The sequence below is a fragment of the Lynx rufus genome, unplaced genomic scaffold (assembly GCF_022079265.1).
Source record: "Lynx rufus isolate CCGP_SWC_20201006 ecotype Redwood Valley unplaced genomic scaffold, mLynRuf1.p SCAF_2, whole genome shotgun sequence".
Taxonomy (NCBI): Eukaryota; Metazoa; Chordata; class Mammalia; order Carnivora; family Felidae; genus Lynx; species Lynx rufus.
This window is the reverse complement of record NW_025814834.1, coordinates 210,213,791-210,353,730: the sequence shown is the minus strand read 5'-3', so window position 1 is coordinate 210,353,730 and position 139,940 is coordinate 210,213,791. Positions and strand designations below refer to the sequence as shown.

Sequence of the window (139,940 nt, the reverse complement as noted above, 5' to 3'; positions counted from 1 at the left end):
CCAGGTCCTCTGAGCCTCATCCTTTACGCCTGTCCTGTTGTCTTAATGCCTTGGTCCCGTGAGCCTGGGTGTTGGTTCATTCTAATAAGCACTTAATAAGTAATCACCAAGCACGCATCATCACTGGGCTGGGCAGGAGGAGGGGCGTAGGTCCGTAAGACACAGTCTATCTTTAGGAGCAACGTAGCAGGGGTGGCACACGCATGCACACACACACAACCCCTTTTATAAGAACTCACGGGGCACCTGGGTGGCTCGGTCGGTTGAGCGTCCGACTTCGGCTCAGGTCACGATCTCGCGGTCCGTGAGTTCGAGCCCCGCGTCGGGCTTCGTGCTGACGACTCAGACCCTGGAACGTACTTCGGATTCTGTGTCTCCCTCTCTCTGACCCTCCCCCGTTCATGCTCTGTCTCTCTCTGTCTCAAAAAATAAATAAACATTTAAAAAAAATTAAAAAAAAAAAAGAACTCGCCTCGGGCATTCACAACCACCTGGAGGCAGGCGTTGTCGTGACTCCTGCTATATCCCACACGTGGTTACAGGCACCATCAGTCCACCTGGATTTAAATCCCAGCCCTGCCACCTGCTGGCGTATGAGACCTTGGACAAATCGTTTTACATGAGTCTTGGTTTTCTCGTCTGTGAAATGAGGGGAACTATGGCACCCACTTCCCAGGTTTTCATGAGGTTTAAATGAGATAACACACAGCAAGGGCCAGGCGTTTGCTCGAGTCATCTTGCCTGTGTTTTCGCGGTCATTGCCCATGGCCTCTGCTGACCAGTGCTACAGCAAAGGCATCAGCTAAATCCCATGGGGGGAATGCAGGGGCCTGGGGGCGGGGGGTTCGCTCGAAGCAGATCCTGCCACGGAAATTCAGTGCAAGTTGTTTATTTGAGAGGCAGGAGGAGAGGGAGGAGTTGAGGCAGTAAAGGTTAGGGAGTCAAGAAAGAGAGTATTGCCGAATTTACCACTGTAGGCAACCGCGGCTTGATTCCACTGGGGTCTCTCGGAGGCGGTGTGGAACATGAACTCAAGAGTTATCCCAGGGGGGGCATCTGGGTGGCTCAGTCGGTTAAGTGTCTGACTCTTGATTTCAGCTCAGGTCGTGTCCCCACGGTTTGTGAGTTTGAGCCCCGCATCGGGCTCTGTGCTGACAGTGCAGAGCCTGCTTGGGATTCTCTCTCTCTGCCCCTCCCCTGCTCACTCTCAGTCTCTCTCTCTCTCTCTCTCAGAATAAATAAACTTAAAAAAAAAAAGAGTTATCCTAGAGAGGGGTGAGGGAGCTGGGGTGTTCAGCCTCCGGCTGAATCACGCGTGAAGGGCTGTGCCTAGGTGGTGGTGGTGGTGGTGGGGGTAATTCCTCAGTACTCCCGGTCTGGAGCCTGCGGCAGAGAAAGCCTTCTGCCAGGCAAAGAGATACAGGCGCTGTTGGAAGTCTGGCTGGTACGCACAGCCCCTGCTTCACAGAGCAGGGAAAAGTTAATTCAAGCTGAGGAAAGAAGGGAAGGCTTTACGGAAGAGGTGGCATTCCTGGCAGGAGGCAGAGCACAGCCAAGAATGGCGAATGTGGGGACGCCTGGCCGGCTCAGTCGGTTAGCCCCCCCCCCGACTCTTGGTTTCGGCTCAGGTCATGATCTCACGGTTCGTGGGAGTTTGCCCCAGATCGGGCTCTGCACTGAGCGTGGAGCCTGCTTGGGATTCTCTCTCTCTCCCTCTCTCTCTGCCCTTCCCATGCTGATGCTCTCTCTCAAATAAAAACTTAAAAAAAAAAAAAAGCGAATGTGGAAGCTCTGGGAGTGGGGGTAAATGGTGCGGAGATGTTTGAGGGGCAGGGCCAAGAATACAGTCTGGGGCCTTGGAATGCCAAGCCAGAGAACCTTCGGGATGGGTTCTTTGGGCAGTGGGAAGCCATGGGAGGTAGGATCTCTCTGGCTGCCCCTGAGGGTGGGCAGGAGGGACTCCTGAGAGCAGGTGGGAGGCCTGCTAGAGGTGGCAGGCGATGAGGTCTCAGATGGGACAGTGGGACTGAACTTAGAGGCAACGTGGAGGTTGAAGAACCTTCTGGGGGCAGGTCCTAGAAATCTTGGAGCCTGGAGTCCTTTCTGTCCCTCTGGGGTGGAGTGGGGGTGGGGCAGGGCAGAAATCTTAGGTGAGCTCCTCTCCGTGTAGGCAAGCTCAGCTCTGCCATATGCCCACCGTCCAGCAGGGGGCGCCACTGGCACAGAAACCCTCGGCTTCTTAGCGCTCCTAGAGGGAAGATAGACGGGCCCCCTCCTCCGGGCTCTGAGTGAGTGAATTAGCTGGATTCCATTCTTAGGGGAGGACTTGAGACCTAGCAAGACACAGCCAGCAGCCTGGAGTTGGGCGGGCCTGGATTTAAATCCGAGAGTCACCCTTATCTCTCTGTGTGTCCTTTACCTTTCGATAATGTAGGTGTATCCTCTGCACGTGATTGTTACAAGGATGAAATGAGATAAAGCACATTAAAGCCCCTGGTGCATAGTAGGTGCTCAGAAAACGGTAGCCGCTGTTGTTACTGGTGAGAAAGTTCTGGAAACAGCCACTAGCCGTGAGGGCTGAAGCCAGGTGATAGGAGCAGTCCAGAGACCGGGACCTTGCCCGAGGATGCCAGTCCATCTGGGCGGTGGGGGGACCCTCAGGTCCCTGGGAAAGCGGGAGCGGGTGACCTGATGTTCATTTCCAAAGCTATTGCTACCTGAATGTCAAGACGAGTTTTTGGTGCCCTTCAGTGGCTTTTCTGCCTGGAGAAGATTATTCAGCCTCCTTTGGTTTTCCAAAATTAACATGCGATTGATTATAGTTATAAATTCAACAATCCCACTTCAGCGTTTGAGTTCAGAATAAAAATCTTTCATGAGTCGAGCAACTTTTAAAATAATTTTTTGAAATGATCACTTAAAAATGATGAATGTTTGTTTGCAGTCTTGGTTAAATTAAACACGCTTAAACATTTTAAATGGAAGATATAAATTGAACGTATTCAATTTCTGTTTAAAATACTTCATTCACTTGCCTTAATGACAAACAAAACGTTCGCAGGCACTTACACGGTTCTTAGAAATCTGGTAATTTATGTTAATAAATATGGTGAATTGAGATTCTCAGAACTACTCTAATACTGTTGACAAACTTGATTAGATTTCAATTTAAAAATCTGAAGTCTAAATCAATCAATGATTCGTTTGTGCATTTTCAATTAGAAACTTAAGGCTGATCTGTTATACCCATCAAGCATATTCTCTTAAATATTATAAATACTTAAAATTCTAAACAGGCGCCCATTCTTTCTTAACACCACTATGCACCTGCTCATATGTTTGGTTCTCTTAAATATTTTCTTCACTTGATTCTTACCAAGCTTAAGAAGAGTGGGCTCACGAAAGCCATGATTTCGCTACTCCAAGCAAATTCTGGGGTTAACTTCCCAAACCGTTTTGGGGTTATCTCGTCTAAGATTTCTTCCTATCCATAGAAACCTCAGGGGTAGATGTAGCTTTTTGCCCATGACCTTGATGGGACAGGAGTCCTATGCATTGTCGCTTAAACAGGATTTCCCATCACCTGAAAAGGGAGTGGTTCCATAGCCTGGTTCCTGTGGGTTCAACCTGTATATTCCCTATTTCTCAAGTCAAATTTGAGGTTAAGTGTTTGCGTTTGGGTTTTGGTTCAACTGGATTAACCGCTTGATTCTATTCTGAATCCTGTTCAAGCACTTCCTGTTGGGGCCACCCTGTTACAGATATTTAAATAACACCCAACTGAATCTTTCTGCTTTTGTCTGGCTCCTGGGGGTAATTCTAAGGTGTTCGCGGTGACAGTGAGTTGAACCTTAAAAAACCCGGATGCAGGGCTCCTGGGTGGCTCCGTCAGGTTAAGCATCCAACTTCGGCTCCGGGCATGATATCACGGTTAGGTTGGTGAGTTTGAGCCCGGCGTCGGGCTCTTAGCTCTTAGCGTGGAGCTCGCTTCGGATCCTCTGACTCTCTCTCTCTCTTTCTCTTTTAATACACATTAAAAAAGAGAAAGAAAGAAAGAAACCTGAATGCAGTTGGAGAGATGGGCCTGGGGGGTTGTGGGCGGAGGAACCTGTGTGGGGGCGGAGCCTGAGATGGGGCTTTCTCTTCATTCCTTAGCTTCTCTGAACCTTCTGGCTAAAGAAGGCACCCCTCACCCCCCCCCCCCCCCGCCACGGTCTATGACACCCATCACTCTCGCTTATTTTCCCCAGATTATTTGTCACCAGCTGAAAAATATCTTATGCAAGCAAATAAAAACACAAGACACCCAGTGAAATTTGAATTTCAGATGAACAATGAAAAATGATCCCAGGTTCCAAATATTGCACAGCGCCAAGAAAATTATCCGTGGTTTATCTAAAATTGAAATTTAACTGGGCACCCCGTAGTCATCTGGCAAGCCGACCTCACTGGTTTGCGTTGATAATTGTCTGTTCTACAGCCTCTCCCCACCTACCCTGTACGCCCATGAGGGTCCAGTCTCTCTGTTTCCTTCCTGCTGTGTTCCTGGGATTCCTCTTCTGGGAGGTCACCCTTGGTGATCTCTTGAGAAATCAGAATGAGCCCCCAGGCTGAGTTCAACACCAAGGTTTTCTTCTTGGGGCCACCTGGGCCTGGCTGGGTTCATTCTAGACAAATTTTTTGGGTGTGTTGGTTCTGCGTCTTGTGATGGAATTTGAAGCTCGGTCTGTCAGTGTTTCCTGCTGTTCCTCATGGTTGGGACCAGCGGGGGAGCCTGGGCCATGAGCCTCAGAGGCGCCTCTGAGCCCTGGCGTCGCACCTGCTCCATTGACCTGAGGCCAGGAGATGGCCACCCACAGCAAAGCCGAGTGCATCCTGAGCCCCGCGGAGGGGTGAGCCACTCACCAGTCCCACTTGTTACCTTCCCACTGCCCACTACGTGTGCCTGAGAAGAAAACAGGAGTCCCACATGTGTCCTGCAGGAATGTGCCCTCCTGGGCCTGGTGGTGACCTTCCTGCCCTCACGAGTCCTTGAGGGCTCCAAGGAGGGGCCCTGGGGCCCCCACGTGGGGCTGGGCTGCATGGTGCCACCCTCACTCTGGCCAGGGAGGGGTCGAAGCTTCACCTCTGCCCCCATGAGCCAGATTCCGTGTGCACAGATGTGCTGACCTCACATTCCGGCCCAGACCCGCACATAGGCGCTCAAACGCACGCATAAGCTTATCCTGCTTCAATCCCATGGGCCCTGTAAGTGTCAGCTTCCCAGAAGCCTCCCTGGGCTCCAGCCCCCTGTCGGAGGGCATGGCTGCGAGGGACTGGGAAGTCTGCCCCCGTCCCTGGCAGTGAGCTCCTGGCCTTCAGGGCCCTCTCCTTCGTCTCTGTGCCCGGCGCCTGGCATGGGGAGTAGAAGGCTTAGTAACCATTTCCTGAAAGGGGAGGGCAGAGACCTTGTCCCCACAGACCAACAGAATTAAGCACGGAGCCCCTCTCTAAGCTCTTTATAGGTATGAACCCACTGAGTGCTCTCCACGAGCTTACCGCGTGGGTGCTCCCATCATCTCACTCTACTGAAAAGGCAACTGAGGCACAAGGATTCAGCGATGACACTGGTGAATCCATCTGAGCCCTGTGGGCCTGACAGCAGTGAAACGTTAAGAAACCCGCCACCCTTGTGCTCCAGAAAATGGCTTACTACAGAGAACTCCCCTTACCCACATGACTCAGCTAAGACTCACGGATGTCCCCTGGCTTCCCTAGGGTAAGGCCAGAACACATCTTCCAAACTCTCATTTTTTTTTTTTTAATTTAGATTTTAGTTAACATATAGTGCAACATTGGTTCTAGGAGAATTCAGTGATTCGTCACTTACATACGACACCCAGTGCCCACCACAACAGGTGCCCTCCTTAGTACCCATCGCCCATCTAGCCCCTCCCCCCCAACCTCCCTCCATCAACCCTCAGTTTGTTCTCTACCCTTAAGAGTCTCTTGTGGTTTGTTTCCCTCTCTCCTCTTCCCCCCTCCATATGTTCATCTGTTTTGTTTCTTCGATTCCACACATGAGTGAAATCATATGGTTATTTGCCTTTTTCTCTGACTTATTTCGCTTAGCAGAATACACTCTGGCTCCATCCACGTCGTGGCACATGGCAGGATTTCATTCTTTTTGATCGCCAGGTAGTATTCCGTGGTGTATACGCCACATCTTCTTTATCCGTGTGTCAGTTGATGGACATTTGGGCTCTTCCCGTAATTTGGCTATTGTTGAGAGCGCCCCTATTAAACATCGGGGTGCATGTGCTGCTTCACATCTGTGTTTTTGTATCCTCTGGGTAACTGCCTAATAGTGCAATTTCTGGGCCACAGGGTAGTTCTGTTTTTAGTTTTTTGATGAACTTCCATACCGTTCTCCAAAGCGGCTGCACCAGTTTGCGTTCCCACCAACAGGGAAAAAGTGTTCTCCTTTCTCCACAGCCTCACCAACACCTGTTGTTTCCTGGGTTGTTAATTTTAGCCATTCTGGCAGGTGGGAGGTGGTATCTCATCGTGGTTTTGATTTGTATTTCCCTGATGATGAGCGATGTTGAGCATCTTTTCATGTGCTGGTTGGCCCTCTGGATGTCTTCTTCGGAAAAGTGTCTGTTCATGTTTTCTGCCCATTTCTTAACTGGGTTATTTGGTTTTTGGGTGTTGAGCCAAACTCCCATTCTTTACGGGACAAATGATGAGCGGGACTGCTTGTCTGCGCTGATAGATCAGAACAAGGTGCTTATTAACCAGTCTACGTTCCTTCTCCCTACACTCCGGCCACGGTCAGCACGGGCGAGCTACAGCCCCTGCCCCTGGAAACAGTCTAGCCTTGGGGCGCAACTGGTCTACCTTCCCATCACCCACCTTTCCTCCCACTTCCCCATACCTGGTTCATCTCGCCTTCGTTACTTCTCTCTATGAAAGAAACGCCTTCTTTGCCTGCCTCTTGACATGCTTACACAATGTAGGGTCAGAGCTCTCCCTACTGCCAGAGCCTCCCCACCCCCACTGAAATCGTCCCTTCCTCCCCAGAAATGATCTGTATGAACAGAGCCGCTTCCCGCTAAGTCTGCGTTTGTTGGTTTTATTGGCAGTAACTTGCCCAAGGTCATATGGCTAGCAAGGGGCAGGGGCAGGGTTCAGACTCGGGCCTTCTGCGGAAGCCGGGCTCCAGACGCCCTACTAATAGGCGTGTTGTGGCCTCTGCGCTCTCCATACCTCTGCGACTACCCGTAGATCCACACGTGAAACACGCCCCTCCACCACCCTTCCCAGGCACAGAGGCTCGCGCACGCGCTCGTCCTCACACAGGTGTAACCCCGCCTCGCCACCTGCACACGCCCTCCCTCCCTCTCCGCGTCTCCCCCTCGCCCAGCAGTCACGTTCTTTGTGCGAGGAAAGGAAGGTGAGTCTGTGTAAAAGCTTGTAACAGGCTTTGGCTGTGACCCTAACTCACCCTACATCCCTGCGCTGCCTGCTGGGATCTCTTGATCCCAGCCCCTACTCCCCTGCTGTCCCAGGGCACCCGCCAAGCTGATGGCACATGATTCTCCACCCCCCACCCCCCACCCTCCCGCAGGGAGGGAGCGGGCAGGGGGTGGAGGATCCAGTAGACGGTTAAGGGAACTGGGGTAACTCGGGCCCCAGCACTCGGGATCTGGCCTGCAGCTGTGGAAAGAAGGCCTGACCTGCACACATTCAGGCCTTGCTCCCTGTCTCACCTGCCAGAGAGGGCCCTGTGCTCCAGAGGGGAAGAGCCCAGGGCGCTGTGTTTGCCTCTGGGTGTGAATCTTCCGTCTGCTGCCTGCCAGCTGGATGACCTTGGACAAGTTACTTAACCTCTCTGAGCTTCAATATTTTCATCTGTTACACAAGCAAGGACAAGGAGGACAGTTAATGGGCCAGCGCTTACTGTGTGCCAGTCACCGGGCCGAGGAAAATCAGACGGGTTAATTTATTTGATCCTCTCGGTAACCTTCCAGATTAGATGTTAGGTCAAACCATCTGAAATTGGCAATTTTACAGATCAGGAAGAATCAAATGTTGACAAACTTACTTAGGATAGTCTGATATTATCATCCCTGTGTTGCAGATGAGGAAACTGAGGCTCAGAGAGAGGACAGGACCCGCCCAAGATCACATCACCGCGGAGTAGCTGGGATTTAAATGCAGGTCCGTCTGGTTCTTCTATTAAATGTCAATGCTGGGCGCCTTGCTGAGGACCAAACCAGCCCAGGTCAAGTACTTAGCATGACACCGGGCACACAGTAAGTGCTCAATAAATGCACTCTTTCTTTCCTTGTTCCTGGGGTGACTTCTCAGCTAAAATCTTCGCCCCTCATCAGGCTAGGCGATTGCCCCCCCCCCCAAGCCTACTCCAGCCCCTCCCTCTGACCTGTCATTCACTCCAGTGCTGGGTGAAATCATGTGCTGGCCTCACCCATGCTTGACCCTCATCAATCATCCCCTAAATGCTTTCTGGCAAGGGCAATCCATCTCCTTTCAGGGAGTCTTCCCGGATGGGCACCTCCCTGCCAGGTGCACGCTCCCCTTCTTCCTGGGCTCAGGTTCAACACCGCGTTCAACTGGTTCTGCATTTGCCTCCGGAGGCGGTGGGCTTGGAGGTTGCAGGGCTCAGCGGGGGCTCTGGGGCCAGAGTGTCCCAGCTAATGTTATGCTAACGTTTCTGCTTTCTCCAATTTTGTTCCCATTGCAACCCTGCCGGGAGCCGGTACTTTTATTCTTTCCATTTTCCAGTTGTTGAGACTGAGGCTCTCAGAATGACAGTGACTTTCAGGCTTGAGGTAAACTTGAGGTTGGAGGGGCTGTGACCTGTGCGCGGGGGAACGAAGGGGCGTATCCTGATGGAGGGGACATTTGGGGGGGCCCTTGACAAGTGGCTGGCCTGTCAACAGGCAGGGATAGGGAGGTGAGGAGAGAGGGGAGGATGAGCCGGGCAGAGGACACCGTGCGAGCCAGGCTTGAAGACACGAACCTCTCTGGGTGTCTTTGGAGAGGGCGTGGAGGGGTGGGTGGTAAGCAGGGTGGGTTGCGGGGGCTCACAGCATGACCAGACAGTGAGACCCTGGGACTGAGAGCAGGCAGAGGGAGGAAGGCTGCTGGGGTCAGGAAGGGAGTCCTGTCCCAGGGAAGAAGTGGGTCCTGACCATCTAGAACCATCTAGGACCATCTGGAAGGTCCCTTCCACCTAGAACACTGTGTTATTCTTCCACTGTCCCAAAACTCTGTGGCTGTCATGCACCTAGGTTAAACGAGCGCACCATTTTAACATTTTCGCGTTTGTTATTTTGAACAAGTAGTGTCCTACGAGTCCCTGATCCTGACGTTTTAATGGTCTAAGGTCACGCGTTTCTTCCATCCAAGCTTCTACTAAAGCAAGAGCTTAGTAACTCAGAGATTCTATAATTCGCACCTGCTGGGGATCCCTTTGCATCTTAGATCCCGTGATTTGCAGATTCTATGATTAACCTCAGGAAGACGCTGAGCATGTGGGCGGGGGAGACAGGCACAAGTCGGCTATATACGCACCGACCCCCTAAGGGCTGGGTACAGAAGCGGAATCAGGAAATGTTTACAGAATGACTGAATGTTTGGGCGAGAAAGGACAAGAGCTGGGGTGGTTCTGGGCCAGGTGCAGGGGTTAGGGATGGTGTGCGTTGGCACAATTAGGGGGAAAGGGCGGGGAAGTCCACACAAAGTTACAGAGGAAGGTTGAGCATTTGAGCTTGTGTTTGAGATGGGAACCATACCGACATCGGCGTGCAGTGAAGTCAGATTTGCAGTCCAGCCCCATGGCTGCTGTGAAACCAGGATAAGCCCAAAATGGGGGTGGGCCAACCTTTTCCATAGACCGCCAGCTAGTAAATATTTTAGGCTTTTCAGACCAAGATATGTATTGTTTTCTTTTAGCACAGGCACAGGTATAGTGTCGTCGTGTACTAAGTATAACGCTTTGCCATCGAATTCGATAACAAAATGATACACACTCCCCTGTGCCTTAAAAGTGTGATATTTGACCATCAGAACATACTGTAGTAAACGCATATGACGGAACATTATTCAGCCTTTTAAAAAGGAAGGAAATTCCGACATCTGCTACAGCATGGATGGACCTGGAGGACATTAGTCTAGGTGACATAAGCCAGTCACAGAAGGACAAATACCGTATGATTCCAGTTGTACAAGGTCCCTCGAGTAGTCCGATCCATAGAGTCAGAAGTAGAGTGGTGACGGCCGGGGGCCGGGGGAGGGGAGGAAGCAACGGGGTGCGGGGGTTAGCGTTTAATGGGTGCAGAGTTTCAGTTTTGCAGGATGGAAAGTTCTGGAGATGGGGGGAGGTGCTGGCTGCACAACAGTGTGAATAGTGCCACTGAAGCCTACACTTTGAAAATGGTTAATACCCTACAACCCAGCAGATTGCACTCTTGGGCATTTATCCAAGGGATGCAGGTGGGCTGTTTCGAAGGGACACATGCACCCCCATGTTTCTAGAAGTGCTATCGGTAATAGCCAAAGTATGGAAGGAGCCCAAATGTCCATCGATGGAGGAATGGATAAAGAAGATGTGGTATAGATACACAATGGAGTATTACTCGGCCATCAAAAAGAATGACGTCTTGCCATTTGCAACTACGTGGATGGAACTGGAGGGTATTACGCTAAGTGAAATTAGTCAGAGAAAGACAAACATCATATGATTCACTCATATGAGGACTTTACGACACAGAACAGATGAACATAAGGGAAGGGAAGCAAAAATAATATAAAAACAGGGAGGGGGACAAAACAGAAGAGACTCATAAATATGGAGAACGAACAGGGTTACTGGAGGGGGTAGGGGGGAGTGGGCTAAATGGGGAAGGGGCACTAAGGAAGCTACTCCTGAAATCATTGTTGCACCGTGGGCTAACTAACTTGGATGTAAAAGATAAAAAATAAATAAATTATAGAAAGGAAAAAGAAAAGAAAAAAACGGTTAAGATGGTAAATTTCACATTGGGTGGATTCTACCACAATTAAAAAAAAAATTGCGACATTTGAAGTCTCTGTGCCTCCCTGTTTTGACACAAGTATCGAGGATCGGTATGCACTGGTTAAAAAAAACAGGATGCACCGTGGCGATACGCACGCTTCACCTGAACAGCTGTGTGGCTGTGATTTGTTGTGCCCTGAGTGGCCCCGAGCGGTGAAGAGAGTGGTGGGTCTGTAACAACTCAGGTCTGCTCTCTTCGGGGAAAAGCATCCTGGACAGCGTGTAGCGAATAGGCGTGGTTTTGTCCCGTTGAAACTTTCTTTACGGACATGGCAATAGAATTTCACTTAATTTGTGTGTGTTGTCATGAAATATTCTCCTTTTGATTCCCACCCCCCTCCCCAGTCAATATGAAAAAATGTTAAAACGGGGGCGCCTGGGTGGCTCAGTCGGTTAAGCATCTGACTCTTGATTTCTGCTCAGGTCATTATCTCGTGGTTCGCGGGATCGAGCCCCACGGGGGGCTCTGCCGCTGACGGCCTGCTTGGGATTCTCTCTCTCCTTCTCTCTCTGCCCCTGCCCCACCCCCACCCCCACCCCAAGTAAATAAACAAACATTAAAAAAATGTTAAAACCATTCTTAGCTCGTGGGCTGTAGGAAAATCGGCCATGGGTCGGATTTGATTCGTGAGTTGTCGTTGGTCAGCCTCTGCTCTAAGACATCAGATTTCTTGATAATTTGGTCAATGGCTTCCTTGGAGAATTGATCATATGGTGGATTGACTTTTGGCCTGTTTGCTCTGAGGGAGTTCTGTTCTGCCTCCATGGGGAGGGAGGAATTCAGGCTGCTTGGGTGCCGCTTTGCCTGATAGCTCTCTCTCGGAGAAGAGAGACTCCTGGTGCTCTAAACACCAGGCTGGGACACTGTGGTCCAGGTCAGCTCCCTGGGGGAGAAACTCAGGGGATCAGGGGCAGGATAGGGTTTCAAGACCGTGTCCCAGGGGCGCCCGGGTGGCTCAATCAGTTAAGCGTCTGACTTCAACTCAGGTCATGATCTCAGTTTGTGGGTTTGAACCCCATTTCGGGCTCTGTGCTGACAGCTCAGAGCCTGGAGCCTGCTTGGGATTCTGTGTCTCCCTCTCTCTCTACGCCTCCCCCACTTGTGCTCTGTTTCTCTCTCTCAAAAGTAAGTAAACATTAAAAAAAAAAAAAAAAGACTATGTCCCAAAGAGGAGCCATTACACTCTTGGATGTTGGGGGCAGAGGCTCATCGGTGCCCTCCACGAGTGAGGTGGCTTTGGGTCTCTTGGTTCCAATCCCAGTTTACCTCCTCTGTGAAATGGGTTAAGAGGGAATATCCACTGTGGGTGGTTCTATCTTCATTGTTCAAGCACAGAGCCTCTTCTGTGCAGGCTGAGATGTGCGCTCGGCGACCGGGAGGTACCAGGTGGGTCTGAATGTGGCTGAGGGCTAGGGTGGGACAGAGCGGGGAGGCCCGGAGCGTGCCCTCCAATCCCAGGGTCAGGGACACCATCCCCCAAATTGTGGCATGTTTCCTAACCTGGCAGTTTCTGCCACGTCCATGACTTATGACACGGTTACTACTTGAATTATTGTTTACTTGAATTGTTACTTGCTTACCTTTTGGTCTTTCACTCACTTTTTCAACATAAAGTTATTTAAGAAGGGCGATTGTGTCACTGCCGTTAGTGGAAAACCAATAGGACCTGCCCTCAGCAGATTCCTATAAAATACATATAAGGAAAGTGAAATCATTTTTATTAAGGTCAGGCCGGAGACATGAGCTTGGCATGGGTTCAGAGAGCCTGAGACCTGATCTCTTCTTGCCTGAGAGGGAGATTGGCTCTAAAGAGAAGACTAGCACCGACTTTGATACTCTGTCCTTGAGCTGACCAGAAGACACGAAGAGAATTCTTGAAGGAGTAACTTCGGTGCTACTTGATGCTGTGTTCATTTCCCTGCGCCCCCCGGAAAAGCACCTGGGGGACCACTTGTGGCACTTTTGACACATTGGGAGACAGTGGCGTGACCCCCTGGCCTGCCTTTAATGTGTTAATTACTCCAGGACGAGGTTACTCTGAGAACCTTATCGGAACTGGATACCTAAGGGTGAATGATTTTCTTGGTTCCTTTCCCGTTAGTTGCTGGTTGGACGAAGGGAGGAGGAGACGGGTGGTAGAAAGAGCAGGTTGGGGTGTGGGGGGGAATCACGGGGGAGGAGGGCTGGAGAAAGAGCCCAAAGGAAGCGGGAGGGGGTAGCACACGCATCAGTAGAGGCACACTGAGTTTGAAGAATCTGCGGAAGCCTGCTTCGTCCCAGGGGCTGATAGCCCCTCATCCTCAGCTGCTTGCTGCAGACACGAGCCTGAGACTTGGCCTTGAGAAGGAGCAGTCAGAACGTTGCCTTACTGGCAGAACGGACCCCTGGGAACCTGTCTCCCAAGAGGGACATGGGTGGATACAGATCTCCCTGGGAATGAGAGGGGGGAGAAGCTTCTTCCACAAGGGGACTTCACCTTGCTCTGGAAATAGGAGAATTTCAAGCCTGCTTTCCAGGGTGACTTTCACTCCCCATCCCTTTCAGGATGTGCTAATCATCCTTAACCAAAACACACTTGCTCCTTCCATGGATGATACTTATGGAGTACCTACTATCTGTTGGGCAGTGTCCTGACCCTGGAGGTGCACCTACTATGTGCTGGGGACTGTGCTGGCCATAGCGTGGACCCTGTGAAGGGTCTGAGGTCTTACCCTCCCTTTAAGCTGATATGCCACCTGTGACAGTTTCATGGACGTTGGCTGAAGACCTGAGACCCCCACGTTGTGCTGGACCCTTGGGATTCAGAGATGCACAGGGGCGGGTTCTGGCCTCAAGGAGCTCCAAACGGGGACACTGATACAGGGTTTCAACCCAGTACCTGCTATAGCAGGAAGAGCGAAGGAAGCAGCAACAGGTGGGAGTTTGGGAGGACTTCCCAGAGGAGGTGGTGTTTGAACTGGGTCCTGAAGGGAAAGGAGGAGTTTGCCAGGCAGAAGAAAGAGGAGGGGGCGGGGGTGTGTGTGTGCACTCTGGAGATGTGAGCGGTCCAGAACGTTCCAAGGAATGGGTCTGGCGCACTGGCCCTGGGTCCAGAATCCTGCTCATTTAGCCATTTGCTTATTCAGCTACAGCACCTGTGGAGAGTGGGGCAGGAGAGCGCTTAGGAGAGAGGGTTGGAAGCCCCTGACCTTGAGGATGCCTGAGTTCTGCCGGTTCTGCCTGGCATATCATGAACTGTTCCCAGGGAGGGGCCGGAGGAGGGAGACCTGGCTAGGGACCGCTTCCCAGAGGGGGTGAGTCTATAAAGTAAAAAAGTAAAAGCTCCCCCTCCCCCATAATCCGTCTCCCCAGAGCTGACCACTTTTAGCCATTCGCTGTGAATCTTTCTAGAGCATCCCTGATATCTGTAGCCATATTGTATGATTTTTTTTCCCAACACAAATGGGATCAAATTAACATCATGTATCTTATTCTGCAACTTGCTTTTTGTACATGACCATTATGCATTTGTTCATCAAATATTTGTTGGGGACCCTACTGGATTCCCAGCTGTGTTAGGCTCTGGGATGAAAGCAAAAAACAGGTCAGGCAAGGTCATTGCTCAGACAGAGCTCACTTTATACAAAGAGACAAATGATAAACAAGCAAACAAATGTATAAATAGTTACAGGGTACTAGAAGTGCTGTAAAGGAAATAAGCAATGATGCTGTCATAGAGAAAACAGAAGAGACCTATTTACCTAGGGTGGTCAGGGCAGGCTCCTTGGAGGAGTTGATGTTTGCAGTGAGACTCAAAGGAGGAGAAGAAACCAGCTGCAAAGCCAGGAAACCAGCTTCAGGCAGAGGGAAGAGAAACACAAAAGTTTACGCCAAAGTGCATCACCTGAGTCTAATCACGAGGAAGTGTCAGATAAAACTAAGGGGCATTCTATGAAAAAACGTCAAGAAGGTCAATGTCATGAAACACAAAGCAAGTCTGAGGAGCTGTCTCTGATGAAAGGAAACTAAAGAGACCTGGTGATTGGATGAAACACCTGATCTTGGATTTTCTTTTTCTGAAACGGACATTATTCTGACGGTTGGTGAAATTCCAGTAAGATCCGTGGATTAGAGAATAGCATTGCATCGATGTTAATTTCCTGATTTTGATAATTGTACTGTGGTTATGTAAGGGAATTGCTTACTTTAGGAAACACTTAAACAAATACGTGGTTATGGTAAAAGGGCATCATGCCTGTAGCCTACTACTAAGTGGTTTGTGAAAAATATATATATATAACACAAATAAATATATATAGAGAGGGAGAGCACTGATGTAGTAAGATGTTAATATTTGGAGAATGTAGTTGATCTAGATGGAGGGTATTTGGGAATTCTTTGTATTATTTTTATAATTTTTCTGTAAGTCAGAAATTATGTCAGTAAGAAAAGTTTACAACAAAGTATAGTGTTGATCATTCTATTCCATTTTATCTATATGTTGGTAGATACTGAGAAGTTCCTTTCCAACACAAGACCATACCCTTTATCCTTCTCACCAATGGTGAATGAAAGGGCTTACCACCACCCCCCCCCCCCGCCATATCTCCACTAACACTGAGAATTAATAATCTTTTGAACCTCTGACGTTGTGATAGATTAAAAATATACCTTGAGGCGCCTGGATGACTAAGTCGGTTAAGCGTCTGTGACTCTTGGTTTTGGCTCAGGTCATGATCTCACGGTTCGTGAGTTTGAGCCCCGCATCGGACTCTCTGCACTGGCAGGGTGGAGCCTGCTTGGGATTCTCTCTCTCTCTCCTCTCTCTCTGCCCCTCCAACTCTCTCTCTCTCTCTCTCAAATAAATAAATACCCTATTAAACAATTAAGACAATATCTATCTTACTTGTTTTATGGGGCACCTCTTACAGTTGGGGCTGGGCACCTTTGTGTTTGCGTGTTGGCCATCTGTATTCTTCTTCTGTGTGAGTAGGGAAGTGAAGGGTGGCCGGGACCAGATCCCGGGCCCCTTTGGAGGAGGAACAGAGAGCTCGAAGGAAGGCCAGAGAGCATGGGGTGGAGGAAGCCAGGGGAAGAAAGTGCTTCAGGAAGGAGGGAGGCCAGCTGAGAGGGCCGGTGATATGAGGACAGAGGAGCGACCCCTGGAGTTGGTGGCACGGAGGCCACGGTGGCAGTGGCGTATTCAGTTGGGAGCCTAACCGCAGTGGGTGGGGGGGAGCAGGGGAGGTGATGCTTTGGAGAGACAGGCCATCCCCACTCTTTCAGGAGTGTCGCTAGGAAGGGCAGCGGAGAAATGGGGCAGGACCTGGAGGGCAGCTTATGAGGAGGGCGACACTCCTTGTATTTGTTTATGGGGACATTCGGAAAAGGGGAAGAAACTGGTGGCCCAGGAGAGGGCAGAGAAAGCAGGAGTAACGTCCATCATGAGAAGAGAGGGGACGTTACAGTCTCCTTCGGTGACCTCCTCCAGTCCCCTGGTGTAAATCCTAGCCGGACACCAGTGACTCCCAATGGCAGCTCCTCTCCAGCCTATTTGCCTCCCTGGACCCCAGTGGTGGCCATACGCCTGCCTGCTTGTCTGTTCACGGATGGCCAGTGGACCCTCAAGCCCAACTTGGCCAAAAAAAGATCTCATGACTTCGAATTGGTTTCTTTAACCAACCTGGGCCATAGTTTCCTCATCTGTGAAATGGAGATGATAACAGAACCAACCTCATGGGGGTGCCTGTGGGGATTATTGTGGGACAGTCCCTGTGTAGCCGTGTTAACGAGGAGTGATTCCCCCCTGCCCCCCGCCCCACCCAGGGGCCATTTGGCAGTGTTTGGAGACAGTTTGGGTTGTCCTTCTGTGTGTGTGTGTGTGTGTGTGTGTGTGTGTGTGTCTGTCGAGGCCAGGGATGTTGCTAAACATTCTGTAGTATACAAGATGACCCCAGGACCAAGAATGATCAATCGTGCTAAAGTTGGGAATCCCTGACGTGAAGCACGCCGGGCACAGAGGCAAAGCTCAGAAAGTGTGAGCAATTGCCATTATTTAAAGCTTCTAAAGCATCCGGCTGGCTCAGTCGGTGGGGCGTGCAACTCTTTTTTTTTTTTTTTTCAACGTTTATTTATTTTTGGGACAGAGAGAGACAGAGCATGAACGAGGGAGGGGCAGAGAGAGAGGGAGACACAGAATCGGAAGCAGGCTCCAGGCTCTGAGCCATCAGCCCAGAGCCCGACGCGGGGCTCGAACTCACGGACCGCGAGATCGTGACCTGGCTGAAGTCGGACGCTTAACCGACTGCGCCACCCAGGCGCCCCGGGGCGTGCAACTCTTGATCTTGGGGTTGTGCGTTCGAGCCCCACGTTGGGTGTAGAGATTACTGAAATAACATCTTAAAACAAAACAAACAAACCCAAGACTTCTGTCTCCCCCTTTCTGCCATTTCTTCCTTCGAAGAAAAAGTAGCACCATCTACCCAGTATTTAAGGCGAAATATACGCAGTATCCTTCCCTCCTCTTTCTCACATCCCCGGGTCCTATTAGCAAATCCTGTCAGTTACTCCCCAAACATCCTGAGTCCTTGCGCCTTCCCTGCCCCCCATGCCTCCACGGCGTCATCGGTCCTCCTGTGCAGTGTGAGTGCCTCCTAACTGGACCCCCTGCTCCCGCCCTGGCCCCACTTTTGCCAACTCTCCACACAGCACCCAAAGTGATCTTTTATTTATTTTGTTAAAGAGAGAAACTGAGAGTCGGGGAGGGGCAGGGAGAGAGAGGATCCCAAGCAGGCTCCGTGCTGTCAGCGCAGAGCCCGACTCGCGGCTCGAACTCACAAACCGCGAGGTCATGACCTGAGCCGAAGTCGGACGCTCAACCGAAGGAGCCACCCAGGCGCCGCCCCCCCCCCCACTCGCATCCTTTTGGCTTCTTGAACACTCGAGCTCATTCCCACTTGGAGACCTTGCCCTACCTCATCACCCCCTCCCCTGGAGGGCTTGTCCCCCTGACCCTTCCGTGCTGTCAATACTGACTCCATATTTGGTCCTCCATCTTGTTTACGATCACTCGACGACCTCTCTTGGGGCTGTGTGTTCTGGGGCCCTTGGAGATTAATGTACATACCCTAGGAATGCCTGCCGAGGCTGGGATGGGGGAGGCTTGCTTTGGCCTCCCGTGCGTCTGTTAGAGATAACCTAGTCTTTCCCCTTCCTGGCACAGAGATGGGGCCACAGGATCTAATGAAGGGCTGTCAGGTGCGTGGGAACCCTCTGCTCTCACCGCCTGCCCTTCTGTGTGTCCCCTCGCTCTACAAAATCTGGGGACCAAGGTCTGGACTTTGTGGAGAAGGCTGTGCGGCTGCCACGGATCGTCCTCTGCCCGATGCCCGCCCCCCGTCCGTCAGTTCCGCTGAATAAAACTCTGTGTAAACTGTATGGAATCGCCTGCTTTGCTTTCTGGCCTCAAAGTGCCTTCTCAGCTTGGGGGACGCTCTATTGTTCCTCCCACCTTCTAGGAGCGGCATTCTTGTTATTCAGACACCAGCACCTTCCTGAGAGATCTTTCCCACCTATAGCAGCCCTGTCACCTCCCTTATATCATCGTATTTTGCTTGGCTGTGTAGTAGTTCTCGCTGCCTGCTGTACGAGGTCTACGTGTTTGTTCGTTATTGCTTGTTGCCCCCCCAACGGATCGTTCCAAGAGTGGGAGGGGCTTGTCTTGTTCACCCTGTACCCCCAGTGTCTACAACAGTGCCTGACCTACAGTGGTTTGCTCAATAATTATTGAGTTGATTTTAAATTATGTGGCTTGCCTCTTCCCCTGATTTTGACTATTTTTCTCCTGCGTTATTATCTTATTTATTCGTAAGAGCTCTTGGCTTGTTAAGGATGTTATCACTCCGTCTTTCGCGATCTTAAAACAGAGAGGGAGGCAGACCCTCAGAGACTCTTAGATACAGATAACAAACTGAGGGTTGATGGGGGAGGCGGGGGAGAGGGGACCATGGGTGAGGGGCATTGAGGGGGGCACTTGTTGGGATGCGCCCGGGGTGTTGTGGGTAAACGGTAAATCACGGGACTCTACCCCCGATACCAAGAGCACACTCTATACGCTGTATGTTAGCCAACTTGACGATAAATTATATTAAAAAAAAAGAAAGAAAGTGCTCGTTCAACGTGCAAAAGAAAGAAAAAAAAGTTTTTGCTGAAAGTGCTGTAAACTTTTGACTATGGTAGCGTGAGCTCTAACCACTTGGATTCACTGCTCCAGCCTCAGAATAAGAATATACAGAGTGAAACAACCCCCACAAACCCCACTAATGGACACTTAGGGTTTGCCAACTCATGTGCAGAATCAGAGGGAGGGACCGTGTCCCCTCCTTGGAATGCTGAAGAGCTTGGGCTCCCAGATCCTTGCCCTGACTTAGCGAATGGCAAGAGCAGGTGACTTTTTGGCATGTCTCTTTGCCTGAGCTGACTCACTCGCAAATTGGGGATAATGATGTTTGTCCCTGGCTCGTCAGCTTGGGGTGCTTTAAACTTTTTGGGTAGTAGGCTTTGGTGGGACCGACAGGTCCACAAATGTTCACTGAATTCCCTCTCTGCACCTTGGCCCTGACAAAATAGTTCTGCCTGCGAGGGGCTCACAGTCCGGAAAGGGAGAGAGATGAGTACAGAAATCACGACAGTGGCTAGGGGAAATTGTGTGTATGTGTGTGTGTGTGCACGCGTGTGTGCAAGGAGCCACACACATCATACCCACGAAGCGGGTGGCTGCCTAGAGGGGGCAAGAAAGGCTTCCCAAAGGAGAGGACATCGGAAAGGGTTGGAGGGAATAAAGAGAATAGGCGTTTATTGGACAGACAAGGGGCAGGGCAGTCAGAGAGAGGGAGGTGCGGGCGCAGAGGCTTGGAGATTCGTGCACCGAGAGCCCTGACACCGAGGCTTTTCCTTCCAGGAAGCAACTTTATTCGTGCCGGCACCGCTCAGTTGGGTTCGTACCCAAGAACTGAGCCCCGAACGCCACGTGGCATAGTTTCTTGAAATACATTTTCTATTTCTTTGTCTCCCATCTCACAAACATGCAGCCTGATTAAGTGGTCTCATGTTACAAGGTCATGAGGGATGTTGTCTCCTACACATATAGCCAGGTTGCCTCGAGGTGTTTTTGGGTTTTTTTCCCCCTCCAACCGCAGCAACACAACGGAGATGGGGGTCACTGAAACCTCTTTCCCTTCCCGACTTTGGCCTGAGCCGAGGTGGTCTTGGTGGGGAGGTGGCTGGTGTGTGACTGAGTGCCCAGCCTCCTCCTTGCAGAGGGCTGGGAAGCAGCCCTGCTGGGAGGTGCTGCTTGAGGGAGCAGGTCTTTGCGGGGCTGACCAAGTCTCGTTTCTCTGCATGACAAGGAAAGAGGCAGAGGGAGGCTCGGCCCTGTGGCTCTCTGGCCTGGCCTGGTCGTCTCACCTCTCATAGGGGAGTACTCTTTCCCGGAGCAGAGAAACCGCAGGGATGGGGACTCCGGGGGAATTGGAAGCCTTGAGCTGAATGGCAGAGCTGGGGAGAGTCCGAACTACCTTAGTCCGGGGAGGGCAAAGGGTTTCATCTTCCCCGGGACCGCTATCCTTGGTGCTTGGTGGCTGCTGGGAGTTGTGTATTTGAGGCTGAGATGTATTTCAGCTGGAAAGTGTGCTGCGATCAGTTAGCAGGGTCTGTTCCAGGTGCTAGAAGGCTGGGAAGGGGCCTGTACACTATATTTCTTGCCATCTCTGACCTAGTCACGTGCTGCTGGTTTACAGATGGGAAGCCGGCAGAACAGAGAGTGGAAGAATCTTATCTGTTGTTCCATTGTCCCAGGACAGTATTTGTCACACAGTGTTGGGGACAGTCTGTGGAACTGGCTTGTGTGAGACCAGTCACCCAGTGCTTGAGCCTCAAGTTTGTGTTCTGTTAAAACTGGACAAGTGGCCGCTTGGTGCACAGAAGGTTGCATGTTTCCAGGGAGTTTTTCTATAAAAGAACAGCCCCCAGAGGGGGAACTGGATTAATGCCTTTTCCTGGCAGCTGTGGGCTGACCTGGGCAGAAAGGCTAGAACAGACTCAGGAGTCAGGCTGCAGGAGACCTGACTCTGGACTTTTCAAAAAGATCGATGGGAAAACTTAAATATTAACAGTAGAGCCACAGAGCCTCAGGTCTGAAAGCCCTCAACAGACTTTTCATTTCATTTCAGTTGGAAAAAGAGCACAGACCTGGTTTCAAACATCAGCTCTATCTCTTTCCAGCTGTGTGGCCTTGGGAAAGTGACCTAACTTCTCTGATTCCATGCAGTTTCCTCATCTTAAAAGAATAACATAATCTCCAGCTCAAAGGTTTAATTTTTTTTTTCAACGTTTTATTTATTTATTTATTTTTTTGGACACAGAGAGACAGAGCATGAACGGGGGAGGGGCAGAGAGAGAGGGAGACACAGAATCGGAAACAGGCTCCAGGCTCCGAGCCATCAGCCCAGAGCCTGATGCGGGAGCTTGAACTCCCGGACCGCGAGATCGTGACCTGGCTGAAGTCGGACGCTTAACCGACTGCGCCACCCAGGCGCCCCTCCAGCTCAAAGGTTTAAATGAGATATGCAAATAGGAGCTTCCATTTTACAAAGTGGAAGGGAAAAAGCAAGCAAGCCCAGCAAATTGAGGTTCCAAGGACACTAGTGTCCAAATTCCTAGCAAATACTCGTATAAAATGGGCACATTTCACTGGTCTATTCCACTCCTTCCAGAATATGCCATCCTTCCACCTCTCCCACTAAGTCTTCAGGCCACGGTCTTGTCTTTTTCTCCATCCAGTTCAATGTGGAGTTCTGGAATGACCCCGAAGGCCCCAGGTTCACTCAGCACCTATTGTGTACAAGGGCCTGGACTAAGCGTAAGGGCCGGAGTTCACTGTAGACAGTAATAGGCAATGACAGTCGGTGACCAGGGTTTCCACGAGGAAGTCCAGTTCTGCTGGCCTTGGCCAAGTTCCTTCCTGCTGGGCCTCAGTTTCCCCATCTGTGACTCAGGGATGTCGGCCTGGACCAGAAAAACTGCAGGGGCAGGGGCTGTTCTGGCCTGCGGTGTAATGCACGGGAGGGGGGGGTTGCTGATGGGGGCCTAGGGGCGGGAAGGGGCGAACCGTGTGGCGTGTGCAGGGCGAGAGAGGCGCGCCCGGCCGGGCCCTGACCCGTGACCGCCTAGCCCGGCCCGGGAGCGAGCCGGCAGCGAGGGTTTAGCGAGGCATTAGCCCGGGATTAGGGCGGACGGCCAGCACTTTAGTGACTAAGCGGCACCTTCGCGGCCCGAGCCCCCGCCCCCGGGGCGCGCCCAGGGAAGGGCCACGCCCTCCTCCAATCACAGGCTTGGTCTCACTCTGTCGAGGGGGCGCTGAAGAAACGCCAGAGCCCATTGGCTGGCGGGGGTGGGTGGGTTGGCCAAGTCTGTGAGCGAGCCCCACCCGCCCCACCCCCCAGCCCTCCCCGTGATCTGCAGGCGTCTCTGCCGTGGGGTCCCGCCGCACAGACCACCCCCCCCCAGTCCCGCCCAGCCTGGCTCCTCGCGGAAATCTGCGAGCCACTTTTCGGTGGTCCCAGGCTTCCTTCCGTTTCGTGGCAGCCCGGTGTGCTGGCGCGATCGTGAGCCCTGGGTTCAAATCCCGCCTTTGCGGTTGGCGGGCTCCGTGACTTGACCAGTTACCGCCCCCCCCCCCCCCAAGGTCCAGTTTCCTTACGGGACCGTGGTTACACTCGTCAGCGAGCACTTATTAAGAGCCCATGTAGAGTGTAGAAGCTGCGTGTGGTCCGTGGACCAGCAAGCCCCTCGTCTCCGGGCGCGCCTGATGGAAATGGAGAGGCTGGACCCCCAGTCGGACGTGCTGGGCCAGCCGCTTGCATTGTACCAGGATCCGCAGGAGATTCCAGCGCGCTCTGAAGTCTGCGGGGCCGAGCGAGCGCGGAGAGCGGACCCTGTCTGCCTCCTACCACCTGCTAAGTTTGGGCAGGACACTCGGGGGCAGTTTCCTCCTCTGTGAATGTGGAGAATAACTGTGCTTTTAGAGAGCTGTTGTGAGGGTCAAGCAACTGAGAAATGAAAAAGACTAACAGCCCCCCCCCCCCCCCGTCCCCCAAACAAAACAGAACAACAGAACAGAGGAAGGACTCCCTCCAGTCCGTTAAGGCCAGTGGAACCTAAGAGGCTCCCACATCTGGCCTTTGCTGCCTGCTCCCCTTCCCCAGAAAGCAGCTCCCGGCCCTAGTGCCTGCCCCTCTGGGTTGTGACTCCCCTCCCTCCTTCCAGAGACCCCTGTCTCCTCTCCCTGTCCCCCAGCAGGGAAAGGGCCCGTGTCTTCCGATTTGCACCGCCCTTAGGGCCTCACACACAGGACTTCATTCAGAAGTGCTCCACGGCTCAGTCGCTTAAGCACACGACTTCCGTTCAGATCATGATCTCGTGGTCCGTGAGTTCGAGCCCCGCTTGGGGCTCTGTGCTGACAGCTTAGAGCTTGGAGCCTGCTTTGGGTGCTGTGTCTCCCTCTCTCTCTCTCTGCCCCTCTCCCACTCGTTCTCTGTCAAACATAAATAAACATTAAAAAAAGAAGCGTTCCTCTAGTCCAGGCGGACCCCACCCTTGTTGCTGGGGGGCGGGGAGGAGGAAGGGGAGCTTAAAGGGAATTTATTTTTTTATATGTACATATAAAATCTTTAATTTCTTTATTTACATCTATAAAGGGAATTTAATGATAGCCTTTATTAAGTACTTACTATGTTTCTAATCCTCGCTGCATACTTCACATGGTTATTCACTTAGTGCTCAATAAACAGCTCTGAGTGAGATAGGCACTCTTATTATGCCCATTTTTCTGGTGAGGAAATGAAGGCTCAGAGAGATGAAGTCACTGGTTCAAGTTCACCCAGCTGGCAGGCGGCTGACCTGGGATTTGGCTTTACCTTTCTGCCCTGCTGTGTGATACTGTCTCCTCTTATTAAGTCTCTGGGGACAAAGAGCAGGGAATGCCTCGTGGGAAGAAGGGAGGCTAACCTGGGTCTGGACTCAAGTGGGGTCAGAGGTTCTCCTTTGCTTGCTTCTGGGAGAGAGTATTAATCAGAGCACAGGGTGGAAGGAGGGAGGGAAGGAAAGAGAGGGAGGGGAGGTGGGGTAGGGGGAAAAAAGCATGCATATGAACGGGAGCCGGCTATTTCTAGAACTCTTCTTCCCCATTTCCCAGATGGGGTGAGTGAGGTTTAGGCTAACTGCCTTTCTGGGGGTCCCACAGTCAGAAGCTGAGCCTCTTCCCTCCCCCAACACCCTGGCTGCATCCGGCATCTGGGCCAGGACCTGCCCCTGTTTCTTCCGGCCCCTCCCAAGACTCTCCCTTAATCCTTTCTGCTTTGGCCTGACCAGGTGAGCTGGCTCACGATCAAAGGCCCAAAAGAGAGCTTGGGGAGGTGTTCGGGCAACGTGCCTCAGTCAGGTGCGGGGTGAGCCCTTGGCCTGCCCGCTCGGGAGGAGTGAGACCCCATGTAAGTCTGGATTCGAACCCTGGACTTTGTGACTTTAGGGCTGGGCTCTCAACTTGTAGTTCTCCCAGGAGTCCAGGGAGGGTGGTGCCGTCACCTATTTCCCAAATGGGGAAACTGAGGCCCAGTGTCCGTATTGGTTTCCTACGGCTGCTGTAACAAATTGCCACAACGTTGGTGGCCGAGCCATACACATTTATTATTTTATAGTTCTGGAGGTCAGAATTCCGATGTGAGCCTCACTGGGCTAAAACCAAAGCATCGACAGGGCTGCATTCCCTTCAGGAAGCTCTGGGGGAGAATCATTTCCTTGCTTTTTGTTCATTGGCTCACAGCCCCCTTCCTCCGGCTCCAGAGTCAGAGCTCCAGCTCCATGACCCTTCTTCTGCAGTCATGCCTCCTTCTGACCCCAGCGAGGAAAGGCCCTCCTCTAAAGATTCCTGTCCTTAGATTAGCCCACCCAGATAATCCAGGATTAACCCTTTATCTCAAAATCCTTAACTTCGATCACATCTGTACAGCCCCTTCTGCCACTGTTTGTGGGTTCCAGGGTTAGGATGTGGACCTGTTCGGGAGGGACATTATTTTGCCTAGAACAGAGAGGCTAAGTGATCTGTCCAAAGCCACACAGCCTAGGAGGGGCAGAGCTAGGACTTGAACCCAACCCCCCAGGCGCCAAATCCCAGCGACCTCTCCTACCGTGGTCCTCTGCCCTCTGGTTCTAACTTCTGTTGACTGGGTGAAGGTTTACTCAAAGCTTTCAGGAGCCTTCTAAGTGCATAAATCACTTTAGAAACAAAGAAGTCTCAACAGACAGGTGCTCAGTAGATACCCTTAGTTGGAGGACAGAAATGCCAAAAGTAGGACGGAAGCATTGGAACCCCCAGTGTCACTGCTGCCCGTGAAGAGTCAGTCTTTCTACCAAGGCTGGTGAGAGACGGGACCTTGTTGGTGAGAGATGTGGTGGGAGGACTGGCCCGGCCCCGACCAATGTCCTCCACAGCAGGTGCTTCAGCTCCGCCTCTGTGCCAACCAAGCTGCCTCTGGGACTTCGCCCTAGATTTGCCTCGTGGAGTATAACCATGAGGTTTTATTTAGCAAAAACTGTGGCAGTGTGGATGGAGCTGGAGGATGAGTAGCCACGTCCCCCCTCCTGCTCTCCTACCGTCTACCTTAATAACAAGTGGGGTCATGAGAGCCCTACAAAAACAGTGTATTTCTTGTGGAGATCTTATGGAAGCTATTTAGATTTGTTAGGATACTTTTCAGCAGCTACAGTGGGTTTGTAGAAAACCCAACCCAATCAATAAAGGGAATTTATTGGCTCATGACACTAAAAAAGCCAGAAGTAGTCTAACCTTCAGGTACAGCTTGATCCAGCAGCTCATATCTGCTCCGTTCTGTAGCTCTATTCTCAGTCACATTCTCCCTGTGTGTTCCTAAGTGGGCTGAAGAAATTTCTGGGACTCTATATTTCCAGATTCAAATTCAGTAGTGAAGAGAAAGTTCTGTGGTACTTCAAAAAGGTTCTGGAATGGGTGTGTTGGCTCTAGTCGGCCTGCCTTGGGTCATCTGACCATCTCCCAGTCAATAGCTATGGTTCCAAGGATGAGACATTGACTTAAGCCAATTGGTGCCTGCCTCTGGCGCTGGAGGTGAGGTCAGTTTCTCTTAGAGTACCAGGTTGGCAAACTTGGGGTTCTGTTAGGTAGGGAGAATGGATGCTGGGGAGTCCATGGGGTGGCCCTTCCAGTCATCATCGTGTCCTCTTTGTGAGGACACACACCTCTGCTCTTTCGGAGTAATGGGCACATTTATAACTATGGATACCATGGCTCTTATGTTTGTGTGTATATGTGTGGGGGCTGGGAGGGTGGCGTTCAAATGAAAAAGAAATGGGGGAGAAGAGAAAATGAAGGTCACAGAGGATAGAGCCAGGGAGAATTGGCACTTGGAAACTAACATCACAAGCTCGTACTTTGTCCCTGCCTCTGTAAGCCTTAGTTTCCTTATCTATAAAATAGGGAAATGAATTCCAGCATCATGAAATTAAGGGAGAGGCAGTTTGTAAAAGTGTGTAAGTAGAGAGGGGTGGCCATCCAAGCATTCAGCGATCCTTTATTAAGCACCTCTGTGTGCCAAGTGCCTTGCTGGGGATCTACCGATGGGCAAGCTACATGGGGTCCCTAACCCAAAGGGCCCAGAGTTTTCGAGGTGTAAGAAGCTGTTGTTAGCATTTTTTAGGGGTGCCCATGTCAGGTGGGTAGGGACTTTCCCAAGGCCACACGGTGGGGGAGCTGGGACCTGGAGCCTCCGGCACTCTCCGGTGTGACCGTGGGCCTCTCCCGCCCCACAGTAGCTACTTCTGGTTAATGGGCCAGACTTCCTTCTGGTGAATTTAGGAGCCACATTTGATGTTGTCCTTCCTGGCTCCGGGAGCCGATGGGCCCTCCTCAAATTGCCATCGGTAATTGGGGCGGAGAATTAATCACCGCTTTGACGGTCCACTTTCCCCTCGGGCAAAGCTGCCTAGAGAGGAAGGCAGAGCGCCCGCGCAGGGTAATGATTTTTGTGTTCTGGGACGAAGCCACTGGGAGGAGGTCAGACCAGCTCTGCTCTGGGTATAGGTGTGTGGAGGCACATTTGTGTGTGTGTGTGTTGTGTGTGTGTGTGTGTGTGTGTGTGTGTGTCTCGGGGGGGGGAGGGGTCTGTGAGTGTCGGAAGTATCACTGGACAGGGTTGGGGCCTCCCCAGAGGACACCTAGCTCCACTTGTCCCTAGATGGGTCCCCAGGGCCAAGTCACTTTCCCCCAGGTGGCCTCAGTTTCCTTAACTGTAAAACAGGAGCAATTCTCGCCTCGGTCCTTGTCTTTTTTAGGCGATGTTTGTGAACGACAGGACCATGAGGATAGGGTGGCTCGGTCGGTTGAGCCTCCGATTTCAGCCCAGGTCATGATCTCATGGTCCATGGGTTCGAACCCAGTGTCGGGCTCTGTGCTGACAGCTCAGAGCCTGGAGCCTGCTTCTGATCCTGTGTCTCCTTCTCTCTGCCCCTCTCCCATTTGCATTCTCTCTCTCTCTCTCTCTGTCTCTCTGTCTCTCTCTCTCTCTCTCAAAAATAAACATTAAAACATTTTTTTTCAAGAAAAACCATGAGGATCAAATTCGACAGGGGAAAGAGAAGGACGGCCCACAGAGACAGGACGGCCTCATGGATGCAGACTGCTTCTGTTCAAGTCCCATCGCCCCCGTTTCCTAGCTGCATGCCCTTGACTTCACCTCTCTTGGCCTGTTTCCTCATCTGCAGAATGGGGATATTATTAGAAACCACCAAAGTTCATCAAATCTAAGACCATCAATTGCCCAACACCAATATTTTATGTCCCGTAAAGAAAGAAAGAAGGCGGCCGGCCAGGACACGGTGCTTCCTTACTCTGAGGTTATATCTTATTTTTACCGAAAGAGCTCTTTTTAGACAACATTCTTCACTATAAATCAGTCCTGTGGATGCTTTCCAAGGAAAATATTAATGAAACATGAGTGAATTGGTTAGGATATTCCTCAAACATGTTCACATTCAGAGTCCAACTTTTCTGAATCACTTTTCAACTCAGATTTGCCAGGGAGCGTGTTTTCTCACGATTTTGTCCTCTGTGCCAGCAAGAGTGTGTGGGGGAGGGGGTGGCAGCACGCGTGTGTGTGTGTGTGTGTGTGTGTGTGTGTTAATGTTTGTTTATTTTGGACAGAGCGCAGGGGAGGGAGGGGTGGAGAGAGGGGGACAGAGGATCTGAAGCGGGCTCTGCTGTCACAGAGCCTGATGTGGGGCTTGAACGCACGAACCGTGAGATCACGACTGGAGCTGATGTGGGACATTCAACGGACTGAGCCACCAGGTGCCCCGGTTGGCAGCATCTTTTAGAAGAGAGCCTGTCCTTCAGTGTACTTCCTTTCAACCCCTTGACCCTCCTGCATTCTCGGAGGCCAGTTGCCCCCAAACCGTACAAGAGGCAGAGAGATTCAGAAGACAGGTGACAGACTGGAGTCCCCCTGCCGCCGTGAGAGGGGCTCAGAGGGCATGGCGACTACAGAAGTTAGGGGATCAAGAACAGACAGGGCATGAATTGGGAAGCAGTGATGAAGGGAGGGTTTCCAGGCAGCGCCCCGAGGTCTCTGACCTCAGATGAGGTGCAGGGCAGCGGAAACTTCTAAGGACGGTGTGCAGCGGCACTGTGGGGTCGTGGCAAGGTGGCCCTGGGTCAGGGCAGCTGAGACCCCCCCACAGCTGAAAAGCAGACAGGGATGCAGATCCCTCAGGATGGCCGTGAGCCCCGTGGCACGATGCCCACTTCGGAGTCTACCCAAATGCCGGATGACCCCGGCCCTGGTCGCAGTATTACAACGCTACAGTTAAGTTATGAACTGGAACTTAAATGCTACTGAGGAAGGAGGAAGGAATGAGGAATGGGGAGGAAGAACCCTAAACTGACGGAATGCACTCTAATTTGCTCAAAGCCGGCAAGTCCTAATTGGCTGAAATTAATCTGAAATGACTCAAGTTACCCACTGGCTGGGTGAGGTTCCCACCGGCAGGGAACAAGGAGCTTGAGGTTGCAGAAAGTACCTTCAGTTGCAGAAAAACAAAATGTTGCTTGCATATGTGAGTTTGTGTCCTGGGAAGGCCCTCGCTCCGCTCCGTGCGTATTTCAACACACATGCCCATGCGAACAGGTGAGTGTTCATGACTATATCGATATATGCAGGAAAAAGAATCGAAGGAGAGACATCCAAGGTTAATAGAGGTTTCCTCTTGATGGGGCCACCTGGGCACCCAGGTTTCGTCGCTGTAACCGCGGCCAGAAAAGCAGTGGCTTCCAGGAACGGGCAGGACATACGCAGTCTGGGACCGATGGCGGAGCTGACGGACATTTCGGAGCCCAGGCCCCTTCTGACTTGTCGCTCCACCCTCCCCAATCCTTGGCTTCCACCTTATGATCTCATCTGGCTGCCCGGGTCCTTCCCTCACATCTGCCTTCTCTCCGGTGGGAAGGGAGAACGGGAAAGGGAGGGCAGATTTCTTTCTTTCTTCTCATTTTAAGGGCACGATCCAAAAGTTGGCACGCCTCACTTCCCGTCACATGACTGGGGCATCCCCTGGGACATCACATGGTCACGGCGGCTGCAGGGGATGCTGGGAAATGGAGTCTTTCCTCGGCAGCCATGTGTCTACTCTTAAAAGGAGCGAGTGGATCTGGGGGAGGGGCGTCTAGCTGTCGGCTACCTGGATGGTTTCCAGTATTCCTCTGTTTCTTCCGTCGTTGGTGAAATCATTCTGCCCTGTACTGCTGATTCCATTTTTACGTGTTTTTTTCCCTTCCTTGTCTGACGGGAGGCAGTGTGATGTAGAAGTAAGAATGAGGGTCTGATCTGGGTTTAAATACTGCGTTTAAGTTTGCTACTTTCTGGCTGGGAAACTTAGGGCAAGTCATTGAAACCCTCTGTGGGGGATGCTGTTGTGTGCTGGCCAGATGCTCCCCTTCCCCACGAGACAAGACACATGTGCCCCAACTTCCAGGACTCTTGGTGGCTGAGAGTCCTTGGACGAGTCCCTCTCCCGGAATTGGCCTTAGCGGGAAGGAGTTACTTTGCCCAAGGCCGTGCCCCTTTCCTGGGGCAGCCCATATGCAGCAACTCACCAGGGTGGGGGTACAGAGCCCGCCCCCCCCCCCCCCCCCGCCTCAGTGGAGGACATCTCTGAACATTCCAGCTGCAGAGCCTCCGGTGGGGTTGGCGGAGGTCTCTGTTGTGAATACACCGCAGCCCAACTTGTCCCTCCACCCAGCCTGGCTCCCTTTCCCCCACCACCCTGCAGGGATCGATCCTGAGAGTAGCCCTCAGCTAACTCCTGCGTCCAAATCTCCTTCTCAGAGTCGGCTTCCCCGGGAGTGACTCTAAGCCTGTTCCCTGGATTTGTAAACTTGAAATAATATTGTTCTGAGGATTGAATGGGATTTTTTAAAAGTTTATTTAGTTTTGAGAGAGACAGATAGAGAGAGAGAGAACCAGCGTTGGGGGGGGGGCAGAGAGAGGGAGAGAGAGAGAGAGAGAGGATCCAAAGCGGGGTCTGCACTGACAGCAGAGAGCCCAGTGTGGGGCTCAAACCCACGAACCGTGAGATCATGGCTTGAGCCGAAGTCAGATGCTTAACCGACTGAGCCACCCAGGCGCCCCCTGAACGTGATGTTTTAAGTGAAACACCCGGCACGTAGTAGTTGCTCAGTAAGTTATATTAGCGAATGCTTAAATGGGTAGCACTGACTCTGCCGGGACTTCAAGGCCAGAGCCTGGAGGACGGGCTCAGTGACTCCAGGCAGGGCGCCTCTGCCCGTCAGTGCAGGAGATCCTTCAAGGCTCCCTCCCGGGCCGCCAAGGATGAAAGTGCTTTGTAAACGGTTTTGCGCTGGGCACCGTGAGGGTGTGCTCATCTCGTGATTCTTATTACAATGATGACAGGGTCCGTTTGCGCCCCACTCGCCATGTGCCGGGCCCGCGTTAAGCACTTGACCGACATTATGCCATTGACTTGGTACCCACCCCACGAGGCAGGCGGCTGTCACTATTTTGTAAATGAGGCAAGAGAGGTTCGGGGAGGTTAAGTAAATTGCCTCGGTCCCAGGGCTGGGAGGTGGCAACGTGGGTCGCAAACCCGGGTCAGTGTGAGTCTGGACGTTGTCCCTCACCACGAGGCCTTCGTCAGGATGAGGCCCTGAAGCGACTGAACAGACCCCAAGAGAGAGGATAGGTTTGCCAGGGCCAGGCTGGCCAGTGTCCCGGAGCAGGGGTCCAGGGAGTCCCCAGGGCATGGGGGAGACACAGGGCCACCCTGGAGAGGCCCCTACTTTGATGGGCAGGCCCAGCGTCTCTCCGGGCAGAACTGCTAGTCTGAGAGGGGCGTCCTGGGGAAGCTCCTGGTGTGGAGACGGGAGACACAGCCCCTGCCTGAGAGGAGATGCCAGCATAACGTGGGGGGCTCAGGCCCAGCCCTTGCTGTCCGCAGTGGGGAACCCGGATGCCAGGGTCCCAGGGAAGAAGAAACGCGGTGGGAGGGGAGCCAAGGGAGGGGAAAAGCTGAGCAAGGAGCTGGCTGGAGGCCCAGGCCCAGGCCAGTTTCTCCTGCCCTCCCCCTCCCCCGTCTGTTCGAGCCTCTGTAACAAGCCCGTGAGTAACTGCCCAGCAGCCCGGGTGCCAGTCACGAGGGCATGATGGGGCCTCATGAAGAAGCCACACGACCCGCTGAGGAATCTGCTGACTCGGGAGCTGCCCCTGTCGGGGCGTGGGCCGGCTGGCTCCGCCATCTCCTCGACGTGCTGTGTGGCCCTGGGCCGCTTCTTTCCTTTCCGGACCTCAGTTTCCCTCTCTGCCAGTGGGTTCGATATATATACACATATGTTTTTCAAATAAATACAGTGACCGGCTAGTGGAACAAATGCGTGACAGCGTCCTCATCTGTACGGTGGGGATGGTCACGGGACTGACTTTCTTTAGGTATTTGGGAGGAGAGATCAGAAATGTCTGTGAGGGGCTCAGCCCACGCCTGGCACAGGGGGAGTGCCCAGTGCGTGTTGACGTTGACTGTTATCATCTGGCTGCAATTTGGCAGGACTGAGCGATAGGAACTTGCGTTTGCCACCCTGCCGGTTTCTTTTAGGCCTTGATTCAGATTCCTGCCCTTGGCTTTTTAGGGTGAGTCTGAGCCGGTATCTGATGGAAGAGTTCAGAACTGCCGAGTCTCAGGCTCCGCCTCCCGGGACTTGTGGGCCACCCAGACCTCAGTGTTCTTGTTGGCCAGTGCCCCCAGCAGTGACTGGGCGGGCAGCCAGCGACCCTTCGGGAACGCCCCATCTGAAAGAACAGAGGCGAGGCAGGACCTCGCGTAGGGGGTGCCTCCTGGGGTTAGATCAGCCTTTGGACCAGTCTCTGACTCTCTACCGTGGGGAGGGGGTGATCTTGGTGAGACGCAGGAGGCAACTGCTTATCGGGAACTTGGAGTCAGGCATGCTTAGGGTCAGATCCTGATGGTGTGGCCGTGGAGCAATCCCCTCACCTCTCTGAGCCTCGGTTTCCTCAGGCTGCAAGCTGGCCCTGAGGACTAAGTGAGCTCAGAACACAGCCTCATATGGTCATGCCGCTGGGCACAGGACACAGCATTCAGAAAACGGCATCTACCTTGTATGCTTAATTATAGCATGTGGTCTTGGCTCTTAAGGATCTTATATTCCAGCTGAGAAGACAGGACTGGTAAGAAGCAAGCTGGGAGTCCGTAATTTCGGCCATGATAAGCATCTTGGCGTTTAGGATGAAGACTCGCCCTGGGTTAGAGTGATCCAGGAGGGCTTTCTGGAGGAGGGGGCCCCCGAGCAAAGCCCTAGGGAGAAACGGGCCGCGGACAGGCGGTTGGGAGAGTGGAGGGCATTCGGGCAGGGGGACAGGTGCAGAGGTCATGGTGCTGGAGAGGAACAGCATTGGGGTGGCAGGGCCCACAGTCCTCTGAGGGCAGGAGGAGGCTGCTGACTGGGCCTGTTTAAGGAAGGTCTGACGCTTCCACACCTCGAAGGGTTAAAGGTTAGTTTCAGCAGTTCAGGGAAGCGACCAGGGCCCCCCCCCCCCCCCCGCAGCCTCCCCGGTCTTTGCAATCAGTCCAAGTCCCCCAGCCTGCGCACTCCCCTCCCCTCAGCCCCGGGGTCCTTTGTGACCTGGTCTCTTCCCATCTCTCCATCCCCAGCAGCCCTACCCAACCCCCTAGCTCTTGTGAACCCCACCCTGTCCCCAAACCACACCCTGCTTCTGAGGCCTTTGCTCCACTGCCCTTGGCCTAGAATGCCCTTTCCCCCACGTCCCCCTGGTGAACCCCTGCTAATCCCTTAAGACTTGGCTTCAAAGTCGCCTCCTCTGTGAAGCCTTCCTTGATCTGCCCAGGAGGAACCGACGCCTTTCTCTCCATGCCCCACAGGCACCCCCCGCCTTCCTTCATCAAAGCAAACGCATTTTGCTCTGTCAGTTACTGGCTGTGTGACCCCGAGCAAGTTATTAAACATCTCAGTGCCTCAGTTTCCTCCCCAGTAAAACAGGGGCGATAATAGTACCAGCCTCAGATGGGTTAACACTTGTAAAGCATGTAGAACAGTGCCTGGCATTTAGTAAGTAGTAAATGTTACCCATTATTAAAATAATTACTGTTACCTCATAGGGCTGTAACGAGGATTAGTGAGTTAATGCATGTCAAGTGTTCAGCATGGTGTTGGGCACCCGGTGAGCCCTTGACAAACTGGACCTATCATCCCCAATGTCACCGCCATCCCCACCATCACCGTCATCAGTTGGCTCGGCTGTCTCCCCCACACAGAACCCCCAAGGCACTGCTGTGACCTGGCCATCTTTGTTCCCAGTGACCAGCTCAGGACCAGTCACACAGTAGGTGCTCAGTAAACGTTTCAAGTGGTGATGAGGACAGGGCAGAGAGACTCAGAGCTGGGTGGAAAGGGCTCAGGGGCGTCATTTTGCCCTCCTCCGGATATTTTTAAAAAATTCTTCTTAATGTTTATTTATTTTTGAGAGAGAGAGAGAGAGAGAGAGCGAGAGCTGGGGAGGGGCAGACACAGAATCCGAAGCAGGCTCCAGGCTCCGAGCTGGCAGCGCAGAGCCCGACGCGGGGCTCGAACCCATGAACCGTGAGATCATGACCTGAGCCGAAGTCGGACGCTTAACCAACTGAGCTATCCAGGTGCCCCTCTCCTTGGAATATTTTAAAGGCAGTGCCACTGGAGGGTTAGAAATTTCTGTCTAGCCGTGACCTCGCTCCGGGAGGGTTGTCCCGTGAAGTTTTAGATCCAGGGGTACCCAATTCTGCAGCCTGCTAGCTGTGTGGCCTTGGGCAAGTCCCTCAACAGCACGAGGCCTCAGTTTCCTGCTCTGTTTAAGGGGGGAGGTGATAACCACGGCCCGCATTCATTGAGTGACAGTCCCCTGCCAAGTGCTTTGCACCTGGTGGCCAACTGAATCCTCAGTCACTCCGCGAGACAGGTACTGTTGCCACAGAGGCACAGGAGCGCCTGGGTGACTGTCAGCTAAGCGTCTGCCTTTGGCTCAGGTCGTGATCTCAGGGTTCATGGGTTCGAGCCCCGAATCTCACTCTCTGATGTCAGCGCAGAGCCCGCTTCGGATCCTATGTCTCCCTCTCTCTGCCCCTCCCCTGCTCACACTCTCTCTGTCCCTCTCTCAAAAAAAAAAAAAATAAATAAACAAACATTACAAAGAATTATTAAAAAAAAGAAACAGAGGCACAGAAGGGTTCCGCATGGTAATGCTGGTGAGGGGTTTGACCCTGGGGAGCACTCAGCACTTAGAGTTGCCAGGGAGGAGCGCCTGGCGGGCTCAGTCAGTGGAACATGCGACTCTTGATCTCAGGGTTTTGAGTTCAAACCCCACGCTGGTCTTAGAGCTTTCTTAAAAAAAAAAAAATTAAAAAGTTAAGTCTGCATTAGCAACAAAAACAGCCAGTGAAATCAAAGAGGGGGCATTTATTTCCTTTGCAGAGGGAAGCAACACAGGCCCTAGAACCCTCTGGATGCTGAGTAGGACTGAGTCAGGCCCATCCTCAGAGTTCTGTACCTTGATGATGCCCTTCTGTGTGAGGCAATGTCTGTGCATTTGCAGGTCCTTCTCTGGAGCCTGGTCAGGCCACCTGCCTCTCCGGCCTGTCTCGCTGTCCACCCCCCCCCCCCCCCGCCCCGGGCAGCGGCGTGAGTCACACAGTGCCCCCTCCCTGGCTGTGAGCCCCACCAGCTACCTACGGAGCCTCACATTTTGATGTCAGTTAATTACAGCCATTACTGTCATGATGAAAAAGGTTCGTGATCGTGCAGGCCCAGGAAGCCCCGAAACGCCCCGAGGGGAGCGCCTCTCTGTGGATGCTTGGGACGGGGGGTTCTTCCTTGCTGGCCAGTTCTGTCTTCCTCCGTTGGACTAGGAACCCTTTGAGGACAAAGACGGTGTCTCCGTCCTCAGGCTGCAACTCTGGACAAAAACTCCAAAAGAATGTTTTAAAAAGCATGGCCGAGCTGGCAAGAAAGGAAAAGAAGCACTCAAAAGCAAAAAATAAGCAAAAAAAGATGAAAACTAAAGAATGTATATGCCCGTCAAGAGGTTTGTGTACTATAGAACCCGGGCGATCTCACTCCCAGCTCTTTACCCCAGTGAAATGGAAAACCTGCATTCACACCATAACCTGCACGCGAATGTATATAACAGCTTTGTTCGTAATCACTAAACACTGCAAACAACCCACATGTCCTTCAACAAGCGAACGGATCGACAAAATGTGGTACGTCCATACAATGACATGAACTACCCTGCACGGGCAGCTCCCCGAAAAGATGCCTGTAAACTAGCGTTTGCGGGTTTTTCAATTGAAACCAAATATACAGAGAGTAAAATTTGCCCCCTTTAGTGTAAAGTTCCTTGAATTTTGACAAATGCTTATACGGCCGACCCTTGAACGACCTGGGGGTCAGGGATGCCGACAATCCCTCCTTCACCATGCCGTTGAAAATCCCCACATAACTTCTGACTCCCCAAACTCAACAGCCCGCTGTTGACCAAAAGCCTTACTGATAACGGAACAGTCAATGCACTTTTTGTATGTTATATGTATTGTATACCGCGTCCTTACGGTAAAGTAAGCTAGAGGAAAGAAAATGTTGTTAAGAAAATCGTAGGGAAAAGAAAATACGTCTGCAGTACTGTCCTGTATTTATCGAAAAGAAATCCAAGTATAAGCGGCGGGGCGCCTGGGTGGCTTAGTCCGTTGAACATCCGGCTTTGGCTCAGGTCATGAGCTCGTGGTCCGTGGGTTCGCGCCCCTCACTGGGCTCTGTGCTGACAGCTCAGAACCTGCAGCCTGGTTTGGGTTCTGTGTGTTTCCCTCTCTCTCTGCCCTTCCCCATCTCGTGCTCTCTCTCTCTCTCTCTCTCTCTCTTTCAAAAATAAACATTAAAAACATTTTTTAAAAAAGAAATCTAAGTACAAGTGGACCCGTGCAGTTCAAACTGTGTCATTCAAAGTCAACCGTAGTTCTATACCCAGCACTACGGTCAAGATCCAGAAGTTTTCTCTCTTCTCAAATCTCCCTGTGTCCCTCTCTAGTCAACCTATTTTCTCATCTCCAGCCCTTGCCAAACACTGATCTGTTTTCTGCCCCTACAGTTTTGCCTTTTGCAGGATGTCATATAAATGGAACCATACAGTAGGTCACCTTTTGTGACTGGCTCCTTTTTAGCATAAAGTGTTCAAGGTTGACCATGTTGCTGTGTGGGGCGCTAGTTTATGTCATGGTGTGGACGCACCACATTTTGTCGATCCATTCGCTTGTTGAAGGACATCTGGGTTGTTTGCTGTTTTTAGTGCTTACGGAGAAAGCTGTTACATCCACTCACGTACAGGTTATGGTGGGAATGTACGTTTTCCACTTCACTGGGGTAAAGAACCGAGCGAGATCGCCGGGTTGTATGATCCGCACATGCTAGACTTTATAAGTAACCGCAAACTGTTTTCCAAATTGGCTGTGCCAACGACGGGGACCTTTGCTTTTAACACATACGCGTGAGGGGCGCCTGGGTGGCTCAGTCGGTTGAGCATCCGACTTCAGCCCAGGTCACGATCTCACGGTCCGTGAGTTCGAACCCCGCGTCGGGCTCTGTGCTGACGGCTCAGAGCCTGGAGCCCGCTTCGGATTCTGTGTCTCCTTCTCTTTCTGCACCTCCCCTGCTCACACTCTGTCTCTCTCTCTCTCTCAAAAATAAATAAACATTAAAAAAAATTAACACATGAGACAGGATCTGAGGTCCCCCGTCAAGTCAGAACTTCTGCAGGCAATACCTTCAGTGAAGGGGTAAACTTGAAAAGTATCCGTCTTCCAAAGATGGCAGGAAAAGTGTTGGCCTTGGCTTTGACTCAGGACGGAGTGGGGGAGAAACCCTTCCCAGAGCCAGCCTTCAGGGGAGACCAGAGCCCAAATTCCTACTTCTCGCTTGGTCCAGAAACCTCAAGCTGAGAATTAAAATAGTTCCTGGTGAATTATACTCTGGGTATCCAGCAAGAGCAAACTAACATCCTTTCAGGAGGAAAACCTATCAATCAAAACCTCATAAAAGTCCCACAGATAGAGTCCTAATGATCAAGAGCTCACAATGACATATTTTAAAAAAATGCACAAACCCCCAAGATTCCATGAGCAAGTTTCTCATAGACACGAAAAGCGGCAGCATCAGATCTGTAAATACGTCAGGCATGGGAATGAGAGCATTCCTGTGAGGAAATAAAGGCGCCGAATAATTTAAACAAATAGAAGAAAGTACAGACAGTATGAACACAGAACAAGAGACTATTAAGAGTGACCAGGCATGGTTTCTTATAATATTGTAGGTATTTGCCAAAGAGAGATGAAAACATACGCCCTGGAAAAAGATTTGTGTGTGAATGCTCATGACAGCTTCTAATAGCCCCAAACTGGAAACAGCACAAACGTCCATCCAGAGGCAGGTGGTTGAATCAGAATGCTACCTGGAAATAAAAAGGAAGGAGCGACAGACACCTTCAACTACCTGAGTTCATCCCCAAAACACTACGTGGGGAGGGAGAAGCTAGATGCAGTGACGAACTGTACGATTTCATTTTAGGAGCTTTTATTTATTTTGATTTTAAAGAGAGGGAGAGGGGCGCCTGGGTGGCGCAGTCGGTTAAGCGTCCGACTTCAGCCAGGTCACGATCTCGCGGTCCGTGAGTTCGAGCCCCGCGTCGGGCTCTGGGCTGATGGCTCGGAGCCTGGAGCCTGTTTCCGATTCTGTGTCTCCCTCTCTCTCTGCCTCTCCCCCGTTCATGCTCTGTCTCTCTCTGTCCCCAAAATAAATAAAAAAAACGTTGAAAAAAAAATTTTAAAGAGAGGGAGAGAGCATGAGTGGGGGGTGGGGGAGGGAATGAGAGAGAGAGAGAGAGAGAGAGAGAGAAAGAGAGAGAGAGGATCTTAAGCAGGTTCCAAACCAGCACGGAGCCCGACTCGGGGCTCGATCTCACCACCCTGGGATCATGACCTGAGCCAAAATCAAGAGTTGGACGCTCAACCGACTGAGCCACCCAGGGGTCCATTATGAACTTGGCAAAGAGGCAAAAGTTAATCTATGGTGGCAGAATGCATATCGGCGGCCGCTTTTTTTTTTTGGATCATGGAAACGTTCTACACCCTGATTGATTGTTGTCAAAACTCATCAGACCGTGCACTCCAGATTGACGCTTTTACTGTATGCAAATTATACAGCATAACTACACCTTGGTAAATTATACTTCAGTAAAGTTAACTTAATAAAAGCAATAAACAGGCAGTTTGAAAAAGACTTAAGCTGAGCTTCTGGAGATGAGATATATAAAATCAAAATAGAAAATACAACAGAGAGGTTGCGTAGTAGATTCAACACTGAAAAGAGACTCGATCAACCAAGCGATTGCTACGCAAACACCCAGATCACAGCACAGAAGGGCAACGAGATGGCGGTTATAAAGAGGAGGTGAGGAGACGCGAAGGAAGACGTGAAAACATCTGAAACAAACGGACGCGGCATTCTAGAAAGGGAGGAACGTTTTTCAAAGGGATAAAGGCTGGGAATTTTCCAGAACTAAGGAGAGACGAATCCTCAAACTCAGAAACCCAAGCAGGAAAAAGAAAAAGAAAGGCACATCTTGGGGCACCTGGGTGGCTCAGTCGGTTAAGGGTATGACTCTTGGTTGTGGCTCAGATCTCACTGTTGACGGGATTGAGCCCCGCGTCAGGCTCGGTGCTCTGCAGGCTTGGGATTCTCTCTCTCTCTCTCTCTCTCTGCCCCTCCCCTGCTTGTGTTCTCTCTCTCTCAAAATAAATAAACATAAAAAAGAAAAAAGAAATACCCATCTCGACGATTACATTGAAATTTTGGAATAGGAAGGATAAAGAGTAGACCCGAAGGTAGGCTGATAGCTAAGAGCTGACCTTTGATCGGAGACGTTGGAAGCCAGAGGCCGCGGAAGCCAGAAAGCGCAGGGGAAAAACAGCTCTCTCCACCAGACCCGGATGCTTCACAAAGCTATTTCTGTGGCGTGAGAGGGAGTTTAAGGCTGTTTCGGATCAAGAAAAGCTGCGAGTGTTGCTGCGAGTGTAGTTCCCAACGAGACACGTTTAGAGGGGATGGTAAAGGATGTGCTTCAGGAAGCCAGAGCACGATCTGAGAAGGGAAGTCTGAGCCGCAGATGGAACTGTGAGTAATAAACACTGCAGACATGTGGCTAAATCTAATTAAACACCGAATCTATAATTAGTGGTAGTAATGTCTTTTTTTTCTGAGGGCTTGAAAAAATACGGTGAAAACACCAGACAACGGTAGCACGTTAAGTCCGGCGGAGGGGTGGTGACGGGGTTTAACGTTGTCTAAGGTGGCTTTGCTGTTTTGCGGGAACGTGACTTACGCACACGCGTTTAGGACAGAGGTCTGCAAACTGGGGCCCTTGGGCCAAATTAGGCTCCGTGCCTGTTTTTATACATAAAGTTTTATTGGAACACAGCCACGCCCCTTCCTTGAGGTCTCGTTTATGGCCGTTTTCACGCTACCTACCGAAGCAGAGTCGAGCGATTGCTTCATAGACAGTATGGCCTGTGAAGCCTGAAATTTTTACTACTGGGCACTTCGTAGGACACGTTTGCCGACCTCTGCTTCCGGACAACTACTGAAAGGAGACAGACAGAGGATATAACGTCTAAGTGGAGGGGGAAAACGGAATGAGGAGCAAACTCAGTTTAAAGGGAAAAAAGGTGGGGTGCCTGGGTGACTCAGTGGGTCAAGCATCTGACTCTTGATTTCGGCTCAGGTCATGATCTCATGGTTCGTGAGTTCGAGCCCCATGTTAGGCTCTGCGCCCACAGTGCAGAGCCTGCTTGGAATCCTCTCTCTCTGCCCCTCCTGCACTCTCTCTGTCTCTTGCTCTCTCTCAAAATAAATAAATAAATGTTAAAAAATGGCCCACTGTCCCAGCTCCGGTCAGGGTGACCAACAACGTCCCTGTGGCTGAGCCCGGTCATCCAGAGCTTCTCGACCGGGGTGCCGTGCAGGGAAGGGTCCTGGATGCCCAGATGTGGGTTCATTCAGCTCGTGGGGCATCGGGCAGGGCCCAGGGTGGCCGGAGATGCTGAGTCTGTCACATTCTGTCTGTCCCTGAGCAGCCTTGTCTGTTCCGGGTGGCCAGACCCACATTGGTGTTTTCTCTGTGCGCCATGATATGGAAAAAGTTGGGAGGTCTGGCTGGGGCCAATCTTTAGTCCTTTTCTTTCTTTTTCTTTCTTTCTTTCTTTCTTTCTTTCTTTCTTTCTTTCTTTCCTTCTTTCCTTCTTTCCTTCTTTCCTTCTCTCTTTCTTTTTTCTTTCTCTCTCATTCTCTTTCTTTCTTTCTTTCATTCTCTTTCTTTCTTTCTCTTTCTTTCTCTTTCTCTCTTTCTCTCTTTTTCTTTCATTTTCTTTCTTTCTTTCTTTCTTTCTTTCTTTCTTTCTTTCTAAATGTTTATTTATTTTTGAGATAAAGAGCATGACGGGGGAAGGGGCAGAGAGTGGCACGGGACATGACGGCTGCAAGCCCGATGCGGGGCTCGAACTCAGGAACCGTGACATCATGACTTGAGCCAAGTTGGACGCTCAACCGACTGAGCCACCCAGGCGCCCCTTTAGTCCTTTTCTTAGACTCATGTGCCGCATTTCACACAACCCATCGTGCTCCTTCCTGAGACACCCACTCTCCCGGACACACCCACTCCTACCTCCCTGGCCGCTCCTTTTCAGGCTCTTTTGTTCTCCCTAAACTCTGGTTGTCGGAGGACTGCAGGGCACCGGCCTGGAGCCTCCTCTCTCCTGTCTACACTCCCAGGAGCGCTCAGCCAGGGCCCTGGCTTTGAACTAGCCCAACAACTCCCCACACTCCCACCTCCAGCCCAGCCAGGCCTCTGAGCCCCAGCAGGACTATCCGTGCCCCACGCATCACCTCTTGGAGGCTTAAGTGGCACCTCACTGTCAACACCTGCAAAACCGGCCTCCGGATTTCCAGCCCCGCAAGCCTGCCCCTCCCCCAGAGCCCCCCTTTCAGTCAGTGGCAGCCCCAGGCTTCTGGTGGCTCCCACCTAAACGTGGAGTCACCGTTGGCCCCTCTCTTTCTCCCACAGCCCACACGTGATCCATCGGTGAACCTGTCAGATCTGCCTCCAAAAAACAGTTTCAATCTGACCACTTTTTACCTGCCCCACTGCTGGGTTCTCATCGGGATTATTACTGCCGTCTCTGACCGGTCTGTCTGCCTCACCCTTGCTTGCCATGATCTGTGGTCGGCAAGGCGGTCAGAGGGATCCGGTCAGAGGGATCGTGCTAGAAACTGGGCCAAATCATGTCTCCTCCAACTAAACCCTTCCCGTGGTTCCTAATCTCATGCGGATGCGTGAGACCCTTCCTTCCGCCTTCAAGGTCCGCTTTCTGACCTCATCTCCTAGCGCCCTGTCCCTCTTCCTCCACCCCTGGCCACACTGGCCTCCCAGGAGGTCCTTGGATGTGCTAACCAAGCTCCTGGCTTTGCACATTCTGTTCCCCTTCCCAGCACTCAGATCCCCTAGACATCCCCACTGCTTGCTCCCTTGCTTCCTTCAGGTCCCTACTCAAATGTCACTCGGCCAGAGAGGCTTCCTGATCCCTGTACAAAACACCAGCCTGGCCCTGCTCTATGGTGTTGAGCACTGTGCCTTACTGCTGTTGGCGTTAACCTTGATCACCTGGCTGAGGGTGTGTTGGTCAGTTTCCTCCACCTGCTGTGGGTTGAATTGTGTACCACCCCACTCCCTAAATCCATATGCTGTAGTCCTAACCCCCTGATCTGGAGCTAGGGTCTTCACAGAGAGAAGCAAGTCAAAATGAGGTTGTTAGCTGGGCCCCAATCCAATATGACTGGAACCAACCAGAAAGAACCAGAAGGAACCAACCCTGTGGATGTGCCAATCTCAAAATTCCAGCCTCCAGAATTTGAGACAGTTTGTGGTACTTTGTTACGGTGGCCCCGGAAAGTATATACCCCATTGTGAAGTCACTCTTTCTTCCCCCTTTCCATGCTCTGCGCATTGGAAGAAAGTCATTATGTGCCGCCCATAATTAGGCTGTACCTCCTTGAGGGCAGAGTATCTACATAAGCTGCTTGGAATTCTCATCCCTGGACAATATATGTGTTAGTCATGTGTTTGTTGTCTCCTAGGGCTTGGATTCTAGCTCCCTGGTTCACTGCCATATCTCAGCCCCTAGAACAGTGCCTGGCTCATAGCAGGGACTTGAATATTCGAATGTACGAAACCGATGAGTGAGCAGTGACCATACTTGGAAGTAGACTATACTATCTACTTTTTTGGGGGGGGGGCACAAGTGAACGAGAGGCAGAGAGAGACAGAATCCCACGATGGGGAGAGAGAGAGAGAGAAAAGTGGGGCTCACCTGAAGCAGGGCTCGAGCTCGCCCGATGTGGGACTCAAACTCACGAACCATGAGATCATGACCTGAGCCGAAGTCAGATGTTTAAGTGACTGAGCCACCCAGGCGCCCAATATATTATCCATTATAAAGGCATATATATTCCGAGTGGATGAAAAAGCACAACTTTGTACTAACAGAAACCCCCTGGTATTAAATCACAGAAAGTTCGAAGAGTAGAAGAAGAGAAAAGAGACAGATGAAAAGAAATGTCAACCTAGAGGAAACTGGTGTGGCTTTAATAATTGTGGATAAACCATTATGAGGCAACAACACTGTGATTGTTTATAATAACAGAATAATTATACATAAATAAATAGAGAATGAAGGGGCTTGCCACATCATGTTAAAAGGTTCAGCACACTGGAAAGCTGGAACAGTTCTGACATGAGTTCAAAATATATAAAGCTGGGTTTCCTGGCTTTTCTTGTTGCCTTTCTTCTTCTTTTTTTAAATGTTTTCAAAAATTTATTTTTGAGAGAGAGAGACAGAGCATGAACGGGGGAGGGGCAGAGAGAGAGGGAGACACAGAATATGAACCAGGCTCCAGGCTCTGAGCTGTCAGCACAGAGCCCAACGCGGGGTTCGAACTCACGAACCGTGAGATCGTGACCTGAGCCGAAGTGGGACACTCAACCGACTGAGCCACCCAGGCGCCCCATCTTTTTGCCTTTCTTTTGAATATCCCAGACTGGATACCAGAGAAGGTAGTAACCCAGAAATATCAACAGGCACAGACAAAAAAAAAGTCCCACAAAAGTCTATCTTCTTGAGCCAAAGCACCGGAAAGGAGGGAGCTGGGGAACACAGGACCCTCTTAGATAATAAACCACTCTCCTCCAGCTGAACACCGCAGACAGAACTGTCTTCGGGATCATCCCAGCAGCAAAATGGAAAAGAGTTGAGATCATACCATGCGTATTCCCTGACCAGAATGGAATTAAAATAAAAATGAATCCCAGAAAGGTAACAGGAAAACCCCCAAACTCCTGGCGCCTAAAAAAATACACCTGTCAGTGATCCGTGGGTCAAAGAGGAAGTCTCAAGAGAAGTAAAGAGTACACGGAGCTGAATGAAAATTGGAATACGTCATATCAAAATGTATGGGACACAGTGAACACAGTGCCGAGAGCGAAATCTACACTCAATGCTCATTTAGAAAGGAGATGTAGAAGTCTCAAATCAATATTCCAAGCTCCCACTGTGAGAAGTTAGGAAAAGAAGGGCAAAAGAAAAGCCAAGGCAGGCAGAGGGAAGAAAATAATAAAGATAAGAGCAAAAAATGAACGCAGTCAAAACAGGAGAACAACAGAGAAAATCAATGAAACGAAAAGCTGGTTCTTTGAGGAGATCGATCAAATCGACAAATGTCTTGGGCGCCTGGGTGGCTCAGTCAGTTAAGCAACTGACTTCGGCTCAGGTCATGATCTCGTGGTTTGTGGGTTCCAGCCCCGTGTCGGGCTCTGTGCTGAGACAGCTGGGAGCCTGGAGCCTGCTTCGGATTCTGTGTCTCCCTCTCTCTGCCCCTCCCCCATTCTCACTCTGTCTCTCAAAAGTGAACCTTAAAAAATAAATAAATAAAAAAATTGACGAATGTCTAGGGACACTGACAGGGGAAAAAGAGAAAAAGCACATATTGTCAACACCGGGAGTGAAGCCAGGGATATCAACAGAGATCCTGCAAATATTAAAGGGATAATAAGGGAAAAATACAAACAGCTCTACACACAAGTTTGAGAACTTAGGTGAAATGGACCACTTTCTCAGAAAACACAAACAGCTAAAATTCGCCTGGTGTGAAATAGGTAAGTTAGTTCTATACCTATTAAAGACATTGAATTCATAATTTAGAGACGCCGCAAAAAGAAATCTGTCCCAGATGGTTTCGCTGGAGAATCCTACCGCGCGTTGAAAGAATTAATGCCAAGTCTGCACAATCTCTTCCAGAAAATGGAAGAGGAGTGGTCATTTCTCAGTCCATTTCAGGAAGCCCTAATCACACATAAAAATCTAAAACAGTTAAAATATCACAGAGAAAAAAATTTTTTTAATCTCTTTATTTTTGAGAGACAGAGCATGAGTGGGGAGGGGCAGAGAGAGAGGGGGCCACAGAATCCGAAGTAGGCTCCAGGCTCTAAGCTGTCAGTACAGAGCCGGATGCGGGGCTCAAACTCATGAACCACGAGACCATGACTTGAGCCGAAGTCGGACGCTTAACCGACTGAGCCACCCAGGCGCCCCAAAATATCACACATATAAAAACACAAAAGTCACAAAAATATATGAAGGCAAAATGGAGGGAACTCTGAGAACTGGACAGATCTATGAATGGGGGGGGGAGGATTTTAACATATCTCACTAATTGATGAGGCGGATGAGGAATCAGTAGCCAATGGAAAGTTTGACAAGCGCAGGGGGCGCCTGGGTGGCTCAGTCGCTTGAGTGTCCGACTTCGGCTCAGGTCATGATCTCTTGGTTCATGAGTTCGAGCCCCGTGTTGGGCTCTGTGCTGACAGCTCAGAGCCTGGAACCTGCTTCGGATTTGTGTCTCCCTCTCTCTCTGCCTCTCTTTTTCTCTCAAAAATAAATTAAAAAAAAAAGAAAGTTTGATAAACACAAATAAGTCTCCATCCGCCCAACAGATCTGAGGCTCTGAACCTTAATCACGGACAAACGCATATTCTTCTCAAGCCCAGGAATGTAAGTGAAAACTGGCCATGTGAACACTGCCCATAAGGCAAGTCTCAGCAGAATCGGGATAAATCGTATCATCCAGACCGCATCTGACTCTACTGCAATTAACTTAGAGCTCAGGAAGGAGAGTGAGAAAAACCCGTTCGTTCGGAAATTTTCAAACACGGCCCTTTCAATAACTTGTCGGTCAAAGGAAATTAGGAACCAAACAATAGTTGGAAGACAACATCTGGAAACCAGTGGGCTCAGCTACAACGGGTCTTTGCTTCTGGGAGCTTCTCGGTCCCACTTGCAAACACGCAAGCAGCTCAGGCCTCCAGGGGGGTGCCTCTGCTTCCTCTCTGAGGGAAGCCCCCAGGGTGGGAGCCCCTTCCTGGGGTGATCGCAGAACCGTCAAATCACCCTATGGCTGCCCAGCTGACTTCCAAAGCAGCTACACCATTTTACATCCCCACCAGCTGTCTAAAGTCTCCGGTGTCTCCCCATCTTTGCCAACACTTGTCAGTATCTGGTTTTTTTTTTAATATATATTTTTAATGTTTATTTAGTTTTGAGAGACAGAGACAGAGCACGAGCAGGGGAGGGGCAGAGAGAGAGGGAGACACAGCATCCGAAGCGGGCTCCAGGCTCCGAGCCGGCAGCACAGAGCCCGACGCGGGGCTCGAACCCACGAACCGCGAGATCGTGACCTGAGCCGAAGTCGAACGCTCAGCCCACGGGGCCACCCAGGCGCCGCATCCGTGTTTTTGATAGTAGCCATTCTGGTGGGTGTGAGGTGCTCTCTCACCCTACTGACTCGTGATGCTGAGTGTCTTTTCATGTGTCTGTTGGCCACCTGGATGTCTCCTTTGGAAAAATGTCACTTAAATCCTTCGTCCATTGTGTAGGGGCGCCTGGGTGGCTCAGTCGGTTGAGCGTCCGACTCTCGATTTCGGCTCAGGTCATGATCTCACGGTTTGTGGGATTGAGCCCCATGTTGGGCTCTATGCTGACAACGCGGAGCTTGCTTGGGATTCTCTCTCTCTGCCTCTCCCCTGTTCGCGCCTGCTGTCTCTCCTTCTCAAAATAAACACATACACTTAAAGACAAAAATCCTGTGTCCGTTTTGTAATCGGGTTGTCTTTTCACCGTTGAGCTGTAAGAATTCGTGATATGTTCCGAATGTTAGACCCTTGTTAGATGGCAGTTTGGAAATATTTCCCCCCATTCTCTCGATTGCCTTTCGCTTTCTGGATATCGTCCTTTGAAGCACAAACGGTTTAAATTTTGACGAAGCCCAATTTATCTTTCTTTCGTGGCGAAAATTAAATTTACATGAAAGGAAAAATGTCTGCTGACAAATGTGAAGGCTTAGACGTAATGGACACATCTCGAGAAAAATATAGCTTCTCCATACAACCCGTGGCGTGCTGGTGAATGCTTTACACGATTGGCTTTCCAGACCAACAAAACACACCCTCACCCAAGCCAAACCCCCTGCTGGTCGCACTTAACCAATTTCCACGGTATAACTGTTCCCCCAGGGCCGGTTTCAAGCTCCCCGTGAGACATCGCGGAGGACAGAGGTGGAAGAGAGGTGCCCCTTCGACTCTGCGGAGCCGGCCTCCAGCACCCCGCTGAGCTGTGACACAAGACATAAACACCCGCCGTGTCTTCCTGCACGTGACTTCCCACCAAGCCACCCTCCACCCTCGTAGAGTTGCTCATGCTGCAGCTTGTGAGGGATGACAGAGTCCTACCAGAGAGGGACAGTCTGGGAACTCACCCCTCCTGCTGGCCCGGTCCCTTCCTAAGCACCCTTGCTCAGCAGTGGTCCTGCCTGAACCTTTGAGCCCCATCAGGCATGTGCCGACTCATGCATCGCAGACTGTCAGCGAACAGCATCTGGAAACTGAGGCTCAGAGGAGGCCAGCAAAATGCCCAAGGTCACACAGCAGGACCAACTGGGACCTGAGCCTCTGAACTCCCATCCCAGGCTGGGAGCTGTATGAACTTGAGTGTGGCCACGAGCCCTCTTCAGCGGGGCCCCTCGTGCTGCCTGGCACCGGCCTGGGGATCCCCATGGGGTCAAACATACCCCAAGGTCAGCTGTGGCTAGGCCTGCCCCATTGTTCCCTGCAGGGCATTTAGGTTTGCTCAGGAAGCTCCAGGCCAAGGCTGTAGCATGTGGCGGGAGGCGGCAAGGTCAGCTGTGGGCCACGGCTAGAACCCTGCCTCCACGGGACCTCTATCCTGTGAGGTAGACAGCTCAGAGGAGGCGGGCAGCCCCTGGGACCCTTCCCGAGGCTGCGGGTACAACGGAGAACTAGAGCGTGGGCTTCAGAGGCAGACAGCCGGGCTGGCATTCCAGCTCCCCACACAGGTGCTGCATGACCTTGGGTGAAGTGTCTCAACATCTGTGAACCTCCAGTTCCTCTCGTAAACGGGCCCAGCCTGACAACGGTTGTGATGAGCTCATGTTCCAGGGCTCTCTCTGGGCTGGTGCACCGGAGCCGCTCCGTAAATAGTATGTTCCTCTGCTTCCTTCCCCTAGCTTTCTCTTCTCCTCCCTAGGGGATCCTGGTGGCTGATGATGGGGGGCTGGAGGGAGGGACGACGGGATCCTACGCCCCACCCCCACCTCGGCAAATCCCTACCACGGCCAGAACCTGGGTCGGCCTCCTCAGGGGATACTCTGGGGGAGTACAGAGCCAGGGGTGGGGAAAGGGGTTCAGCCCCAAGCCAGTCCCCAAATATCCCCAATACAGAAGATCTTTCTGCCACCTGGACCGTTCCCACAAGGACAGGTTGAGGTGCAGACCTGTTCTACCTGGCCCCAGCCTGGGAGAGCGCCCGACAAGGGTTAGGGGGCCGAGCTGTGCTGCTGAGGCACTCTGTGACCTTGGGCAAGTCCTTGCCCTTCCTCTGGTCCTCACTGTTCCCTTCTCTAAAAGGCAGGAGTGGGGCTAACTCAGCCCTGGGGACCCTCTGGCTCTGACCATTGACGATTTCCAGCCCCTGCCCAGCCGTGGCTCACATAGAAGCCGTGCCCCAGGCTCCCTGGGCCAGACCAATAAACCAGGCTCATAAATGCCTGGCGGGACGGCAGGCCTCTCGCGAATAAAAAATGTTTCCCAAATAGGATTGAGAAAGACCAGCTCTGGGCGCCCCTGAGTCAGCCGTCACAGGGGCACTGGTTACGGGGCGTTTAGCTGCCGGGGCCTTCTGGGCCAAGGGTATGGGAACATCAGCTCCCTTAGGCGCCCATCCCTCTTTCTTGCCTCCTTCCTCCCCTCCTTCCCTCTGGAGATAAACTTGGGCTCTAATCCTGTCTTCCCGTGTGACCTGGGCCCTGCCGCTTCTCCTGCTGGGCCACAGTTTCTTCATCTGTCAAACAGGGAGGCCAGTCCCTGGCTGGCCTTGCTTCCGGGTGGTGATAACACATCAAGCACGTCAAGGAAGCACGTCAAGGAAGACGGTATATATGTGAAAGCTTTTTGCCACAAGTTGAGTAAATGTGGGGTTTAAGAATGACGTTCGTGGTAGAACGGGTCCCTTTCACAGCCAGGAAGACTTTCCTTAGGGCTCCTCCATCGAACTAGAGATTCCTCTGGGACAGAACTGTGCCTCCCCCTTTAGATCGGAAGGCTTGATAAAGAGAGAGGAGCTTTGCTGAACTCTTATCTCTTACAAGGTAGGAGCTGTGTTTCCCCCATCAGACTAGCTGATCCCTACGGTCAGAGGCTGTGCCTCCCCATCTGATCGGAAGCTTCCCAAGGGTAGGGGCTGTGTCTCCCCCGTCGGACAGGACACTCCTGTCGGACAGGCAGTTTGGCTCTACACTCGGTCTGGGGACCCCACAGAGTGCAGGCTGTGCCTACCCCTTCAGACCGGGGGCTCCTTCACAGCCAGCACGCAGGAGGACTGTGTTGTGGGCGGCTGCTGTGGGCGTGGCTGGCCCTTGGGGACCAGCGCTGGTCGTCAGGGAGAAAGAGGCCGCGCGGGGACTGGGGGGAAATAGGAAGCACAGGGAGCGGGAAGAGCACGCTAAAGCTGAGCGGTGGCTCAGAATGAACGAGGTGCCCGCCCTGCCAGGCCACGTTGTCACCGGGCACTCCCAGGCCAGGGGGCCGGGGTCAGGCCGGGTCCTTCAGGCCCGCGTCGGGGCCGGTTGGCTCTCAGACTCGGCCAAGCCCTGACCGGCCTCACTGTGGCTTCCCTGGGGGCGTCGCTGGGGCTGGGGGCCCTGGGATGCTGTTGGGGAGCCGGTGGGGGTGGGGTAGCAGCAGGCGCGTGCCTCACCGGCTCTCAGGGTCAGTGCCGGGAGCGCTCCGAGGATCAGCTACCCCTTCCTCTCCTGGTACAGACGTAAGGACCGAGGTCACGGAGACGGTGCCCGAAGCCACCTGCCAGTCTGCACGCGGCCCAGGGCTCCTGACGCCTGGCCGGGTGCCTCTTCCACCCTGCCTGCCTCCTTCATGCAGTTGCACTCTTGGGGAGCCTCCCCGCCCATCTGGGGGCGAACAGAACCCTCCCCACACACCCCACTGTTAGCACTGAGCTGGGTGACTGGGGGGGGGAAGGGGGGGCCATCTGGGGAGACTTCCTGCTCCCCTCGCCTTTGCTCCGGGGGTCTCCCATCCTCCTCCCTTTTTACCCTTTGTTCTCTGGCTCTGTAACCGGGCCCCTCTTTCCATGAGACTTTGCAAAATAGACCCCTGAGTAAAGGCACCCGTGGAAGCAGGCCCCCGAGGGGCCCAGGGGTCCCAGCCGGGAAAGCCAGCTATGAGCACGGACTCTCCCCGAAGGTTCCCGCTTGGCATCTGTGGCCTGTGAGTGTTGAGTGTTCTACTCGGCTTACTACGCAGGGCTGGTGGTTTCTGTTTTTCGTGTGGATTATAGGCCATTTTTAATGTATCCCGGATGTGGGCCTTTTGTCAGACAGATAATGAGTATCTTCTCCTGCACACGAAAATTTAATTCACTCAGCCATGGGTCGTTCCAGGAGCGTTGATGATGACCGGCCAGGCCCCGTTGGTGCCGAGGCCTGTGCTGTGCCCCTGCCCTCCTGAGAGCTCCCCTCCGGGGGAGACAGACGTTCAGAAGGAGAAAGAAAGAGCTGTTAAGAGGCCAACGCCTCTCACCAAGCTGATAGGATTTTCTTTACAAACATTTTATTAAGGAGAATTTCTTCAGAACCCAGGTGGGGTGAAAAAAACAAACAAACAAGGTTCCCCTGTGTTTGTTTTCTGGGCTGGGTCTTTATATCCTTTGCAGTGAGTACTGCTTCTAGAAGTTTCCCTGACGCTGCAAGTCCCAGTGGGTGAACATGTGCTCACCTGCTGACCTCGCTCCCCTGGGTTCTGCCCTGGTTTTGCGTGTTATGGCTGGACCCATCGGGACCTCGTGGGGAGCCTGAGGACACGCTTAGCTGATGTCAGCAAAAGTTAGGAACAGCCCCCCTGTCTCTTGCCAGTTCTGTGTGGCAGTCTGAGTCGGAAGGGGGTGGGGAGGGGGGTGGTGGTGGAGATGCCCCGATCCTGGTTCCTGGCAGAGACGACAAGTCTGGGGGCTTCCTGAGCTGCACTTCCCAGAAACGATAGCAGGAGAGACGCAAGAAGGATGTGGCAGGGGTGTGTTGACAGCCTCTAGGGTGTTGGCGACGGGCCACCTAATAAGACCTGGGTCCCTCTGGCTTCGTGAAGACTTAGTGAGATTTATTGTGTCTTCTTTGCAAGCAGGCAAAGCTCCAGAGGGCCCGGCTTTTACCTTCGGCTCCGTGGCCGGCTGCTGTGTGACCCAGAGCCAATCACTTCCCCTCTCTGGGCCTCAGTCTCTCTGCCCCTTGCACTTCCTCCTGTACCCTGGCGGTGGTGGATCCAGTTTGATTGACTGGGTAACCTGATGGCTCCCAGCCTCAGTTTCTTCATCTGCGCAGTGGGGATAAACACAACCACTACCTGGGAGGTCGCAGTGGTGGTGGAGGGGGGGTGGGGTGGGATCGTGTGGCCACAGGACCCAGGGCAGGTGCAGAGTAGGTGATGGGGGAAGCAGGGAGTTGAGAGGGGGAGGGAGGGGGAGTTGAGCTCTGTGCTCTGGGTCTCACGGAGCTCCTGGGCTCTCGTCTGCCTGGGCCCAGCTCTTTCTGCTTTTCCATCCGTGTCTGCCTTTTATTCTCCCTGGTTTCTGTCCCTCCCTCCGTCTTGCAGTTTGTCTGTCTTTGTCCCTGCCGTTCTCCGTGTCTTTCTTCTGTCCGTTTGTTCTCTGTGGGGCTTCCTTTGTCTCTGTCTCTCCCGGTTTCTTCCTGTCTCTGTGCGTCTCTCTGTCCCCTCTCCCTCCACCTCTCCTCTCCGGAGGACTGCCTGGCTTCACTGAGCCACAGGGCCAGGCTGGCGCGGGGAGAAAGCTGGAGCTCAGCCCCTTAGACGCTGCTGGGCTCCCCGAGGCCACAGGGTCGAGAGATAGAGCGCAAGGGCTTGTCAAGGGGTGGCCGGACCCCCTGCCTGGAGAACATGGCGGCTGCCGACTGGCTGCGGGTGGGTGGCCGAGATCTCCTTTCCCGCCTTGGTTGACTGATTTCATTCGAGCCGGCTTCCTGATCCCCCAGAGCTAAAGGCCTGGCCACTCCCCGTCCCTGCCCTTGGAAATATGTAGTCTTGCTAGAGTGATGAGAGAAATGGGGTTAAAACAGGTGGTTTCCAGGAGCAGAGCCTGGGGCTGCTACTTAGACAACAGAACATTCCCTGGGGGCCAGAGGCATGCAGGATGGCTTCCTGGAGGAAGTGGACTTCGAGGGGCCAGCGGGGGAACTGGTATGTAGAGTGCCCACCAGGGGCCCAGCCCGTGCTGAGTGCTCTGTAAACATGACCTCAGTTTCTTCATCTGCACAGTGGGGATAAGCACAGCCACCACCTGGGAGATGTCAAGGGGACCGTGTTGGAAAGCCCAGCTCTGGGACCAAATGTGCACGTAACAAGCCCCATTTTGCAAATGAGGCCAGAGCAGTCCTAGAAGGGTCAAGCTTGGTCACCCAGCCGGTGAATGATGGTCCAGGGCTGGACCTGCCCTCTGGACCCACGCTCTGTCCACTGTTGTACAGCCTGTCCGACTGCTGACCTCCCTACACCCTCCTTCTTCCTTCCCTGTGTGGGAGAAACAGGACGAGCTGTGTGACCTTGGACAAATTGCTGGCCCTCTCTGGGCTTATTATTGGTGACAGGCCGTTGGCTTTCTGAGAGGATCTGTGGAGCCCTAGGCTCCTTATCAAGGGCTGGGGGGGGGCAAGGGTGAGCAGGTGGGCTTTGGGCCCCCACCTCGCTTGGTCCTGAGTGTCTCTTTTGTCTGTTTTAAATGTAACCCCCTGAAACTTCCAGCTTATCTCTAAAGCCTCTTCTTTCCCTGACTTTTTAGGAGTCTCTGTGCCCCCACACCCCCACCCCAGCCATCAGGGCCCTCTCTGAGGTGGGTGTCTGCCCCCAGGCTGTCCCCCAGCCCCAGGGCTCAAGTCAGACCAAGGCCAGCGGGGGCCAGATGGCCAGGGCCCAGGTCACGGAAGGTTCCAGGGTGTGAAGGTGCCAGAGAGACAGAGTTGGGTGGCTGGGGCTCACAGGGCCTTGATGGTGTGAGGCATCTTGGACTGGGTGTCTCTTGAGTCCTGCCGTCTGGTCTCTGTGCCAGACACAGGACAGTCTTGCCTCCCCAGGGCAGAAGTTGGGGGTGCGTGTGATGCGACAGGAGGGGTGAGGCCAGCGGCCCCTGCAGCCTGGAAGCACCGGCGACAGAAGAGTGTGGCAATTAACACACACGCTCTGAGTCCCCGGGTGGGGCTGCGGCTCTGTTTCCACCCTCCTGAGCAAGGGACGTGTCCTGAAACTCCCTCGGACTAGATTGCCCCCTCTCCCAGCAGTTCGCTGCCTAGGTCGGATACAAGAATGAAAGATAGTGCTCAAAAAACGCAGGCTGCGATCATTACTATCTTTCTCTCCTTGTGTGTGTCCCCGGGCCTCAGCACGTTTCCCTGTCGTGGCTCTTGGAAAACTTCCTTGTGACAAAGCGTTCATACACCCGCATTCCCCATTAACCGTGCTCTCCTATAAGGCGGGATGCGGTCAGGTTTCGGTCCTCTACTCGTGGCCTGGCCCATGGTAGGTGCCCAAGGGGGACAGAGGATCCGAAGCAGGTTCCGGGCTGATAGCACAGAGCCCGACGCGGGGCTCGAACCCATGAACCAGGAGATCATGACCTGAGCCGAAGCCGAACGCTTAATCGACTGAGCCGCCCGGGAGACCCAGGAAAGAAGAGATTTTTAAGGAACCCTATCAGGCAGCCTGAGAATCCAAGTTTCTAACTCTGGGGTTGATTCCCTGTCTTCTACTTCACGTTGCTTCTATGAGGCTGTGTATTTTGAGGCAAGTTGCTCTCCCTCTCTGGGCCTCTTTGCCTTCAGCTAGATCTACCAAGCAGAGGAGATGTCCATTCCTGTGTTTTTACTTTCTTCCCCTACTCTCTGACTTAATTTTCTCATTTAAAAATTAATCTTATTCAGGGTGTATTTTGTAAGCTGGCTCAAATTCTTTCTATTAGGACATGGGATAAAAATCCAGGAAAGACATCCGGGTGCCCCGGGTGGCCCAGTCGGTTAAGCCTCCAACTTCGGCTCAGGTCATGATCTCGCGGTTCGTGAGCTTGAGCCCCGCGTCGGGCTCTGTGCTGACAGCACGGAGCCTGGAGCCTGCTTTGGATTCTGTGTCTCCCCCCCCCCCCTCTGTTCCTGTCCCATTTGTGCTTTGTCTCTCTCTCTCCCAAAAATAAATAAAGATTAAGAAAAAATTTTTTAAAGTCCAGGAAAGACTAGAAGTGTTGAGTTTGGGGGGCAGTTGTAGGGGAAGGCAGGAGGGGTGGGGATGGGCAGAGGTTTATGGAGACCCCCCAGGGCAGGGAGCAAAGCCTCAGGGCAGGCAGTTGGTGGGGGCGAGAACAGGAGTCTGGCACTGACACTGAGTGAAGAAGGGGTTGTCAGGGACCTGTTCTGGGGGGGGAGGGCCTTGAACACCAGGCTCAGTTTCTATTTCTTGATGATCAACTATATCCCAGGCACTTTACATACATCATTTTAAATTTCTACATTATTCTAGGCTTTCCACATTAGGGCACTACGCCTCCAAAGAGTTTAATCATTTGCCCAGGGCTCTGAAATCTAAGAAATGGCTGAGCCCAGACGGGAGCCCCGACTGGAACCACAGAAGGGTCCGTTTCCCATCCAGCCACCCTCCTTTACCTGGGAGCCTCGGGCCTTGTCAGGGGGAAGGCCAGATCAGATGCCTGTTTCAGACAGGTCACTGCTACCTGTGGTGTGGGGTGTAGTGAGCCTGGGGACTGGGGGAGCGGGGGGGCTGCTCAGGTCTTGGCCCAGACTCGGTGGCCGGGACCAGGGTGGGGGTGGGGGTGAGAGTCAAGGTGCAGGGGGCCACAGGGGTTTGGGAGTTAGAGCTGATGAGTCAGGTGGGATGACTGGATATTGGGGACGAGGGAGGGGAAGACCAGAGAGGTTGCCTGGGTCTCTGGCTTGGCACCTGGGCTGGAGGCCACACCATTTGCTGAGATGGGACAAAGCCAGCTGGGGGCAGAGAAGGAGGTGATGTGCCTGGGGGGCTGCTGAGTCGGCCACTTGTGGGGGTGGGGCTGACTCCACCTGACCACAACCCCCCTGGGCCTGTACGTGCCCAGCCCAGCCCTGCACGTGATGCCATTAAAGCCTCTGACGCTGCCCCACGGAGCCTGGGACGTCCCAGAGCCGAGGAGGGAGTCAGTGATTCCTGAAGGTCTGTGGTGCCCGGCAGAGACCTGGGCCTGTGTTTCCGGCTCTGAGGGGATGTGTGGATTGAGTTGGGTGACTCATGGCCCTTGCCGCTTCCTGCTATTAGAGCCACTGGCCCCAGGCTCCCTGGCTGTGCAGTATCGGTGGGTCCCCTGCTTTCTTGCGCGAGTTGAGTCAGAGCCCCGGAGGTCCACAGGGGGTCCAGGATCCTGTCCTGGGTGCCCGGGGTGGGAGAGGCGGTTGGGGTACCCTGGAAGACCCCAGAGGGGTGAGTCAATATAAGGAGTTGATGGTGGCCGCTCTGATGCCCAGAACAGCAGTGTAGACAGAAGAGCCCAGGAGATGTTCTGTTCAATGAATTAATTGAAACCTTGGATCCAGACTTGGCCTCCTGTGACTCCACAGTTGCTGTCTCGTGTCTGTCATCGCCCTTCTCTGAGCCTTGGTTTCCCCAGCTGGAAAGTTAAGGGGCTCTCAGAAGCCCTTCCAGTTTGAAATGGGAGAATCCTGGAAGGCAGGCGGAACTGACCCTGTGGCACTCAGGGATGCCGGGAGCGGAGAAAGGCCGCAGGCAGGGGGTCCAGAGAACTGGGCTCTGTTAGCCCCGTCACCCCCTGCCGCCTCCCCTGATGGCTATCCTAGGTAAGCTCAGGCGCAGGTGGTGTGTGGGGGCTGGGAGAGGGGTCCCCCGAGGAGAAGAGCCCACACTTGGTATCAGTAAGCATATGGGAGCAGTCCAGAACCCATTCTGACTTCTCACCAGGCTTGAGGCAGACAGATTCCTTGCCCCAATGATGCCAAGGCTTACCTGGGGCCAGGTAGCTTTACCCTCCTGGGCATCAAATGACTTCCCCAGCCTGATTTTTCCTTCCACCACCCTCCTTATTCACCAGTTTTTATTTATTTATTATTTTTTAAGTTTATTTATTTACTTAGAGAGCAAGCAAGCAGGGTAGGGGCAGAGAGAAAAAGGGAGAGAGAGAATCCCAAGCAGGCTCTGAGCCATCAGCACAGAGCCTGATGCAGGGCTCGATCTCATGAACCACGAGATCATGACCTGAGCCAAAACCAAGAGTCGGATGTGTAACCAACCGAGCCACCCAGGTGCCCCTTCACCCGTTTTTTAAATAAGTCCATGTTGGGGTCTCAAACAATAGCCCAAGGGGACAGGTCTGACTTACAAATGGGTTTTGCTTGACCTATAGTGTTCTGTTTTTAAGAAATACTGAATTTTAATGCACTGGGCAAAGCGGGTTTTATTCCCTTCACCAGTTGCCACTTGCCCTGTTGCGATGCTCCTGGCTCTTCCCACACTTATGTCACCCGCCAGACCCCCGAAGGCATCTGAGTCTGGAAGCCCTGCTCTAGCTCAACAACCCCGTTTTGTGAAAGGGGGGATGGGAGGTGGGGGCTCCTGGGTTAATGGAATCCTAGGTTGCCCGAGGTTGGAAGAGCCCTGAAGGTCCCTGAGGGTCTCCTCTTCAGGTCTCTGCTCCAATATCCGTTCTCCAGTGAGCTCTTCCCTGATCAGCCTACTCAAACAGCACCCCTCCTCCTCTGCCCCTCTACCCTGCTTCACTGTGTCTCATTTCCTGACCCAATGAGGTCATTCAGCTCCCCCGCCCCTGCTCCTCCCAAATTTGACCAATCAAGCCTGAAATCCCAAGTTCAAATAGACCACAGCATAGGTGAACAGGATGTGCCTTTTGCGGGTTGTGGGCAGGGCAGGAGCCCGGGCAGGTCATGGTGTCTTAAAGGAAATGTTCTAAAAGCCCAGGAAAGGAGGGAAGGAGACAACGGGCAAAGAGCCGAAGGTGGGCAGGGAAGCCAAGAGCAGGAAACTCCTCTTATATTTTCTTAAAGAGAGACTTCATTTTTTTTTTAAGTAGGCTCCACGCCCAATGTGGGGCCAGAACTCATGATCCTAAGATCAAGTGTCAGATGACCTACTAACTGAGCCACCCAGGCACCCAAGAGAGACTTCATTTTTTTCCAATAGTAAAAATATTTGCTTACCAAAACTTCCAAATAATACACAGAAGCATAAGGAAGAATGTAAAAAAACACACCCCAAATCAGAGATATTCTGTCTCCCAGGGACCCAGTCAACAGTTAAAAGCCAACCCAGGGTCAGATGGCGTGGGCTCGAATCTTGGCTCTACCTCTTTCTAGGTTCAGACCTTGAGAAAGTCCCTTAACTTCTCTGTGCCTCGGTTTCTTCATCTGTAAAATGGGAATGCACTGATGTTCCTCTCAGTCTCTCTGCCACCTTTCCTCTGGCTGTGAAAACATTTCCTTTAAGACACCCTGACCTGCCCGGGCTCCTGCCCTGCCCACAACCTGCAAAAGGCACATCCTGTACACCCATGCTGTGGTCCATTTGAACTTGGGATTCTCACCTTAGTTGGTACCTGCCACCTAATATTATTGTGAGCATTAGGTGAGTGAATACATGGAAGGGGCTGAGAACAGTGCCTGGCACATGGTGAGTGCCAAGCAGGTGTTTGCTAGCATCTCCTTATCACTGTCACCATGATCATTGTCATTTTTGCAAATAGCTCCTTATGCAACAACCTGCCTTCTTCCCTTCCTCTCTCTTTCCCATCCATCTGTTCATCCATCCATCCATCCATCCATTCGTCCATCCACTCATCCATCCACCCATCCATCCATCCATCCATCCATCCATCCACCATCTATCCATCCACCAACCCATCTACCCATCCATCCACTCATCCACTCATCCATCCATCCATCCACTCATCTACTCATCTACTCATCCATCCATTCATCCATCCATCCATCCATCCATCCACCATCTATCTATCCACCAACCCATCTACCCATCCATTCACTCATCCACTCATCCATCCATCCATCCATCCATCCATCCATCCACTCATCTACTCATCTACTCATCTACTCATCCATCCATTCATCCATCCATCCATCCACCCATCCATCCATCCATCCATCCACCCATTAATCCATCCATCCACTCACCCATCCACCCATCTGTCCATCCACTCATCCATCCATCTGTCCATTCGTCCATCCACTCATCCACTCATCCATCCATCCATCCATCCATCCATCCACCATCTATCCATCCACCCACCCATCTACACATCCATCCACTCATCCAATCATCCATCCATCCATCCGTCCATCCACTCATCTACTCATCCATCCATCCATCCATCCATCCACTCATCCATCCACTCATCCATCCATCCATCCATCCATCCACTCACCCATCCATCCATCTGTCCATACATCCATCCGTCCATCCGTCCATCCGTCCATCCGTCCATCCGTCCATCCATCCATCCATCCACTCATCCATCCATCCATCCATCCATCCACTCACCCATCCATCCATCTGTCCATACATCCATCCGTCCATCCGTCCATCCGTCCATCCATCCATCCATCCACTCATCCATCCATCCATCCATCCATCCTTCTCTAATGGGTATATACCCATGTGCTTTTTGGGAACCTGTTTTTTACACCCCACATTACATTACGTATGAACAAAGTGACTCATGTTCTGATGAGTGGGGGTGGGGGTGGGGTGGAAACCATTGTGCCCCCCTGGAGACCCCTGTGCTGTGTTGCTAGGTCCTGTGTCCACAGAGTAAACCTAGACTCTGTGTTGGTGCCATTGGGTATAAAGTACTTTGTAGATTAAGAACATTTGTAATCAGATATGTTGGCAATAAAGAAAGATGTTTCAGGGGCGCCTGGGTGGCTCGGTCGGTTAAGCGTCCAACTTTGGCTCAGGTCATGACCTTGAGGCCCATGAGTTCGAGCCTTGCATTGGACTCTGTGCTGACAGCTCAGAGCCTGGAACCTGCTTTGGATTTGTGTCTCCCTCTCTCTCTGCCCCTCCCCTGCTTGTGCTCTGTCTCTCTTGCTCTCAAAAATAAATAAACATAAAAAATTATAAAAAAAAAGAAAGACATTTCAGGAAGATCTTCAAAATCAAACCGAACAAATAAATGTTTGAGGGGCACCTGGGTGGCTCAGTCGGTTGAACGTCTGACTCTTGGTTTCAGCTCAGGTCACGATCTCATGGTTTTGTGAGTTTGAGCCCCACGTTGGGCTCTGTGCTGGCAGCACTGAGTCTGCTTGGGATTCTCTCTCTTTCCCTCTCTCTCCATCCCTCCCTTGCTCGTGGGCTGTCTCTGTCTCTCTCAAAAATAAATACATAAACTTAAGAAAAATGTTTGTGCCATTTTAATGCTTCCTGTTTTCCTAGTCAGGCCGGGGGTTCCTGGAGCAGGGGTTGTGTCCCCCTCCTGCCCCATCTGACTGGCATCCCCCAGGCAAGCGTGTTCCTCCTTTCTCCCTCTCTCTTTCTGCCATCCTTTCACCCAGGCCTGTGGACGGTGGGGGTTCTGGTTGTGCGTCCTCATTCTGCCTTGTGCGATGGCTGCCGGGGACGAGGGGACGCTGTGGCCAAGGGGGTGTCCTGTGCTTCTCAAGGGAATTCTCTTCCTCTTCCTCCTCCTCCTCGATGCCCAGTATGGAGGGAGCACGTTACTCGTAAAGCATTGCTTCCCCCGGAGGCCTAATAGACACTTCCTGTCTAACTGGTCCAACACGGGCCGGCCGAGCCCCCTGCCTGCCCTGCCCACCCCCAGCCCTCCCCATGTCTCTATGACAGCTCTATCCTTCCAGCGGCTGCGGCCTGAAGCACTCCTGTCATCCCAGACTCCCCTCTTTCTCTCACGCCCGGGTCCAGTCCGCCAGCCACCCTCCCCCGCCCCTAGGACCAAGCCACCGGCGTCTCAACTCTTAATCGTGTCTTCCAGAATACAAACGCTGTCAGGGCAGGGTCTGCGGTCTGTTTCACTCTTAGCTGCATCCCCATCGCCTAAAGGGGGGCCCAACACGGAGTAGGTGCTCAGTGAATGCTTGCCCACTGAGATTCCACAAACACCCTGACGACAGGCAGGACGGGCACCTGCTAGAGCTGCAAAGAAGGGATTTTGAGAAACGAATCAGCCGTCCCCAGCCCACTGCCCTGAGCTCCCTCTGAGGGGCCCTCCCCACGGCTGGCCAGGGGTGCTCGCCGGCGGGGGGCGGGGGGAGGAGGAGGCTTCTGCCATCTCTGGAGAATCCGCACCAGCCGAAGGGAACGGGTATAACTACCGTCTTCGGCACTGGGAAACAAAGTCTTGAGAGGTGGGGTAACTGCCCGAGAGCATAGGTTGTAAGGGGCTCTAGGTTGTAAGGAGACTCGAGCCCCGGAGGTCTGACTGCACTGTGCTTTGTATATGCTACCTGATCTCTTAGCACGTGAGATAAGATCTCCACCCGGTACTTGGTCGGCCCTCAGAGCCAGGAGTCTCAGAACAGAAGCAAAGCTGGGCTGATGGGGAGCTCCCGCTGACCGCTGAGCCCTCCTCCCTCGGGGTCCCTCCATTTCCCCCCATCTCTCTGAGGGACCTCGGTGCCTCCTCTCCCGGCCTCCTGGATTGGTAGCCTGAGTGAGGAGGGCTGGGCGCGGAGCCAGGAGGTGGGGACTCGGTTTAGGCAGCTAATCAGGTCACAGGGTGAAATTAAAAGGGAGGAGGAAATCACCGACCCATCAGAATGTGCGCGCCTTCCTGGTGACTTGGTGCCCAGGAGAGGAGCTGGGGAGACAGGGCGCGCCAAGGCCGGGAGCCAGGGGCGCAGGATGGCCCCGCAGAGAGCGGTGCAGCTGTCCCTGAAGAAGCCCACCTATGCCGTGTGTGTGGTGGGAGTCGAGACGTACGTGGACGTTCACAGGTGAGAACATAGAGGCAGCCACCTGGCTGCATTGGGCCGGGCCACCCCGGAGGACCCCAAGGCAAGGGGGGGTGGGTGCCCGGTGGACAGATCGAACATGCTGGAGGGTGCTCATAGGAGGTTGCTCTGACGGCAGAGTAGGGGGAGTGGGATGGAGAGTCTGGGAGGGAGGAGCTGGGGTATCAGGCCCATCCTGGGGCTCTGTCTCCTGGGCACCTGGGTCAGGTCTCCGGCCTCAAGCCCGTGGTTAAGGGTTCCAGCTCTGGGCCCCGGGTGGTGCGTTCTGACGTCCAAGCGGAACTCGTGTGCAATGGCGGAATGACCTGGGGCTCAAGACCAGATCGTCCCGAATTCCGCCCTCTGTTTCTTGCCCACGACCCGTATGTCTGAATGGAGGTGTGGGGTGTGTGGCATCTCGATCCTTGGAGGCCAGCCCGGGTGATTGGGATCAGGAGGGGAGTGTCAGAGGGATGATTCAAGGAGTTAATAGAGGACAAGAACCTGGTCACTGAGGGAGCTGGACTTGGGGACCTCGGGGGTGGGGCTTTTCCAGCTCTGACACTGTCTATGGTCTCCATCCCTGCTGGAGGAGATGGAAGGTCATTTCAGAGACTTGGGCCGCACGTAGTGCTGCTGACTAAGGCCAGAGGCATTTTACTGGGAGCCAGGAGACATGGGTTCTGGTCCTGGCTCTGATGCTCACGTGCTGTCTGGCAGGGGGCCAAGTCACTGGCCCTCGCTGGGCCTCATTTCCTCATCCGAGCCCCGACAAGGTGAGCCGAGCCCCTCTTGTGTTCAGCGTGGAGGTCGAGTGCGCAGATTGAGGGGCTGGACGGACTTGGGTTCCCGCTGCCATCACGTCTCAGAGGGCGGGAAGAGCAGAGGACAGATCGGGGCATGTGTGGTGGGAGCGGAGGGCAGTGCTGTCTGGGGACCCCCTTCGGGATCACCAAGCATGTTGGCACCCTCAGATTTGGGCGCTGGCCCAGCCATGGGGCAGGAGGAAGCTGCCCAGCCTGGCCCGCGCTGCTGTGCCTCTGGTTGACTCTGGGAGGGGGTGCTACTTTGGGGTCCTGAGTGAGCGTTTTGAGAGCCCCCCCCCCCCACCAAAGAGCCTTTCAGGAGCCTTCACCGGGGCACGGGTGGCGACCAGGGACATAGCCACCGAGAGTCTCGAAACTAGAAAACAAAAGTTTATTCTGCAGCAAGTAGACTGAAGGCAGGGCTTCCTGCCCATGGGGTCTGTGATAGACGGAGAAGGGCCATGGGACTGCCAGCCTGGGAAGGTTTGAAGAAGAAGCCTGAAGGTCCCCCAGGGCCTGGGCTGACCAGGAGGAGGGGACTCCACCCCATGATGAACTTGGGGCTCCTCTGCCCCATTGCCAGTTGTCTGGCTCCGGCTGAGGCCAAAAGCAAGGGGTTTCTACTTGGCCTTACTGGTCGAAGAGGGAAAGCCCTCCCGAAGAGGGGGTGTTTCAGTCGCCAGGGCAGCCCAGGAGCTAAGCCCTCTGGCAGAGCCGGTGGCGATGGGCATGTGGGGTGACATCACGGGAAGTGATTAATTCCCCCCGGTGCTGCGTGGACTGGTTATTTGGAGAAATATTTGTGTTCGAGGTAATTGTGCGCCCCGGCCCAAGGAAGCTTTAGAAATCCCGTGACTCAGGGGCGCCTGGGTGGTTCGGCGGACCGAGAGTCCGGCTTCGTCTCAGGTCGTGATCTCGCAGTTGGTTCGTGAGCTCGAGCCCTACGTCGGGCTTGGTGCTCTCAGAGCAGTGCCCACTTTGTTCGGATTTGCTGTCTCAAAAAGAAATCAAACGTTAAAGAAAAGAACACCCTGCCTTAGCATGTGCTACAGATTCTGTCCCCTTCCCTTCCCTCCAATGGACTAGCTCACTGCCCTGACCCAACCCCCCCCAGCGGCCTAGCTCACCACCCTGACCCTCCAGATCTGGTCAGACTGCCCTGGTGGTCCTTGTCCTTGCTCAGAGGTGGCCCCTGGAGGACTCAGGCCAAACAAGAGGGGGTGGGCAGTGTGGGGAATCCATGCCCGGTGCGGTCTGGTCTCTTTGTCTGCCCAGAGGCCATAATGAATGTTTATTTTCTGGAATGGAGGAGAAGGCTGGCTGGCGGGGGGACAGAGACATTCTCCTGGATCTCTCCCAAGCCTCCCCGAGCCTCCCCGAGCCCTGCACAAAAGCATCGAAGCAAAACAGACGCTTCCTATCGGACGGGTAGGATTGGAGGTGTGCAGGGAGGGGGCACTCTGTAGGGCCTCTCTGATGAGCCAGCGTGAGGCCCCAGGCTGCTGGCTGCTTTTTCCTGCGGTTCTGTGTATTTCAAAGGAGGAAAGCGCCAGAACAAAGTTCTGAAACTTGTGGTGGAATATATATATATATATATATATATATATATGTATATATATATATTCTTAATGTTTACATGGAGTAAATTGATGCTTTTAACTTGCACAGAAGTACAATGAAGCATAATTGTGCTGCTCATGGGATAATTACAGGATTGATGCAGACACTGATTCGTCATGACTGACAGGCTCCGAGAGCCAGGTTGGGACCTGGCTTTAAAAGCCGGGTGAGGACCTTCTCTGTGCCACACGGCATTCCTTTATTAGAAGTAATCTTACAGTTTAAGTGTGAGGTGTCTGGAGAATGTGAGGCCAGGGTCCTCCCTGTGTTCCACGGAGGGGTGACGGGCCGGCGTGTCGTGCTGTCCGGACATGGGTGGGGGGGTGGGTTCTTGGAACAGAAAATGCTGGCATCTGGGTGGACCTCTGAGGTCAGCCACTCCTTAACCCTACAGGTGCCCCTGCCTCCCTGGTCCCCCTGGCCACCTGCCGTTTGAGACTTCGGGACCCTCCCTATCAGCCACTCTGCCCTCCCCTCCCCGCCCCTCCCATCATTTTTGGCCCGGGAATTCCATTCTCATTCTTCACCTTTTCTTGCCCTTCCAGCTCCCATCACCTCCGACCCCCCGCTGTCCCTTCTCCCAGTCCCTGCCCTTCCTTTCTTGGTGGGCGGACCAGCCGGGGACCCCGAGAGGACACTTGAGACACAAGGAATGGGGGTGTTGCTCACGTGTGAGGTCGATTCCTCTTGACCCCCCCCAAAATGGTCTCCTTGCGACATGTCCTCAGCTTTGCTCCGTCCAGAGAAGCATCCACTCCCTTCTCTTGGGGCTGCTAAGCAGCTGTTCAGCTCTGTCAGGTGGCCCTGATGCTCGAAGGTGTGGTGGGTAGGATGCGGGGCTCGAAGGAACTGGCAAATCGCCACCCAGCCTAGGACGGCGGCCCCCCGGGGAGCGCCGCGCCTGTTTCGCCCATGCTAGGTGGGGGGTAACGTTTTTTGTTGCTGTGACCTGCGAATTTGGGCCCCGTTTTACAGATGAGGGATTCCACAGTCCACAACACGCATAAGCACAGGGGCCTGCGGGGGACAGGGAAGCAGTAACTCACGGCTGACTCCCCATTTAAGGCTCTCTCGCGGGGAGGTTTGCCCCTGGTTTGCCTCTGCAGGGAGGCCTGTGGGTGACAGCTGTCCACCCCTCCCCGCCTCTAGCCCCCACTCCCAGGAAGGCAGGGGTCCGCTTGAAAGAAGGCCTACCCAGCCTGGGGCCTCCTTCCAGGCCCTGGGTGCGTCCTCCCTGAACGACAGAGCAGAATTTACCCATAATCATTATCTCTGGGAAGGAAGAAAAGAGGGAGAGGATACGGCCGCACCCTAGATTTAGGAGAAAATGCCTGCCCGTGACGTGGGGTCTGTAAGGTGCCAGTCATTGCCCTCCCCGACCTCTGTCAGCCACTGCCAGCACCCCGGGAGGTCCAAGGAGAAAGCCGCACCAGGGTCGGGAAGTTGAAGGACCCTCTGTGGCCTTTTACCCCACGGCGCACAGCGGTCATTTAACAGATGTTACTGAACAGCTCCACGCTGACCTTGACTCTGGAGGCGATCCAGCCCGTACCCGCCGGTGAGGGGCTCCCCAAACTAGTCTGAGGGCAAAAAGGACTTTAGGACGTGGATGTTAACAATCCACAGTTTCGGTCAAGTGGGCGAGTGAAGGGAGGTACCAGGATCCTCTTAGCCACCAGCCCTCCCTCCAGGATCTGCCCGTTCCCCACGCTCTTTGTGGCGGTAACGGCCGTGGGCAGGACTATAGTCAGTGAAATGTCACAGCAAGCCTGTGAGACGCGGGCAACTACGATCCCCACTTTGCAGACAAAGAAACCGCGGTACAGAGAGGTCGGGAGACTTGCCCAAAGTCACCCGGCCCTCCCGTGCTGGAGCTGGGATTTGAATCCAGGTGTGCCCGACCCTAGATTCTCTGAGTTCGACCCCCAAAAGCTTCGTCAGCTGGGTTGCTGGGTCAGTTCGAGGGGCGGAGTGGCGGTCGAGGCGGAGGCTGAGCTTTGGAGTCAGGCCCCGAGTGGGGTCCAATCTCAGCTCATGCACTGGGTCCCTTTGAAGTTCAAGACGTCTTCTGTCAAATGAAGAGAGGAGCTCAGCAGGCGGGGGGCCGTGGGGATGGAATTAGAACGGGGTCAAAGTGTGGTGCAGACTGTGGATCACCTGTGCCGTGTGGACCCCCCCTAGGGCAGGGCCGGGGTGACCCATCTCCGCCCTCCCCGTGCCCAGCAGGCGCTCAGGGAATGCGTGTTGAGGCCGAGCAGCCCGCAGCACTCGCAGGAAGCTCCGTGCGCCCCTGGCGAGCTGCCGTCCTTTAGGACTGGAGCCCGTAGGGGCCGGCCAGCTCTGTGGGACTCTTGGCTCCCAGCAGAAGCACTCACAGAGCTGGCCGCATCAGAAGGGACTTGCTGGGTCCTGCTGGCTGGCCCTATGGCATCTCTTGTGGCTTCAGTCTAGAAAACTTCAAGTCTAGGGTGTCTGGAAGGTGGCACCTTGGGGGCATCCAGTAGGCAGGTGGCTGGCCGGGCGTGAGGCTTGCCTGGCCTGGTCTGCTCGAGAGCTGCCCGCTGCCTTGCTTTTCAGCCTTTCCCTCCAATTCTGCATTATTCTCCCCTCCTGCCCTCGCCTCTCCCCAGCACCGGGCCCTGGGCCACCCTCCAGGGCGCACTGGTCCTTTGCCACGATGCTCCCATCCCCGGAGACCGGGTCAGCACCACTCTGCCCTCCCGCCCAGGCCCTAGGCTGGGAAGAGGGGCCCCAGACCTCCGAACTCTATCCCCGGGGGCTGGTGAAGTCCAAGTGGCAGGTATGACGGAGGGCACGGGAGAGACTCGTCCAGGATTGCCGTGTTTCTCCTGTCCTTAGAGGTCAGGCAGTCAGTTTCTGAGTAGCTGAGAGAAGGTGTGGCCTGCTGAACCCCAGTGGGAGGAAGCTTCTGGGAGGCAGGGTGCAGCTAGGCAAAAGGAAAAGCTTTCTAATTACCTGAGCTGTCAAAACACAAAGGGGTGTGAGAGAGTGAGTTGTCTGTCATAAGAAGTGTTCAAGCATAGAGCCCTACCACGGGCAGGAGGCGGGCCAAGATGATCTCCGAGATCCCTTTCTGACCCGAGCCTTATGCAGATACTTCACAGGCTCGTTGTTTTAGGGCAGGCAGGAGCCAGGAGTTCCCGGGTGCTGCCCTCTTGGCCTTCCCTGACCTCACCCCTGTAAAGTTCAGGTGCGTGTGTGGGAGGAGGGGACATGACTTTCCTGACTCAGTGCCCCACATGCTGCCCTAGGCCTCGCCTGTCCACTGCCGAGGAACCATACCGAGGAGCTCATGTTGCAAAGTTTCAACATTTTCCTTTTCCCTTCCTGTATCTTCCCCAGCGATCTCATCCTTCTGGTCCCCGCTGGGGACGTGCTCAGGGCACCCGCGTTCCTTTTAACGTCAGCCAGGACAGCACAAGAGAGAAGACAAACCTGCTGCTCCCTCCTCCCTTTGCCAGCTGTGTGACCCTGGGAAAGTTACTTAACCTCTCTGAGGTTTCTTCATCTGCTAAATGAGGACAGGAGCACATACAGGGGAGGGTTGTTGCAAGGATGGATGAGATCATGAGCATCAAACACTGAGCACGTGCCTGGCCCATGGTTGGTGCTTGAAAATGCCACCCCCGATCCACCCCACCTCAGTATTACCTGTGGCACATGCCACCCTTATGCCCTACCAGGGGGGTGGGCACACGCCTTGCCAGAGCAGGTGGGCCTGGCGGGGAATTGCCCGTTGACTTGAAATTCCTTGTCCCACCCCTGCGCCTCCTTCTGCGAGATTCTCTAGGAATCTACTCTGTTCTCCTTGCGGCCTCTTTATTAACCTGGTCCCCTGGGCCCGGACTGGGGCATGGGGAGCGGGGACGTGCAGGGTGAGTCAGGCAGGACGCTGCTCTGGGCGACACCGACGAACCGTGAACGGACCCCAGGGCAGGTGTGAACCAGTGCCGTGGGAACACGAAGGAGAGGACACCGGGATCTGGCCCGAGTGGCCTGGGCTGGTAGGGGGCTCTGGGGGGAGCAAAGGTAACGGTGACAAGGGCAACCTCATGCCTCTTAGGCACCCACGGTGTGCCAAGCGCTCTAAATGCATCATCTCATGGAATCCCTCCAACAGCCCTAGGGAGTAGCTCTTTGGATCAAGCCCATTTTACAGAGGGGGAAAATAGAGGCCCAGGGCAGTGGAGTGACCAAGTTTGAGGGCGCCCACCACGCTCCGCACAGAGCCCACAATTCCCTCCACCGAAGAGGTGGCATTTGAAACGGGTCTTCGAACACGCAGAAGGTTTCTCCTCCCCCTTCCCCGTCCTCATCCCCCGCCCCTGCAGAGACAGGAGGAGGGCGCTGGGGAAGCAGAGGGCAAGGGCAGGGCCCCGGAAATGATGATAAAGACAACAGTGGTTACATGTATGGTAATGACTCAGACCCTCTGATCTAAGGGGTGCTTTCAAACCCATTACCTCACCTGACGGTGAGTTCGGGCTGGATCTGGGGGCTGCGGGGTGAGACTCCCCTGGAGGCAAGCAGGCGGGTAGGTGTGACCTGAGAGGCTCCTGCCGCCGCCGCGGGTGGGCCCGGAGCTCGCCACAACCTCCCACGCCCGCTGGCGACACCCCCAAGAGCCGCCCTGCATCCACGGCCCCGCCCGCAGATCCGGGAGCCTGAGCGATGAGGAAAGGGCGCTGCGAACCCTCTCATCGAGGCCCGGGGCTCGGGTTCGTGGGTGGCAGATGGCATCGAATGAGAATCTGAGGCGGCAAGTGCCTGCCTGGCGTCACCTGCCCAGTGTGGGCACCAGGGAGAAACAGCAGCCCCTCCGGGGGTTCCCTTCCTCTCCCTCTCCCTCCCAGTCTGCGAAGCTCCTGGTGGGATAGCCTTGGCTCTTTTACACCTTTTCCATCCCGAGAGGCAGCCCAGGCACGGGAAGTTGCCTGGATGTGAGTGACAGAACCTGGAAGGCGCGTGGGTGGGCACAGGGCAGGGGAGACCTGCAGAGGCGGCCGTTGAGGGACTCATCTGCCACCTGCAGGGAGGAGAGAAACCGAGCCCGGACTCCCGGCACCCCGGAGATTGCGAGCTGAGACGCAGTGACTGAGCAAGGTGGGGGGCGAGGAGCAGGCTGGGCTTGGAAGGTCCGCTCTTCGCCCCTCTTCTTTTGTCCCCGTTGTTGTCCTCGCTGTTTCTATTATTTCTTATTCCAAATAAGGGAGCTTTGCGCCAGGGCCGTGACTTGGAAATGTCAACTTTTGCCCAAAGCCGGGGACTGGCCCCCCGGAACCCCGCTCCCCTTGAGAGGCTCCCACGAGCCGGGAACCTTTCTGCCGCCAGCTGGGGGCCCGGGGCTCACGCCTACTCGCTCTCGGGATGAGCGGGCCCAGGCTCTGGGGCCAGGAGGTTTGGATTCAAATCCAGGGCAGTCTTGGGTTCCGGCGTTTATCCCGAACACAAGGGCTCATTGTGCTCCCACTTCAGGCCAGGCGCTGAGCTGGGTGCTCAGGTGACAGCAGCATTAGAGAGAGTCAAGTTGGGGGGGGGGGGTGGGAAATGGCTGCATTCTAGAGGGAGAAACGGGAGGGGCAGGCCAGAAGCAAATATGTCAAAATGAGCAGATGTCGGGGGCAATGACGTTGGGTCACGGGGCTAGGGAGCATGGGGTTCGTGGTGTCCTCTCTATTGCACTGTCCTAAATTGGGCAGAGATGACGTCTCGGAGAAGGAGCTGAGGGAGCGAGGCCCCGGTGGATATCTGCGAGCCGAACATTGTGATTAACGAGAACTGCACGTGCAAAGGGCCTGGGGTGGGAGTGCGCCGAGCGTGCAGGAGGGGGAGCAAGAAGGTGGGTTTGTGGGAGGGGGAGAGAAGTCACATGGTCAGGAAGCCAGTTGGGGGCAGACCACAGAGGCTCTGTGGAAGGCTTATGAGCAGGAGGGACACCGTGGCACTTAAAAAAAAAAAAAAAAAGCGTGTCGAGAACAGACGGAGGGCGGCAGGAGATCAGCCATTTTACAAAATCCGCGTGAAAGCAATTGGTGGTCCGCACCAGGGCGTTAGCTGTGGAGGAGGTGAGAGTGTCAGCTCTGGAGATGATGTGGACGGCGGAGGCGTTAGGGTCTGCTGGGGTGCTGGGTGTGAGTGGGAGGGAAGGGGGGAGGGGGGGCACCCCAGGATGCACTTGAGGACGGAGAGGCAGTGCAAGGTGTTGGGCACGTTTGGACGGGGCGGGGGTGGGGAAGTAGGAGTTCGGTTTTGGACGCTTTACATTTTTTTACTTATTTATTTCTATTATTATCGTTTTCTAGAGTAGGAGGTCTTTTTTTCCCCCTTCTTTTGATTATTCCAGTATAGTTAACATGCAGTGTTGGCTAGTTCCAGGTGCACGATACAGCGACCCAGCAATTCTGTACGCCCGTCAGTGCTCCGTGCGATAAGTATGTTCTCCGTCCCATCCGCTATTTCCCCCATCCCCCCACGGGTAACCTCCCCTCTGGTAACCATCAGGTTTTTTGTTCAGAGTCTGTTTTTTCGCTTTCTTTCTCTCTTTTTTTCTTTGTTCCTCTGTTTTGTTTCTTAAATTCCACCTATGACTGAAATCATTTGGTATCCGCCCTTATGTCACGTGGCGTTGTACTCTCTAGATCCAGCCACGTTCGCGTACGGCAAGATTTGTCCTTTCTTATGGCTCACTAATATTCCACTGTGCACATGCATATATGATACGTGTCGATAGCACCTCTTCTTTACTGTTCGTCTAGTGATAAGACACTTGGGCTCCTTCCATAATCTGGCGATTGGTAAATAACGCTGCGACAGCGTGTGTATCTTTTCAAATTCGTGTTTTCGTGTTGCTTGGGTAAACACTCAATAGGGGGACGATGGGATCCAATGGTAATTCTATTTTTAGTTTTTTTGACTCACCTCCGTACCGTTTTCCAGAGTGCCTGCCCCAGTTTGTGTTCCCACCAAAATGCAAAAAGTTCACATTCACATCCTTGCCAGAGCATTGTTATTTCTTGTGTTTTTGATGTTAGCCATTCTGATAGGTGTGAGGTGATATCTTACTCTTTCTTTCTTTCTTTCTTTCTTTCTTTCTTTCTTTCTCTTAGAGAGAGAGTGAGAAGGCGAGGGGAAGAGAGAGAGGGAGAGAGAGAATCTTAAGCAGGCTCCGTGCTCAGTTCAGGGCCCAATGCAGGGCTTGATCCCACAACCCTGAGATCATGCCCTGAGCCACAATCAAGAGTTGGACATCCACTGACTGAGCCACCCAGGAGCTTCTCTCACTGTAGTTTTGATTTGCATTTCCCCGATGATGAGTGATGTGGAGCATCTTTTCACCTGTCTGCTGGCCATCTGGATGACTTTCTTGGAGAAATGCCTGTTCATGTCTCCCGCCCATTTTTGATTGGATTATTTGTTTTTTTTTGGGGGGGGGTTGAGTTGTATAAGTTCTTTACATATTTTGGATACTAACCCTTTATCAGATATGCCATTTGCAACCATCTTCTCCCATTTAGTAGGTTGTCTCTTAGTTTTGTTGATTGCTTCCTTTGCTGTGCAGAAGTATTTTATGTTGCTGTGGTCAAAGAGCCGATTTTTGCTTTTATTTCCCTTGCCTCGTGAGACATATCTAGAAAAATGCAGCTATGGCCGATGTCAGAGAAATGACTGCCTATGTTCTCTTCTAGGAATTTTATTGTTTCAGGTCTCACATTTAGGTCCTTAGCCCATTTTGATTTTATTTTTGTGGATGGTGTAAGAAAGTGGTCCAGTTTCATTCTTTTGCATGTTACTGTCCAGTTTTCCCAACATGATTTGTTGAAGAGGCTGTCTTTTCCCCCAGTGCATATTTTTGCCTCCTTTGTTGAGGTTTAATTGACTATATAATTGTGGGTTGTTTTTTTTTCTGGATTCTCTATTCTTTTTTTTATTTTTTTTTAACATTTATTTTATTTCTGAGAGACAGAGAGAGACAGAGTGAGAGCAGGGGAGGAACAGAGAAAGAGGGAGACACAGAATCCGAAGCAGGCTCCAGGCTCTGAGCTGTCAGCACAGAGCCCGACGCGGGGCTCGAACCCACAAACCGCGAGATCATGACCTGAGCCAAAGTTGGACGCCCAACCAACTGAGCCACCCAGGCGCCCCTCTGGATTCTCTGTTCTGTTGCATTGATCAACGTGTCTCTTTTTGTGCCAGTTCCACACCGTTTTGATTACTATAGCTTGGTAGTATATCTTGATATCTGGAATTTTGATACTTCTAATTCTGTTCTTCTTTTTCAGGATTGTTTTGGCTATTCAGGGTCTTCTGTGGTTCCATACAGATTTTAGGATTATTTGTTCTATTGTGTGAAAAATGCTGTTGGTATTTTGGATTGTATTAAATCCGTAGGTTGCTTTGGAAAGTATGGACATTTAAACAAGATTTGTTCTTCCAATTCAGCTGCACGGAATATCTTTTCATTTGGTTGTGTCATCTTTAATGTCTTTCATCAGTGTTTTATAGTTAACAGACTAGAGGTCTTTCACCTCCCTGGTTAAGTTTATTCCTAGGTATTTTATTATTTTTGGTGCAATTGTCAATGGAATTGTTTTCTTAATTTCTCTTTCTGCTGCTTCATTATTAGCGTCTAAAAATGCAACCTATTTCTGTATATTGATTTCGTATTCTGCAACCTTACTGAATGCATTTATCAGCTCTGGTAGTTTTTTGGTGGAGCCTTTAGGGTTTTAAATATATGGTATCATGTCGTCTGAGGATCGTGACAATTTTACTTCTTCTTTACCAATATGGATGCTTTTTTCTTTTTGTTGCTTGGTTGCTGTGGTTAGGACTTCCAGTGCTATGTTGAATAAAAGTGGGGAGAGTGACGTCCTCGTCTCGTTTCTGACCTTAGGGAAAAGGCTCTCAGTTTTTCCCCATAGGGTATGATCAGAGCTGTGGGTTTCTATTTAAGACCTTTATTATGTTGGCGTATGTTAACTCTAAACCTACATGTTGAGGGGTTTTGTCACAAATGGATGTTGAACTTTGTCAGATGCCTTTTCTGCTTCTCTTGAAACGATAATATGGTCTTTTCCCTTTCTCTTGTGTAGAACAGGTATTGGCTTTTCTTTGAATGTTTGGTAGAATTCACTTGTGAAGCCATCTGATCCTGGACTTTTGTTTGTTGGGAGCTTTATTTTATTTTATTATTACTGATTCAATTTCATTGCTGGCTATTGTTCTGCTCAATTTTTCTGTCTCTTCCTGTTTCATATTTGGTAGGTTGTATATCTCTAGGAATTCATCCGTTTCTTCTAGGTTGTCCAGTTTGTCGGCACATAATTTTTCATAATATTCTCTTAATAATCCTTTGTATTTCTGTTGTGTCCCTTGTTATTTCTCCTCTTTGTTTCTGATTTTGTTTATTTGAGTTTTCTCTCTCTCTCTTTTAGGTCTGGCTAAAGGTTTATCAATTTTGTTGATCTTTCCAAAGAGCCAGCTCCTGGTTTCATTGATGTGTTCCATTGTCATTTTAGTTTCTACTTCGTTTGTTTTGGCTCCGATCTTTATCATTACCTTCCTTCTACTGGTTTTGAGTTTTGTTTGTTTTTTAGTTTCTAGGTCCTTTAGGTGTAAGGTTACATTGTTTAGTTGAGATTTTTCTTGCTTCTTGAGTGAGGCTTGTACTGCCATAAACTTCCCTCTTACAACCACTCTTGCTGCATTCTGAAGATTTTGGACAGTTGTGTTTTCATTTTCATTTGTCTCTAGGTATTTCTTTTTAATTTCCTCTTTGATTTCTTGTTTCATTCATTGAAACATTCTTTGTTTAGAAGCGTGTTATGTAACCTCCAAGTGTTTGTGTTCTTTCCAGATTTTTTCTTGTGGTTGATTTTTAGTTTCATAGTGATGTGATCAGAAAAGATGTATGGTATGAGTACAGTCTTTCTGAATTTGTTGAGGCTTGTTTTGTGGCCTAATATGTGATTTATTCTGGGGAACGTTCCATGTGTACTTGAGAAGAATGTGTATTCTGCTCCTTTAAGATGGAATGTTCCAAATATATCTGTTAGAGCCATCTGGTCCAATGGGTCATCCAAAGCCACTGTTGCCTTGTTGATTTTCTATTTGGATGACGTGTCCATTGGTGTAAGAGGGGTGTGAAAGTCCCCTACTATTATTGTGTTACTATCAATTACCTTCTTTATGTTGGTTATTAGCTGCTGCATGTATTTGGGTGCTCTCATGTTGGGGGCATAAATATTTAAAATTGTATCTTCTTGCTGGATTGTTCCCTTTATGCTTATATACAGACACATTAAATTTAAAATGTCTGTTACTCACCTAAGGGAGATGTTCAAAAAACAGTTCGCTATAAAGGTCTGGAGATGGAAAGTGGGGTTTCTAAGCATCTCAGTGTGGCAGGTGGAGATCATCAAGGGGATGAGTGTCACCAGAGAGGACTGAGCACCAAGCCCTGGGGCCAGGTGGGCTGGAGCCCCCTGGGACACACTCATAGGAATGCCTGTAAGGTGGCCCTGCCTGTCGTTGGGTGTCTACTCCAATTACGTGTTCCGGATCTGGGGGATAACCCCCAGCCAATAGAATGGGTTTGGGGATAACCCCCACCCCCCAATAGAATGGGTTTGGAGACCCACTAGACCCACTGGGAGCTGGACCTGAGCTAACCCCATTGATCACCTGACTGCTAAAAGCCTCTGCTCTGACTGGCAGGTGGCCGTGACATGTGCGTCTCTTGGAATTAGCCTCAGTTCAGAGCCAGTGTCTACTAAAACCAGGAAAGTCTGATTATTTCCTTTTCCCCAGGGCACGTCACCTGGTAAGGGCTGTGAGTTCCTTTGGAGAAGGCTAGGAGAGAGGTGAACAGGGCCTATTTGTAGCAGTATGGCAGGGTCCTTCCCTAAGAGCACCTCATTGCCCATTTTTAGGAAGTTTACCAGCCTGCTGCTAAACACAGCCATGACACTATTTAAAATGAAACTCTACATGTTTGCAATCAAGTAAATTATATTTAAAACAACGGTAACAACTCAAAACGCACCGCTTCCTTACGAAGTTACTGGACTCTACTGCGATCTATGCTCCGACATCATTCACCTCCATCCGTCCGTCCGGTAGAACTAGTTACACATCAGGTGTGATCGTGTATTTCTTTGCAACTCTGAATTCGTTGATGTTACATTGGCAACTTGAATGTGGCTGTTGCTGGAAGCCTCTGTACCACAGAAATTGGCAAAGGCTACAAACCAGGACTCACATTTATTGCTTTATTGATGAAGGAAAGGAGATTAATGCAGATTAACTTTAAAGGTGTGTTAGGTTGAGATTAGCACAAAAGGGGGGGGGAGCTGTTAGTCCAGCATTAGCTGACTCAGCAAAGAGGTTGCCCGAGGCACCGACGGAGTGAAAGTCTTCACTGCTTCCCTTCCATTTTCTTCTTCTTCTTTTTTTAATGTTTATTTGTTTTTGAGACAGAGAGAGACAGAGCATGAGCGGGGGAGGGGCAGAGAGAGAGGGAGACGCAGAATCCGAAGCAGGCTCCGGGCTCCGAGCCGTCAGCACAGAGCCCGACGCGGGGCTCGATCCCGTGAACCGTGAGATCGTGACCCGAGCCGAAGTCGGACGCTCAACCGACCGAGCCACCCAGGCGCCCCTCCTTCCATTTTCTTCTTGGACACAAATGAAAACATCAATCCACATTTATGTCCCTGATTAGTGGCAGGTCACAGGGACCACAGGGAGACAGAGTCGGACAGCAAGCACACTCAACTTCTGAGGCGTTTTCCTGTAAAGGAAGGGAGCTGAAGAGACGAAGGCCCCTCCACCTCAGGCAGATGGGTCGTAGGCAAGAAACGGGGGGAGAAATTTGGGGCGGCCCAGTCCTGTCCCCATCTTGAGCACCAGGCCATTCTAGGGCCACACCCAGGTTCCACTCGGACGTCAGAACGCAGAGCCCAGGCCCCAAAGCCTGGCCCCAGGGCTCAGAGCCGGAACTCTGGAGATGGAACCGACAAATCGGCCTGACACCCTAGCCCCTCCCTCCCAGGCTGTCCAGCCCCCAGAAATGTTGTAAGGCTGCTGGGCAGTGACAAGGGTCCCTTGAGGACAGTGATGGCGAATCTGGGTGGGCTGCGGTCAACTGTGTGGGTGCAGGTGCACAGTGGGGAGGGAGGCAGTTTGACGGGGGCGGGGGCGGTGCTTAGGCAGTCGGATGGAGAGCAAGGCGCGCAGAGAGTCAAGCGGTGCCGGGGAGTGACTGTGACACAGGCTAGGGACTCTGAGCCTGCGAAGGGGAGGGAGAACAGGCAGCCCTGGGCTGCCCAGGGGGGATGGCGAGGGCTCCCCCTTCAGTGGCTGCGGAGCTGGGGGCTTCATGGGGTTGGTGTGTTAGGGGAGGGAGCTGGCAGGTGGGCAGGAGGAATCCCCGGGCTGCTGGTAGGGGAGTCTGTGGTGGGCGCAGTTCTCAGTGATGACAAAGTCTAGGGTCTGCCCTGGGAGAGGGTGGAGGACAGGGTCGCTGGGGAAGGAGGTCAGGCACTGGGACGCCCGATGCCGGCCCATCACCCACCTGGCTTCTGAAATTGTAGGTAGTGGCAGACGTCGGCCCCCTCCAGGAATGAGGGCAGAGTGACAACGATCTGGAAGTGACAGGGAAGAAAGAGCACGCAGGACCCCCACCCACCTCTGGGCCCGGTCGGTGGGGGAGTGAGGGGGAACTGGCCACCGTTGAGAGGGCTGCAAGGGGACGCTGCCCACTGTGGGGAGCAGGTTTCTGAGGCTGCAGGAAGGTCAAGGAAACACTCTGAGATGAGATGAGCCCCCCACCCCCCCGCACACGTGGTGGCACATGGGATGGTCTGGGAGTGGGGGCCGATGGGAGGCGGGGTCAGATCAGAGGGTGAAGATCAGGGGGTACTTGGGTTCCCGTGCTAACTGTTTAAACGAGGACGAAGGGCGTGCGAGATGGGGGTTCCCGAAGGTACCATGGCTCATGGGGACGAGTGGGGGTGGCGGGGGTGGGTCTGGCCAGCGGCCTACAGGGCTCCAGTCTCTTCTCTGTCCCGGCTGCCTCTGAGAAATGAGGAGGGTGATAACTGCCTTGCAGGGCCGTGCTGAGCATCAGGGAGCCAGGCACTGAGTGGGACTTGGGGTTCTTATAACCACAACCCCATCAACATTGTCAATGGAGGCAGTTTGATGGGCGCAGGTGACCGTGGTGGCGGTTTCGGAGGGGTGTCTGGTTTCTCCAGAGGGTTTAATATCTGGCTGGGTTCTCAGCAGCCCAGGAAAGGATAGAGGCAGGACCCCTCTGGGCCAGCATCTTTGCAGACAGGTGGACGTCTGCAAGTGGACTTGACCTTGAGCCTTGAGGCTGATGGCTCTGTCCTGGGGAACGGCAGGGAAGAGCCCTGACATGTAGGGGGACGGAGAAACACTGACGCATAGTTCTGTTGTTCAACTTCCCCTCTAGGGTGTGGGCTCCACACGGCCAAGAGCCTCATGGAACCCTGGGGCCTAGCTATCAGAGCGGAGTGAGAGGGATAGGGTGGAGGGGGAGAAGGTGGGGGCAAGGTGCAGCATTAAATGGAGTGATGGGGGGCTCACTGAGAAGGCGACCTTTAAGCAGAACCCTGAAGAGGTTAAGGGAATGAGCCCTGTGGATATCTGGGGGAAGAGCATCCTATGCAGAGGAAACAGTCAGTGCAAAGGCCCTGAGGCAGGACAGACTGGCAGCTTCATGGACCAGCAGGGAGGTCAATGTGGCTGGAGCAGAGAGGATGAGGGGGAGCAGAGTGGGGGAGGAGAAGGTCAGGGAGGTGGCAGGGGGCACATCACAGGGGGCCTGGTAAGCTACTGTGGGACAGGAGCCACGGCTTTTGAGCGAAGGAACAGCACAATCTGCTCAAGTGTGCTGTGTGTGGAACAGAGGGGGCACGGGTGGGGCCAGGGAGACCAGTGAGGAGGCTGCCCGGCCGTCAGGTGGTGAGAGGTGGATGGCCAAGTGGGTTCCCTATTGGGTTGGAGAATTTGCAAGTATCAGAACGGGAAGCCTTGGGGTGGGGGGTGGGGTCTCCGCTCTCTGGAGCCTCAGGGACCACTGTCAGCGTGCGGGGGTTAAAACCGTGGCTCAGCTCCATGCCCCGCTGCCTCTTGGATTCCACTCGGGGTCCACTGAAGGGGCCCTGTCACTAGAGCCACTGCTCTGCTCCAACCCCTCAGGTTACAGTCGGGGAGACTGAGGCCAGAGGACAAGGTGCCCAGGGTGGGGTCCTGGGGAATCAGTGGGGAGCTGGGATGGAGTCCAGGCTGTCTGATGCACAGCTGGGCTGGTCTCCTGGCCAGTGGCAGGTTAGGGGGTGCTGAGGCTTGTGTCGCTTGGCTGCCCCAGCCCCCACTACCCTGCTGCGGCCTCCGTCCTGAGTCCCCCGGAAACCGCCCTCTCTCCTTTCTATCAGTGATGTGCCCAAGGGTGCCGAGACCTTCGGGGTCTCCGGGAGCCCTGGAGTGGAGGTGTTCGTGATCTACGACCCAGCACGGGTGACGGTGCCCACAGGCAAGACCCGCTGGCCCCTGGACGCCAACGTGGACGTGACCGTATCCGTGGACGCGGCCAGTAAGGCCTTACATGATCTCAAGGTAAGCAACCCCCACCCCCGCCCGCCCTGTCTCCACAGTCAGAGGCTGCATCTCCCAACCCCCACCCAAGCTCAACCCCACCCACGTATCACCCTCTGACACCTCCGTCCACGTAACGCGTCCCAGACACCCCGCACACGCAACGTCACACGTACACGAGCGGATGGATACGCCCATAAAAACAGCCCGCCTGTGCGTCCCCTCAAGTTCACAAGCACCTCCCCACTAAGCCCCGTGCCCGGCCTACACACAGACCCGGAAACAAGCCCCCGTAGCGGGCGGGACCCCGCAGCAACACCGCGGGCCCACGCATGCGCGCGTGCACGCAGACGCAGGTGCCTTCCTGGATGTGTGTGTGTCCCCGTAGCGAAGGGAGAAGGAAGGTTTCTCTCCTTCACGGGTCACGCCGTCGTCACTCACCCCCGGGCACCCACGGCACGCACGGCGACCCACTGGGTCACTGACTTGGCCCCTTCTCCCCCGACAGGCAGAGGCTGTGCGGCTGTTCTCCCCCTCCAGAGCAGGGGCCCCGGAGCCTGCCAAGGGTTCAAATCCTACCTCCTCTGCTTCCTAGCTGCATGCCCGCAGTGGGGGGGGGGGAGGGGGCCGGAGTGGCCCCACTGTGGATGGGCCTGGACTCCTGGGGCCATGTTGGGGGCCGGGACTCCCTGGGTGGAGCCCTTGGCGTGCGTTCCGGGCCGTGGGAGAAGCCGTGACCATGGGCTTTTATTGGGGGGATGTCCCATTTTCCAGATGAAGACACAGAAGGCTAGACAGGCCGAGTAACTTGCCTCCGTCAATGGCGTCGGCGGCCCCTTCCCTCCCTCGTCCTCTTTGACGTCTCCACGGATTCCCGAGGGTCTCGTTGCTCCCTCTGGGATGCGCCCCGCACGGCCGGGCCCTGCTTGCTTCTTCAGCCCGGCCCTGGACCGGGGAGCCAGGCACAGCCTCTCTAGCCGGGAAGGCAGCCCTGAGTCCAAGCCGGGAGACTGTGAATCTTGGACCTTCTGCGGCGGGGAGCGTCTTGGGGTGCCCAGGGGTCCCCACCTCTCAGCAGGACCGTCCCTCCTACTCCCTCTGCCACTGCCACCTCTGAAGGGGTGGCCGTGCTGGCTCAGGGCTGACGATGTCCCCACAGGTGAAGGTCTCCTACTTCGGGCGGCAGGAGGCTGGCGCCCTGGGCCACAGCGTGCTTTACCTTACCGCTGTCGGTAAGTACTGCCCCCCCTGGCTCCCCTATATCCCCTCCCCTCTCCTTGTTGCCCCCCTGAGGGCCTTAGGGGAACCCCTCAGTGCAAGGCCCGTGACCATCTTCCTCCACCAGCAAGGAGCTTCTTCAGAGGCCTTCCATTCGTTCTAGAACCTCAGGGACGGAGACCCAGCAAGACTTAGGGCCACCAGAATCTAGAAACTGCACTGCCCACAGGTCACCAGCTAGACCCACCATAGGGCTTCTTTCTCTGGAGGCCTTTCTCCCACATGTCACGCTGTCGGAACCCCAAGATTCCCTGAGCCACGAGCCGCCCTCGGCCAGAGCCCGGGCAGCAGGCTCCGAGGACCGCAGAGCCAGCACCTAGAAGCCGGGCCTCGTCCCGACTGCCAGAGTCAGGGCCGCCCGGAGCACGCACTTCAAGAGCCCGAGACTGGGTCCCTCCAATATCCAGAACCAGGGGGCGCGGCCACACAGCCCCCCGGCCTCCCAGGCGTTGGGTATGGTCCCCAGAACAGGGCTTCCTGGGTCTCATGAGCAAAGCTTGCCTCGGCCGGGATGTCCTGGGTCTGACGACGGGACCGGGTGAGCCCCTGGCAGCCCCACTCCATCCCTTTTCAGACGTGTCCCTGGACGTCGACACGGGTCGCACGGGCAAGGTGAAGAGGAACCACGACGACAAGGTGACAGTCTCCTGGCTCCCCCAGATGGCGCGGTCGACAGGCAAACCTGGGGTGGTGGGTCCTAGGGTCTGTGGTAGCCGAGAGTGTAGGGAACCCATGTGGGGACCTGCCAAACGGGCGCGGGTGGGCATCACTTCCACCGTGCGATCGACATGCTGCGTGACTCCCGTGAGACCCTCTCTGAGCCTCTCTTGTGCCACTTTGGAGTTGGGATTGGGTCTTTTGCTTGATGCGCCTTCTATTTCCTTGGCTGTATTTGGACCCCCAAACGTGGTAGGTGCTTCATAAAAGGTCGCTGAGTGACTGACTGAAGGCTTCTGACAGAGGAGGCTGGGGCGACAGCCTCAGTTAGACCCCAGAGAGTGAGGAGGAGGGTGGCGTGAGTTCGAGACATTACCGCAGGGCAAGTATCTGGAAGCCATCCTGGAAGGGTAGAAGGTATAGTTTATAGGGAAAGACCCTAGAGAGAAAGCCTGGGCCACAGGGACAGGCTTTGAGGACAAGATGGGGAAGGGTAGCCATGGATGGCTGCGCAGGTTGTTCACTGCACAAGGTTGCTTGGCTAAGCGGGTGAGTGGGGCTATGATACAAGTCATGTCTAGTGCCCAAGCACAGGGCAACATTTACCCAGAAAGGTGGACAAGAGTGCCATATGGGTTAGCAATGGCCCTCTGAAGTCGCCCATAGGAGTTTGAATCTGACCTATGGGACTTAAGGCTCATTTCCCAGAGCGTTTCTTTCCTTCTCTGTAAAATGGGGCAAGTGAGCCGTGCCTTGTGGGGTCTGGTGGGCATTAAGTGGAGGTGTGTCAGGGAGAGCTGCGACCAGAGGCGGGGCTCCAGCTATCTTTCCCACCTCAGCTTGGACCTCTTTGCAGGGCCTGCAGGACTGAGGGTAGGTGCCAGAGATGTCTATGCGACAGGGCCCAGGACAGTGCTGAGACGGAGAAAGTTTCCCTAGGATTGTCCAGCCCCATCAAGGTCGGGGTGAGGTAGCCTCTGTCCCCCAGGCAGGGCCAAAGCTCAGCAGGTTGGTGAAGGTTGTTTCTGGATATGGCGACACCACCCTTCCTCCTCCAGTGTGATGGCCGGGTGAGGCCCCTGGGTATGGTTGCCCAGGTTGTTCACTATACAAGAGTGGGGTGGATCTGGGTCTAGACACCTGAAACTCCAGTCCCCACATCTACGATGCCTCTTTAAATCTTTAAGCAAACCCAGAGTACAGCAGTCTCCATTTTAAAGAAGCAGCCAGCTCTAGCCAGCTCCAGAGCCCCTTCCCAGGCCATCCGGGTCCCACTGACCCCCCAGTCTCTTGTTTTGCCACAGAAAACCTGGCGCTGGGGCCCTGAGGGCTATGGGGCTGTCCTGCTGGTGAACTGTGACCGGGACAGTGTCGTGTCCGCGGGGCCCGACCTCACCAACAGCCAGCTGGCAACACTGGATGGTGTGTGACTGGGTGTGTGTGTGCGTGGGGGGGGGGGTGTCCAGGGTAGTGGCGTGGGGTGGTGGAGGCTTGCGGGGTGGAGGGGGGAGCCTGTGGGTGGGGTGCAGGGAGAGTGGTCTCCAGGTGCCACTCTCTCCAGACCTGCAGGACATGTCCCCCATGGTGCTGAGCTGCGACGGCCCAGACAGCCTCTTCGACACCCACAAGCTGGTCTTGGATGTGCCGTTTTCTGATTCCAGAAGAGTGGGGGTCTTCTGCGCTAGGGGTGAGTGGCCTGGTGGGGCTGCTTTCCCCCCCTGCTCCACTCGTTCTCTGCTTCCCAAGCTCTTTTCTTCTCTGACCCCTATCCCCGCTCCCTTCCGGCCTCTTCCATAACCGGCATCTTCCGGCATCTTCCAGCGGTTCGCCGCATGTTACCTAAGAAGGAGGGTCCAAAACGAGTCCCGTTTTACAGAGGGGGCCAACTGAGGCTCAGGCGCACGCATCCACCGTCTCCAGGTCACCCAGCCGACTGGGGTGGAGCAGGCTTCAAACCCAGGTCTCCAGAGCCCCTCCTCCGGTCGGTCAGCATGGGGTGAGCTCCGTCCAGGCTGGTTGAACTTAACCCCGAGCTGCCTTTACTCCTTTTTATAAATGGCAAGAGGTCTCTCCTCTTCCCTTCCCTCTTCCTCCTTACCGTCCTCTGTTCAAACTGACCCAGAACTTGTTATTGTGGCTGAATGAGCCTGGCGGGAGCCCGAACGTTCCTCCTTGTGTCCCCCTGGTGGAAGTTTAGGCAGACCCCCCGCTCGGAAACACCGTGATACCGGAACATGAGCAAAGTCTCAGTCAGTCAACCGATAGCCTTTCCTGCTGTGAGTGAGAGCATGCCAGGGTGACATTTCCCAGACACCTTCGGGGGGGACAGAGGGGCGCAGGACAGAAGTACTGTGGGCCAGGCACTTTTAAAAATAAATGAAGGTGGGGGCTGGGTGGGGCGGGGGGGGGGCGGCGCCTGGCTGGCCCAGTCGGTTGAGCGTCCAACTTCGGCTCAGGTCACGATCTCGCGGTTTGTGAGTTTGAGCCCCGCGTCGGGCTCAGTGCTGACGGCTCAGAGCCTGGAGCCTGCTTCGGATTCTGTGTCCTCCTCTCTCTCTCTCTCTGTCCCTCCCCTGCTCGCACTCTCTCTCTCTCTCTCTCTCTCTCTCTCTCACAAATGAATAAACATTAAAAAAAAGTAAAAATACATAAATAAATGAAGGTGAAATTCACGTCGTACAAAATTAACCATTTGAAAGTGGATAATTCAGCGGCCCTTGACACGTCCTCACGGCTGTGCGAACACCACCCCCGTCCAGTTCCTAGACAGTGTCATCACCCCCCAGGGAAAACCTCATACTTCCCAGCTGTCACTCCCCCTCCCCTGCCCCCAGTCCTAGGCAGCCATTGATCTAGCCACTCTCTGTCCCTACGGATCTACCGATGTTGGACATTTCCTGTCGACGGAGTCATCCAGTATGTGGCCTTTTGCGTCTGGCTTTTCACTCAGCATAATATTTTCAAGGTTCGCCCGCATCGTAGCAGGTGTCAGTGCCTCGTTCCTTTTTATGGGTGAAAAACATACCATTGTGTGGACATACTATATTTTGTTCACCCATTCCTCCGTTGATGGGCATTTGGGTATTTTGCACCTGTCGTGGCGCCTGCTTTTATCCCCGTATCTGACTTAAAGCTTATGCTGATCCCAAGAGATGCTGCCAGCCGTTTTATAGGCGAGGAACGGAGGCTCAGAGAGGTTGAGTCACTGAGCCAAGGTCACACAGCTTGCGCGTGGCCGAGCTAGAGAGGAGCGGCCGAGTAGATCTAACACGAAGGTGTAGTCGGCTCGGCCCTGGATTCCGGGCCTCTGGTGTCCTTCCTCCCATCCTTTGTCCCAGCACTGGCCCCTGACTCTGGCTCCCCCTAGGTGGGACTTCCCTCGAGGACTACAAGCAGGTACTGGGACCTCAGCGTCTGTCCTACGAAGTTGAGCGGCAGCCGGGGGAGCGGAAGATCAGCTTCTTTGTGGAGGGACTCGCCTTCCCCGACGTTGATTTCTTGGGGCTGGTCTCCCTCAGTGTCAGCCTGGTGGACACGGGGGTAGGAACCGTGCCGGTGGCTGGGATGGGGGCTGAGGGTTCGGGGGACCAGTCTGGAGTCTCCGGGGCCGGGCTGGCTGGGGGCTGGGGGATCTTGAGGCCTGATGGGGCTCCCCGCAGGGCCCACTTAGTCCTCATTTCGCCCCCCAGACTCTGCCTGAGGTGCCCCTCTTCACAGACACCGTGGCCTTCCGCGTGGCCCCCTGGATCATGACCCCCAACACCCAGCCCCCCCTGGAGCTGTACGCGTGCAGGTGAGGCCTCACCCTCCTGCGCAATCCCACCATCTCTGGACCGGTAGAGACAGGAACAGAATGCTGTGTCCAGGGCTGGGCCCTCACTCACTGGATGGATTCACCGAGGGCACCCACGGGCGCAGGCTGGGTATGGGATAGCAGCAGGCTGGCTTGGGCCTGTCGGTTAAGGCCCCCCAGCTGAGGTCACCGGCTCAAGCTTCAGCACCCCTGCCTCTACCCTGTCCTGCCTGTAGCAGCCCTGGAACAGCTCAGACTTAGTCTGGGCGGTGAGACCAGGCCCTGTTCGGGCAGCCGGGGGTTGTGGGAGTCCTAGCCTCGCTCTGGCGTGGGGTGCTGCGGGGCTGAGGAGAACACGGGACCCAGCTGCTGGTGTCTGCCGTGAGCCCTGGCCCAGCCTGGGATCCTAGTCCTGTGTGGCCCAGAATCCTCGTCAGTCCCCTCATGGACAGGTGGGCCTTGATGGGCGAGGCCACTCAAGGCCCCTGCGTCAGAGGTCAGACTAGTGGGAAGGGAACATAAGTCACAAGGCCGGGATGGTGTAGAGAAACAGGTTTGCTCTGTGGGTGTTTGGAGGGGAATTCTTTTTTTCCATTTGCTCACGAACCCCACCCTGGTTCCTTTGCATAGGCCAAAGGGGCAGGAGTAGAGGGGGCTCCCTGCCCCCTGGCTGCCACCTTAACCCAGTCCCCGGGGCCACCTCCTCCGTGGCTGTCACCTGGTTTTGGTGGCCCGCCTTTGGGCTCCACCCACCTGGGTGCCTTTGGGCTCCACCCACCTGGGCGCCTTTGCACTCCACCCACCTGGGCTTGCCCTGCCCCTTGCGCCTACCACCGGATATGATCTGGGGACATCACCTGCCTTCTCTAGGGCGGGGGCTGTGTTCGAACCCCAAAACCCAGGGGCCACATGGGGCCCAGCGCCAACTGGACCCAGGCCACTGCCAGAGGTCACTATTACGTTCCCCTCTCCCTGGGTTTTGCAGTGTGGTAGACTCCCATGGCTCAAATAAGAAATTTCTGGAAGACATGTCTGACCTAGCGTTGAAAGCCAACTGCAAGCTGATCATCTGCCCTCAGATTGAAAATCGAAATGACCGCTGGATCCAGGTGGGTGGCCTGGGAGGCCTGAGCCCCTGTCCTTCACCCCGACTTTGGGAAATGGAGCCTGCACAGCTTTGGTCTCCCTAGAGAAGCCAGGACTCGGTCAGGGCGGGGGGTGGGGGGCGGGGCGAGGCGCAGGCAGCTTCTGGAAACGCTTCCCTGCTGCCTGTGTCACTCCAGTCTCTCCTGTTCCCTCGAATGCTCGGGTCCCAGACAGAGTCCTCTCCCAGTTGGGGTCCCAAGAGGCGTCACCTCCGTCCCTGTCCCCCGTGCCCCCAGGTCTTGGGGGAAATCTGTGGCACCGCCCTGAGCGAGGTCTAGGGGCGGGGCTCACCGTGTCAGGAAAACCACGCCGGGGATACCACTGTGATCTCTTCCTCTCCCCTCCTAGGACGAGATGGAGTTTGGCTACACTGAGGCCCCTCACAAGGCCTTCCCAGTGGTCTTTGACTCTCCCCGAAACAGAGGCCTGAAGCATTTCCCCTACAAGCGGATCCTGGTATGTGGCAAAGGGCAGAGGGGAGGTCCCTTGGGTGGCTCTGTCATAGGACCCTGTAATCAGTCTTCCCTGGTCCTGGTCCTTTAGGGGGGCCAAAAGGACACAAGTGGTGGGGAAACGGGGAGTCAGTGGGGGGATTGGGACAGAACATGCAAATAGCATGCAAACAACATGCAAATCCTCCTCCCCCTTCTGGGTGGGGCAGGCCAGCAAAGTCGTCCCCACTGGGGAGTCGACAGAGGGGTCAGTCCTGGGGAGACCGCCTCATGGGGGAAATGCACCAGTAGTGAGCCCTCATGACTCTTGCTTTTACGAGGTGGGGCCTTTTTGGGGGTAACACATTTTTTCTGAACACCTACTGCGTGCCAGGCCCCATGCGGCCTCTTCTGCGCAGGCTGGGGACAAGAGCAGCCCCGGCAACCGTGCGGCCCTGACTTTACACGGTCACTCATCCAATCCACAGTCCTGTGGCTAGCTGCTGTCTTTATCCCCTCTTTCCTGAGGCTCAGAGAGGTTAGGTAACGGACCCCATGCCACCCAGCCATGGCACCAAGGTGCAAAACCAGAGGGGCTGTCTCCATACCCCTACTTCCAGGCTGAACTGCCTTTCGAGGTGGGCCCAAGGCCTGTAGCCTGTTTACCAACTCCCATACCCCCACCGCCAGGACAGTGCCCGTGTTAGGGTGGGGGCTGGGAGGGAGATGCCCGGGAACTTGTGGGCACACAGAGCAGGGGCATTTACCTCAGCCTAGAGGGGCCAAGAGACCGGTCCCAGCGCAGGTGACAATGAGCCCTGTGGGGTGACTCTGAATCGACCAAGGGCTTGACCCCAACCCCAGGCTTCACCTGGCCAGGGCTTCCTCCACTGATCCCTGCCCTCATCTTTTTTTTTAATACAATTTAAAAAAATGTTTATTTAGTTTTGAGAGAGAGACAGAGAGAGCAAGCCAGGGAGGGGCAGAGAGAGAGGGAGACACAGAATCTGAAACAGGCTCCGGGCTCTGAGCTGTCAGCACAGAGCACGACGCGGGGCTCGAACTCACGAACCTTGAGATCACGACCTGAGCTGAAGTCAGACGCTTAACCCACGGAGCCACCCAGGCACCCTGCCCTCGTCTTTACCCTGTCCCCCCTTCCACTTTCTCTGGGTCTCATTTGCTGTTCTTTTCCCAGCTGCAAATGGAAGGGAAGGTTTTTCCGACCTCTCCTCTTCCGCACCTATGCGTACGGACATCCTGCAAGTTCTAGTGTGCTGTATCTTTTATCATCTCTCGCTTCAAAGTCTTGCCTCGTTTCCACCTGGCTTCCTTCTTTGGCCCGTGCGTTCTTTCGAAGCGCGGTGCCTGATCTCTCAGCATTTGGGGATTTTCTAGTTATTCTGTTGTGGACTTGGACGTTAATCGGCCCCCCGCCCCAACCCCTGCCAAGAGCTGTCGCTTCCTGTCCTAACTGACCCCTCCTTCTGGGGTGGGGGGCTTGTTGGTCCTCCCCTAGGGTCCCGACTTTGGATATGTAACCCGGGAGATCCTATTCGCTGGTGCCTCTAGCCTTGACTCTTTCGGCAACCTGGACGTCAGCCCGCCCGTCACGGTGGGCGGCAAGGAGTACCCGCTGGGCCGGATCCTCATCGGCAGCAGCTTCCCCAAGTGAGAGGCCCTGGCGGGGGGTGGGAGGGCGCGGGGACCGCCGTGGCGCCCACCTGTAGCTCCCTCACCACCAGTACGGGTCTCCAGGCTCAGAGGTGGTCTTAACTCCCACGCTCAGTCCTGGAGTCAAAGACCCAGAGTCCTGGAATGTTAGATTTAAAAGGTCATAGAATCTTGGGGGAAAACTCAGAAACGAGTGACCCACGGTCTCTTGGCCTGCCTAGTATTTCGTGAGTGTAATTAGTCACCGACTCCGTATGTGCGGGGAGGCCTTCCATAAAATCCCAGATTTTCAGCTTCTTTAGAAACACTGGGGTTCTGGGGAGGTGATGTGCCAGCTGGAGCAGAGGCGGGAGAGGGACGGGTTGACCTCTCCCAGCTTGATGTCAAAATAGCTGCTGTTCTAGCAATAGCTTAAAAAGCCCCGGGGTCACCCTGTGGCTACCGGTGAATGAGGGGCTGGTCAGGAGACCCGGGTGACAGAGGTGACTTGGTGGGTGCCCGCCCCCTCCCGCCCCACCCCCGACAGCTGTCATCAGGCAGGAAACAAGGTGCCCAGGATTTAGTGCTCAGACAGGTGACAGTATCCTGCTGAATGGGTCCCCACCTTGCTGCGGGCCACCACAGAATGGGGTGAGCTGTGCGGGGATCCTGGTGGGGTCCCCTGTTTCCCGCCTGGAGATGAAGCCCGCTGCAGGCACCGGAGCCACCTTCTCGTCTGTGTGGGGTTGGCATGGAAACCAGGTGAGCCCAGTTTGCCCCTCCCCCAAGTCCCCAAGCCCTGACTGACTATTTAGAGCAGCCAGGCAGTCATAGGAAGGTCACCAGCCCCTAGTGCTGACCCTGGTGGCCCCAGGGCTCTGGGTCAGGTGAGGCGAGGTTTCCTGGCACCAACCGCAGGCACGTAGCCGGGGGCCCGGGGCTAAGGTCGGCTAGAACAAGAGGAGTGCTCGCCTTGGCGGTGACTCAGGCTCAGACACCACTCTGCGATCTGATCCTGCCCATAGCCCTGGAGGCGGGAGGACGCCGGGGCCTCTGGGTAGAATCCTGGACTTCGGGGATGGACCCAGGAGGAAGGAGCACAGTTGGACTCGGGTTCGAGTCCTGACCCTGCTGTATATACTAGCCATGTGGTTTTGGGTATACCCGGCACACAGTAGGTGCTCAGTTAATTCATTCGAAGCCATTTATTTCATGCCTACTATGTGCCAGGCACTGTTGAAGATACTAGGGATATACATCAGTGTGCGGGAGATACTTTATCAAATGAACACATTAGTTTATAGTCCATGCCTCAGTTTCCTTGTCTGTGAAATGGGTCCATTAAGAATCTCTGGGCTGGCTATAGAATCAGCACCAGATAAAGAATCTCCCACTAGTTTAGGTATTGTTTAGCCGGGCCCCTAGCAGTGGGTCTGCTTTGAAGCAGGTTGGAACTTATCGGACAGAAGTTATCCATCACCTACTATGATTTAATTCTTAGAGCCATCCTATGGGGCTGGGACGATTGTTATTCCCATTTGACAGATGAGGAAGCTGAGGCTCAGAAAAGCGAAGTGAGTGCACTCATTCACGCATTCGTTTGCCAATTCAGTGAACATTTACTGAGACTTCCCACAGGCCTAGATAAAAGAAACAATCTAGAAGCTCCCAGGGTCAGAGCAAGGACTAGGGATGGGACAGTGGGGGTCTCCAGTGCAGCTGTGAGCCAGTCCATTGACCATTGTATTGAAAACCAGGAACAAGGTCCTTGGTAAACAGAGGGGTCCTGAGGCTCAGAGAGGGACAGCGACCGGCTAGGACCGCACAGTGAGTTAGTGGAACAGTCGGGATCCAGGTCTCCTCCCTGGACTCCAAACAAAAGTAACCCTCTGTCCTGTGTTCCTGTCTTGGCTTCTTTCTGTCCTCGACAGTGAACAAACAGACAGCCTGCATTCATTCTAACAGGGAGAAACGGACAGTAAGCAAACTCAACAAGTAAGTAGATAATATAGTGTGTTAGATCAAGGAAGCCCTGGTGAGAAACTGCCATTTAAATAAAGTCCTGAAGGAAATGAGGGAGTCAAAGATGGGGGTATTTGGGGGGGAAAGCGTGCCAAGGACTGGCAATGGCCAGTGCAAAGGCCCTGAGGCAGGAGTGTGGCGGAGACATTAGAGGAGCAGCAAGGAGGCCTGGGGTTTGGAACGGAGTGAGCATGAGCAAGGAGGGGCTTGATGGGAGATGAGCTTAGCAGGGCAGAGTTCAGATCGTGACCTGGGCCTGTTATTTGTACGGACATCAGAGAGGAATCATGGAGATTAAGCAAGATACTTAGTGGGAGGAGCCTCAGGCAGGCACACACTAGGTGCTCAGTAAGTGTCACAATCATTCGCTGAGCGCCTAGGTCTGTTCTCTGCCTGCTTGGGTTCTCCACAGTCCGCTCCCCATGGTTAAAACCATCTTTGAGCAATTCTGCCCCCTAGTGGTGGCTTTGATGTGACTTGAAGAGCGGGTCTGTCCCATCACCCCCGCCCCCACCAGCCTCCAGGCAGAGGGCAGCACAACGCGGGGCTCTGCCCCTTCCCCAACCGTATGTGTTTCTGATGCCTGCCACTCTGCGCCCATGAGAAGTTTCTGGAGTCCAGCGCTTCTCCACCATCTCACCGTGTTTAAGAACTCTTTTTTTTTTTTTTTAATTTTTTTTCAACGTTTATTTATTTTTGGGACAGAGAGAGACAGAGCATGAACGGGGAAGGGGCAGAGAGAGAGGGAGACACAGAATCGGAAACAGGCTCCAGGCTCTGAGCCATCAGCCCAGAGCCTGACGCGGGGCTCGAACTCACAGACCGCAAGATCGTGACCTGGCTGAAGTCGGACGCTCAACCGACTGCGCCACCCAGGCGCCCCAAGAACTCTTTTTAAATTGCCGGCCCTCTACCAACATAACAGAAATACAAGAAAAATAGTTAACACACTCTTATCCCCCAAGTCAAATCAGTGTTGTCATTTGTCACTGTTTGTCAGGTCTCCCTTCTAATCTTTGTCTATGACATATTTGAGTGATAGAGACCAGGGATTATTACACAGCTGTTCAAAAAAAAAAAAACAACAACTTTTTTTTAAAAAACATTTTGAAAAAAGCTGTTCAGAAGCACATCATTCACAATCATTCGCTGAGCCTCTATTATGTAAGAGGTGCCGGGGATACAGCAGGGAACGTAGACAACATCCCAGCCCACCCGGAGCTTACGTTCTGGTGGGATGCCAGGCAATAAATGAGATATCAAATATGCCAGCTGATACCAAGAAGAAAAGTAAATCTGGGAAGGGGGTTGAGGGACGGTTGTCATTTTCAAAGGGCTCGTAGAGAAAGAAGGTGACATTTGAGTTAAACCTGAGGAAAGGTGGAAGTGAGCCATGACAGATGGGGAGTGGGCGACAATTCCTGGTGCAGAGAACGGCATGTGCAAAGGCCCTGAGGCAGGAATGTACCTGGTATGTGCAAGGGGCAGCGGGAGGCCAGCATGGCCAGCACGAAGCAGATGAAGAGGAGGGTGGACCGAGGGAGGTGGTAGGGATGGGTAGGGGCTGTGCGGGTTGTCATGAGGAATTTGCTTTTACAGTGAGGGAGAGGGGAGTGGTAGGAGGGTTTTGTCCGGAGGAGGGAGACGATCTGACATATTTAAAAACTCTCCATCCATTTAGACTGCGGGGGAGCAAAAGGGTGAAGGCAGAGAGACCAGAGAAAGGGGCAAGCCGCTAAGATTATTTAGAGGAGGGGGGTGTCTGGGCCAGACGGTGGCAGAAGGGGAGGAGGGAGGGGCTGGATGGTGTTCTGTTTACGGTAGAAGGCACCAGATTCGATGCAGCCTGGGGAGCTTGTCCATGACAGGCAGGCAAGGTCAAGGAATGTGATCCCCTTTTTGGTAAAACATATTGAAAGAAGAAATCTCTATACATACGTATGCGTGTTTCCTCATGGCTACCTGTGCCAGGGGCAGGTGGCAAGTGCCCAGAGTATATAACGCATTGTTCTGACTTTGGAAAAGTCACCCCCTTGAACTTCCGGGGCCTCAGCTGCCTCATCTGCGAAATGGGGACATGGCCTTGCCTGAGGCGGGGTCGAGCTCCACACAGGCACAGGCAGCTTTGGGTAACGACTCCTCCCACAGCTCTGGGACCCCGGCTCCCGAGACCTGCTCCCTGTCCTAGGCCACCCCAGCCCCTCCTTCTGCTAGTAAAGGGTGGTTTGCCAATGCCCAGAGCTCATTTCGGGAACTGCTGGGGACGAGACAGACCGTGTTGAACACAAAATAATGGCAACAGGGCCTCTCTTGCGCATGAGTCATTATTATTTTTTAAGTTTATTTATGTAGGGGCGCCTGGGTGGCTCAGTCGGTCAAGCGTCTGACTTCGGCTCAGGTCGTGATCTCACAGTTGGTGCGTTTGAGCCCCACGGCGGGCCCTGTGCAGACAGCCCAGAGCCTGGATCCCGCTTCCGATCCTGTCTCCCTTTCTCTGCCCCTCGCCTGCTCACACTCTGTCTATTCTCTCCACCAAAAATAAATACACATTAAAAAAATAAAAAAAAAAATAAAGTTGATTTATTTAGAGAGAGAGAGCCAGAGAGAGAATCCCAAGCAGGCTCTACACCATCCGTGAGGAAGCCGATGTGGGGCTCGAACTCACGGAACAGTGAGATTATGACCTGAGCCAAAACCGAGTTGACGCTTAACTGACTGAGCCCCTCAGACGCTACAAGACCCCTCCTTGTAAACAAGCACCGCCCCCCCCCCAGAGTCTGCCCCCCGAGTGGTCCAGGCCCCACACTTTGGGAAACGCTGGGCTAAGGGAGGGGTTCACCAGGTGCTGGTCATGTTTTGACCCAGAGACTGGGCATCCTGGGTAAAGAGTCAATGTCTCTGAGTCCCGGGATGGGAGGTGAGGGTCTTTGACAAGCGGAGCTCTCTCATTTGACTCATTTTAGTGGGCAGGAGCGGGCAGGGCCTTCCCAGCCTTGGTGTAAGGAGGGAATGAACTCTCTGGAATGATGGTCCGGAGGGACAGTGAGTTCCTGGGAGCACCTGGGGGCCGGGGCCCAAAGATGACCCGTTCAGAGGGTTGTCGTGAGGCTTGCACAGAGGTGGGATGCTCAGGAGGGGCCTGCAGGGAGCCAGCAGTCAGCAGGCACTGGTGACCCTGCTGTCTCCCTCCTGGGCCAGGTCCGGTGGGAGGCGAATGGCCAAGGTGGTGCGGGACTTCCTCCAGGCCCAGCAGGTGCAGGCGCCCGTGGAGCTCTATTCCGATTGGCTCTCCGTGGGCCACGTGGACGAATTCCTGAGCTTTGTGCCCACCTCTGACCAAAAGGTGCGTCCCTTCTCTCTGAGCCCCCTCTGCTCCTCCCCGACCTGATGGGATGGGATAGGGCAAAGCCACTTGAAATCAGCTCCCCGCCCGTGTCCGTGGTCAGCTCAGAGTCCGGGCACCCGGGGAACCAGGCGGTGTTAATCAGAGGGGGCTTCCTGGAGGAGGTCAGAGCTCAGCTCGGGAGGGTACTCGTCGGCCCCCCTGGTCATACACCCATCCTCACACTTGCTGGGCGTTTGCTCTGATCCAAACCTCTCAGCCTAGACCCAGGAATGACACGGATAGTAATTGGTAACATTCGGCATCTGTGATGTGCGTGTGTTTTAACTCATTTGATCTCCCGACACTTCCGTGAGGCGGGTACGCTTCTCGCTGACCCCATTTTATAGATGGGAAAACTGAGGCTCGGAAGGGCAGCTACTGGTAGGGTAAGACCCGGACCCAGACAGAGGGCTTGGGACCCCTCGGCTGCCGCCACTTTACAGAGAGGGGCCCAGCCCTCAGAGAGCACGCAGCCCGGGAGGGGCGGCCTCCCAGTGACCAGTGACCGAGTTCCCCGGAAGGCAAGTGAGGAAGGGCATCCAGGCAAAGAGATTATCTTGGACAAAGGCCCCAGGAGTGTGAACCAGCTTGGGGGATTAGGGGATGCTGCCCAGGGGTGCTTTGTGGCTGGCGGGTGGGACTGAGCGGGAGAGGGGAGCCGCCTGCGTGGTCTGGCCTCCTCCCGAGTTTGGGGTCTCCTGCATCTCGGGGAGAACCCGTCCACCGAGCCATTCTCCCTTCCTCTGTGCCAGGGCTTCCGGCTGCTTCTGGCAAGCCCTGTCGCTTGCCTCAAACTGTTCCAACAGAAGAAAGAGGAGGGGTACGGGGAGGCGGCCCAGTTTGACGGTGAGTGCCAATGACCCAGTCACCCCGTGCGTGGGGCCTCTGCCCGCTGACTGCCAGCCCTGAGCACCTCTCATGCCTTTCGTGGCTGCGCTCTGTTTACGGGCACCGGCCATCACTAATTCTCCCAACACCCTCACCTGGGAGCTAAGGTTGAGCGCTGTCCCTTTACTGGGCCAAGGCCGGGAGGCCAAGAGGCCGGTGGATGGCCCCAGGCGCCCACAGAAGGTGACATTCTCAGGAAGAGCGGGCGGCTCCTGGCCACACCCCAGGAGAGGAAGACAACTGGGAACAGTGCGCACCCTGAGGGATCTCGCCCCCGCCCCCTAACCCCTTTCCCCAGAGGCTCAGAGAGGGGTGGCGTGCCCAGGGCTGTCACCAGGATGCGGCAGGGCCGGGGGCTCGAGAGTGGCAGGGGGGAGAAGCCAGGTGGGTGGTCGGGGCCCCTCTGGGGACCTGCCTCTGGGGCTTGCCAGACCTTCCCAGGACCTGGCTGGCCCCCCTGAGCACCTCCGCCTTCCCCACCACGGACCTCAGTGTTCTCATCTGAGAACTGGAGCACTGGAAGGGACGTGGCAGAGCTTCAAGACCTGCATTCAAATCTTGATCTCGCTACTCATGGCTGGGAGATCAGGGTCGCGTTCTAAACCTCTCAGTGCCTCAGTTTCCTCTTCTCTGAATGGGGGGGGGGTGATAATTACCCCACCTGGCGTTGTTTTAAAGATGAACGATAATTTAGGAGGGTGCCCAGAGCATGGTGGGTGCTCAGTAATGGCAGCTGTACCGTGGTCATTAGGCCGCGAGTCGGGAGTTCCTTCCCGAAGAGTCTGGGCTCCATCACCAGGAATTCCTGGCCGTACCGGCAGCCAGACCCTGGGCCCAGCAGGGTCTTGGGTCTCCAGCTTTCTCTATCCTTCAGCCCCCTGGCCCTGAGGCGGCCCTGGGCGGTCCTTCCTGAGCCCTCATACTGTCTTTCTTCTCTCACAGGGTTAAGACACCAAGTGAACAGAAGCATTAATGAGATGCTGGCCGACAGTCGCCTCAGGAGGGACAGCCTCTACACACAGGTGAGGATATATGGCCATGCTGCTTGCTCTTGGGGGGGGGGTCCCCGTCCTCCCAGGGGAAGCAGCCCCAGGACTCTCTGGGGTGGAGTGGGAGTACGGGGCTCAGCCCCAGGCCTCGGCCGTGAACGCACAGTCTGATGGAGGAGGCACAAAGGAGCCCCCAGGGAGCTCCTGGTCTGATGAGGGGAGATCCAGCTCTGGTCCGGGGGAAATGATGAGTTTCCGGAGAAGCTGAGTGAGATGAGAAATTGGGGCCCCGTGGGGGTGAAGGGTGGGGTGGGTGGGAGTCAAGGGGATCTGGCAAGGAGGAGACCGGGTGGGAGGAGGTCTCCGGAAGGGGCAGGGCTGACGCCCGCCACGGGCGGGGTGCAGGGCCCAGCGCAGAGGCCCCTCATGTCTCCTGCGTGGAGCCTGGCACCTTCTCCAAGACGGCTGAGATGAACAGACGTGTGAGCCGCGCTGTGGCTGGGGGGGGGGGGGGGGCGGCCACAAACACTTTTGGAACCGGAAGCTGCCTGGGTCCAAATCCCAGCTGTGCAGCTTCCTAGCTCTGTGCCCTCGGGCAGGTCACCGGAGCCTCAGTTTCCCCATCTGCGGGTGGGCGGTGGCACCCAGCTGTTGGAGGACCTGAGGAGCACGAGGGCGAGAGGGCTCTGCACGGGGCCCAGCACACAGCCGGCGTTCAGCGAGCGTGAGAGCCTCCCTGGCTCACTGGGCGCGCCCGCTGCCTCTCCTCCTGCCCCCCCAGAAATGCATCGACTGGAACCGGGAGGTGCTGAAGCGGGAGCTGGGCCTGACCGAGCGGGACATCGTGGACATCCCCCAGCTCTTCTTCCTGAAGGGCTCCCATGCGGAAGCCTTCTTCCCTGACATGGTGAGAGCGCAGAAGCAGGACGGGGCACTTCCTGTCCCCGGGGCCCCCTGGCAGGGTCCGCAGGGGTGTCCCTTGGGGTTCCAGAGGAGAAGCGCTTCCTGTCCGAGGGCAGAGACAAGCACAGAGACCGGGGCGGGCCTGGCGGATCTCTAGGTGTGTGTTTCCTTTTTTTTTAAGTTTATTTAGTTTGAGAGGGAGATTGGGAGAGCAAGCACAAGCAGGGGACGGGCAGAGAGAGAGAGAGAGAGAGGGAGAATTCCAAGCAGGCTTCTTGCTGACACGGCACAGGGCACGACGCAGGGCTCAAGCTCACGAACCGTGAGATCACGACCTGGGTCGAAATCGAGACTTGGATGCTTAACTGAGCCACCCAGGTGCCCCGGTGTGTGTTTGCTTTTTGTGAAGGTACAGGACATCTCTGCCGGGGGGGGGGGTCTCCACTGGGGCGATTTTGCCTTCCAGGTTTTCTTGCTTGTTTTGTTTTTCTTGCCACAAGGAGGGAGGTGGCTACTGGCATCAGTGGGTGGAGGCCGGGGATGCCGGCCCCCACCACTGAGGGCTTTTTGTTTGCCTCCCAAGTCGAGACAGGAAGCCTGTTTTGGTTTCAGTGTTTCCAGCTCTCACTCCGGGGGGGGGGGGCAGCCGCCTGCTCTGCTCCGCACCCCACCAGCTGCTCCCCGGCGCGGCTCCTGAGGCGGGCAGGCGGGCCCACGGTGGCTGCCTCCCTGGCTGTCATTAAGTCAGGCAGCTGACAGCCGATGCACAGCTGTGATGTCACCCGTGTGGCCTCTGGGAGGGGCCACGTGATGCTATCGGCTGCACGACCATTAACGCCTTTGGGAAGGGATGTCAGGCTGTTGGCCCCTCGTGGCTTGGTTCCCCAGGATGGGAGACCCTCCCTCTTCAGCCTGGGGCCTGTAACTGGAGTCCCCCCACCACCCCCCCCCCGTCACCGACACCGGCCAAGCGAAGGGTTGGGAGTGGGTCCCGAGGTCCTGATTGGAGGCACGGTGACAGGGCAGGGTTTCCCTGCCGGGACCCCGCACTCCTGACTCCTCGCTGCGGGGTCTTGGCAGAGGCAGGACCTCGGCTCTACTGATGTCTGGGCTCTGACTCCTTTGTCGTGGGGGCCCCGTCCTGTGCATCGCAGGATGACGGTGGCATCCCTGTCCACTACCCGCTGGGTGTCAGCCGCTCTCCTCTCACTGTGACAACCGAAATGCCCTGGGGCCCGGATCGCCCTGGTTGAGAACTGACCCTCCAAGGCGGTGCTGCCTGTGAGAACTTTCTCGGACGATGGAGACGTTCTCCGTCTGCACGATGGGACAGGGGAGCCACCAAGCCACATGTGGCGATGGGGGTCTTCACATGTGGCTAGTGTGGCCGAAGGATGAACTTTATACTTCTGTTTAATTTAAATTTCGACAGCCACGTGTGGCCAGTGGCTGCCCCATTGGACAGGGGGGCGCTGAGGGGGCGGCCTGGCTCTTGTTCTGGCCAGAGCCCATGACCTTGGCCGGCCCTCTCTGGGCGGTGGCCTTGCCCACACCGGCTGGAAGGCCCCCTCTGTGGGAATCTCTCAGCTCCCACCCAGACCCTGCTGAAGGAGCCCGGTATGTCCTCACTGGAAGAGCCCACAGGGAACTCAGTTAGTCCGTTTGTCAGATGAAGAAACGGGCCCTCAGAGGAGAGTGGTTGACTCCCCTGAGGTCATCCAGCAAGTGAGTGGCCTCCAGGCTCCTGAGTCCTCATGTGGGAAGAAACAGACCTGGCTCCCCTCCCTGCCCTTTGTCCCACTACTACCCAGCACGTTCTGGCCCCTTAGGGGCAACTGGGTAGCTCAGGGCAGAGGCCATGGGACTGACCCCAGAGGACCCTCCAGGGTCATGTTGATCCCAGCTGTGGATGGCCCTGCAGGGCAGTCTGGAGGGCGAGGGGCCAGAGCATGGAGAGCATGAGGGCACAGAGCCCAGGGCAGGCCACCCCATGCTGAGATGACCCAGCCCTCCCCTCCAGACAGCAGGTTCAGCGTATCCCCTTTGAACACCAAGGACAGCTCCTCTGGCCACCCATCTGGGGCCGAGGTTTTCTCTAAGACACTTCCATACCCTGCCCCGGGGAGACGTCCCTTCCCCAGTGTTAGGGCCCCCCAGCCGGGGAAGCAGACGTGCCACTGGAGACACACGCGCCCCCAAGGGCTCCCAGCCCCTTGTCCCAACTCCTCAGCTCCCCAGGCAGCCACCGTGCCACACTCCGGCAGCATATGAAGAGCATGGGTTTGGGCGTGAGTTGGCCCCACGTCAAAGTTCAGTCTCCCCATTCTCTGATTGTGTGGCCTGGATTATGTCACTTAACCTTTCCCTGCCACCGACTCGCAGGGAGGCTGTGAGGCATAGTGATGCCGTATCTGGCGCACAGGAGATGTTCGGTAAACCGTAACGATGATCAGGGCTTCCGGGGAGAGTGAAGCAGGCTGTGCACTGTACAAGTGCACCAAACCTAGAAAGACATTCACACCGTCGACCTTGTAGATAGCTGTTGTACAAGGTTTCTGGCAGAGGAAGGTAAAATCTTGCCCTGAATTGTCCCGACAACTTTCTGATGGATGGAAGACAGCGTGGGAGGAAGGGGTGACTTTCATTCGTACAGAGTTACCATGCATGTTACTGGCAGCCCTACCTGGTATGAATCCTCTCTTCCAACCGTGAATCCATTTCTTCTCTACATGGACCCTAGTTTTGAGGCAGCGCCAGTCCTGGTGGCCCGGGCATGCTGGGGAGGGTGGGTCGGACCTGGGGATGGGTCCCCTCTTGTCTCCCTCTTGCCTTCTCTCGTCTACAGGTCAACATGGTGGTCTTAGGCAAGCACCTGGGCATCCCCAAGCCCTTCGGGCCCATCATCGACGGCCGCTGCTGCCTGGAGGAGAAGGTGCGGTCCCTGCTGGAGCCTCTAGGCCTTCGCTGCATCTTCATCGACGACTATTTGTCCTACCACGAGCTGCTGGGGGAGATCCACTGTGGCACCAACGTGCGCCGGCAGCCCTTCTCCTTCAAGTGGTGGCACATGGTGCCCTGAGCCCCCCTCCACCCGCCGTCCTCTCTGCCCACCTGCCAGGGAGCCCCACCAGGGAAGGGGGCGAGGAACTTCCACCCGGCCCCCGTCCTCGTGGGGGAGCCTCGGGCGCTTCTCCTCGAGTGCCTGCGAACGTGCTGGCCACCGCAGGCCCCGGGACGCAGCGACGGACGCCCACACCCTCACCTCTGGAGTGGCCTGCACAGCCCGAGAGGGACCGTCCTCATTCCTCCCTCCCTCTTCCCGATCCGCCACTCCCAGAGGTTCTGGAAAAGAGCAACGGCCTCAGCACGTTCAAGGGCAGCCGCGTGTGGCCGCGGCTGTGCCCGACTTTGAGTCGCTCTCCCTCTGTTCTCATATTCCGCTCGCGGGTCTGCACCGGAACGGCATCCATGGGGCCTGGGCTCAGAGGCAGGGGCCTGGGTCCAGGCCGTCTGTGGTTCTTGTAAGGGCAGGCGCAGGGAGGCGAGGCAGCCTCTTTTCCCAACCAGCTGTCCTCTCCTGCAGGGGACCCTCAAGATGTGACCTCCCAGCACCCCTCAGCCATATTTATAGAGGCAAATAAGGACGGGAAAACCTAGCATCTGGGGGCCTGCTTTAAAAAGAAAAGGCAACAAAAACCCTTTAATACCTGACTCCGTCCTCAGAAGGGTGCTTGTTACCTGTTGAGAAGGCCTTTAATTACGAGTGCTGGCTGCTTCCGCCCCGAAACGCTGAGAGGCCAGAGAGAGGCCTCAGGAGGGCACACGCGAGGAAGGCTGGCAGGCGGGAGGCCAGGATGGTAAAGGGGGCCGAGGCATGAGGACAAACGGCGGGGCCTGGCCTCTGTGTCTTAGGTCTCCCCGCTTCCGATTCTGGACTCTGGATGTGAAGGGGGCTGGCCGTTCCAGATGTCACAGGGGATAGGAGCCCAGATGTTAGAAGAGGGTGGGTGGGGGGGGAAGCCATTAGGTTATCTCGGAGGGTGGGGTTTAATTTTCTTTAATAGTCTTTAATTATTCCCCTTCGCCCTGCAGGCCGTGGGAGGGAAGGCTCGCCCAGTTGCTCTCAGCAACCCGGAGACCCTGCCCGTAGCCTGGGTTTCGCCTGTGAGGAAACCCCCACGGCAGGCCTGTGTCCCCTCCCATACAGGGCACAGAGCTGCCATGGGGGTGAGGGGACGTTAACAGCCTGGCCCCAGGTGGGGTCACGGGGACGTGCCCGGGCTTGGCCAGTGCCGGGTGAGAGGTGACCCCTGTCCCAGGCACACAGGGGCGCGAGGTGGCCAGCCTGCCCTCTCCCCGCCATTGCCCCTGGGGCCATTGCGGTGGCTATCAGCCCTGGGCCTCCGCCTTCTAGATTTTCAGTGGCCCCTGGGAAGGCCGAGACTGAGCCAGCCCGCCACGGTCAAACTCTGTTAGCCACGGAACACTTGGCCAGGCTGCCGTGGACACCCGACGCGTGAGATGGATAAGACAGAGCTGCTCGGTTTCAGGTGGCTGGCAGGGGGCGGAGGGTATACCCGGGTTCTTCCCCTTCCGGAAGACTCTGTGGGACCCCACGTGCCAACTCCTGGTCTAACCTTTGCACCTTCTGCTCGTAACCATGACCCACAGCCCAGCCCGAGCCAAGACGGCAAGGAGGCCCTTCGGGGCCCACGGGCGTGCGGCCAGGGTTGGGGTTCCCCAGGGAAAGGCTGTGGGTGGAGGGAGGTTGCAGAGAGATGGGGAGGGTGGGGAGCAAGCCTTCTGGACCTGCGCTGAGCGTGGGAAGCCCTGGAATTGCTTCTGGAGCTGTCGGAGAGCCCGATGTCCCGTCTGAGAATGTTCCGGGTGATGGATCGCCTCCTACCTGATTAATAAAAATGTCAACGTGCGTTTCTTCAAGTGGCTGAGCCCTATCCTAGTTCTACCCCCCCCCCCCAACCAAGCCGCCAGCTCCTTGGCTTAGCTTCTGCTGGCTCGGACAACCCCCGGGGCCAGTGCCGGCCAGGCGGGCTGATTCAGCAGGATGGCTGGCACAGGCCCGTGGCTCTGAGGCCAACTGCCCCGCTGAGATGGGCATCAGGCGAGGGGCGGGTCCTACCTCGTCACCTCTTCTCCCTTCCTTGGGCTATCTCTTCCAGCCCTCAGAGGACAGGTGTGCTGGGCCCTACTGGCAGAGGTGGGAGATTCTCCAGTGGGACCTGTGTCCAGGGCCAAAGGCCACTATGATTGCCTTTCATTCCTGCCTCCAAAGTTACCAAGCTACCCGGCGGTCTGCTCTCAGGGGCCTGAAAGTATTATCCCTCGCATCCTACACGCTGGCTCCTGCCTCGATTGCACCCTTTGCCAGTCGCTCGCTCACTCACTCACTCAGTCACTTTCTTTTGCCTTTTGTTGTGGACTCAGGCAAAAAGATGACACTTTAGTCTGAACGAATGCCAGATGTGTTTCTAAGCGCTGGTATTAACTGGGGGGAGGTGAAGGCACGGGTCTATTTCCAAAGGGAGAGACAGGGCCCCGAGCCAGAGGCTGGTCCGGCCCCCAGCACAGTGGTCCAGTGGCCAGGGGGAAGCCTCCACTTTCTGGATCTATTTCCCAACTAGGTTCATAAGCAGGTAGGAAGACTGGGGCTTCCTCCTGAGCCCTGACTCTTACCCAGAGGTGAGTTGGCCAGCAAGCCATTTTGTAGCCGAAAAAGTAAAGCGGTGACTGAAGCCAGCAGCCCAACAGCTTTCCTTGAGAACGTCCTTCCCAGACTCTTGGGTAAAAGAGTACCAGGCTTAGAGTCCCGCTGAGATCCGTGAACTGCTAGGACTGCACCCACTGGGGACCCTGGGGAGCAGGTCCTGGTCCCCGCCCTGTCTCAGACTGGCAGCATGTCCAGAGAGAAGGGAGGAAGTTTCTATTCAGCACCTTTGGAGCCTGGCCGGGCAGGGTGTGTCCCCGCCATTATCTCTAGCAGGCTAGTGATCAGCCTCATTCTCTACAGATGAGGAAACCAAGGCTTAAGAGGGAACGTAACCCTCCCCCCACCCCCCAGGCCACAGAGCCGGTGCATGGCGGAGTCTGGATCCGAACCCAAGGCTCCTCTCCCCAGAGCCCTTGCTCCGGCTGTTTCAGGTGGCCGAATGCCCCTTCTGGCCTCAGTTTCCCCACCTGACAAATGAGCCTTCCTACGCCCACATTCTAAGCTCTTCCTGGCCAGAGAGGGATTTAACCCTCACCACCCACCCCTTCCACAAGTGTTTGGCATGTGAAAATAATGACAACGCCGGTAATAGAATAACGCCAAGCTCCACTCTAGACCTCTACCCACGTCGTCCATTTAAGCCTCGCAAGAGCCATTTTCAGAAGCAACAAGTGAGGCACAGAGCAATGAAGTGACTTGTCCGCAGCCACACAGCAAGGATGTGTGGTTTACGTAGGGCTGAAATCCAGTCCTGCTAATACACTCCGTGCTCGTAAGAAAAAAGCCGGTGTTTCTCAGTTTCTCAAAATGCTCTGGGGGTGTTTATACAAAAAATCCAGTTGTCAGGCCGCACCCCTAACCTGCGGCGTCAGACCTGGAGGCGGGGCCTGGGAATCTGCGTTTGCACCAGCTCCTCCAGCAGGGTAGAGAAGCTCCCCTCTAAACCGTCTCATCTCGGAAAAGGCAGGAAAGGGGGTGAGGAGGAAGAGCGTGGAAAGTCGAGAAAGAGGCCCAGGTCAATACTCCACCTCTCTGCCTTCCCCACCCCCCCCCCAGTGCCCCGGTGCCCCGCCAGGTGCCTGTTGGGACAGGCTCCCTTAGAGAAACTAACTGCCTCCGTGCTGGGGGCGGAGCAACAGGTTCATATGCAAACGATGGCTTCCTCCTGGCCAATCCTGTGCTCCTAGCTCTGGGAAGGGGCTGGGCTTCCAGGACTGGAGCCAATGAGCTAGCACCCCGGGCTGGAGAGGCGGGGCCAAGGTCTTTTAAACCACACGCCAAGGGCTCTGGGAGGCAGTATTGGCTTTGGTGGCTCAAGTGCGGGTCCAAGGCCAGCATGTCAATGAAGAGGATTGTGCGTGTGTCCCTGGAGCATCCCACCAGCGCCGTGTGTGTGGCTGGCGTGGAGACCCTCGTGGACATTTATGGGTAAGAGCCGGAGAGCTGGGGGTCTGCAGGCCCTTGGTGCTGAGCCCCTTGGGCTCGTCTGGTGCGCTGTGCAGGGTTTCCTCGGGGCTCAGGCCTGGCTCGGCTTCCCTCCCCCAAGCCAGGGGAGTTGAGTGTGGGAGACTGCATGGGGGACAGAGAGGTTTGCAGTGTTTGAGCTCTGGTCCAAGGGCCTTTGAGGGTGCTGGGCATGTTGGAGGACCCTGCAGGCTGGATACATACAAATAGGAAGAGGTGTGTTCCCCTTGTCCTGGTCCCCAGCCTGGGAGCTCTGCAAACAGCGAGTGTCATTTTTTAAGAAATCATTTATGCTTACGTAGCATTTCCTATGTGCCGAGCACTGTTTTAAGCTTGGCAATCTTCTCGAACTTTAACGCTCGAATCTAGCCTTCATGACACCCCATGAGCTACGTTTGTTACTAGCTTCTCATTTGACAGATGGGGAAACTATGACACAGGGAGGGCGAGCCATTTGCTCAAGTCAAACAGTTACTAAGCGTCAACGCCAGGATTTAACACCCCCTCCCCTCCCTCCTTCATGGTCAAGTGTCTTATGCTTTTAGCTGTCTGCCACTTGGAGAGGAAGGATCTGGTTTCCTCCAGCCATTCAGAGCCCACACGTTAGGCTCCTACTGTGTGCCATGGCCGTGTCCTTAGAGCCAGTGGCTGGAGGTGAGGCCCCACCTTCTCTCTCTCTCTCTCTCTCAGGCAGAAAAGGAGAGTTTGGGCAGGGTTTCAGGAGCTGCGTTCTGGGAACCCCCAGGGAGCTGGCTACTTAGCCTTTTGGGGAGTCTCCAGGGGTCCCAGCTCCAAGGCTGAGCTGGGGACACAGGTAGTCAGGGGGCTGGGAGGGGAGGAGGCAGAAGCGTGTCACTGTTCCCTTGTCTCAGGTCTCCCACCCTGCCCTGTGAGCCGTCGAGCCGAAGCACACCTTGACTTGCGATGGCCAAAAATGTCTCCAGGCGTTGCCAAACATGCCCGGTGTGTGTGTGTGTGTGGGGGGGGGGGAACCGATCCCAGTTGAGGACCAGTATCCCAGAACAAGACTGTATGAATTGGAGCGGACTTAGTTGAAAGCAGAGACGGGGGCGGTCCCAGGACATTAGATGTAAAGGGGTGAGGGGCTGGTTAGGGGAGGGAACCAAGTCCGGAGCAGGCCCAGCACAGCTAGGTACCGGGAGCTGAAGCCTGGTTGAGTGTGGGTGGAGGGTGAGAATTAGGAAGGGGATTTGGAGGAGGGACAGCCACAGGGGCCGTGTCAGGAGTGACATGGGAGGATGGGCGTCCACGCTGCCTGGCGCCACCCCCTCCTCCAGCGCTGTGTGCCCATGGGGGTGACTCACCTGTGTTGGCAGCCTCATGCCCATCGGGCAGATGTGCCCCCGGTTTGACCTGCTCCGGGAAGGCCAGGGCTGGCTCCTCCCCTGCAGGGCCTCCTTCGAGGAGGGGGGACGAATCAGGGCCAGGAGGCAAAGGCAGCAGTGTCTTGGGGTTCTGTGAATGGACGGGCCGTGTTGGGGTTCGGAGAGGAGGCTGTGGGGGGGGGGGACGGCCCCAGGGTGCGAGGCAGAGCCTCGGGCACCCTCAAAGGAAGGATTCTTGGGCCTCTATGCCTGGGCCACCTTGGGGGACAGGCGGAGAGCTGTCAGTTCACTCGCTCACACATTCATCGAGTACTCCTTTGGCGTCTGGTGTGGGCCGGGCACGGGGACACAATACTGAGCAAGGAGGCACGGTCCCCGCTGTCTGAGAATCTGTCCCTTCAGAGTTCTTGCAGAGGCTGGACTGCTCCCGGACGGATTCCTGTCTCGCAGGGGGAGCAGGACCAGCTTAGCTCTACGTCCCTTCCGGCTTGGAGATGTTGTGACTCAGCCCTCCTGGGTGCCCGCACTGTGGGCCAACCAGGGAAGGGGCGGTGGGTGTGCTGGCTCAGCCCTGGCTCTGGGACCTAGCAGCTGTCTGACTTGGGGAGCATCACTTAACCTCTCTGTATCCTCCTCCGGAGGACGGAGACAATGTTATCGGTGATGATCCTTACAAACTGTTCCATAGCAGCCACTGCCCCAAGTGCTTTATATATAGTAACATTCTCACGATTCTGCCAGGTGGATGCTCTATCATCATCCCCATTTCAGAGATGAGGAAACGGAGGCACAGAGAGGTCAAGTAACTTGCCCCGTGTCACACAGCCTGTGAGGAGCGGCCGAGCCAGGATGCAACCCAAACACTTAGGCCTTCACTTCAAGGGAGTGGGGAGATGGGATGAGATCGTGTGTGTAGAGCATGTTGGGGATGCCTGGCATGTGGGGGACACTCATTCATGGTCACTGCCACCGCTATCACCATCATCATTTTGAGGCTCTGTCCTGGCCCTTTGGACCGCCTCAAGTGTCCCCAGACCTGCCATAGACAAGGGAGCCACCTCTGAACCAAACTGGGAGATGAGACAAGAGGAATGAACATAAACTGAGTGGTCAGGGCAGGCTTCCCGGAGGAAGGGTCCCAACCAGAGCCTTGAAGGATGAACACAGGCAAGACTCATTGGGGCACTCTGTCTGTGGCAATGGACAAAACTCTGTCTTCTTGCCTTCCATTGAGTTGGAGGTGGCCCAGACTTGATAAAGGGGCTTTGCTTTCCCGAGCAGGGTTTCATGGCACAGGGACGGGGGGAGGGCAGTGGGGAAAGGGAAGGAAGACTGACACATGGGTGTGGTGAGTCGTGCCCTGGGGATAAATGTGCAGCCAGGGTGGCAAACCGCTGCCCTGGTTGGACCAGCCAACAACTCGTGTCACCTCTGGCTCAGCAGAGGCAGTTCAATGGAGTGAAAAGGCAAAGGGCACCCGGGGGCCAGGTACCCCGAGTTTTCGTCCCAGCTCTGCCGCTCTTTGCGAAGTCACCTTGAGCAACTTTCTGCTCCTTCCTGGGCCTCAGTTTCCCCACATGTGCCCCGAAGAGGCTGGCACAGATCAGTGGGTTTCGAGCTCTCCTCGTGGAGGCATCTGAGCGCCCCCCCCACCCTGGTTTGACAAAGCGGCTCTCCTCCTTCGACTGGCTCGTGTTAGGTGAGCGCACCGACCTGCCCGGGGAAGAGCCGGGTCCCGGGAGGCTGGTGCATCATCGACTCTCTTAACCATCTGGGCTTCGGGAAGAGGGTTCATGTGGCCGCCATTCCCCAGGGGCGGCACAGACTTGGGACTAAGGAGGGGAGGTGGTCTTCTTGACCCTGGTGGTGGCGAGGCCGACGGAGGTGGGATCTGGAGACCCCGCTGAGCAGGGCGAGGCAGCTGGTGCCGCCACCAGAGTCTGAGCCGTCCGAACCTTGGTCTCCTCTGCCCCCATGGGCCGTGTCGGTGGGGACCGTGGCGGTCATCTTGTCCACCTGTTTCCAGCCCCAAAGACCTCTCCCATCCGTTTCTCGGCTCTGCAATGTCTGGTTTTGTTTTTGCAGAGGCCAAGGCTCCTGGGCCCATGAAAGGAGAGGATGGGCTTGGGTTTGCAGGGGAGCGGTGGAGGGGGGGGGGGTGGCAGAGTCGGATGTGAGTCCTGGCTCTGTCACCTGCCAGCTGTGTGACGTTGGGCAGATCACCTGTCATCTCTGAGCCTGTTTCCTCATCTGTAAAGTGGGGATAATAATACCGATGTTGTGTGCCTGTGGGGACTGCCTCTGTCACCATCCGTGTCCTCAGCATTGAAGGGGTGACACAGAGCCTCAAGGGAGACCTGACTTGACTCCCAGGAGGGGGTGGGCTCGCGCTGTGATTCCCACGACGCGTGGGGACACAGCCCACCCTTAGCCGTGGTTCTCAGACGTCACTGGGCATTGGCATGGCTTAAAGCTCAGGTTCCAGGGCCCTGCCTACAGCATATCTGGTTCTAGAATCTGCATTTCCAACGGGTGGGTCTGAGGTTGGCCACCGTGAGGCTGACCAACTGTCCCGGTTTGCCCCAAACCTTCTAGATTTTAGCACTGGAAGTCCCGCGCCCCAGGAAGCACCCCGGTCCCGGGTCACCCTACAACGTTTTACCCACCATTCGCCACCTCCCAGGCTGGCAGTGCGGGCACAGTCGTTGGGCCCTCGGGCTGGCCGGGACCGCCGTGTGCGAGGAAAGGCCTTGGAATGTTCTGGGCATGGACGGCCTCGGCGGGGGCGAGCCCGAAGCCCCCAGGGCTGGGCTGGGGCACTGTCTAGAGCAGCGTGCTGGCAGCGCAGGGGGCCCGACCGGAGGAAGAACTCCGTCCGGGTGAGCCTCTGGCTTCTCCTCCTGTCCTCCGTGCGATGGGAAATTCAGACCCTCCCATGTCTGATGCAGGCTCTTCTCCCAGCAGCCACCCCTTGATCGTCCTAACAGCTTCCCTGATGGGGCCTGAGCACTGGACCAGGAGTCTGGAGCCCTACCTTCTAGTCCCTTCTCTCTTGGGCCTCAGTTTCTCCGGAGTGAAGTGAGGCATTGGTCAGGCGCCCCCAACTTTCGCTGATCGTGGATGCGCACTGACTCCTTTCATCTTCTCCGCTTTATAGATGGAGACGCTGAGGCAGGGGGAGGCCGAGCCTCTCCCTCGCGGTCACACACCTGGCGAGTAGTGGGGCTGGGATTTGAACGTTCAGCAACTGCAGGCTTAGTCTCTCCTGACCAAGAACCTTCGCTGGATCCTCGTTACAAAGGAATGAAATGAAAGGAGCTCTTCACAGCCCGCACTTACCCTTGACCTCCTAAGGCTCCACTGGGAACATGCCTTCCCCTCAGACACGTCTCCTCCTTGTCTTTGGTTCCCCTGCCTCCCTCTAGGAAGCTGTCCCCAGAACCACCCCCCACCCCCAGCCCACCCTCTCAAACTGCCTCCATTTGCCCATTTCCTGCTTCCTAATTTACTTTAAGAACCCCTTCCCCCATCCTGGGTGGGCGGTTTTCCAAGCCCTTCCCATTATCGTGTCTGAGCTTTGCAATTGCCCATAAGGTCAACCAAGTCGGTGTCATTATCCCACTTTGTAGGGAGGCGAGGTGATTTGTTCAGAGTCACTTGGCTTACACGCGACCCAGCCCGGTCTAGGACCTGACTCTTGACTCTGGTCCTGGCACCGCTGAGCTCCCAGCGTCTTCCCCCTGGGCCAGAAGGGATCTTCATCAGGGATCCCCTGGTGCCCCACCCAGGGAGGTGCAAGGGGGCTGGGCTGAGACACCCCAAGCCCAGGGCCTGGGGCCGGGGAGCTGGGTGGGGTTCCACACCAGAAGGACCATCAAAGGTGCTCAGCTCCAGCTCGTGGGCCCCTGGGGTCCAAACAGCAGCTGACGGGTAGGAGAATTTCCATAAAGAGTTTACGGGCCTCCCGGGGAGCTGGAGGCGAGGCGCCGCGAGCTGTGGGGCTCAGGGTACATCCTGGGGTGGCCGAGTCCCTTCACACCCGGTCTGTCTCCATGTGTCTCCTGGTGGCTCTCCGTTTTTCTGGGTTTTTCCATATCTCTTTGTCTCTCTCTGTCTCTGTGTCCCTGTGCCTCTCTGTCCAGCTTCTCTATGTCCCATGATGGGCTGGCCCACACACCCGGGGGCATCACAGGGCAGAGGGCACCACCAGCCCCAGAAATTACAGGCTTTGGAACTATGGTTGTCAGATAAAACCCAGGATGCCTAGTTAAGTTTGAAACCCAGATAAGCAGTTAATATATTTTTTTTAGCATGTCCCAAATATCGCACGGGCCATCCTCATACTAAAACAATTATTTGTTGCTCATCTGAAATTCCAGTCCACCTGGGTGTTCTCTATTTTTATTTGCTCAACGTAGCTGCCCTGCCTGGGAGGAGAAGCGGGTGTGTCGGCTGGTGAGGACGCCTGGCAGGGTCATGCACTGGACCCGCCTGATGAAGAAGAGCTTGGGCTCGCCTTGTTTCTCTTTTTCTCAAAAAGCCACCTTGGGAAGTAGCCGGCTCCTGCCGGTAGAGGAGCAAAGAGGGCGCCTTGAGGCAGGTCTGCTCTCCTCCAAGCGGAGTGGGGCAAGGAAAGGGCCTGGAGTTGAACGGCCAGCTGTGCAACCTTGGGGAAGTCTCTTGCCCATCCTGAGCCTCCGTTCCCTCACATGTACGTGAGAGTAATCATCCCCTCCTCCCAGGGCCACGGTGGCGATTCAAATCCTGTTTGGAAAAGCCTAGCCGAGACCTGCCTTGGCAACCGTGCAGCCTCTGGGGCTACGATTATTGACGTTACTCCTGGGGAGGTGGTAGGTGAGGATATGCGCTCAGGAGCCGGAAGGCCTGGGCTGGGACCCCAGTCCGGCCATTTACTAGCTCCATGACCTGGGACAGGTTACTTAGCCTCAGTTTCCCCATCTGTCAAATGGGAGACAGTGATAGTACTCAGTCTCCTGGGTTTATTGAGAGGATTGCGTGATGTCATGCACGTAAGAACCTTCCGCAGGGCCGGCTGTATAGCAAGAGCTCAACAAGGGTCAGCTACTGCTATCCCCCAGTGCCCCCATGTGCTGCTTCCTCCAGGAAGCACTCTGTTCCCTCTGGCTCACAGTGGCCTCTCCCTACCTGGGATCCTACTGACCAATGACTTCATGAGCCTGAGCCCCCTCTGGCTGCCCTGGGCAGTGCTGTCCTTAACTCCTTGGCGGGATCGAAGGTTCCGGGACGGTGGGGAGGGTAGTGAATGTACCCGCCACAGACTGGCAATGCTTTGGAGCACAGTGGGCGCCCCCAGACCCCCCCCCATAGACAGTAAGAAGGTGAACGGATGATTTCGAACAGGACCGTCAGACTAGCTGGAGTGGGGGAAACACGTCCCAGGGCCGGACGACATAGGCTTTTTGACCCTCCTGCTTGACCGGATCTGGCCAAGTTTTCCCGGTGACCCTGCCGAGCCGTGGAAGAACTCGGGCTCTGTGTCGGAGCCCTGAGTGCAAAGCTGCCCGTGCCGTTTGCTGCTGTGCGACCTTGGGCTTGATCTCTCTGAGCCTCGCTTTCTCACCTTTCCAGTAGAGATGATACCACCCGCTCACTTGGCGGACTTGTAAGAATACAAGGAGCTAGGAAACAAGGTTCTGCACGCAGCGGGCACTGCACAAAATTGGATGCCCTTCCCTGGAGAAGAGCCCAGGGGCATCTTCCTGCCTGCTAAAGAGGGCTGCAATGGGACTGAGGGGAGGGAGACTAATCTTCTTAAAAGCCACGGTCTCAGAATTGCAGGGGGTCCGTTTGCAGGCTGGTGTCCGCTGAGCTCCCTGTGCCCAGCTCCGCACCGGGGAATTATAGAGCATTCAACTGGTCCTAACTTGCAAAGAGCTTGCAGTTTTGTTGGGAGGCAAAGAAGCTCCCGAGAGAAGTGTTCATAAACACAGAATGTGGGAAAGTGTATGCACTTGTGTGGGGTCCAGGCTTCACTCCCAGGAACTTGCTGTGGGGATGTGAGGCCTGGGGTGGTCAGGGAAGGCTTCCCGGAGGAAGCAAGAGTTTGCTCCAAAGCTCAAGCATCTGAGCGAGTATTGCCCCCTCTGGCCCTTCCCATGGCTTCTTGTCTTTCCCAGGTCGGTACCTGAGGGCACAGAGATGTTCGAGGTCTACGGGACCCCCGGTGTGGACGTCTACATCTCTCCTAGTGTGGAGAGGGGCCGGGAGCGTGCAGACGCCAGACGGTGGCACTTTGATACGGGGTTGGAGATCATCGTGGTCATGAACTCGCCCAGCAATGACCTCAATGACAGTCATGTGAGCAGGTCCCCTGGTCTGGGGTGGGGGTGGGGCGCTGAGCTAGCTCCACAAGGGCCAGCACCCTCTGCTTACCCAGATGCCGGGGTAGCACGATGGGTAAGCACCCGGCCCTGGAACCAGGCAGCTCTGCGACTTACAGACATAAGCTATGTGTCTCCTGGCAAGTCACATCAGCCCTCTGGGCCTCGGTTTCCCCATCTGTAAAATGGGAATGATCACCGCACCTTCTTCCTGGTGTTGGTCTGGGGCAGAACACGAGCCAACGTTGGTTTCCTTTCTTGTTTCCCGAGACCCCTGTGAAGGGAGATGTCCCAGCTTTTCTGGGTCGGGCCTCAGTTTCCCTACCTGCAGGCTGAGGGCTGAGTAGGTGATCTCTGTCACTCTGGATGAAGGAGAGAGAGCAGAGATGGGAGGAGGATGCTGGCGCCTGGGGAGACCCCCTTCTCCAGGGTGCCTCATCTTTCCTAATCCATTCTTTTTCTGACTCCGTTCCCTTTCTCAGAGACACGTCACCTCCCTTCGACTCCTCTCGGCTCTTAGCCACCAACGGCGAGTTCAACAAGCCCTGACTGTAGGCAGTGCTCTGGCTGGGGCAGGGGGCATTTACAAGATGGGAGAGGAACGCCTGGGAGGCTCAGTTGGTTAAGCGTCTGACTCTTGATTTCGGCTCAGGTCACGATCTCCCGATTTGTGAGTCCGAGCCCTACTTCGGGCTCCCGACTAGCAGTGGGGAGCCTGCTTAGGATTCTCTCTCTCTGTGTCCCTCCTCCCCTCGCTCTCACTCTCTCTCTAAAATAAATAAACTTAAAAAAAATGAATAAGAGATGGGAGAAATGGGGTGGCCCTTGAGCTTGGCACAGCTGATGCCCCCATAAAGGGGTGACGAGAGACAGGTCTTGTGGCGTGGGAGTGGCAGGTTCCCACCCCACGTCAGGAGCAGTGTTTCAGGAAAGGATCCTTTTAAGACCATTGACCATACGCCACATACTGGGCACCATGACCTCCTCCAGCCCTCACGACAGCTCAGAGAGGCGGGGTCTGATCCCCATTTCACAGGTGGGGCCTCCAAGGTTCAGAGTACCTCTGTCCAGGCCACATAGCCCATCAGTGAGAGAGCGAGTATTCGACACAGACCTGCCAGAAATTTCCCTTCATCACCCCCACGTCTTTTCCCATTTGTGTATCGGAGACAAGCCTCTCCGCTGAGCACTGTGACGCTGGTGGGCAAGACTCAAGGAACTCATTTTGCAGACGAGGAAACTGAGAACGAGGCGCGGCTTACCTGAAGGCGCCTGATCTAGTGAGGAGCAGAGTTGGTGAGGGTCAGGACAGAGGCCCTGGGGCAGGGCCAGAGGACCAGCCAGCCTGAGAGGGCGCCTAAGAGGGGCTGAGCTGGGGGGCTGTGTAGATGCAAAGGCCAAGAGGGATCGAGGAGGGTCGGAGCGTCCTGTCCTTCCCCTTCCCGCACCTTTGGCCTGGAGCCGGGTAATTGTATGGCTGAGGCCAGCATCGTTGCTCTGGCTTGACACATGGGGTCAGGAATTGCAGGATTTAGGGGCTCCCAGCACTGAGGAGTGAATGGCTTCTGTAAGATGCTGAGCCTTCTGGCTGAGCTGAGGGACCCATATCAGGAGGGAACGTGCAAGTGGAGGGCTGTGGGTGGAAGGGGCTTTGATCCATGGGCCTTGAATTGTGTTATCCTCAGCCATTGTCAGCCTGGCCTTTTAGCTACTGGGCCCTTGCTGCAGGCAAGGTTGCTGCTGAGCACATCACACGCCTTCCTTCCTTGATGGTCACACCCTGCAATCAACCCTCTGGGGTGGGAACTATCATTATCCCCACTTGACAGCAGGGGACGTTGAGGCCTGAGGACAAGTGACTCTTCCGGGGATACTCACAAGTGGTGCTTCAGAATCTGAGCCCAGAGCCCCGCACCATCTCACACAATGCCGCCTGCCCGCTATTAACAATAGCTGGCATTTCTTGGGCACTACCTACGGGGCGAGTCTTGTACGTGTATTGTTTCTAAGCGGCACTACGATCGTCTGTGGTAGGGACCCGTATGGCCGCTGTTCTGCAGATGAAGAAACGAGACAGCTCAGGAAGGTGAAAGGCCTTGGCCAAGGTCACAGAACCCAGAGGGGCTGGGCTCAAGTCCAAGGCTGTCTGAATCCCACAGATAAGAGAGGATCCATAAACCCTGCCCAGTCAGACCTCCTCATTTTGCACATGGCAGGACATAGATCCAAAGGGGAGGAGGGGCCTGCCGAAAATCACACGGTAGTCATTGGTAGCACCGGGACCCAGGTCTCCAGGGACTCCCTCACAGATGGTTCCCATTTTACAGATGGGCCAACCAAGGCATGGAAGAATAAATGGCACAGAGAAGGCTAAAGGAAGAGCTGGGTTGGTGAACGCAACTTCAGGGCACAGAGGTTCCTGAGACTCCCTCTCTTCTTTGCTAGGTTCCCTAAGACCTGTCCTTTGGGGTGGGGCTGTTGGCTTCAGCTGGCTTGACTCCAGGCCCATTTCTCTACAGGTTCAGATTTCCTACCACTCCAGCCACGAACCCCTTCCCCTGGCCTATGCGGTGCTCTACCTCACCTGTGTTGGTAAGTTGGGGGCCATGCTGGGGCCTCGGCCAAGAGTGAGAATGGTTGGGAATGACATTGAGCGAGAGTCTTTTTATAAAAATGAGCTCATTTTCTTTTAAAAATTAAGGGGCGCCTGGGTGGCTCAGTCGGTTGAGCGGCCGACTTCAGCTCAGGTCATGATCTCGCGGTCCGTGAGTTCGAGCCCCGCGTCGGGCTCTGTGTTGACGGCTCAGCGCCTGGAGGCTGTTTCAGATTCTATGTCTCCCTCTCTCTGACCCTTCCCCGTTCATGCTCTGTCTCTCTCTGTCTCAAAAAATAAATAAAAACGTTAAAAAAATAAATAAAAATTAAAATACGACAGTTACATTTAGAACACTCAAATGGTACAAAAGAGTATATATTGAAAAGTAAACCTCCTTCCCTCCAACCTAAGGCTTCTAATTCCCAAGCCTAGCATCCTTCCAGAGATCTGCTGTGCTCATACAAGTGGACGCACACATATCTGTATATTCCCCCTTTTGTAAGCAAAGGGAGGCGTACTGTGGATATGGAACTGGACTTTGCTTTTTCCACCTTAAATTTTTTTGTGCTGATTATCCACAGATTGATATATATAAATTCCATACAAGAGAACTCATTTTGATGAATGCATTAAAGGCTCTAGAGGCAAAGATGAGTAACACGAATGAATAGATGGGGAATTTCAACAGAGAGAGAAAAACTATAAAAAGGAGTCAAATGGAAATGCTAGAACTAAAAATCATGGTAACAGAGATTAAAAAATTGTTTTTGGTGAGTTCGTTGGTAGACCTGACACAGCCGAAGAGAGAATCAGTGAACTTGAAGATAGGGCGACAAAAATTACTTAAACTGAAACAAAAAGAGAGGGGAAAGAAGAGTGTAACAAACAAAACATTAGAACAGATGTAAGAGCTCTGGAACAGTATCAAACAATCTAAACTCAATTAGGTGCCCATTAAAATTCCAACATGACTTTTTTTTTAATGTTTATTTCTGAGAGAGAGAGAGAGAGAGAATGAGCAGGGAAAGGGCAGAGAGAGGGGGAGACACAGAATCGGAAGCAGGCTCCAGGCTCTGAGCTGTCAGCACAGAGCCCGACGTGGGGCTCAAACCCACGAACCCTGAGATCATGACCTGAGCCAAAGTTGGACGCTTAACCAACTGAGCCAACCAGGTGGCCCCAAATTCCAACATGACTTTTTTATAGATCTTCATAGAGCTGATCCTAAAAGGCATAGGAACGAGCAAAGGGCAAGAGTGGCCAAGACGTTTTTGAGAAAGAACAAGGTGGAGGTATTCATGGTACCAGATATCAGGACTTTGTTCAAGCCATAGTACTTGAGGCGGTATGAAATTGATGCGGGGTTAAATGGAAACCAGTGGGACAGAGGAGCACTTGGACACAGAGCCGTGTTCAGATGGTGATCACATGTGAATAAAATGGACATGAAGCCCTACTTCACACCATACTCAAAAATAAATTTCAGATGGAATGAAAATCCTAAAATGAAAATCAAAATTGTAAAGCTTTTAGAAGAGAGTATCTTTCCAACCTCAGGGTAGGCAAGGTGTTTTTTTAACAAGACAAAACAAAGGCACAGACCATAAGGGAAAAGACTGATACATTAGACTCTATTAAAATTGAAAACTTGTATATAACAGAGGACAAGTAAAAAGTCAAACTATGGTGGCGCCTGGCTGGCTCAGTCCGTAGAGAATGAGACTCTTGATCTTGGGGTCATGAGTTCAAGCCCCACATTGGGCTTAAACTTACTTAAAAAAAAAAAGAAAAAAAGAAAAAGAAATCAAACTCTGGACCAAGAGAAGAAATTTGCAAAGCATATGGCTGATTCAGTGCATATAGATTACGGAGAACTCCAATCCCTAAGAAAAAGAAAGACAACCTAATGGAAACAGGCAAAAAAAATATGAACAAGCAATTCGCAGAAGAGAAAGCCTCAGTGATCAGAACCCAGATGGAAAGATGCTTAACTCAGTGTTGCCAAGGATATGGAACCAGGGAGCTCCTTGACGGTGGGTGGGAGTTGGCGTGGGTCCAAGTCCCTGCAGAGCACTTTGCAGGAAAGTTGAAAATGCTCTGTCTGCAGGAGGTGCTGTTAGGAGCAGAATGTGCCTTGTAAATTTGGGGGGTTTACGCTGGGACTAGGGCTTGTCAATTTTGGTAGAGGCTGCCAAGCTGCTCTCCAAACAGACCATCTCACCTCACACAGCTGCCAACAGCATGTGAGATTGCCTTCGCCAACACTGCATCGTCAGCCTTTTCCATTTTGCCCGGGCTGAGAAGTTAGTTACCCTGTTTGGCTTTAGTTTGCCTTCCTTTAGTTAGGACTGAGGTTGGGTATCTCCCTGCCTCTCCCTCCCCAAACCCACACCCTTATCCCCTGGAAAATATACACACACAAAAGTGCATAAAGCTCGGTGTGTGTGTGGGGGGGGTGTGGATGCATGTGCACGCGTGTAGCTGGCTAATAATTACAGAGCAAACACTTGAACAACCATCACCCTGGTCAAGAACTAGAACATGACCGGCACCCCAAAGTCCCCAAATCTGATTATAACTCCCTCCTTCCCTTGGAGCTAACCACTATCTTGTGATAAGTATTTCCATGTTTTTCTTTATGGTTTTCTCACTTGGATATGCATATATAAGGAATATAGTCTATTTTTGCATCTTTGAGTTTTCCGTGGATGGAACCATATTGAACATATTCTTTGGGGTTGGGCTTCTTTCGCCTCCACTATGTTTATGAGATTCACCCACCTGTTGCATGGTGAGTGGGTATCTTTTTGCATATTTAAAAATCGTTTCGAGTTTTCCTTCTCTCTCTTTCTCTCCTTCGAATGCTCCATTTGTGCTGTAAGATCTCCCTGCTTTCTAGGGAGAAACACTGAGAATGTGGGATGGGGGCTGGGACTGGGGAGTATAGGATAAAGCTGAGGTTCAGAGAGGCCACAGAGCCAGTAGGTGCCAGAGCCCGGATTCACATCTTCATCGTCTAACACCAACGACCAGGCTCACTGCCCCATCCCCAGCTTCACAGAGACCAAGAATGTCCAGGAGAACCTGGGCTCAGTATAGGGTGGGCCCCAGACAGTGAGGGCTGTATGGATGCAGAAGAGGGAGGAGTCGGGGAAGGCTTCCTGGAGGGGGGCAGCCTTTGACCTGGCCCTTTCCTCTTACCCTCCTTCTTTCCCAAGGCCTCATTCCCCAGCTCAAGGAAAGGGGCTTCAGATGCTTCTACCTCTGGACACTGTCTTCTTAGAAATGACTTTCTTTGCCCAGTTCCAGATGGGTCCTGAGATTGAGGCTGAGAAACAGAGGCCACAGACCTGTGCTGGACTCCTGGGCACCCCTTAGTAACTTAATCTCCGCCCTCCCCTTGCAGACATCGCTCTGGATTGTGACCTGAACTGCGAGGGCAGACAGAACAGGAGCTTCGTGGACAAGGTAGGGCATCTCGATCTGGGCCCAGAAAGGGGCCTGGAGTTTGGAGTTGACCTAGGTTGGGTTAAGAGGGGCGAGGTCATGACAGGTATCCCCCTTGCCTCCCTGCTGCTGCTGAGGTCACGGGAGCCAAATGGGAGCCAGGCATGACTGGGGATTTTCTTTTACCAGGAGAACAAAAACGTTACCGAGAATTATCAAGTTATACAGATGCCCAGGCCTGGGCTGGGCCTCGCTTTGTGGCAAAAAGTCCTTTGGGAATTTCAATCCAGGTCAGGGGTCAGCAAACTTTTTCTGCAACATGAGATACTAACTATTTTAGGCATTGCAAAGGGTCTCTGTTGCAACTATTCGATTCTGTCATTGTAGTGTCAAAGAGCTATGGTTAACATCGAACAAACGGATGTGACTGTTCCAATAAAGCTTTATTTACAAAAACAGGCAGTGGGCCAGCTGGGACCCACGGGCCATGGCGTGCCAGCCTTCTGATCTAGGTGAGAAGGGAACTCTGCCAAGAATGAAACTGTTCAAGGACTTGGGGCTGGACTGTGGTGGCACTCAATGCCTTGGGAGGTCAAAGCAGGAGGCCCAGGTGGGCCGTATCAGCAAGGAAGCCCATGTGAGCTAGGCTCTAAAGCAATGCAAGAGGGAGGGCATTCCAGGTGGAGGGAATAGTGGGAGCCAAGGCCTGGAGCCAGGAATGGATCTGTAATCAGGAGGTTGCCTGTTGAGGAAGGGGACGTTGGCTGGGGACACATCACAGTTGGCCATGAAAGACCACTGCGTGGTTTGGACTTGGGGCTGTGGGCAGTAGGGAGCCATTGCCACATCAGGTGCAGGAAGCGCTTCAGTGAGAGTGGACCTACCCTCACAGGGAGGGTGAAGAGGAAGAGGTGGGGTTAGGAGTTGCGGGGCGGGGGCTCAGGTCCGGTCTGAGCCCCATCACCAGCTATGCTTTGCTATGGACAGCGGCAGTGGGTCTGGGGGCCCAGTGGCTATGGAGCCATCTTGCTGGTGAACTGTGACAAGGACGATGCGAACTGTTACGACCAGGACAACTGTGACCAGCACGTGCACTGCCTGCAAGGTGAGGGGGAGCCCAGGGTCACCGCTCCGCCTCCCCGCCGGGATTCCCGCCTGCGGCAGGTCCGAAGCTTCCCGACCCCAAGGCCGGCCTCCCCGCTGGACGTCTATCCCTGGCCTGCATTTTAGGATGTCCCGAGTTCCAAGTCTGTCCCACGCCGCGTGCCACCGCCCCGTGAGGAAGGCCTCGGCGATTGTCTGGGGTGCGGGCCAGGCGGCCTTACACATGGGTGCACACAGCATCTCTGAAAGTGGACGCATCTGTCCCTCGTTTCAGAGAGGGGAGCGCTGAGACTCAGGGAGGGAGGGGCCTGTCTGTGCCAGCAGGGAGTGACGGGCTGGGGCACTGAGACCAGAACCCTCCCCTGCACGCGGCCAGGTGGCCTGCCCGCCCCACACCTTCTCACCTGTCACGTGCCAGGCACTGGGCTGGCCCCTCTGCCCTTTCTAGAGTTCTGGGCGGGTGAGGAAACGGAGGCGTCTTCATGGTTTCCAGTGTTTTCGCAGGGTGGGCGGAGCTGGGGCTCGGACACCCGGGTCCTGGCACCCTCTGCCCTTAGGGGGCGCGGTGGGCAGGAGGAGAAGACAGAGGGTCACAGGCCCCCTGAGCTGCCGCCCCTGTCTGGCTCCACAGACCTGGAAGACATGTCAGTCATGGTCCTGCGGACCCAAGGCCCCGCCGCCCTCTTCGACGACCACAGACTTATCCTCCACACCTCCAGCTATGACGCCAAGTGGGCCCGGGTCTTCCACACCTGCGGTGAGTTCATGCCCATCCCCCACACCCCCACTGCTGGGGAGAGGGGCCTCGGTTTCCCCGCCTTGGGCCGGAGGGCAGCCCCTGCCCTGGCTTCCAGCCTGCCCTGGGGGTCAGAGGAAGCACAGTCAGGTGTGGGAACTTCAAAGCAGGTCCGCTGGGGCCCCCGGGCAGCTGTGGCCCAAGGCCATTTGATTGGATGGATCAATTTTAAAAATGTATTTCAAGCACGTTCAGAAATTTTTATTACCCCAACTTTCAAACATACACAAAAGTAGAGAGAATAGTAATGGACCCCCACAGGCCAACCACTCAGATTCGACAATTACCGCTGTCTTGCCTCTCTCGCTCCGTTGATCCTGTTTGCTCAAGTGTTTTGTTTTGTTTTATTTTATTATTTTTCATGTTTATTCATTTTTTGAGAGATAGAGACAGAACGTGAACGGGGAGGGGCAGAGAGAGAGGGAGACACAGAATCGGAAGCAAGCTCCAGGCTCCGAGTTGTTAGCACAGAGCCCGGTGCAGGGCTCGAACCCACGAACTGTGAGATCATGACCTGAGCTGAAGTCGGATGCTTAACCGACTGAGCCACCCAGGTGCCCCAATGTTTGTTTTATTTTTGAGAGAAAGAGAGAGAGAGAGCGAGCAGGGGAGGGGCGGAGAGAGAGGGAGACGCAGAATCCAAAGCAGGCTTCAGGCTCTGAGCTGTCAGCATGGAGCTTGAGGCGGGGCTCGAACCCATGAACCGTGAGATCGTGACCTGAGCCGAAGTTAACTGACTGAGCCGCCCAAGCATCCCTATTTGTTTATTTGAGAGAGAGAGAGAGAGAGCGAGCATGAGCAGGGGAGAGGGGCAGAGGGGGAGAGAGAGAGAGAGACAGAGTGTGAGCGGGGGAGGAGCAGAGAGAGAGAGAGAGAGAGGGAGACACAGAATCTGAAACAGGCTCCAGGCTCTGAGCTGTCAGCACAGAGCCCGATGCGGGGCTTGAACTCAAGGACCGCGAGATCATGACCTGAGCCGAAGTCAGACGCTCAACTGACTGAGCCACCCAGGTGCCCCTGCTGAAGTATTTTAAAGCCACTCCTAGACACTATGGCTAGTGCCCCTGCATAATTCAGCATGCATCTCCCCCCCTCCAAAAAAAAATGACTTTCTTCACACAGCCACGATGCTCTTATCACCCGTACAAGCAAGGACATAAAATATCTTTTAAAGATACACACGCATAAAAGTAATAAAATGCTCATTGTTAACAAGATCAAACACTATAGAAGTATATGTGGCTAAAAAAATGAGAGTTCCCTGGGGTGCCTGGGTGACTCAGTAGGTTGAGCTCCCGTCCGACTCAGGTTATGATCTCACGGTTTGTGAATTCGAGCCCCGCGGCGGGCTCTGTGCGGACGGCTCGGAGCCTGGAGCCTGCTTCGGATTCTGTGTCTCCCTCTCTCTCTGCCCCTCCCCCGCTCTCTCTCTCTCTCTCTCTCTCTCTCTCAAAAATAAATATTAAAATTTTTTAAAATAAAAATGAGAGTTCCCTATCCTCACCCCTAAACCTGACTCTTAACACGTGTTCATCGTTAACGATGTGCTCTGTGTTCTTCGTCACTTGTCTCTGTGCGTGGCGTGCACGTCTTCTGCTTTCCCAGCGGTTTCTCCCACGGAATCATATACCCGACACCCCTTTCTGTATTTATCCGGCTCCTCCTCGTTCTTGTCCACAGCTGCGTGGTATTCCGAAGCGTGGATGTGCCATATCACATCCAGTGCCCTGCACATCCCGTTGTTGGCAGTGTTCTGATTTTGCAACAGTACAGGTGCCTCGAGGGCACGGGCCTTGCTCCCAGTTTGCTCCTGAGTCTAGAACCGTGCCCTGTCGGTGCCGAGGAGGTGCCCTGTAAATATTTGTTCAATGACCGGATAAAGAACCAGCGGACCCCCTTGTACGTGTATTTGTACGTACAGATTTCCATCAACTCCTGGCCACGGGGTTGCTCGCTTAGGAGTAGATGGGACTTTGTGAGATGTTGCCAGATCGTCCTGCGGAAGGTCTGAACAGCCATCTCAGAGAGGAACGGCCTCTTCCCGGGCCGTGCCCACACTGGGTATCGAGCCCCTGTCGCTCCTTTGCCGGCGGGAGGGCAGAGGTGGGGGCTGTGGTCTGGCTTGAGGCTCTTTGGGGAGGTTGGCGCGGCGGCTTCTTCTTGCGCCCCCGTGCTCTGCGGGCCCACCTGGGAGTCACGGCCATCGCTTCCGTCCCCGCCCAGGTCCCGAGGACTCGTGCGAGGCCTACAGGCACGTGCTGGGCCAGAACAAGGTGTCGTACGAGGTGCCCCACTTCCACGGTGACGAGGAGCGCTTCTTCGTGGAGGGGCTCTCCTTCCCTGACGCCAGCTTCACGGGGCTTCTGTCCTTCCACGTCACCCTGCTGGACGACTCCAACGAGGTAGGGGTGGCCAAGGAGGGGGGAGGACAGGAGTGGGGAGCTCCGTGCTGGGGGGGAGGGGCTCTGCTGGCATGAAGGGTCCCAGACCTCTCCACCACCCCGCGGTGCCTCTCTAGAAACTAAGAGGTGCCAGCGGCTTGCCCAGGGTCCACGTGGTCCTTGACTCAGCCGGGCCTCTGGATTCCAAGGCCGGCGCTCTTCCCCTTCTGCTCCCCCCCCTCTGTAGGATTTCTCCGAGTCCCCGATCTTCACTGACACCGTGGTGTTCCGTGTGGCGCCCTGGATTATGACGCCCAGCACCCTGCCGCCCCTGGAGGTTTACGTGTGCCGGTGAGTGTGTGGGGGGGGGTGGGGGGGGCAGCAGGTGTCCTTCTGACCCCGGAGGCCCCTCTGGTCTCCAGACGTGGCTGTGTCCTGAGCCCCTCTCCCTGGGCTTGTCTGCAGCGTGAGGAACAACACGTGTTTTGTGGACGCCGTGGCGGAGCTGGCCAGGAAGGCTGGCTGCAAGCTGACCATCTGCCCGCAGAACGAGAACCGCAATGACCGCTGGATCCAGGTACCATGGACAGCGTCTTGGAGGGAGAGGCTGGCGCATCCCAAGCAGGGGTGGGAGGAGGTCACTTACGAATTCTTAGAAGGACCTGGGGGCTGTGAGTGTCCTCCCCGGGGCGCTCCTTTTTCTCCTGCTAGACCTAGAGCTCTCTCCTTCTCTCCAGATCTTTCCGGAGACCCAGGCACACCCTGACACTAGATTGAACTCCCATTCTCCCACACGGGGCTGGCGCTGAAGGGGATGGCGGGGGTGTGGGACACACTCCCTGCCCTCAGCAGCCTGGGCCTGTGGTTCCCCACGGGAAGCAGCTCTGTCCCCCTAGGGACATTTGGCAGCAAATGTGGGGCTGTCACACCCAGGGTGGAGGTGCTACTGGCTTCTAGTGGGTGGAGCTCAGAGAGGCTGCAGGGAATACACAAGAAGGAATGATCCGGCCTCGAGTGTCAATTGTGCCGCGGCTGAGAAGCCCTGATGTGGTGAATTATTGCGACAAAGCCCCCGCTCCCGTAGCTGAAGGTGCAGCGGGGATGGGGGTGGGGTGGGGGGGCGGGGCAGGGTCGGCAAAGTGCCAGAGGGTTTGGGGGGCGGTGGCATCACCTCTGTCTGGGGGATGGGTAAAGACCTCCCGGAGGAGGGACACCTGGGCGGGACCGGATGGGCGATGAGTGCTGCTGTTTATCAAGCGCTTATGGGGGAGTCATGCGTGGTATCCTTTTCACCTTCTCGACACCTCCCTGCTGTCACCCACCTAAGGAGCCCTCGGGGGGCAAATGCCCAGAGCCACAGAGCTGGTAAGGGCCGTGCCGGGGTCCCGCGATGCTGGGACCAGCATGGGCAAGGGCCCAGAGAGGGGAGGCACGAGAAAGAATGTCTGGCACTCTTGTGGGCCAGGGCCAAGGTTCCGTGAAGGGAGGCGCTGAAGTGGGAGACCCTGAATGCCAAGCTCAGAAGCTTTCGTGGCTGGAGGGTCCTCCAGTGAGGTGGAAGCTCGGGGCAGGAGTCTGGAGCAAGATGGGCTGGGTTTGGAGCCCGGCTGTGCCACTGACTAGCTGTGTGCCCTTGGACAAAAATTAGACCTCTCTGGTCCTCGCTTTCCTCATCTGCCACATGGGTAACAATAGTGCCTCTGTGCAGGTGTATGATGAGGATTCCTAGAATTAATATCTATAAGGAGCTTAGAGCAGGGTCAGGCACGTATCAGTGAGCTTGTCATCGGAGATAGAGTTCATCGGTGCTGAGCCACCTCTGCCTCCAGGACCAGAGGGCTTAGGATTGAACTGGGTTGAGTGTTGAGCGATCTGAGAAGGAGGAAGATCTCTACCTCCTTGGGTCCCCTCAGCCCTGTCCAGCTGCCAGCCCTTCCTTCACGACCACATGTGGAGGCCAGAGGTGCTGGCTGATGTCCAGTGACTTATTTGTCCAAGTCGGGCCACCCTGAGCCCCTCTCTGAGTCCACTCTGCCCCGATCTGGCACAGGGACACCCCCAGGGTCACATCCACCTTCTCATTCATTCCCTCCTGTCTTGCTGTGTGACCGGAGCAAAAGCGTGCCCTCTCTGAGCCTCCAGCCCCTCCTCCAGCCAGCAGGCATCATACACCCCTACCCTCCTCACCCCGAAGGGCAAGGCAGGCCTGAGACGAAGGACCCGCACGAACAGTCTTCTCCAAGGTTCTCAGTGCCAAACGAGTGCGGATTGTCCACACGGCGTCTCTCTCGTTCGCAGGACGAGATGGAACTGGGCTATGTTCAGGCGCCACACAAGACCTTCCCGGTGGTCTTTGACTCCCCCAGGAACGGAGAGCTACAGGACTTCCCTTACAAAAGGATCCTGGTGAGTGTCCAGACCGCAGGCTGCTGCCCGGCTCTGAGGGCCGAGGGACATTACCCGAGAGCCACACTGGGGTGTAGGGCGTAGGGTCTAGGGGGCTGCACTGGGAACCACGTTCTTTAGGGACAGGAGTGACCAGAAAAAAATACGAGAGATGCCCAGTTACATTTGAATTTCAGATAAGCAACGAGTAACCTTTTGGTATAGGCATGTACCAAGCATCGCACGGGACCTAGTTATACTAAAAGCGTATTTGTTTATCGGAAATTCAAATGTAACTGGGCATCCCGTATTTTTATTTCCTAAATCCGGAGGCCCTAGGTAAGGGGGCGGGGGCGGGCAGTGCCGCTGTTAAGAACACAGGCTCTGCAATCAGAACAACCCAGCTTGGTTACTCATATGCATGTGACTTTTCATGAGTCACCTCCCCGCGCCGAGCCTCAGTTTCTTCATCAGCAAAAATGATCTTATAGCCCTGGCCTCACAGGTTTCCCAACATAGGACCCTGTGCACGTGTGAAATATTGGACAGGTCAGGGGGCGCCTGGGTGGCTCCGTCGGTTGAGCGTCCAACTTCGGCCCAGGTCATGATCTCGCAGTTCGTGAGTTCGAGCCCTGCGTCGGGCTCCGTGCTGACAGCTCAGAGCCTGGAGCCTGCTTCCGATTCTGTGTCTCCCTCTCCCTCTGTCCCTCCCCAGCTCATGCTCTGTCTCTCTAGCTCTCAAAAATAAATAAAAACATTAAAAAAATATATTGAATAGGTCAGACTGAGTCTTAGACTCAGTATTTCCATCTGAAGAATGGGCAGCCACTTCCTGCCCCATCCTCAAGGAGCTCAGAACCCAGCAAGGTGGTTCAAGCTCTTTCTGGTGACCCCCACCGCTAGCCTGACTCCGTTCCCCTCGCCAGGGTCCAGATTTCGGCTATGTGACGCGGGAACCACAAGACAGCTCTGTGAGTGGCCTGGACTCCTTCGGGAACCTGGAGGTCAGCCCCCCAGTGGTGGCCAATGGGAAAGAGTACCCCCTGGGGCGGATCCTCATCGGGGGCAACCTGCCTGGGTGAGAGAGGAGCAGGGAGAGGTGTTCCTGGGGTGGAGGGCGGCGACGGTGGCTGGGGTGGTGAGGGACCATTCTGTTCCTGGGAGAGAAAGGAATGGAAAGATAAAATTCTAGTTCTAGATGTGGGGATGGTGGTACAGCGGGCTGTTCACCAGACACTGTACTTCACCCTGGGGAGTTTGAAAAGGCCAAACGGGGCATAGACCGAAGAGATCATTCAGTCCAGCCTTTTCATTTCATAAGTGAGCCCAGAGAGGGTGAATGACCTGGTACAGGCCACACAGAATGCACAGTTAATACATAACTTAGGTCTTCTGATTCTGAAAATAAACGATACTGCTAATACAATCTATTAATTAATAGTTATGGAAGAAGAAGCCTCAAGTCTCAACAGTCCTGGAGAAATTCTATTTTAAGAGCTTGTTCATACTATGATGTAAATGACTACTATCAGATATTTTCCTGAGAACAGGAGAAGGAAGGAATAGGACATGGAAAATGAGATGTCCAAAAAAAAAAAAAAAGCAAGAAAAGAAAAGAAAATGAGATGTCATACCACACACACACACACACACACACACACACAGAATAACAGATTATTTGTTGTTCCACATGTGACAGAGATACGGATGCGAAAGAAAAGGAATCATGTGGTAATGATTATTGGCTGCGGCATTGACCAAGACATCGGGCCAACCAAATTCAACAAAGCAGTTAGGACAGACTTGAGGTCAAATAACAGGTGAAGCAAGAGGCTTTGGAGGGGACTAACTGTCCCCAGCACGGGATCCCACGGAAAGAGGAAGTTTGGGCCATGCCAGTAGCTGCCTCTGCAGAAGGGCAAACGAAGAACGGGGTTTACGTTCGCGAGCATAAGAGGCCGGGGCTGCGAGGCCTCTTGGGGTGACCTTGTCCACCTCTCTTCCCACTGATGTACAGGAAGGTGAGGCCCCAGCAAGAGAGACCCAAGTTAAACTCAAAGAAGAGCCGCCTGGCCACGGGGCGCGGGGTAGGGTTGAGTATCAGGCTGTTGGAGAACGTGAGCGTGGGTCTGAGGGCGGCTCGGAGCATGTGCCTGGATGGCACGACCTGGTGGGTCACCCGCCGGGTGACTGGGACCGAGCTGTCCCGCCCCTGCACAAGAGCTCACCCCGAGCAGAATTGAAAGAGTACATGCTTGTTGTCTCTCCTGCTTACAGAACGGTGTGTGTCTTTTTGTTTAAAACAACAATCAGACCTTGCGGGCCACCTGGGTGGCTCAGTTGGCTAAACGTCCGGCTCTTGGCTCCGGCTCAGGTCATGATCATACGGTTCATGAGTTCGAGCCCCCATGTCGGGCTCTGCGTTGGCAGCGTGGTCTGCTTGGGACTCTCTCTCTCTCTCTCTCTCTCTCTCTCTCTCTCTCCGCCCCTCCCCTGCACTCTCTCTCTCTCTCTCTCTCTCAAAATAAATACAATTTTAAAAGCTCAGACGTTGCAGAAACCTTGAACTCTTTCATTCCATTTCTGCATAGACTTTTTAAAGCGAAACAACTCTTTTTAACCCCTCGGGCCGCAGGTCCAGCGGCCGCCGGGTCACGCAGGTGGTGCGGGACTTCCTCCACGCGCAGAGGGTGCAGCCCCCAGTGGAGCTCTTTGTGGACTGGTTGGCCGTGGGCCACGTGGATGAGTTTCTGAGCTTTGTCCCTGCCCCCGACGGGAAGGTAAGGAGCGGGGTTGCCGGCCTGTCCCCGGGTGTCTGAGTCAAAGGATGAGCTCCAGGAGGCCAGGGGAGCTCAGGCGGGTCTGCCCTCTCCACACAGGGCTTCCGGATGCTCCTGGCCAGTCCTGGCGCCTGCTTCAAGCTCTTCCAGGAAAAGCAAAAGTGGGGCCACGGCAGGGCCCTCCTGTTCAAAGGGGTTGTCGGTAAGCACCAGGGCCGTGTCCCTCAGCCCAGCCTTCCTGCCCCCTCACCTAAAGCAGGACACGTCATCGGGCTTGAGAGAGGGATGGAAAATTCTAGAGCGGGGCCGTCCCCTAAAACTCAAGAGCCTTACTGCCACCGCGCGCCTTGCCCCCCCAGCCCCCACTGCCTGGGGCTGGGACGGAGATGTGGCCAGCTTCGTGGGTGCGTCACCAGTGTCACCGGACAGGGCCCTCCCCGCAGAAGGTTTAATGCTCTGCTCTCACTCTCTTGAAACTCTTAATAATCTGTGGCTTGTGTGTGAATCCTCCTGCTGCCTCCCAGGGATGAGATCCCTCTGTACCCCCCTCGCTCCCCGGAGCCCCAGCCTACCGGGCCTCCCCCTCCCCGCCCCTGCCCACTGATGGCTGCAGGAGGAGCCCGGGAGTGGGCAGGCCTGGATGCACACGCCCCTTGGCATCTGGGAGGGGGGTGCTGGCATTAACTGTCCCTGTCCTGGACTAGCAGTGCCACAGGGGATGTGGTGGGCAGCTTGGAAGGGTGAGCCTCCTGTCCACCGCGCAGAGGCTGCCCTGGCCCTCGGAGAGCACCTGTTGGCCATGGCTCGGGATGGTGGGCCTGTGGGAAGGGAAGCTGCCTGGCTCCATGTGGGTTCTGTGGCTCACGGGCTGGGATGTGTGGCAGCACGTGTGAAGTTCCAGGTGGGGGTCCCGGTGCTGCCGCGAGGGTCCGTGCCCACCACGCAGGCGTCCCGTAGCCGGGGGAGCGCCACATCCGATAGCAAGTAAAAAAACCAACACGCAGGGCGCCTGGGTGGCTCCGTCGGTGGAGCGTCCGACTTCGGCTCGGGTCACGATCTCGCGGTTCGTGGGTTCGAGCCCCGCGTCGGGCTCTGTGCTGACAGCTTGGAGCCTGGAGCCCGCTTCGGATTCTGTGTCTCCCTCTCTGCTCCTCCCCTGCTCATATTCTGTCTCTCTCTCAAAAGTAAATAAAGATAAAAAAAATAAAAAAAAAAAAACACCCCACCTGCTAGGGCAGGAGGGAGACCGTGGAGGAAAGCCAAAGTTATATTTTAATACTTTTGGTGATACTTTTTTTCCTCTGCTCTTTGAGCAAAGGGCCCCGCATTTTCATTTTGCTTAGAAGGAGCCCTGAGAGAGCTTGCTGGCATGGGCCACAGTGGATGGGCAAGCTTGTTGGCTCAAATTCCTTTCCCCACCAAGACCACATGGCTCCTAGAGGGGCCTTCCTCTCTGACAGGGTCACTGGGGGTCTCGGGGCAAAAACCTTTGGCTGGGGGGCAGGGGTGGATCATAGATTTTCTTGGCCTCGTAGGTGGTAAATGATATCCTGGGCCAAACCTACCTCCAAGAGAAAAGCTTCTGCAGAACTCAGAAGCGCTCAGGTAGAACTTTCCAGTCCCTTTCTTTGCATTTTAAGATCCTCATCCCCTTCCCGCCACCACCCTGGAGCCCCAGCTGTAAGACGAAAGGAATAGTCTTCCCCGCCCCGTTGTTCCCATAGGGACCATGGTTAATGCCTCTGAGCCCAAACCTTAAAAAGCCTCAAATCCAGGTGTTATGTACCAGGTGGAGGCAAGACCATGTTTATCTTTCCTGGAAGGACCACACTGACCGTGAACGAGACCCAGGAACAGGCCAAGCGGTTACCCCAGCCGCCCAGCTAGGAAGGAGACGGCGGCCGTTCACAGCCGTCAGGCCACCTGCAGCCACCGTGGAGCAGTGGCCGTGGAGGCCCAGCACGGCTCGCCAGTCACCCCCCCGTGTGCCACGCCCCAGGCCATGCTCCATGCCCTTTCCCCTGCTGACCTCACAGATTACTGTCCCCTCCTGCTCCATACCCAAGAACATGGGGAAGTCGGGGAAGTCACTGGCCCAGGGGGCTCAGCAAGAACGCGACGGAGCTGGGACCGGACCCCAGCTGGCTGACCCCAAGCTGGGCCTCCGGGAAGCCCCTTTGCCAGGCGGTCGCCTTGTGGAGGGCAGGGACAGGGTCCAGTGGTGTCCATCGGGGCTGGCACTGATGGGCAGGTGGGTGACCGGCCCCACTACCACCCCTCGGCGAAAGGAGTCGCCACCCAGTGCCCTGGAACAGGTGGGCATTTCCAGTAAAAGTCATCACCACTTCCCGTGCACTCAAAGGAAGGTCTAAAGTGCACGGTGCTGTGGTCACCTGTCCCTCCCACCCCTCCCACACCCAGGCTCGCACAGTGGCCAGGCTGAGCTCTGCTGGGTGGTGCCTACCCAGTGTCCAGAAAGACCAGAGAGCTGGTCTCACAAGACCAGTAGCTGTGAACTTGGCCTCTGCCTGGCTGCCTCCCAGAGCAGGTGACCCTCACCGCTGGCACTGTTCCTGCCCCTCGTCTAGTGTCGGTCTCTCCCTCACAGGTGACAAGCAGATCAGCACCGTCTCCATCAACCAGGTCCTCTCCAATGCAAACCTCATCAGCTACAACAAGTTTGTGCAGGTACAGGGCCAAGGGCTGTGAGCGCAAGGTGGGCGTGGCTGGGGACAGCAACGGCGACAGAGTCTGAGGCTCGGGGTCTGTGAAAGCCCAGGCTGGAACTGGCCCAGACAGAGGGGCTCCAATCCCTCCTCTGCCCCTGGAGAAATGAAGGGTAAGCTGTGTGCATGTGGGAAGGACGTGCATTCAGGCAGAGGGAACAGCCCACACGATGACCTTGAGGTAGAATGCAGGGGCATGGACTGTCTGGGGACAAGCCAGGGGGTTGTGGAGTGAGGGGAGGCTGGGTCATCAAGTGATGGAGGGGACCACAAGGACTTTGGCTATGGCTCAGAGATATGAGGCCGCCAGGGGATTTGAGCAGAGGAGGGACCCGATCTGATTTATGCTTTGAAAGGATCTCTCTGCTGCTGTGTTGACAATATAGCAATATTTCATAGCAGGGGTGGGTGGGGTGACATCAGATCCCGGCAGGAAATGCTTCAAGCTGGATAACGGTGGAACAGCTTTACCAAGGGAATATTTACAAAGGCACAGGCAGGATTGGAGGAAGTCAGTAGGGGACTGTGCAGTGTCCCCAGGCTAAGGGGAGGGGAGCTGTGGTGACACCTAGACCTGAAGGAATTAGTTGGGGGGGGTACTGGAACTGGGATGGGATGGGTCACCATGAAAAGAGGGCTGTGAGATAGGAGCTGTGACCGTCCTGGCCAGCCTGCAGTGACCTGGCAGTGAGGTAGGTGCAGGAGCAAATATCCCAACTGCACTCTATCACCCCCACCTCCTGTCAGTGCCCCATTGGCCAAATCCGACCAGAAGCCAGAGGGCATGGGAGCCCCTGACTGGCAAGGACCAGCCTCCGAAGGCACAGAGCAGGGGAGAAGGGTACGTAGGGGTTCTGGAAGGACAAACAGAATACCAACGCACTCTCTTCTAAGAAGCAAATGCCAAGACGGGGTTCAACATGCAGAGATCCTATTAGGGACAGTGCCTGTCCCCGAGAAAGAGGAAGGGAGCTGGAGGGACCTGGGAGAGCAGACCCTGAGTGGGGGGGGGGTGCGGAGGGGAGGAAGGCCGAGGGGGGCATCCCTGCCATGCAGTCTCAGACAAGTTTAGCAAAGCCGTGGAGGTTTCCCCAAGCCGCTGTTGGCCAGCAGAGGAGTCCCCTGTCTCCCAGAAATAGGTTTGCCTTAGTGTCCTTGTTGTACTCACCATTGGCTGTTAGCAACTGGAGGGAGGTGTGGCCTCGGGCGGGAACAAACGAAGGGTTTCAGAGGGGCAGCAAGGCCCTTGGTCAAGTCTACTAACGCAGCTGGAGGTCATTATGATGGTTGCCACGCGGCCCCAAAGCAGATGCAGCAAGGAGACCAATTAGGAAGCCACTGTTGTCAACCAGGCAGCGGTTGGGGTGGCTGTCACCAGGTGGATGCGGTGGAGGGGATGTGAAGAGGTCACACTGGGGACAGATTCTAGAGGTGGAGCCCGCGGCACCTGTTGAAGATGGGTGTGAAGGGAGGGGAATGGAGTCACTGGCACGAAGGCAAGGCTTCTGGCACAAGCAGCTGACTGCAATGACAGAGCTGAAGGACCCCGGGGGGGGGGGGGCGGCGCCTGGAGGGGGGAGTGGAAATGAAGAGTTTGTCTTTGGACGCGTTCTATCTGATGTGCCAATTAGACATCCAGGCGAAGATGCCAAGTGGTGGTTGTATGTGTAAATCTGAGTTCCGGAAAGAGAACTCTAGAGAGCTCTAGAGAGTGGCTGGGACACAGACATTTGGGAGTTGTCTGTGTCTAGATGGTATTTTCAAGCATGAGGCTGAAGGAGAGCCCCTAAAGCGTGAAAGATCTAGAGAAGGGAAGAGGGCCAAAGATGGAACGCTCTGGAAAACTCTGGAGCTGACCCAGCGAGTCAGCTGGGCCTGTGAAGGGTGGGACCCAAGGACAGGTACGTTTTGTGTGGAGAGCTGGTCTACGGGCAACTGGGAAGCCTGTCTCCTTAACCAGACATGACCTCTTGGGTTCCCCCCGATGCACGCTGGCAAGGTCTCTCCAACTCTACCCACCCCCCTTAGAGCTGCATCGACTGGAACCGGGAGGTACTCAAGCGGGAGCTGGGCCTGACCGAGCAGGACATCATCGACATCCCTCAGCTCTTCAAGATTGAGAGGAGAAAGGCAGTGGCCTTCTTCCCTGACTTGGTGAGGCCCCTGTTCATGACTTAAATCTGTTTCATCAGATTAGGCTCCACGCTTCTGCTCCCCAGAGGGGCAAGACATTTGGTTGCTGCCGTGTTTGGGATTACGGTGACTGATGGGGGTGTCAGAGAGAATCAGGGTCCCATGATGGGCCCCAGAAGGGCTCTAGTTGGCTGACTGTCCTGGCCACTATGGAATGTTCATTGGCGAAGCCCTTTGTTCAGGGGCCATCAGGGAAGGGCCCTTCACTTCCCCCAGGGACCTACATGATATTTGTGGAGTGAACCAATGATCGCATGAGGTCGTGTGTGCCCCGCAGTGCAGGTCAGCTGAAAGCTCAGATGTCCCTTGTGTTCTCTCTCTGAGCCCGCAGCTGTACCCCCGTTCCCCATATATTTAGGGTACACTGTTAGAGACACAGAAATGATTAAGGCTGCTTGCTGCTTTCAAGGAGGGAGTCTGATCTAGTGAGAGAGCAACTCTCTCCACCTCTCTTAGGGCATATCCCAATGATGTCTTTTGTATAATAAAACCAAGTGGCAGTTGAGAGGTGGGACAAAGCACTTCCAGCCTGAGAGGTAGGACTGGCAATCCAAGAAGGCTTCGTGGGAGCAGTGGTCTTCCGTTGAGTCCTGAGGGCTTTGCCTCTGGACTAGGTAGACTGCTGGGGCCCCACCCCATGTGTCCTGATTGAGCAGGTCCGAGGCAGGGCCTGAGACACTGCTGCTCCTCTAACCAGCACCCAGGTGGCGCTCAGGCTGCTCTCCGGGGACCACACTTTGAGTAGCATGGCTGTAGATGACCCAGCTCCCCTCCCCTCCCCTCCTGTCACTCCCCTCCTCCAGCCCCCATCCACCTCCACCCCCCCCCCCCAACAGAGGAACTCAGCTCGCCCATCATCAGGGCCTCACAGGGGGCCTGTCCACACCACCCTTGCTACATCTCCCCAATCTCCCTTCCCCTTTCTGGCTGACCTTTCGCCCTCCTCGATTTCCCCATTTGCAAAACTCAGTTTCCCCTCCTCTCATGTTTAAGGCAGGCTTGCAATTATGCAAGTGCCTCTGGTGCTTGCAAGACACGGGGCCACGGGAGCCAGCTTCGGCCAGAGCAGGAGGTCTAATGCAAGGATGCCATGAAAGCCGAGGGCAGGGATGGCTGCAGTGGCGGCTTCAGGAGGGCCTGGGACCATCTCTCATCTCTGCGTCTCCGTCATCCGCTCCCTCCCCCTTCCCTTGCCCCAGCTTGGCTTCCTTTGCTTCTCTGTTCCTGGGGAGGAATATAAACATACACACGGATACAGGGGTAGGCAGAGATCTACCGGGCCGGCCCACTCGGGTCATCTTCAAACACCAGAGAGAGAGAGAGAGAGAATCTGATTGGTCCAGCGTGGGTCAGATGTCTGCCCTGGTCCAATCAGCTCCAACGTAGGAAGCTGGGCTTCTGCGGCACAAACATGGCCGCGGCCACGATCCACCAGTGAGGAGGGCGGTCGCTGGGGAAATAAGCTGTCCCTGGGAGCTCAGCGGTTGCTCCCTTGGCAATGCACAGCTGGCCAGAGTTCTCCCCCACCGCGGTGCCTCTCCCCTGCGTGCAAGAGTGAGGAGCTGTTTTCAGGGTCGCCTGGAAGACAGACGCAGGTCCGGCCAGGTATGGTGCAGGTGTTGATGTGGAGCTGATGAGGAAGTGTCGCCCCTGACCCGGGACCCCGCGTCTTTGCAGGTGAACATGCTGGTGCTGGGGAAGCACCTGGGCATCCCCAAGCCCTTCGGGCCCATCATCGACGGCCGCTGCTGCCTGGAGGAGAAGGTGCGGTCCCTGCTGGAGCCGTTGGGCCTCCACTGCACCTTCATCGACGACTTCACCCCGTACCACATGCTGCACGGGGAGGTGCACTGCGGCACCAACGTGCGCCGGCAGCCCTTCTCCTTCAAGTGGTGGAACATGGTGCCCTGAGCCCATCCCCCCCCCATTGTCATCTCCCCCTGGGGTGGGACATCGGGGGGCCCTGAACAATAAGCGTCAAGAGACCCCAAGGTTCCAGATAGCACGCCGAGGGTGACTGTCTCTCTCAGAAGCCTTTTCCCTAGTAGTGTTGCAACCCATTTGGTTTTCAGGCTTGATTCTTGTTGGCCTCTCAAGAAGAAAGTTCTCATTTCTTGAAAGCCTCTCATGTGGACAAGACCCATGGGGACTCCTCCAAACTTACCCCTTCTCACCCCCAAATCCTCTGTTTGAGATCTCATGCACTTTGGGGTCTAGAAACATCCATGCATCTCATCTGCCCTCTTGGCCTGCGGGTCCTAATGGAGGAAGGACCCACACTTCTGCTTTGGTGTGATTGCCTCTCACCCTGCAGGGGAGCAGCCCTAACGTTAGATCCCTCCACGCAGGAGAGAGTCTACCCATAGCTTCCCCCAGAGGGAAGGAGGTGGGGCCCATTTGGATCAAGGTGGGATCATCCGTCTACCTGCCAAGCTTCTGACCAGATGTTGAACTCTACACCCCACGCAGTGCCCGGCATGAGCTTTCACATAGTTGGTCGTTTCCAGATGTGTCTTGAAGGAATGATTATTGGCCCTTAGCCTTATCATTGCCCCATCATCTGAATCCAGAAATCTGGCTTTGTCCAAAGACCTCCTGGAATTTCTTGGAGGTGATAGTGTGAGTTGGGGGCACTTGGCTGGCTCAGTCGGTGGAGTGTGCCGGGGTTGTGGGTTTGAGCCCCACATAGGGTGTAAAGATTACTTAGAAATAAATTTTAAAAGAGAAAGTATGTTGGGAATTCCCGGAGATTGGGAAGCCTGCACGTGCAAGGGTGAGATGTCCTCCACGATGCATAGGCTGCTTCCTTGGCCTTGCACCTTGTTCTGCAGGAGGGGAGACCCCTGGTAGAATAGGTCCTAGGCTTTCTGTTGCCCTCTGGTCAACGTTTCCATGTCCTGCTGTGCTTCAGGAGAGGGAGCCCAAAGGGGCAGATCCACCAACATAGCTCACAGCGGGACACTCTGGGAATGAACGGCTCTGAGCGTGAGGGGAGGGGCGAGGGGTGGGAGGTTTTCTCCAGATGTGTGCCAGTTACACATGTGTCCCATATGGGCCCAGCTGGGTTTCTACCACTGGCTAATAAATCTGCAGCAACACGAATGGTTTGAGTCCCATTTGGGTCCTTCTTCGGGATTAGAGCCTGTCGGTAAGAACAGAGAAGTTGCTTGCAGCCGAAGCGTTTGCTTGCCTGGCCCCTGCAGAACTTGGGGCTGCCAGGCCCAAAGTTTGGTAAGGCGGTGAGTTTGCTCCGTCTTGGCCACAGGATGAGTTAGGGCTGCCACGGGCAGTGATCCAGCCACATACATGCAAGTCCAGGGGTCAAGTGCTAGGCTGCCGGGGCCAAGCCAGTGCGGCAGGGCAAGGGTCTGGGCTGTGGCCGGAAGGTTGCATTGTGAGTGTGGCAATGGGGGAAGCTGAGGTGTGTGCCCTTACCAGCATCCTTCCTGCCCCACAAAAGGCCAGGTGGACTTGTTCTGGAGCCCCAGGAGATCACTCCCTCTGCTCAGCACCCTTCCAACCCCCCCCCCCCCCACCAAGGTGCAGAACAGAAACACACTCAGGCTGGCCCCAGGGCTGGGTTGCTTCTGGGTGGTTAGAGAAGGTGCTCAGCTTCCCCCTCCAAGCCCCCTCCTCGCCACGATTTACTTAGAATCTCTTGAACAGACTTCCAGTGCCCCTGTGTGGCCAGATTTTTATCAGAATAAGCCCACCTCCAAGGGAAGCTGGCACAGATTCTGCTGAGAAAATCCTGTTTTGTGAAAGGTGGGGAATGTGGCTTTTCTAGAAGGCAAGTGCTTAGAATTGGGAGAACTGGGGTGAGTTTGCAAGCAGGCTTTTCTCACCACTCCGGCCCCCGCCCCCCATTGCCGGATGCCCTCAGGTTGGACACAAGACAAAGTCCTGGATGTGGACATCTTTGGGGGGGGTGGAGGCATGATTCTGCCTACCACGGCCAGCTAGCCACCACCCCCCTCCCCGACTGGGCTTTCTGGACTCCGTGAGCTGGGCCACACATGTCCCCTCTGAAATCCAGCTCGGCTGCTCCATGAGAATCACGGGGTCAGCGGGAGAAAGGTGTTACCTGTGGACCCTCCCTTCAGGGCTGGTGCTCAGTCCTGGACCGTTGGGGGCACTAGGCTGAGACCCGGGATCCCCTGAGTTCAGGCTGGTGGTTCCTAAGAGCACCAGGGGTTGCTTCATCCAGCCTGAGGACCAGCCCCCGCCTCCCGCCCCAGACAGCTGCCTGTGCTGCACTGCGTGTTCCCTTCCAGGGCCTGGAAACCCCCAGGAGGATGGGGCCCCCGGGCCATTTCCCCCAGAACATGCTATGTTTTCTCCGACATAGAGGTTAGCCTTGACCCTGGGAAGGTCAGGTTGGGTGCTCTAAGGCAGGCTGAAGTCTGCTAGGCTGGGCCAGTTATTTATGCCCCAGCAAAAATCTTCCCAGCACCCTTCTGTATCCCTCATCCCTTCACTCAAAATCTATTCAGGGAGGATCTACTGTTTGCCAGGCAAAATCTCCAACCTCGGGAGTTCACATCTAGGGAGGCAGCAAGTGAAGAGACAGAGATCACTAGAAATGATGGCGAGTGCCATGCGGGGGCTGCTTTTGCAAGCACTCCTCCCAGCAAAGGAGCTATTTAGGCTGAGGCTGAAGAGTGTCACGGATCGGCCAGCGAGGGAACAAGCTTCCGGGCGTGGGGACAGGACGAAGCCCGGAGGTAGGGAAGGGAGGGGAGCGTCCGTGGCATAGCAGGACCAAAAGAAGGCCAGGACGGGGTAAGGGTATGGAGTGGGGTGAGTGGGGACGAGGCCCGTTTTCCCAGAGCCCTACGGCGCCCGTCTCAAAGCACACTGCCCCTCCCCCCACCCCAGGGTCTAGACCTGGGTGTAGACAGGATGGGGGAAGAGTGTGTCCAGACGCTCTGCCCACGCACCCCAGGCCTCGGGCGAAGCAGCGTGGGGCAGCGGAAAGGCCAAGTGCCTCGGAGTCGGACGATCCGACGCTGAACTTGGCGCTTCTCGGCTCCGAACCTCTCGGAGTGTTTTCTTCTCTGTAAAATGGGCGTAATGATTGTGCCCGCCTCAGAGAGTTCACACGTGGTTTCAGTAAGACGCTCGGCGGCACACCTCCTGGCACATGGTAAGTGCTCAATAAATAATGCCTGCTGTGGTACAACAGACCCTCCTCAGGCCACCGCTGGGTATAGAGCTCCTAACTCCTGCCTTCATCTTGGGGATGGAGACCCTTCGAGGCCCCAAGGTCAGATTTGGGAGGAAGGGACGGGAGGGCTGGCCCAGCAACTTTTACATGATAGCCCGCTGGTCCCAGCTGCGTGGGATTGACCAGGCTCCGGCCCAGACGGGAAGCGAGGGCCTGTCTTTCCTGTGGGAACTGGCAACGCTCCGTGGCACTGGACCTGCCTGACTCGTGCTTTCTTCAGAATTATGAATCGGTAACTGCAGGGCCTTGGCAGGAGGTTGCCCAACTCCGTGGTCTCCTATGCCTCGGCCGGCAGCCCCGGAGGACGGAGCGTCAGGCTGGGGCGGCTGGGGCTCCGGGATGGCCCAGAAGGAATTCTGGTCGACTGGGTGTCATGGCACGTCTCCCACGGCCTAAGGTCGGCGAGTGTGACCCGTGTGCCAGCGGGTGCCGTGCACCTGCCACATAACCATCTCGTTTGCTCTGCACAGCAGGCTGGCAGGTGGTTACTATTATCACCCTCACTTTATAGGCAAGGAAACCGAGGCACAGAGACATGCAGGAACTTGCCCGGGTCACAGAGCCCTTAGGTGGAGAGGACAGGTTTGAGTCCAGACGGGGGACCTCCGTAGCCTGGGTTCTTACGCAGCCACGGTACAGATCCTCACCCCATCCGCCCGTTAAGAGTCACCCGGGGAGGCTGGAAACTAGCCGGGCAAAGTCTCCGCCCTTGGAAGGTCGGTCTGGACCTTGGGATGTTGCACGAAGCTGCCCGGTGATTCTGACGGGCAGCCAGAGCAGAGCATCAGTGGCCCAGGCCATACCGCCTTCCCAAGCCTGCCCGCCCCTGCCCCTGCCTGGTCGCCATCTCCGCCACCTAGAATCGGCAAGTTCGGGGGGCTGTGGGACCCCACATCACCCAGGCTGTGGTGGCACCTCCAACAACCAGACAGCTCCTGCTACTTTGAGATTTTCTTGCAGGGCCTGTGGCTCTTAGCGTGCACACAGGATTTCCCGGAAGAGTCATTAAAAATACAGATTTCTGGCCACCCTCACCCGTCAGGCCAGGCCCCCTGAGCCAAATCGCCTGGGCCTGGCTATCAGGATGTTGTAAACTTCCCAGATGGTTCTGATCGTCCTGGGTTAAAAATTCCAACGATTTCCTGTTCATCATGACAAAACATCTGGACACAGTGTGGACGTTTATCAAGAGGGGTCTTTGGATGTTATTATTATTATTTTTTTAATTTTGAGAAAGAGAGAGAGAGACAGAGTGAGTGGGGGAGAGGGGCAGAGGGAGAGAGAGAATCTTAAGCACGCTCCGCACTCAGCATGGAGTCCGATGCGGGGCTCGATTCCATGACCCTGGGATCATGACCTGAGCCCCAATCCAGAGTCAGGTGCTCAACCGACTGAGCCACCCAGGCGCCAAGAAGGTGTCTTTGAATTCTGGGGTCGTCCATACCTGGGACTGTTGTATGTCATTTAACAAGAATGAATGGGAATGATCCCAACTGACGTGGAGGGGTTTCCACAAGGCAGCGAGTGAGAAACCCGAAGCCCAAAATGGCGTGCACACGCTGTGGTCAGCAGGGGCACGGTGCCCTCAAAAGTGCCCCCGCTGTGCGTGCGTGCGTGCGCATTGCTTTATGATTATACAACCATGGAGAAAGCACAGACTGACTACCATGGTGGCAGGGAGGAGGAAGGAGGCAAGCAGATACATAAGGGATAAAAAAGACACCACGCGGGGGCACCTGGGTGGCTCGGTCGGCCGAGCGGCCAACTCTCGGTCTCAGCTCAGGTCATGATCTTACGGCGTGTGGGTTCAAGCCCCACATCAGGCTCTGCGTCTTCTGTCAGCATGGAGGCTGCTTGGGATTTCTCTCTCCCTCTGTCTCTCTCTAGAAATAAATAAACCAACAAGCCCTTAAAAAAAAATGAGCCCATTAAAAAAAAAATACGCTACGAGGTGGGTATGATTCGACTACCTGCGTGATTTATGTATTAGAATTACACATCGTGTGTGTATATTCAAACTCTTTTTCTTTTTTTTTCTTTTTTTAGTGAAAATGAGCTGTGCTTTGGGCCAAAGACTGTGGCCACGCTGGGGAGTCAAAGTACAAGTTGAAGTTTCCGGAGAGTGGACGGGGGAAAATGGCGCCCCCCCACCACTGAGACCGCAATGGAGGTTCCTCCTCCACGGAGCTCATAGTCTGATGTCCCCAGCAGACAATGCGGTAACCCAGCCCCAAATAACGCTCGGGGCACGAAGGAAACAAATGGGGGCGTGCGGCTGGGAGCCCCAGGGGACCTACCTCAGACAAGTGGTCAGGGAGGCCTTCCAGGAGGTGGTATCTCAGACTGGACAGAAAGAGTGGGAAGGGGCCACAGTGGAGAGCGCAGCGGGGGCCAGAGCCCCGAATGGGGGGCTGACTCTGTGTGTTCTAGAACCTGGCCAAAGGCCTCCCGGTGTCGAATGGAGGAGGGAGCTGGTGCAAGGGAATGTCCTGGGAGAGAAGGCGGGTCCCCATCGCTCTCACAGGGACGAGCTTCGCTGTGGCTCTGAAGCAGGGGGAGCCCTCTGAGCAGGGTGCGATGTGGTTTGGTCTAGATTTTTTAAGAGAACGTTCTAGACGGGGAACCGGCTTGGCGGTAAGAACTGAGGCAGGTGCAAAGACGGGTCAAAGGGCCGCCACCGTCAGCCGGAGAGCAGGACCGCGTTCAACTCCCCGTTTGTGTGAGAACCGAGGCAACAAGGCGGGTCAGGGGCAACTGCCAGCTTTCCAGGCTTGTTAATTCACCGATTTTCTACGCAGCCGATCGCAGCTACAAAAAAGTCTTTATAATGTTCTTGGAGGATTTAAGGGATTCTTACGACAGGACCCGGGTCTACGCGGCCCTGTTTTCTTTGCAAAAGAGAACATTGCAGACCCCTCCGCGGTCCTGCGGGTGACCCTTCCCGCCCGCCTCCCACACCCGGGGCCTCTCGCTACCCTGAACGTTGTGTTTGTCATCACTCCGCCCCTCGTTACGATTTCACCACTCGCGGCGGCATCTGGGAACCACCTGCTGTTCAGCGCTGCCCGTTTTTAGAGTTTAGATGCTTCCAACCACATTCGTTCCCGTTACTCTTGCCCTTTTCATGCAACACCGTGTTGGTGAGATTCCTTCCCGCTGCCTATCGCCACCGTTCCTTTGCACGGCTACGTAGTATTCCGTTTCGTGAATGGGATTCGGTTATGTCTTTCTGTCAAGGGGTCTTGGGTTCTTTCCATTTTTTAAAAAAATTTTTTGCTGTGACGAACAACGGGGTTATTGTCAGAATGTTTCCGGATGTGCACATTCACGAGTCTCTAGATAAAGCATCTAGAAGGTCTCTAGCCTCCTTGACTGGGGAAATGGTGACGCGGTGGAGGAGAAAGAAAGGGAAATGGGTGCTTTGGGGGACGTGGGGAAGCGTTCGTTTCGGGGAGGCTCGCGGTTCCAGCGAATAGACGGTAACACGGGTCGCGGCTCAGACGCAGCGCGTGTTTGTTTCCCGCTCGTGCCCACAGTCTGAGGTGGGCGTTGTGTGCCCCATGTGTGGTGCGCCGGGTGGACTAGAGAGTTCTGCTCCACACAGTCGCTCGGGGGCCCCGGCTGGCGGAGGCCCTGCCGTCGTGATGTCCAAGGTCCCCCTGGGCGTTGGCCTCCAGCCGGCAGAAAAGAGGAGAGAGAG

The 139,940-nt window shown here is 54.8% G+C and overlaps 2 protein-coding genes across 3 annotated transcripts; both read left to right on the top strand.

The window, feature by feature from the left end:
* The first annotated feature begins 61,405 nt into the window (after positions 1–61,405).
* Positions 61,406–98,966, top strand: PADI1 (peptidyl arginine deiminase 1). Its single transcript, XM_047082808.1, has 16 exons — positions 61,406–61,497; positions 78,401–78,581; positions 79,720–79,792; positions 80,413–80,474; positions 81,800–81,917; positions 82,057–82,182; positions 83,863–84,035; positions 84,185–84,288; positions 85,274–85,397; positions 85,783–85,890; positions 87,385–87,536; positions 92,739–92,883; positions 93,678–93,771; positions 94,756–94,835; positions 95,584–95,709; positions 98,551–98,966. The coding sequence occupies exons 1-16, from the start codon at positions 61,406–61,408 to the stop codon at positions 98,782–98,784; spliced, it is 1,992 nt and encodes a 663-aa protein (XP_046938764.1). The 3' UTR covers positions 98,785–98,966.
* Positions 98,967–102,762: 3,796 nt separating this feature from the next.
* Positions 102,763–134,115, top strand: PADI3 (peptidyl arginine deiminase 3). Of its 2 annotated transcripts, none has more exons than XM_047082806.1 (16): positions 102,763–102,861; positions 110,402–110,582; positions 113,125–113,197; positions 116,608–116,669; positions 117,636–117,753; positions 118,384–118,509; positions 120,772–120,950; positions 121,177–121,280; positions 121,395–121,506; positions 123,228–123,335; positions 124,241–124,392; positions 125,950–126,094; positions 126,194–126,296; positions 128,703–128,782; positions 130,849–130,974; positions 132,691–134,115. In XM_047082806.1, exons 1-16 carry the CDS (start codon positions 102,770–102,772, stop codon positions 132,922–132,924), a joined length of 1,995 nt encoding a protein of 664 aa, XP_046938762.1. In that variant the 5' UTR covers positions 102,763–102,769; the 3' UTR covers positions 132,925–134,115. The 2 variants fall into 2 exon arrangements, with proteins under 2 accessions (XP_046938762.1, XP_046938763.1); XM_047082807.1 differs by lacking the exon at positions 102,763–102,861 and adding an exon at positions 108,089–108,954.
* The last annotated feature ends 5,825 nt before the right edge of the window (positions 134,116–139,940 follow it).

Bases quoted from the DNA above. Each gene is read 5' to 3' on its own strand.
- PADI1 (XM_047082808.1), top strand. From the start codon at position 61,406: ATGGCCCCGCAGAGAGCGGTGCAGCTGTCCCTGAAGAAGCCCACCTAT. The intron at 80,475-81,799 runs GTGACAGTCTCC...GTTTTGCCACAG, and splicing joins AGAGGAACCACGACGACAAG to AAAACCTGGCGCTGGGGCCC. The intron at 93,772-94,755 runs GTGAGTGCCAAT...CTTCTCTCACAG, and splicing joins GGAGGCGGCCCAGTTTGACG to GGTTAAGACACCAAGTGAAC.
- PADI3 (XM_047082806.1), top strand. From the start codon at position 102,770: ATGTCAATGAAGAGGATTGTGCGTGTGTCCCTGGAGCATCCCACCAGC. The intron at 102,862-110,401 runs GTAAGAGCCGGA...TGTCTTTCCCAG, and splicing joins ACCCTCGTGGACATTTATGG to GTCGGTACCTGAGGGCACAG. The intron at 126,297-128,702 runs GTAAGCACCAGG...TCTCCCTCACAG, and splicing joins CCTGTTCAAAGGGGTTGTCG to GTGACAAGCAGATCAGCACC.